Source organism: Miniopterus schreibersii (assembly GCF_964146895.1).
Source record: "Miniopterus schreibersii genome assembly, chromosome: 1".
Lineage (NCBI taxonomy): Eukaryota > Metazoa > Chordata > Mammalia > Chiroptera > Miniopteridae > Miniopterus > Miniopterus schreibersii.
Window position 1 is genome coordinate 133,128,447 of NC_138101.1, and position 101,340 is coordinate 133,229,786.

Genomic DNA, 101,340 nt, shown 5'->3' on the forward strand with positions numbered 1-101,340 from the left:
CACACACACACACTCCAGCACCGACAGAGCACAGAGAAGGGCAATCCTTAGCTCACTTCTCACTTATTGCTCTGGAAACCAAAATCAGAGAGATTTCAAGAGCACTTGATCTTCACAGCAGTTCCAGATCAAGAGCAGAAGAAGGTGGAGCTGATACTGGAGGTGAGAATAACGTCCTACTGTGAATAGATGTCTAGATAGGGGTCTGACTAGAGAGAGTGACATCTAGAAGTTTTCATGGAGGGGGGAGAAGAGAAGGTATAGCCCAGGACAAGAGCTGGCCTCTCCACAGAGGGAGAGGCTCAGGAACACTGCTTTTATCACCACAACCCCGAGTCAGGGGGTTCAAGACTTATTGTCTCCATATTAAGATTTTGGTTGGTTTGTTGGTTCTACCATATTTTAATTGGAAACCATGTGAAATGATTATTTGAATAGCATTCAGCAAGTAGTATTGCAGAGCCCAAGGAGAGTCAAATTCTGAAATTTTTGCTGGAATTAGAAATCAAGAATCCATCCTTGCCATAAAGTGGGGAAATGAAGACAAACTACAAAAAGGAAGAGCTTACAACTAGAAAGATGTGGATTCCGAATGACATTAGAGCACTTGGACTCAGTCATGCAGGAAGTCAATGTATCTTCCCCTCTCAGTACTTCCTCTTCTCTCTGCAATATAAAAAAACAAGTAAAATAAGCCTTAGCTTTGAATCTCAAAATAAAGTTATTTCATTCCATATCTAAATAATAGCTTGGAAAATAGGAGATTCACTTGCAAGAGCAAGGTTTTATTGAGAGAAGAAAATACTTGAATGTTCCATCAAGCTGGATCTTGAAAGACTAAGCATAGAATTTGTTCTACAATCAAAGAGTAGAAAAGAAACAGGCTATGACATCAGAGCAGTTGCCCAAAGCACAGCTTTTCCTGGGCTTGGGGGAGGAGTTAGAAGAGATTTGGAGAAAACAGAACTAGATTATAAATGCTGCCTGTGTTCTCTGAAAAGGAACCCAGCTAGGGAGGTAGGGACTGATGCTCGACCCAGAGAAGCAGAAGGGTATCTGAAAACAGGAGTATTGTGCCACAATTCCCAGGCATCGCCTAGAGACTGAAAGCCTCTCAATGAAACCCTAACTGTCCCACAGAGCTTGTGGTGCTTTTAAAGCATAGCCACAAATTCTTTGACACTCCTCTCTTCAAAAATTAGAGCCAAATTCCCCTCCCCGTGGACTTATTGACTCACTTCTAACAAACAAATTACAGTAACGGTGACTATGTAACTTCTGAGACTAGGTTGATCATTAAGGGCACTGAGGCCTTCTCCTTGTGATCACTTTCTTAGATCACTTGCTCTGGGGAAGCCAACTGCCCCGTCGTAAAGACGTCAAGCAGCCCTATGAAGAGGCCCAAGTGGCAAGAAATTGAGGTTTTCTACCAACAGCCAACAAGAAACACGGCCCCCTGCCAACAGCCATGTGAGTGAGCCATCTTGGAAAAGGATCCCCCAAGTCTCCAGATCATTGCAGCTCTAACTGCTCTTGACCATAATTTCATGAGGGTCCATGAGTCACAGCCACCTATCTAAGCTGCTCCCCGATTCCTAACTCACAGAAATCGTATGAGATAATATTGTTGTTTCAGTCCACTAGGTTTTGAGATAAGTTGTTAACAGCAGTATATAAATACAAGTGCCGGGCTGCAGCAAGGCGCCTGGGCAGTCATGACTGTGGCAGTGATGAGCCTGAAGGGGTTGCGGACGAGGCAGCACTGCCCGGACCAGAGCGCCCACCACGCCTGGCCGAGAGGAGGAAGGAGGAGAGGGATAGGGTGCTCGGAAAGACTAAGAACTTACTCAGAGAAACTGAGTTAACTGAGAAATGTTAAACTAGCAATGATAAAGTTACTTGGGTTGGGTGAGTTTAATTTTATTCTACTACCAAGGAGAAATCTTCACGAGTCATTTATATTCAGTTCTAAAAAATAAAGTTATCTTACTGCACGTCTGAGATCTGAACTATAAATTTTAAATTGACTATATATTTTTATTTATTATGAAAAGTTTCAGACCTACAAAAATACAAAGTAAAACGAAGTGAATGAATGCTCATGAACCCACCATCCAGCTTAAGAAATAGGAAATCAAAGTCCCCTGTGTGTGCTTCCCTGATCACATTACCTCTCTGCCCCCTCAGGGAAATGCTATCCTGAGTTTTCTCATTTTCACTCCTATGCATTCCTTTTTACTTTAACTACAAAACTGCTTATCTCCTCAATAAAAAAATCATATGATTTTGCCTATTTTTAATCTTTAAATAAATAGTATCATATTGTAAATACTTTTCTGAAACTTCCTTTTTGCTTAATATTATAGTTGTGAGATTTAACTATGTTGAAATTTGTAATTCCAATACATCTAGTTAACTTAATCTCTTCATCTGTTTAAATATATTATGGTTACTGATTATTCCTATTATCTTACTTGGAGCTTTCTAATTTTATCTGTGCTTTCTTTTTTATGGTTATTTTTTAATTGATTAAAATGTTTTCTAATATGCAATAGTTGCCCTTTTTTTTTCTAATCCTCACCAGAGAATATGTTTTTCATTGATTCTAGAGAGAGAGGTAGTGAGAGAGAAACATCAATGTGAGAGAGAAACACCAACTGGCTGCCTCATGCACGAGCCCCGACCAGAGATTGAACCTGCAACCTGGGCATGTGCCCTGACCGGGAATCAAACCCGAGACCCTTCAGTGCACATGGAACAACACTCCAACCACTGAGTCACACTGGCCAGGGCTAAATTTTTTAATTTAGCAATTTAGTATTTTTAAATTTAGTAAATTTAGTATTTAATATTATTCAGCCCGGCCAGGCATGGCTCAGCGGTTGAGGGTCGACCTAGGATCCAGGCGATCGGGGTTCGATTCCCAGTCAGGGCACATGCCCGGGTTGCGGGCTCGATCCCCAGTCAGGGGCGTGCAGGAGGCAGCCGATTAATGGCTCTCTCATCACCAATGTTTCTGTCTCTCGCTCTCCCTCTCCTTCCCTCTCTCTGAAATCAATAAAAAAAAAGCTATATCTTTAAAAAAAAAAAAAAAAGAATTTGTTTAAAAAAAAAAAAAATTATTCAGTATTGTTATCCTTTTCCCAGCAATTCAGGTCTAGTTATATACTTCTCCATTATTGGTGACTGATATTTTAATTCTGTTTTCATTTTTACCCACAAATTAATTATTATTGTTGTTGCTTTATATGGTCAATATTTGTTTATATTTACCCATTTGTTTACCAACTTTTTTTTTTTACCAACATTTTGATCACTATTCTCTTCATCTCCTTTTGAGATAATTTTCTTTTTATCTGACAGTTTAGAAGTCTGATGATGGTAAAGTCTCATTTTTTGCTTATCTAAAAGTATCCTTGTTTTATCTTCATTCTAAATGCCAGTTTGTTGGTAAACAATTCTAGGTTGTTTATTTTCTCTTAGCATTTGAAGGTATTATTGTATTGTACCACTGGCTTATATTGCTGTAGTTGAGGTTGTCAGTTGTCCCTCTAATTGTTATTTCTTTACAGATACTCTGATTTCTTTCCACCTACTTTTAAAGTCTGTTGTCTTTGTTGTATACTTTTATTATGATATGACTAGGCATGATTTTATTTTTATTTATTCTCCTTGAGATTTATTTTGCTTACTGAATCTGAGTATTCATATCTTTCATTAATTTGGGTAAATAATCAGCTGTTATCTCTTCAAGTATTTCCTCTACCCCCTTCCCTGTCTCTTCTCTTCTAAAATACCAAATAAAATTAGAATCTCTCGCTTTGAATTGGTTCTTTATCAATTCTGCTGGAATTTTTATGGTATCTTGTCTTTTTCTTATGTTTTTAGTATCTCCTCCTTTAAACATTTTAGACTTGGTAGTTTTGTATTCTACACCTCAAAAATTCTAATATCTGAAATCCTTTTGGGTTTAACTCTGTTGTGTATTGTTTCTGCTGACTCCTCCTCAGAGTAGTCTTCCTGTGTTTTGTAATTTTGGAATGTGTGCTCATGCTTGGCAGGGTTTTATCTATTGGGATCCTGTGAAACCGAGGGTTTACATTTACTCCTATCTGGTACACTTAAATTCTTAGCTTAGGGCTTCCTAGACCAAGCAGGTAACAATGAGTTCAAACTCCAAAACTGTATGAGGACAGGCCAATAGACACAACTTCTCAGAAAAGACTATTTTTAAAATATGTTTTTATTGATTTTTAGAGAAAGGGAGAGGGATAGATAGAAACATTGATGAAGCTGCCTCCTGCAGGCTCCTACTGGAGACCCCTCCTGAAACCCAGGCATGTGCCCTGACTGGGAATTGAACAAGAATTGAACCATGATCTCTTGGTTCCAGGGTTGACACTCAACCACTGAGCCATGCAGGCCAGGCAGAAAAGAGTATTTTTACAACCAACCCTACACAAGAGCCAAGCCTATAGCAACAAGTTTCCTGACCATGTTCTTTGATACTTAGTGGGCTATTTTAAGTTCACTTTTTCCCTGCAGATATAGCCCACCAAGAACTTTATGCAGGTGTCTCAGTCCCAATCTTTCTTAGGTCCCAGGCATCAACTCCTGTCACCCAAGTCTCTGGGTTACTGAAACTGACAAACAACCACAAGGTAGCCTCAGTTCCAAGGCACACTTTGTTTTTGGTCTCTGGGATTTCCTTTATTTTCTAGCTAGTTCAGCAATCTATTTAAATGGAGATGTGTTCAATCAGGAACTTTGCAATTGAAGTTTTTTAAGGATATATATGCCACCATAGTGTTCCATATGTTCTTAAAGCATAATTCAGTTTGCAATGTGTGGAACACTTTGGAGAGAAAAAAACAAGCTGAAGCAGGAAAACTTAGTAGGAAACTATTGCAGAAACATAGACAAAAATTTAGATAATAACTTGAAGGAGAGAATGGTAGTAGCAGAGATAGAGAAATAGATGGGCAATTTAGTAAGTAAAATCAACAGAGTTTCAGACATTCAAGGACGGGTGTCTAGTGGGAAGTTTTTATAGGAACCAGCAGCTCAGAGTAGCGATTCAAGCTGCATAGACAATTTGGCAAGTCTGAAAAACTGCTAACTGAATTCACCAACGGAGGTGCTTGGGAGAAAGTACATAGTGGGAAGAGAGGAAGGTCCTAGCATTATACTGGGCGGGAAAGGCACCAGGTGTTAGACCCATGGGGTCAGACCGGACCAGGTTCAGCAACCTCGGAACTTGAGTTCCGACCAGGAAAGAATTCAGAGTTAAGGCTCAAATTATAAGAGAACGTTTATTTATAAAATCACAGAGGTGAAAGAAGTAATTCGTAGAAGAAATGGGCTGAGGAAACAAGTTATAGAGGCAAAGGAAGGGACTTGGGAGTAAGGAAGGTAAAGGTAACGTGCCTGATGGGGAGGGGGAAGGGGAAGGGGAAGGGGAAGGGGAAGGGGAAGGGGAAGGGGAAGGGGAAGGGGAAGGGGAAGGGGAAGGGGAAGGGGAAGGGAAAGGCGATGGCATGCCCCCAGAAGGGACAGCACACTGGGTTCTCAGTCCTCAGGGTTTTAAGGGTGGAGATTTTAGGGGAGGTCCCACGGGAAGATCTTAATAGAATATTCATCAGCTTTCCAAGTGTGTCCTTTCAGGTTCAGGGGTCTCCACTGATTGTTTGCTCAGTGCCAGGGCAGGGGGTCATTATTCAATGCAGCTGGTCCTGAGGGCAGTGTCTGGTTTTGCTGCTTTTCTGGGCCCGGAGCTGAAATACAACTGAGACCTAGATGTTATCTCTAGGAAAGAAAGGAGAGGGGGTCCAGATACCATGACCCACTGGACATGCTAGAGGAGGAACGGTCACCCTGGGGGCGAGGTCCCATCCTACAACTGTCCTTTGCTAGGCACCTGGGGCTTTTCACCCTGGTGACCTTCTGTACCCAGCCCAATGTCCTTGCTCTGCTCAGGGCCCTCTAACTGCCTACCACACCAGGACCCAGCTGTGAGGAATACCAACATTTTAAAACCTTAGAGGCTAAGCAAGCAACAGAGACTGAAAAGAGGTAGGAGAAAACCCCAGAAGAGAGTGTGGCTTTTGCTGAGGCCAAGAGAGGGGCATTTCCAAAGGGAGGGAGGAGTCAGCACATGCCTAGTGATAGGGAGTTCAAGAAAAATGACTGAAAACTAGGCATTCGTTTTAATGACACAGGAGAAACTGGTGGTCTTTGCGAGAGAGGCAATCCATGATAAAGTCAGAGCCAGGCGGCAATGAGTTGGGAAGTAGAAAAGGGGCACCACTCATTTACTTGAGAAGTTTGGCAGTGAAGCAAGGACAGAGAGAGGATATTAGCAGAGGACAAAGAGTGCTGGAGAAGGGTTATTTTAAGATGAGGGAAACCTTAGAATGTTTAAATGCCATAGGAAGAGGCCGGAACAAAGAGAGAGAAAAATTAAAGGCCAGGTAAAAAGAAATCCATTGTAAGGGTGGATGGAGTCTTTTGGATGACTGACCCACCAAGCGCGATGGACCTCCAGAAGCTGGTGGTTTGAGCAGCTTCGGGTTTAAGTAAAGGGCGTTTCTCCGCCGCCTCCCCTGCTCTCCCCGCCCCCGGGTCAATTCCGCCCCCACTCTTCCAGCCCCTCCCCCGACTGCCCCCCAAACCGCACACTCTCCATCCGAGCCAAGCCTCGCCTTTGCTGAGAATTCTTCCGGGTCGCGGGACAGAGCCACGCCCAGTCTCAATCCCGCCCACTTCGCAATTGGAAAGCGCTTCCGGGAGGACGCACACGCCTGGCGGGGGGCCGAGTTTTGCCAAAGATCTCGCGCAGGCGCATTCGGTCCTGGTTGCTATGCGGGTGCTCGTGGGTAAGGGAGGGCAAAGAGGGAGAGTGGGGGGCGGGCTTATGGAAAGAAGGTTGAGCCACCGATTGAGAGCGAGGTGGACCCCGAGGGAGGGCACCTGGTGCACCTGGCCTTGGCCTCCTAACCGGCGAAGCCGAATCTCCGTAATCCCTGTGACCTGTGTCACCAATGTATCGCGGGGACGGGGCGGAGAAAGACGAGAGCAGTCTGGGGTCAAATGGGATGGCACCAGAAGAGGGGGAGCTACATGCGGGATCGGAAGGCATCCCTCCCGGAGGGTAAACACCTCGTATTTTCTGATCAGGTGGCGGGACGGGCTTCATTGGGACAGCCCTAACCCAGCTGCTGAAAGCCAGAGGCCACGAGGTGACGCTGGTCTCCCGACAGCCCGGGCCGGGTCGGATCACGTGGGTATGTCCAGTCTCTGGAAGCTGGGGGGCAGGCCCGCTTGGCAGCGCAGGGCGAGGAGGGCACTGTGCGCTTTCTCTGGCAGGATGAGCTCGCTACGTCGGGGCTGCCCCGCTGCGATGCCGCAGTCAACCTGGCTGGAGAGAACATCCTCAACCCTCTCCGAAGGTCAGTCAGTGCTGGGCCCAAAAATGGATATCCTTCAGAGCAAAAGGAGAGGGGACGGCTCTGGTGAGACCCTCTGAGATGTGAAGAATGCAGCTGCCGGATCCCGGATTACTCATCCCGCCCCACTCCTCCAAACCCACCCACACTTCTACCCACTCAACCAGTTGACTTTAGTCCTCACTTTTAACTCAGGTTGCCCGAAAAGGATATGTCTTTTCCCTCTACAGGAGAGATGGACAATTTCTGTAAGCCACAATGCGGGGTCTTACTAGAAATGGGTATGGACAAGTCCCAAGGAGAGGGGACCGGATATGTGCATGTACTTTTTCAGTGGTTTATTTCCCATTTCTCCTGCAGGTGGAATGAAGCCTTCCAAAATGAGGTTCTCAGCAGCCGCTTGGAGACCACCCACCTGCTGGCTAGAGCCATCACCAAGGCCCCACAGCGCCCCCAGGCCTGGATCTTAGTCACAGGTGTAGGTATGCCCCAAATCACCAACCCCTTACATTAGCCAGTAGCTTTGGCCCTTCTAGCTGTCCATGCCCAGAGGCCTTCTTCCTAGGCCCTTGATCCATGCATGTTTCTCCTGACCTTTGTGTACTTTCACTGAGAAATAGGGACCCTTTGAGAAAGAGAGTAGAGTGGTACTGCTCCAGTGCCAGGAAATATTCCACCTACTCCCAAGTCCCTTGCTTCTCACAGTACAGTTCTTTAGTAACAGAATTTCTGATTCTTGTATTTCACCTTTGGGACCAAATAATTGCAAACAGTTTGGGCATATATACTAGCCACTTAGTGTTTTACACATATTACAGCATTCAATCCTCACAAGAACTCTACGAGGTAGATACTATTGTTCCCATTTTAAAGATGCAAAAATTCTGCAGAGAGGTTACATAACTTGACTAAAGGCACACAGTTAATAAATGATGGAGCTGATATTAAAACTTAGTCAGCCTGGTGCCCACATCTTTATTCTTAACCACTACACTCTAGCAGCCTCTCAGCTTAGCCCTGCAGTTTAAAGAGAAATTACTAACAGGTCAACTAACAGAGAAGCTCAAGGGGAAAATGTCCATTGCTCCATCCCATGGGGAGATCCCAAGGGCCAAGGAGGGTTAAAGCAAGGGGGCCTTCACTGCAAAGGACCAGGCAGGACCAAGGACAGCCAGGGTACTGTTCCGGCAGCTTACTACCGGCCCAGCCTGACTGCTGAGTATGATGAGGACAGCCCAGGAGGGGATTTTGACTTTTTCTCCAACCTTGTAACCAAATGGGAAGCTGCAGCCAGGCTTCCTGGAGATGCTACACGCCAGGTGGTGGTACGCTCTGGTGAGAACAAGGTGCCTGCACATCAGGGAGGTTGGAATGTCTTCTTTGGGCTGGAGGAGTTGGGGGATAAGGGAAGCTGAGCTTACTGAGTGAGGATGCCACCACTTCTGGCCAACCTGCAGATGGGAGGATGGGAGGATGGGAAGTCCCGAAGAGAGCCATACCCTTGGACTGCCACAGAGCTAAACCAGCATGAAAAAAGAGTAAGGAAAGGGAAATGGGGAGGAAAAGTGGGGCTACCTGGAGGCTGAGGGGCTTCCCTGTACCATCCTTCTTGCCTACTCTAGGAGTTGTGCTGGGCCGTGGGGGTGGTGCCATCGGTCACATGCTGCTGCCCTTCCGCCTGGGTCTGGGGGGCCCTATCGGCTCTGGCCAACAGTTCTTCCCCTGGATTCACATTGGGGACCTGGCAGGAATCCTGACGCATGCCCTTGAAGCAAGCCACGTGCAAGGCGTCCTGAATGGAGTGGCTCCAGCCTCAACCACTACAAATGCTGAGTTTGCTCAGGCCTTGGGCACAGCCCTGGGCCGCCCAGCCTTCATCCCTCTCCCTAGCACCATTGTGCAAGCTGTCTTCGGGCGAGAACGTGCCATCATGCTGCTGGAGGGCCAGAGGGTGGTCCCACGGCGGACACTGGCCACTGGCTACCAGTATTCCTTCCCAGAGCTAGGGGCCGCCTTGAAGGAAGTCATAGCTTAAGTGGGGAGGTTCATGTCAGGTCCTAAGACCTGTCCCTCAACAGAGGCTTCCCAGTTAGAGACTGTGAATAGGATCAGGTACTCCTCTGCCTGAGACCTGAAACTATCTGGTTTTAGGGATTCCTCTCTGTCCTCTTATTATTCTGTTGTTGCACTTTAACTGACTGTCCACTGTTTCAAGGTTGCAATTTCATCAGGTTGGGACCTTAACCTCTTCAACTCCTTGTAAAAGACTTTCCAAGTTTGGTTTCCCAATATGTCCCATTCCTGCCCCATTTCTCTTTTGCTACATAGTGAATGCTCTACAGTTTAGGCAATAAAGATAAATTATCTCATTAGCTTTGGCTCATCTTTTTGGCCTAGATTCTGCTTGAATGTATTTCAAGGAATGTCACCCTAGATGACTCTTTCCCCTATGTGGGTTTGTCAGGGTTTTTTGGGGGGGGTTCCTACGTGGGGTTTTGAAAGTTGCAATGCAACAACTCCCTTTTTGTTCCCTCCATTGCCAAAAGAGCTGGTAACAAATTTGGAGAATGAGGTTATGATAAAGGTAGAGACTAAAAGAGAAGTGATCCGTTTCCAATGGGTTCTGCATACTTGTTCACATGGTACAATTAGGGTGCCAGCAGAGGAAGAGATGAGGCTCAAGTCTAGGACAGCCTTCAGTCTGTCACTGAATGGCAGTGAATTAATAAAGCAGTCACACAGTGGTCCCAGTTCAAGCTGCAGGAGTAAGCCAACACCCCTGTAAGAAGATTAGGACTGGCCTAACATCAGTGTCTCAGGCACAAAAGAACAAAAGATATAATCCCAAGTGTTCATCTAGGACACCCTCTCCCTTTTTACCTACCCTCATATCTGCCACAGCTTAACCAGTAGTTTCTCTAGTCCCCCAAGTTGAGCCATATTAATCTCCTTTCTTCCAAGGGAACTTTGAGTCACTGTCACCTCCCTGGCTAGCCTCTCTCCCACATGCCTGTCCCCCACCCAAGTCAATAAGGTCTAGGGATATACATCACCAACAGGGAGGAGGGGTAAAGACACTAGAACCCAGGGACCCTCTCCATCATCACTCAGCTCCCACCAATTGCTAGAATGAAGAACTGGGGTGACAGTCTTCAATTCCACATGCTTCTCAGGGAGCAGAAGCCAGAGCCTGAAAAGGATCATGTCCAGGGACTTGCTGCAGAGCCCAGACAACAGAACCCTGTGGCACTTGTCCCTCTTCTTTATCTGGTCTAGGACTCTTTAGGAAGTTGGCCCTATAATGTTCCTGGGGGAATGACCAGCCTCAAAGGCAGTACAGAAGAGTATACTGGGGGCTGCACTAAAGGAAGGACTAAACCATCCACAGAGGGAATGCACTACCTTGGAGATAGTCAGTTCCCTGGCATAGGAGGACTTCAAGCAGATATAGGACAATGACCTATAAGATTTAGGGGAGAGAGTGTTCTGATGTGACAGCAGTTGGTCTGATTTTCCCTATTGTAATTCTTTGGTTTCCATTTTCCAGATAATCTAGATACAACCTCTGTAACTGCCACCCTCCCTCATACACAGACACACACACACACACAAAGCAGAAGCGGGCCTCACTTTATGCAACATACATGTTCTGTAGAGAAATTGCTAGAGTCAGATCACGTTAACATTGTCAAAGCAGAGCATGGCTTCCATCAGTTTGGTGAATGCGCAACACCACAGCAAGTGCATTGAACAGGGGACATTCGTTAATCTGTAAACAAACACTTGAATGCAATAGGAGAGCTGCCATTTAGAGGAACCCTGAGAGAATTTTGGTAATGCAAACAGTCACCCCTAACTGTTTTGTAAATGTGGATTTGGGGGTTGCCCAAAGAGACGCAGCCATTATAGGGCACATCATGAGGGTGCAGTGTTAAAATCTAGGGCACAGGCCCTGGGGACAGAAGATCCTCAGTTCTCTGAAAGTGAGGTTTTGGTTGGGAAGCCTGTGTAGCCACAGACAGACATACCTGAGACTTGGTCCAAGTACTTTCCCTCCAAAGAGCCCTCCTTCCATGTTCTCATTTCTCCCAACAGGCATTTTTACATCTGATTTATAGGCAGAAATAAAGGCCAAGTAGCTCAATCAAGGTCATGGACAGGTGTATCTGAGACCAAAAGCCAAGTCTCCCTCTACCTTCCCCACCAGCTCCCTGCTGCCCCACTGTGACCCAGACCCCATCACACTAGCCTTTCTGGGGCCCAGCATTCCCTTTTCAAAGTTCCCAGGAGCCCTGCCAGGCCTGGGAAGCATCCTGTCCTCCAGCTATCCAGGACAGCAGCCAACGGTAGAAAAGGCTCAGCTTCCCTGCCACCTGTATTCATTCCCCTCCCACCCACCCCAGCCTCCCTCCCCAACTCAACTTCGAGGAGGAGCTGGCAGTCCCAATCTCCAGAACCTACCTTCTCCAGCAGCCCCACTTCCTACAGAAAACCTGTGCTAAGGCAAGGTTGAGGAGTTAAGGCTGACCAGAACCCCTAGAGAGCTGGTTGAGGCCCTGACTCAAGAGATTAGGTCACTTTATGGACCTGTCCCCAAAATGCCCCAGGCAAGAACATTCCCCACACATGAATGCTCTTCCTCAGTGCTTCCCTCACCCAACGCACCAACTCAGAGTGGGTTGGGGTCAGGGTAGGAGCATCACAGGGACCCTCACAGAAGGGACTAAGCTAGGCAAGGCTGGAGCTGATGGGGTTGCAGCCACTCGGGCCGGCGAGACTCAAAAGTTGAGACTGAGCAGGGCCTCAGAGAGCTGGTTGATGTCCCGGCAGTTCGGCTCCCGCTGCAGGATGAAGTCCACCTTGTGATCCTGGCCCCAAAACACCTCCAGCAGCTGGCGCCGGAGCCTCTCTGTCTCCCGGGTCTTCCGAATGCCACCACTGCCTTTTTCCTCCTCTTCTCTCCCCTGCTGCTGATTACCATGTTCTGCAAAGCCCCTGGTAGGAGGCTGAGCCTTAGAAGACCCCTGTGCCCTTGGAAGAAACAGAGAGAAGAGCTGATGTGCATCCTGGAAAGAAGTTAGAGCTCAGTGGGCCTCCTAGCACTCCACTGCTAACTGCCCTGCTTGTTTCTGGCTCTGAAGTTCCTCAAGCTGACCACTGAGCGGCAGTATCAACCCACTTCTGAAGGGGAGATGGACAGTTCCTTTGAAACCAGGAAGGTGAACCCTGCCACTATTATAATCCAGTTCTAGCCGAATAAATTAATCACTTAAGGGTCCAGCAGAGGGCGTGCTGAATACAACTATAAGTAAAAGCAACCATGTTCCAAATAGCTCCAGCAAACACTGACTAGAAAACAGGAAGCAGGAGCTTCCCTCCCAGCCCTCTGGAGGGTCTGGGTCAGTAATTCCAAGGAAGCAGCTAAAGGAAACCTAAACCACTACAGAATCAAGCTGGCCCAGATTGAGGTCACACTTCCCCCAAGTCTCCAGGCCTGCAAGGCCCCTGCAGAAAGCAGGCCAGGGTAGGGAGCTGCCTAGGACAGTTTGGAGCATTACCTGACTGGCTTCTTCAGGAACTCATCCAGCATGGGGCCATTTCGCCCCAGTGGATCATCAGGGACCATGAAGAGGTTTCCCACGAAGGTGAAAGGCAGCAGGCTGAAAGGGAACAGAAAATGTAATAGTTGGTCACAGAGGGGCCCCTGCTCACCTCCGAAACAACTGAGACCAACTCCACCAGAAGCTGTCAGCTATCATCCTTCAAGCCAATGACAAGCCCCTTCCCAGAGTCCTCACCCCATGGCAGAGAACTGGTTTTAGAGAAACGTCTGAGTTCAAGCCCTTTTTGCAGGGGATGCCCCCTCACCGCTCTCTGATGATTGCCATCCACTTCTCAGACTCCTCCGCCAGGTCCCGGAACTGGTCGTTAGACACAATGATGCCATCAGTCTCTTCAGCCAGCTTCACCATGAACCTGTGTCGAAAACCATGGCAGCATTCTGGAACTCTCCAAAGCCTCAGCCCCAAAGAGCACTATCAGCTCACATGACCCACTTCTGGTGATAGAGATCTGCCCCCCCACACCCGCCTCACCTTGACCCACCCACCAAGGGGACTGATTGAATATAGGTGCCGTAGGTTAGAGAGAAAACAAAGACACTCCAACATGGAGTCCCAAAAACATCGTCCCCTCCACTCACCACAGTCCTCCACTCAATACTTTGTGCTTCATTATTAAGACAATAAGATCTAGCCCTGGCTCTTTTTTCCACCCTACAATCAGTCACAAATCCAGCATGTTTTTCTTCTGAAAAGCCTTCCATTCTGTCCCCTTCCTTTCCAGTCCCACCATTACCACCTTAGCTATTCAGACATTGCAACTGAGATACTAAGGGGGCCCCCTACCATTTACTACCCTCGTGTCTCTCCTGCCCTCTCCCAAGAGGAACATGCTCTTCGGCTACACAAAACTGTTCCATACCTGCCCTTTACTGAATAAAGTCCACATGCCCAGGTCTGGCAGCTAAACCCCTCTAGAACCCAGATCCAGCCACCTTTATGGCCTTATCTCTCCCAGTATTACCAAAGGTACTCTCAACTTGTGCCAGAATCAATGATCGGATTACATCCTGCCTGTTCTTCAAACATGCTCTCTGACTTCCATGTTTCTCAAATTATTCCCTCCATCTGGAAGGTAATCCCAAACATCACCGATGAACAGAATCACCAGGGTAACTTTTTAAAGAGATGCCTGGGCCCCACTTGAGTAATCCTGATCTCATAGAACTCAGGGAGGACTCATGAAGAGGTGGGTCAGGATCTTCTTAAACAGGTTTAGAAACCAAGATATCCAGTCTATCCCATATCCTTCCCTGTCGTCGAAAAACAAATCTCTCCCTTCCCACAAAACCCCAGCCAGAAATAGGATCCCTTTCCTCCAGGTTCCTGAAGTGTTTGATTTATAATTTCTTTTAGCTCTTCAAAATCAAATTCCCAGCATTACTGAACCTCCTTCTGCAAGCCACACACCTAAGCACTAAGTGGGCAGTCAGTATTTGAAAGACAGTGTGGTACAGAGGGGACTAGTAATCAGGATTAGAGGTGACAGATGTCTACTTCTGAGTTTCTGTCCAGGAAACAAATTAAGGAGATGACACAGTATTGTACATGGTATCATACAATATACAAAAGGCATTTTCAATCTAAGCATATTTGTCATCATGTTACATCACATGCTGTTCATCAGTATTCACCCAGTATGCCTACGCTGTGCACCAGTTAGTCACACTGTGATGTCCAAATTCATAGTGCACTACCAGCCTACCAGGACCTACACAACTGTAGGCATGTGGCTTTAAAATTCATAGCTGACTCAACCTTCAGTCTCAGTTCTGGTATGGAAAAAAGTTTCCATATCTTAAGATAGTCTGTGAAATCTAGACTTAAACAAAAATGTCAGGAGACAGTGAACTACCTTTTTGTAGAATACCATTTATTTGTTAGGGAGAAAAAGTTAAGTACTTGAAAAGATAAAATATATAATCATTGTGGTTTGCAAACTAGTTTTTTATTTAAAGCTGAAAATCCTGGTGAATATAGAATTGTAGTTGTTAACATTTTTAATTGGTTAGTTAACTTTTAAAATCTGACCATTTCCCACACCATACACATACACTGAGGGCGGAATGTGTCCTGTTTTCCATTTAAACCATCTGGCGGCTTTCAATTCTCACTTTTCCTTTGCCACTTAGTAGGCTTTGCCAAGAGTTAACCACTCTTAGCCTCTGCTCCATTTCTGCACGATAGAGATAAGAACCTCTGCCACACTTGATTGGGTTCATGAACAGTTCAGGAATATCGCCTATCACCTTGAGTAAGAAAAGCACGTAACTTATGTTCTTTTGACAGTCACAAGGAGCATGAATGAATGGAAGAGGACCCTGAGACGAGGTTAATTCACTAAGAGACTGGTCCACAGTCAGAGTCAATGAGTAGTGCAACTTGGGGCTCTAAGTCAGATCATCCAATTCTAGGTCTAGTGATCTCTCCATTACGCCATGTTTTCTTTCTGTTTTGTTGTATATTAATTATGCATGGATTATGTTTCTTCATTTGAGTTGTTATTTTGAACATTTACGCTGGTTTTCCCAGAATGTTGGGGGAATTTCTCGTGTTTGGAAATTTAGGTTGTAAGAAGGTATTTGTCAACTATTTGTGTCATAAGCTTTCCCATCTTTCCATTAAACCAGTACTTTCTAGACAGTAGGCACTGTATAAATATAAAGCATTGTTCAGTTTGATGAGTAAAAAATGAATGATGAATGAGCAAACACAGTTGTCTACAGTCTGCTTCATTTCACCTGTAGGACAGGTTTACCTGCCCAGTCATAGAGGCACATGGTGGAATAACTGGCCCTTTGCCCAATACCCAGGCTTAGAAACAGTGCAAAGGGTCAGGAGTTTCTGGCTCTCCCTCCATCTCCCACTGGGCTCCTTGAATATTAAGTCTGGGGCCAGGAGAGAAGCAAGTACCTGTCGTCATAGGAGGAGATCCTCTTGCCATCCATGACTCGGGAGGGAGTGAGGGAGAGCAGACTGAGGGAGTAGAGCTTTTGCAGGTAGTGACCCTCTAAAAACAGAGGAGCACAATGCGGTTATCCTCAAGGTAGAAGCAGGGTCTATCCCAGGACACAAAAGACCAGGCCCGACTCACCTCTGACCCTGGAATCCCTATCGAAGCGCCACCGAGGCACAAAGACAGTTATGTCCCGGTGGCCACGGTCCCAGAAGTACTGCACAGCAATGGCAATGCCACGACTGGAGAAGTAGTGCTGGAGGCCGTGCCTGCAGTGAGAAGGGGTCGGCACTCTGGGGCCCTGGAGGAAGGCCTGGCAGCCTGGCTGGAGTGCTCACCCCTCAGCACATGTCCCCAAGGTGAAAACTGCCCATCTCATCCCCCTCCCCAGGACCCTCAGCCCCACCTGGTACTCACACCATGGCCACGTTGCTGCCATCAATGACAATGTGGCGGAGGTCTGGCTGGCCAGGTACATTGGCAAGGCACAGGGTAAAAGGGTCCTGTAGGGCCTCCTGGAAACGCTGTGTGCCAGTCACCAAGTTGCCCCCCCGGGTGCCTCGTTTCCACGGAGACCCCCGACCTCGAGCCACAGCCTGCTGCTTGTCTCCCCTGTCTCCTCGGTCTCCACAATGCCATGGGGGTTCAGGCGCAGGTGGCGGGCTAGGCACTCTGGGGGGTGAAGCTTCCCCATTGTGGAGCCGCTGGAGGAGAGAGGCTCCCCGGAGCTGAGCTGCCCTCTGAGAGCCCTGGGTACCAGGAGGCTCACCCTGGATACAAAACCTTACTCTTTCCTGAGGCCCCCCCTCCTTCCCCAGGGCCTTCTTCTTCAGGAACCCTTCCTGCCCTGCCTCTCCTCCCCCTGACTGTGACCTGAAGGCCAATTCTTTCTCCCAGGCCTCTTCCCCAGGCAGTTCCTTCGATCCCAAATCCATCTCCCTAGGACCACTCTGCTTCCCTCCCTCCTTCTCCATAGCATGTCTCTCTCCCTTTGACTCTGGCCACCCTGTAGGTCCAGTGTCCAGGGATCCCCTGCCTTCATCCAGGGGAGCTCTGACTCCCTGGTGCTGAGCACCCAGCAGTCCTGGGCTCTCCCCCTCCCAGGAGGGATGCACTTGGGGCCCCTGCCCCCTGGATGCCTCCTGCACCAGGCTCAGCAGTTCCTCCTGGACGGCCAGGGGCAACTGGAGCAAGGCCTCTCTGTGGGCATCCCCCCAGGGCTGCAGCAAGGCACAGAAGTCTCTCAGCACTCCGGCACACTGAGAAGCTCCAGGAGACAGCCCTGGCCGAAAGTCCCAGCTCAGCCGCTCCACCAGCTCCTCCACTCGGCTCTGAGCCATGACGAAGGCCTCGGTCAGGCCACTGACCATTAGTGAGCCAGGCACCCCAGGCACCAGGTGGGCTGATGTGCTCCAGGCCAGGCAATCAAGGAAGAAGCCCTGGGCCCCCAGGAAGATGCAGTGCAGTTTGGGTGGGTAGTGGATTTCATCCTGCAGCTCTGGGCTGCAAAGACCCTTCAGGTACTCCTGGGGGGAAAAGGGAAAAAGGTAGGAGAAAAGGAAACTGCTGGAAACCTAAGTGGCCCAGTAGCCCCTTCAGGCTCACTGCTCTCCCCTGTACTCCAGGATGCCTGGGCAGAGCAATGAAGCACCATAGATCCTGACAAAGGTGGGGGTTTAAAAGGAATCAAGAATCTCACTTCCTTCCCTTTTCAGCTGACATCTGTATTTCCATTTAGAATTCCATTGACTTTAAGATACAATTATAATTAATTGGTTACAAGAATGTCTCTCTAAATACAGGGTGCCCCCCAAATATATATAACAGCTGATAGCTCAACTGATGTTTCTTTCTTTTCAGATTTAACCTATTGGAATAAATAATGGCAGCCAAAGTGTGTATACATTTTGGGGGACACCCTGTATTTGTGTGTGTTGTAGATTTCTATCATAATAATGGCCATTGCTAACTTTTACTGAACTCATGTTTTATCTCACTCATGATAAACCCAATGAGGTGGATGCTGCTATTACTCACATTCTCTAGATAAAGAAACTGAAACTCAGGTCACAGGACTGGTAGGTGGTAGAACTGTACTGGAACCCAGGTCTGGCCTCCCTACAGTGAATTCCTAGGTAGGGCCTGCTAGCCCAACCAGATTTTCTCTACTCTCCCAAAAAGCACACACTGCTTTCAATTGAATCACTTGTCCCCAAGCCCTGGCAGAAGCTAGGTCATCACAGCAGAAATGAAACCAAAACTCCAAACAAATACATAGCTGGGGAGTCTCTCACAGCTCAGGGCCACTGCAGTTGCCAGTGAGACAAACAGTAGTGTAGATCCTTTCCAGCCTCTCCTCTCCCCTGCCTCTGAGTGGGGGAGGGAGTCATTGTTCCCCAAGGGTCAGGGAGGGGCGTTCACCTTGGCTCTGCTGGCGTTCTCCTTGGGGCCCTCCAGCTGCAGCCAGATGTGAGGGTTCTCAGGGCAGTCCCTCGGGAGGACGCTCATCCTCACACGGAAGATGCGCTCCACGTGGGGTTGCTGCCCCCACACCTTGTCCTCGGCCTCCGCAGACACGGCAAAGCGGTCCGGGGACGGGGGGCCAGCCCCCCAGGTAGGCATGGCTGCTTGGCCGCCCAGACCTGGAAGCAGGAAAGGCAGTTCAGAGCCTCGCCGTCCCCTCAACCCAAATCTTGGTCTCGCAGGCTACAGCAGCCAGCAACAGGTCGCACCTACTTACAAACACAGTAAACAACCCAGGATCTCTCGGGCCGCCGTGGGGTGAGGAAGGGAATGCAGGTTAAAGGGGCGCGGGCCTTCCCTCCAAAGAGGAAGTCAGGGATGAACACGGCTGGCTCCCTGCGATGGGCGTCTGGCCTTTGTAAAAGGGTGGCCACAGCCCTGGGCAGGAAGGGGGCGGGGGTGAGGGGCTCCAGCTCCGTCTGGGGCCAGAAGGAGTGGACGGGTGACGAAACCGTCCCTCTCCTCGGGGGGCTCTGCATCCGTGGGTCGAAGACGTCTTTAAAATGGATCCTCACCCTTGAACTGGGCTGTCCTCTGGAGTCCCTCGTCTGCCGTTTCCAACTAGGGTTCTAGCCACTCTCACCCCTCCCCCCCCGCGGCCGGCCGCGGCCACCCCCCTAGACTGCGCCACGCACCCCACTCGGGGCCCAGGGGCCGGGCCGAGCCCCGCCCACAACCTCCTGCGGCCGCCGCCCCCGGCCGCTCGGCGCTGAGGCCTCGGACTCCCGCGGCCCGGGCGCCCCTACCCGCCTCGGCCGCCCGCTGAGTCTTCTCCCGCCGGCGCCTCTAGGTGCCCGAGGGCCCCAACTTCGCCCGCGCCCCGGGCCCCAGCCCCGGCCCAGGGGAGAAAGGCGGGGGGCTCCACTCTGGGCGGGCCTTCCCGGATTTCTCACCCAACTGGGACCTCTCTTCACATCTCGAACTGTTTTTTGAGTCACTTCCTGGCCGGGGGCGGAGTCAGCCGGGCCCCTCGGGGGCCTGGGCCAGCACAGCGCCCCCACGCCCCCGCCCGCCCCGCCCCCGCCCGCCAGGCCCCGCCCCCGCCCCGCCCGCCAGGCCCCGCCCCCGCCAGGCCCCGCCCCGCCCACTCGCCCGCGGCTCTGGGGTTCTTCCTACGGTCTCTCCGGATTCCTTTCGGTTCTTGCTCCTTCCCTGTAGTTCTCAGGGAACAGGAACCACTCATTAAGAGTCTAAATGGGACTAATCCAGTCCCTTTGGATGAAGTTATTGGAAGGCCAAGGAGGAAAAGCGACTGGCCCAGTGACACAAGATAGTGACAGTTGGCCCAAGCATTTTCCCACCAAAACAATCGTGGGGGAAAGACAGGGGCTTTCCCTTCTAACAGTAGAAAAGATGCCACTGAGAGTGCTGTGGCCCTGGGAGAGGTTTTGAAGAGCGGAGGAATGAGGAGCGGGAAGGAGCGTGGGAGCTGTCTGTTGCACAGGTGCACACCCACGTTCTCGGTGGTCCCAGGTCCAGCCTTCAGTGCTCTCTCGGGGGCGTCCTGGGGTTCTGGCTGTAGCGCTCCTGTCTGGCTGCTTTCTCTCTCCTCTCCCTCCCAGAGCCCAACTGCTGTCATTTTGTGCCCTGCCAAGGAGGAGGGAATTGCGGTGACAGCAGGAGTGAGAGGCAGGACAGAGCTGTGGGGCACAGAGAGGTACGGGAAGGGACATGCTCAGACCAGGTGACAGCGGGACTCAGAGAGAGGGCTGAGGAGCAGGGTGAGGGCTGTTGAGAGTCTGGGACAGAGTGGCAACTAAAAGGAGCAGCAAGAAGACAAAAGGACTTGTGGGTCAGGGCCACTCAGCCATGCTGGGAGCACCCAGCCCATGGTTGCCCCTGGCCCTGACACTTCTGGCCCTGGGGACGGGATGGGCCCAGGAGGGGGCAGAGCCTGTCCTCCTAGAGGGGGAGTGCCTGGTGGTCTGTGAGCCCGGCAGAGCTGCTGCAGGGGGGCCCGGGGGAGCAGCTCTGGGAGAAGCGCCCCCTGGAAGAGTGGCGTTTGCTGCAGTTCGAAGCCACCACCATGAGCCAGCAGGGGAGACCGGCAATGGCACCAATGGGGCCATCTACTTTGACCAGGTAACCCCCTACCCTGCAAGGGCCTGCGATCAGTACAAGTCCACTCTACTGTTAAGGAAACAGCCACTGCTGTGGCCAGCTGCCCCTCTACCCCACTGCCCATCTCCCTTTCCTTCACTCCTACCCATACCCCTCCTTGCCCTCTCTCACTATTTATTTTGAATCCATGCATTCCTCCTGTGGGCAGCCTACTTACAACCTCGCACTGCCCCATCCCCCAACCCAGTGGTTTCCCTGAGCCCCAGGTGTCCCCAGCCCACTCAGCAGGGTCTGCTTCCCCCAGGTCTTGGTGAATGAGGGCGGTGGCTTTGATCGGGCCTCAGGCTCCTTCGTGGCCCCTGTCCGGGGTGTCTACAGCTTCCGGTTCCACGTGGTGAAGGTGTACAACCGCCAAACTGTCCAGGTGACCTGAGCACTGGGCCCTGTCCCTGTCCAGGCTCCAGGGGGTGGGGGGACAAATAAGTGGAGCCCAGCTGACTCCTGGGCAGACCCTCCATGGGCCTGTGTCCTGGGGGGCCAGGAGCAAGGGAGGAAAGGGCCTGCCTAGCAGAGAGTGGAGGACCTGCAGAGTCTAACACTGGCCACCCCTCAGACCTCCCAGGAGAGTGCACTCACTGATCCTCAGGTTTCCAGGTTCCAGAGTGTCCCTCTGGGGCTGGAGAGAAGAGGGGTAGCCCTCAGAAAATGGGGTTCTAGGACAAGGGCTGAGGAGAGACATTAACTGATCTCCCTTCCCAGGTGAGCCTGATGCTGAACACATGGCCTGTCATCTCAGCCTTTGCCAATGACCCTGACGTGACCCGGGAGGCAGCCACCAGCTCTGTGCTACTGCCCCTGGACCCCGGGGATCGGGTGTCTCTGCGCCTACGTCGGGGGAACCTGCTGGGTGGCTGGAAATATTCAAGCTTCTCTGGCTTCCTCATCTTCCCACTCTGAGGACTCAAGCCCTTCGAGTAAGGGAATCTAGCCTCTGACCTCTGCCCTCTCCTGCCCCAGAAGCAACATCTTTGGGGCAGGAAAGAGGCTCCTTCTGGCTGCCTGTATTCCACCTTCTTGCATGGAACCCTGTGCCAAACACCCAAGGTGATAAGTAGAGCTATAGTATCTCGGGACCTGGCCCCTCTTAGCACCCCCTTCCAAAATGCCCTCACAGCCTCTCACTGCAGCTCTCTGTCTGTAACCATAGGATCAGGGCAGGATTTGGCAGGTAAAGAGTCCTGCAATACTTTGCAGACTTTGCTACTCCTTCCCCCACTCCACCCCACCCCCAGCTTCTAGCTCAGTGCTACTTGGAAGCAGGTGGCACAGGTGAGCCTGACAGGCCCCCACAAGGGCCCAGATGGACCCGTCTCAGCATACCCTGCAGGCTCCTTCCTGTGAGAAGTGCCAGCATCACAGATCTCTGCCAACACAGTAGGAGCTGAGCCAGCACAGATGGGATAGGGCAGGAGGCTTAGCCACCAATAGAAATGTGGGGAGGGCCACTGAGCAGCCCAGAGCCTATAGCTGGTAGGACAAGAAGGGGACATGTGACCAGTCTTAACAAGGTACACATTTTTCATGTACACTGGGGCAGCCAACAGACAGTGAACCTGGGTGTTCATCTGTACAAGCCCAAATGGACTCTGGCCCTCAACTCGCCACCCGAGACATGGGGGTGGAGGGATGTGTTTGTTTGCTCTGGCTGAGGGCAGGTGTACATTGCTTCCTTCGGCAGCTGAAGGTCACATGTGGGCAAGTGTAGTTCTCCAGGCATGGAGCACATCAGTGACCATAGCAGCCTTCTAAAAGTGCTCCACCTTCAATCACTCCATGCTCTGACCACCACCTCCTTCCTCCCAGCTCTATCAGTTACCTTCACTGAGCCTGTTCTAGACTATCCCACAGCCTCTCTTCTTTCTCCTGATCTGTGCTATCTTGTCCTCCTTCTTAAACTTCCTATTACCTTGGTTTCAATGATGCATCCCTTCAACCACTCTCCTGCCAGTATTATAAACTCTCTTACCTGGCTGTCCCACTGGCTCAGCATGAATGACTCATCAATAAAGTAACTAGAGAATGATAGTTGACAAGACACTATGGGATCACAAAAGATAAAAGATGCCATATAATTTGGGTCAGGGATTATAGGATACAAGCAGGTATGTTGGAGAGAAAATAAATATAAAACTATGTTAGCATCAAGTAAAAAAGGATTTAGTAATGCTTGAGTTAAATAGGAAATACAAATGTGAATTTGTGGTTTTCAAAAGAAATAATTATTTCAAATTTTATCACTAAAATAGCATAGAAACATTAGGGGAAAATCTGATATGCATTCTTAGCACCTGGATCTTGGCCTCAAATATTATTCACCTTTAAAAGGACTCAGGGTTCCTTGGAGAAGAGCTCCATATCTTAAATAACTGTAGGCCTGGAACATGTTGTTGAAGACAATAAACAAGGGTATATAGGGTAGAGCTGAGAAGGCAAAGGAACCAATTTTTAAAAGGCTCCCACCTGACATTCTATGACAATTTAATAATCAAAAGGAAAATAATATAGTTAATGAGAACAAAGTGAATTTTTAAAATTTATGACCCTAGTGATATTCCAAAAGGAAAAAGTCACCAGGATGCATGCAAAAAGGTAGTTAATATACTGAGTAAAGAAGAGTGAATATAATAGGATATTTTTAATTTATTTTGATAAGTAGAAGAGTATAAATATAGTAGGTATTTTAACTATTCATAAGGTACATTAACTTTTCTTTATCTGTATAAGTAGGGAGGGGCAGATATAGAGAGCTGTGAGTAATTCCAGAAAAAGGTTGGAACTATACCAAGAATGGAAGGGACTGATCGGCACCATCTGGTCATATATTACAACTAGAAAGAAAGAAAGCCCAACAGTGTGTTGCAAGATGTGACTTAGTCAAGTGTCCAAAAGATAACTAATTGCTCACTGCTCAAACTTGATCCTTCATCTCTAGGGAAAGGGAGCCTCTATATTACCCTCCTAATTATAATGATATTATAGTAACAGTAAAGCCCAAAATAAAAATGTCTTAAACAAGGCTGAAAATTATTTCTGGCCTACATAGAAGAATCTGCAAATAGAGTCCAGGGGTGGATGGCAGTTCTTCTGGGTTCCTGGATCCAATTCCAATGTGTGTGTGGGGGGGAAGGGGGGGGTGCTTCCCACAAAATACCAAGCAATTCTCAGACACCAGCAGGATAGCCAAGAATTTTACTCAATTCAACATAATGTTGATACTGCCTACTTGGATTTTGAGTCAGATTCCACAGGTTAAGGATTCAGTCCTACACCACCAATCCCCTTTACTTCAGATCCCAGCTGAAAGCCCAGGCCGTTAACTGTACCAATTGCCTATAGATTAGAGGTCCCAATGACCCCCTCCTTGGCAACTGGTGTCATTTCAGACACCAGTCTCAAGTCCAGATTGTTACCTGTGCCTCTGATTGGCTGGCTGGGTTCCAGTGGTAAACAAAAAAACTTTTAACTTCCGCCCTGGCCAGCGTGGCTCAGTTGATAGGAATCGCCCTGAGCACAGAAATGTTGTTGGTTGGTTTCCAGGTCATGGCACATGCCCAGGTTGCAGGCTAGGTCCCCAATCCCCAGTAGGGGGCATGCAGGAGACAGCCCACAATGTTGCTCTCCCCCCCCCCCCTAAAAATCAATAAAAAATCTTTTTTTAAAAAACTTTTAACTTCCACGGCTGAGTTTTTTAAAAGAAAGGGCTTATTAGGCATTGCTAGCAAAAAAGAAGACTGGTTCTTAGGGCATGAATTCTAAACCACTGCATGGCTAGGCAGAAGAGATAACATGTCTGACTTCCAGTTTTGCAAGTGTTTTTATACATCATGTATGGGGGAGAAAGCTGTAAGCCATTCTGAAAGAATTTGCATTAGCTGTAGACAAAGGGGATGGGGGAAGGTGAGGCAGGGCTAGTTCTGGGATGGGTGCAACATAGTCCGTAAAGCTCATGTGCAAATAAGAAGCAGAGGCTCCTGGGGTTCAATGGTGCCCCACTATTCTCTCTCGGGTGATCACAGAAGTAGCTACCTGGAAAGTAATCCTAAATTCCAACAGATACACAAGAATGGGAGCAGTCTTTTGTCATACAGCAATTCACAGGCTAACTGTTCTGTCTCTTTCTCTCACTCTCTGGTGCTATAGTTTTAATTTAGAACATCTCACAATTTTTTCTCTTGTCACCAGCGACCCCCTCCTTGAATTCAATTAATTTGCTAGAGGTTCACAGAACTCGGAGAAACATGTTACTTACTAGATCACCAGTTTATTATAAAAAGACTCAAGAGCCCTGGCCAGGTAGCTCGGTTGGTTAAAGCATCATTCTGATATACCAAGGTTATGGGCTCTGTGCCCAATTGGCACATGCAAGAATCAACCAATGAATGCATAAATAAGTGGAGCAACAAACTGATGTTTCTTTCGCACTCTCTCTCCCTCTCTCTCATCAATACAAAAAATTTAAATAAATTTTAAAAATAAAAATAAAAAGACTCAGGAACATCCAGATGGAAAAGATGCACAAGGCAAGGCATGGGGAAAGGGCCCAGAGCTCCCATTCCCTCTCCAGGTGCTGCCACTCTCCCCAAATCTCCACATGCTTACCAATCGGGAAACTCTCTGAACCCTGTCCTTTGGGGTTTTTACAAAGGCTTCATTACACAGGCATGATTTGCTAAATCGTTGGCAACTGATTCAACTTTCAGCCTCTCTCCCCAACCTTCATTTAGTTGACTCCATTGGCAACCAGCCCCCATCCATAAGTGCTTTCCAAAAGTCACTTCATGAAATAACAGAAGACAATTTTTTCACTCTCAACACTTAGGAATTTCTAAGGTTTTCGGGAGCTGTGAGCCAAGAATTGTGGAAGAAGACCAAATATATACAAGAAATAGATTTAGGTGATCTGAATGACCAAGTATATATTTCTTATAAATCACAATATTGCAGCAGTTTTATGAGCATCACAGCCCAGTTCCCCTTCTTGCTCTTTATCATCTTTAGCACATCACCTCCTGACAAGATGGCTCCTTGAGCTCCAACCATTTCCCCAGCCTTACAGCCCCAGGAAGGAGGAAAGAAGAGAAGCCACACCCCTTTCCTATAAGGACACTTTCTCAAAGTGCACCTAACATTTCTGATTGCATCCCATTGGCTGGAATTTAGTCACCCCTGGCCACACCTGGCCAGGGAGAGAGAGAGGCTAGGAAATCGTCTTTATTCCAGACAGCCGGGCCCAGCTAAAAGTCAGGAGTTTTATAAATAAAGACGAAGAGGAGATTTGATACTAGGAAAAACAACTAGAAGTTTTTAAAAATGCAAATGAGCTAGATAACTTTGTCAATAATGTTAGTAAAGTTATTGTATTAGTTTTCTATTGCTCTGTAACAAATTGCCACAAAACACAACCCCCATTTATCTCAGTTTCTGTAGGTCAGAAGTCCAGCAGGGCATGACGGAATTCTCTGCTCGGAGTTTCATAAAGTCAAAAGCAAGGTGTAGGCAGGACCGCCTCTCTTACTGAAGTGGGAGAATCTATTTCCAAGCTCATTCAGAATTCAGTTCCTTATGATTGAAGGAGAGCAGAGTTTGCAACCCCAAAATATGCCTGTTTGGGATATTGATTATTTTAGGCTGGTTAATTTTAAGAACTAGCAGACTTTGGAGAAGCTCTGAAAATCAAGTAGAAGTTACCCACTGTAAAGGACATTTGTAAGGGACATCTCCATCTTTATCTCACTGTACCAAGCCTACCTTCATTATCAATGGAGAAGGTCCTGGACTGAAATCTGTAGGACAACCTTACCCTTATTCACTGTGCTTTTTCTGGTCACCTTTCATAACTGACTCTCCGTGGCCAACATCTTTGTCTTTGGCTGACGGTGGTACTACAAGGTGATGGTCTCTACCATTTTGGCGAGTTAGCTCAGTATTCCTGGGTCTCTTCCATGTATACAGAGGTATATGTGCTGTTAAACTTCAATTTGCTTTTCTCCTGCTAATTTGATTATTAGTGCAGCCAGAAGAACATTAAGGTAAAGGATAATTTTTCTTCCCCAACAATGTAAGGTCAAGTCCTTCTCACACTTTGAATCTCTCTGACCTATCCTTCTGCCACATTTCTGACTTCAGTGGAGAAAGTTCTCTGATTTTAAGAACTAGTGTGATTAGATTGGCCCCACACAGATGATCCAGGATAATCTATTTTAAGGCCCATAACCTGAATTACATATTTAAAAGTTCCTTTTACCATGAAATATAACATATTCAGAGTTTCCAGGGATGTGGGCATGGATATCTGTGTATCATAATCACTAAACTTAAAGATGACATTATTAAAGAAAAGGCATCCAGTTACAATAAACTAAATGCATGAAAAAGTTGTAAGTTTGAAAGTGTCCTGTGATACACAAGATAAGCTCAGGTTTTAAACATCTTAAAATGTAAACCAGTTCCTAGGCCCCAACCAAGAATTCATCAATTTTTTTTATTATTTTCATAAGAGTTTGTTTGAGCCAAATTGATGACATGCTGGAAAACAAGATGTCAAATGCTCTGGAGAAAGACAGTTTTGCAGTTTCCTTTATACATAATATTCTTTGGGATATCCAAATTCAAAACTTGGTCTCAACTGAGATCGTGTATATCTCTTGGGTCTACCAACCAATTTTTATAATGGGTTTAGATGTCGGTGAGATAAACTTTATAATTCTTGTAGGAGATGTGTGCTTTACCAACATGTTTGATGCTTTTAGAGAAGCTGGCATACTATACTGGTGATTATATCAAAATATGGAGAAATATTGAAGTTTGCAGTCAATGTTTAAATAATTTGATTTGTAAAATGTGTTAACTTTGATTTGTTGGTTATATAAATCACATTTAAATGTTTAGACAATTTTTGCTTAAATGGATTTATGAAGTAAATAGATTACATGATAAATAAACACGGATGGTGGTTAGTGTTCCCCTCCAGGTACAAAAAGCTCTTCAGACTTTAAGGATCCTAAAAATAGGATCCAACTGCCCTGCTTTCCCTACACCCACACCCTGGCAGCTGCTTACTACAGAGAAAAGTCCCACCACTAAAGGATTCACTGTGGATCTAAATCCATAGTCTCCAGCCACTCCACCCTCAACCCTCCAAGCAATTCTTCTGCACTTTCCTTTGCAGGCCTCTTTCCTCATTCTCCCCAGAATCCAACTGAAGCCTTCTGCTTTCTCCTTAGACCCTTTACCCCACTGTCAGCAGCAGATGGGCTCACCTTTTATCGCACAGTGAAAAAATGCAGAAACTCCAGGCAGGAACCCTTCCCACCACATCTAGAAACTCACCGTCTTCCTCATTGTGGCCTCTTCCAGTCTGGCTCAGTAGAAGACGTGTCCCTTCTCTCTGCAGCGCAGCTATCTTCATTCTCCAGCCGTGGGTCTCATTTCTTTCAAACATACCCTCTTCTTTTCCTCTCACCTCTCCTATATGTTCAACTTCTCCCTCTCTAATTTCTTCCCTTCAATTAAGCAGACTCAACCCTCTTAAATCTAAAAAAGAAAAAATGGGTCTAGAAAAAATGGGTTTGTGGATGTAGTTTATTCTCGGCTCTATATGCCTCCACAGCTGATTGGCACCCTCCTCTTCCTCTTTAGAGCCAAATCGCTACGCTGACCTCTTAAGCTGCTCACCTCTTAAGTCAACTACGGCCTCCACAGCTCCACCTAAATTGCGCTCAGCTAGTCACTCAAGACTTCCCTGTCCCTAAGGTCAATGGGCACTTCCTAGTCTTATTGTTACTCAGTCTCTCCCTAACATTCGACCCGGTTGGCCACACCCTCCTTCTAGAAGCACTCTCTGACCTGATTCCCTGACTGTTTACTCTCTGGACTGTCCCTCCACCTCTCTGCCCAAGCCCCAGGGTTTGTTTGTTTGTTTTTTCAGGCTCCTCTACCTCTGCTCATTTCTTAAATGTTGGTTTTCCTCAAGGTTCTGCCCTAGTATTCCTTCTATCTCAAAAGCAGGAATTTTCCCCCATGTACTGAAAACTTCTGCATCTTTTCTCTACCCAGAATCTCCCTCCTAAACCTCAGACTTATACATTGTGTGTCCCACCTTAAAGTCAACCTGCTAAAATTATAGTCTTTCCTTCCTAAATCTGTTCTCCCTCCCTTGTCCCTGTGTCTACAAATGGAACCTCCCTGTTGCCCCAACCAAACACCAGCTCTTATCCTCAATTCTTCCCTCTCTCATAGCCCCCATATTCAATTACATCCATGGGTTCCATCCTTCGTTTTCCTTCTACCCTGGCTCAAACCACCAGTCTCTCAGAGTTCCACAAAAGCTTCCTAACTGGCCCTTGGCCTCCCGTTTTGCCTCCCTTAGTCCATTCTCTGCACTGGAGTTGCCATAATGATCTATCTAAATGAACTTCACTGCCTAAAGCTCTTTAGGGGAACCCCAGGAGCGGAGTGGGTTTCAGAATGAAATCCATATATATATATTTTTTAATATATCTTTATTGATTTCAGAGAGAGGAAAGGAGAGAGAGAGAGAGAGAGAGAGAGAGAAACATCAATGATGAGAGAGTCATTGATCAAGCCCGAAACCCAGGCATGTGTCTTGACCAAGAGTCAAACCCCCATCGCCTGGATCCCAGGTCGACTCTCAACCGCTGAGCCACACGCACCTGGGTGAAATCCATATTTCTTAACGTTGATTTTTATAGGTCCTTTGCAATCCAGCTGTTGCAATCTCCCTGCTTTATTTTTCACTATCTACAAGAATGTGGAAACCTATGAAATAACTCCAGATATTAGCTGAGGGAAATGGCACCTCTTGGGAAAAAATGGGTATGGCATTCGAGTCAAAACTTACCAAGGCCAGCCCAGCTAGTGTGGCTCCATTGGTTAGAACATCGTCCCTATACTCGAAGGTTGTGGGTTCGATCCCTGGTCAGGGCACATACGAGAGTCAACTAATGAATGCATGGACGAGTGCAGCAACAAACTGATCTCTCTCTCTCTCCCTTCCCCTTCTTCTCCCTCTCTCAAATCAGTAAATAAATAAAATTTAAAAAAACTTACCAGGACCAAAGGAATCATTCTTAGACCCAACTGAGGCAAATCAAGAACTGTTTCAGTGTATAAATCACATTAATCTGGGCCAAACTGAAATGGAGAAGCTTTAACTGAGGCTATATAACATAGTAAAAGATGGAGAGGCCATAGATTATGGGAGTGGGGAGGGAGTAACTCAAGGAACAAAGTTAATACACTTGCATGAGAGGCAGTGAGCATAGTGGTTAAGATGGTGAGAACGGGAGCCTCTTCCTTAGTAGCTTGCACAGGACCTTGAGTAAGTCAATTCTCTTCTCTGTGCCTCACTTTCTTCATCTATAAAATGGAGAGAATAATTGTATGTACCTCACAGGGTTGGAAAGAGCTTAGAACAGTGCCTGGTTCAGAGAAAGTACTCAATATATGTAAGTTAGTGTTACCGTATGCATTTAGTAAACAAGTTGACACTTGTACATGTCCCAAGGATTCTTGGACAATCTTTAAAAAGCAGGTCGAGTTTTTATTTTGTTTTATTGTGGCCATTTACTGTTACAATACTTCCTTCTTTCAGATATGTTCACCTTTACCCATGAACACAGACTTAGTAAGCAATTGCTAGGAAAACATGGTATAGCAAGGCTTAGAGGAGGTCCTGATCTCAATAGATAGCTATGTATGTTTTAAATGGGGAACAAGATACAGTGTGGGACATTCTTTATAGTTGTATATGTGAGACTGTCTGCATACTGGTGACTTGGGGAAATCCACCTACCAGTGCCACCAAGGAAAAAGTGATGGGTATAAATGAGAGAAGAACTGACTAGTAGTCTCCAATGCCCAGGGTGGTCAGCTGTGGACAAGTCTTTTTTATTCACTCCTCTAAAAATAGAAGAAATCTTTAATCTCTGCTGAGATCTTATAAATTGTTCAACAGTGAAGAACAGAAATCTCACCATCAGAGGGCTCAAGAAGTCAAACTGGGCAAAATCTGATTATTGCTTAAAGTTATCTTGAATAAAAATAAAGAGATTTTACCCTCGCTGATGGGGCTCAGTTGGTTGGAGCACCGTCCCATGCACAGAAAAGTCACTGGTTCGATTCCCGGTCAGGACACATGCCCGGGTTGTGGGCTTGATCCCCAGTCGGGGGCATGCAGGAGGCAGCCCATCAATGACTTTCTCATCATTGATGTTTCTATTTCTCTCTCCCCCCTCCCTTCCTCTCTCTGAAATCAATAAAGACATTAAAAACAAATAAACATATTTTTAAAAAATAAAATAAAGAGATTTTGCAGAGCCACCTTTCTGATCAGTCTTTCACTTAGGAGTTCTGAACCTTTTACTCACTGACTTGTACCAAGAACATGCACATTGTTCTTGGTGAAGGGAGTCAGGGAACACCAAGGCCTCTCTGAATGGTGTGAGCTGAGACCTCAGGCCCTGTGCCATGGGCTCTTATGCCATGCTCTTTCCCTTACCACTCTGAACTGTAATTGCTTTTTGAACTCTCTCTCTCACCTGACCATGGGCTCCAAAGGGACAGAGACCCATGTCACTCACTAGGTGCATACCAAGTCCAGGTCTGGTACACAGTAGGTATTCTATAAGTACTGAATGGCAATGTACACATGAGCTGAGAAGTCCCCAGCGCATGTATTCACTGCCATTCAGTTTGGGCAGGTGAGAAAGGCAGCAAGAAGCAGAGGCCCGAAGTCAGGAAGCTTCGCCAGGGTTAGGAAGGTCTCTGAGAGTGAGGGGTGGTAACAGCACAAGTTCCAGGGGCAGGAAGGAGGGAAATGTTAGCTAACATGTGATCCTCTTAGTCCAGGCTGCTATAACCAAAACATCACAGATTGGGTGGCTTAAACAACAGAAATTTATTTCTCACAGTGCTGAGGGCTGGACATTCAAGATCAAGGTGCCAGCAAATGTAGAGAGAGCCCACTTCCTTGCTTACAGATGGCCATCTCATTACATCCTGGGAAGGTTGATAGTGAGAACAAACTCTTTTAATGACACTAATCTCATCATGGGGGCTCCACCCTCACGACCTCATCTAAACTTAATTACCTTCCAAAGGTCCCACCTCTTGATACCATTCCACTCAGTGTTAGGGTTTCAACATATGGATTTGGGGGAACACAAACATGCAGTCCATAACAGTGACGCATGCTTACTCCACACCTGGCACCTCGGTAACCTCTTCTTACAGATTATTTCATATAGTCTTTGCACATCCATAATTTAGGAATTGTCCCCCTGCATTTGATAGATGGGGAAACTGAGACCTCAGGAAACAGGTCATACTGGTAGCAGATATAGTCAGTATTCAAACCTAGTTCTAGGGTGTTTCCAATAGCACAACTACTCTGGTTCAGCATTGATGCTGTGCTCTCACGCCAGCCTTCATCTTCCCACCCCGCCCATTTCCAAGACATAAACTGGAAAGAGCACCAGCTTGGAAGCCACAGCCTGGGCTTTCCTCCTGGCCCTGCCATGAACCAGTCGTGGAGCCTTTAGATTGCTTATCTGAATGCTGGTCTTGTCTGTAAAATAAGAGCTTGGGTCAGATGAACTTGAACAGGTGCCATCCAGGTCTTCAGATCTGCAAGTCGGCCTGGGAAACATGCAGCAGCCATGTCTCATGGCTGCCCCTCATCCTCCTCACTCCCATAATTGAAATAAAGCTAAAAGAGAACTGGACACTGGCTCCATATTGGTCTGTTTATTGATAAATCAAATGAAAAATAAAAGGGTATAGAGTCATAAATGTGGTTAACAGGGGGAATGGGTATAGCACTGGGCAGGGAGAATGAGGTTGGCCATACCATTAGAGGGAGAGGGAAGAGAAGTGGAGGGGGGAGGAAAAGGAAGGAAGTATCTGCTAAAACTCCCACAGCTCACCTTTCAATCTCATGCCACCCAATCATTCTTTCCTGAATAGAATTAACAGCTGGAAATGGTTTAAGGGCAACATCTAGTAGTTTGTCAATAAGATACGAGAGATGGGGAATGGGAGGGAATGAGTATAGGATTTTGAGGAATTCTCTGGCTTGACCCTGTCACCAGAACCGCTGATGGTGAACTAAGTCAGGAAGTTTAATCCTGGTTGCAGTTCAGCCACAAACTAGCTGTGTGACTTTAGGCAAGTCACTTCCCTTCTCTGGGCATTTCTTTGGCTATAAAATAAGCAAATTTGACTCTACGGCAGGTTCTACTCTGGCTCTTGCAATGCCAAGTGTGTTGGCAACCTAAGCAAGGCCAGGAGACTGGCTCAGCTTTGGAGAAATAAAACTACTCAGAGGCCCAAGCAGAGGGATATGGTGCTGGCCTTCACTGGAGTTCATTTTGTCAGCAGCCACAGCAATTCAGAGGGTGAGTGTAAGTACACACACCTACAAGAACTCACTCTTGCTGCAAGAGTGATCGTTGCAGAGTGCTCTGACAGAGCCCAGATTTTGCTCTACACAGAAAGTAGGTCCAGGGGATTGGGGGGGGGGGGGGAATCCAACCACAGCAGTCACACACTATGTGGGGGTTGGGGATGCAGGGCATAGTAGAGGTAGGAGGAGAGGGCTGTGGGCTTTGGGGTGGGGTTGGGAGGTAGAGCCACATCAGCACCTCACTGTCTGCCACAATGCTCATTTCAGAGACCTTCCCCCCTTGAAATAGAGGCCTGGGCCCCTTGGTCTAGTTGAAGCAGCTCTTCAGGTAGAGATGCCACACTTGGCATCGAGATCCTTGATTCCTGTGGGGTTGATACCATCACAGCAAGGATCAGGGTTGTCTCCATTAGCTGGAGTCAAATGAGGTAGGCTAACTCAGTCTCCCCCTTGCCTTTCCATGCTGAGAAGCTCGTCATGGCTGGCCACCCTCCCATCCCAGCTCTGAGCCGAAGGCCCAGGACTGCCAGCCCTGGACAGTTGGACAGGTCTAGCCTGGCCAAGAAAGCTGACCATGAGACTGGGAACAGGCTGCCTCTCCACAGCCTGAATGGATTTGTGTCAACTGTGACAACTTCAAGGGCAAAGGGTCCCCAAATGAAGGTAGGGGGAGAGGAGTCTACATTTGAGGTTTCTGTTTGAGTGGAATGTGGTTCTGGTTCTGAGGTCCTGAGCCACACTGTTTTATGATTAGGTAGCCAAGAGTAAAATTCTGTGTGTGTGTGCGTGTTTGTGTGTGTACACCTGCACATGTGTGACAGGGTGAAGGGGATACTTGAGGAAAGACATGGAGCCTGGCCTGCCTCAGTAAGGGGACTTTGCACTCCCCAGGGTGAAATTGCGAGAGGCCCATATCTGACAGCAGATTCTCTCAATACCCCTAACTGGGGACATTTCCATAGGGACCCTGGTCCCTAGTTCAAGGCAATTCAGCAAAGCTTTATAAAGCAACTTCTCCATAAAAGGCACAATAGAGGCCCCCAGAGGGCTTTGAGAGCACTGATGGGGATAAGGGGAGGCCTAGCAGCAGCAGCCCAGGACCCTGGGGGTGGGGCCTCCCCCGGTGCTTCAGCTCACTGCTCCAAGACCTTGAAGGACAGAGGGGTGACACTCTTGGCAAAGGACTTCATCAGACTGCTAGGATAGATGCACCCGAGCTTCTCTGGGGTTGGGAAGCCCCAGACCCTGTAGAGAGACAAACTCAGCCGGTCCCCAATATAAAAGGGACCCACCCATTTGGCACTGCTGCCATTCCTGGGGAGGGACAGCAAGAGGACCTGGTCACCCACGTTCCACTCTTTCTCCTGGATCTCCCGCTTGAAACGCCTGTTCTCCGCCTTTTCGCTGGCCTTGTCAGCCACCCTCCAGTGGAGCTCCAGCACCTCCTCCATCAGCTGTACCAGGAAGATATCCATCTTGAGCCCTTCCATATTTGCACTGCTCATCTCCCACCACAGGGGTTCCATCAACCTCTCCTGGCCCCCCGTCAGGATCTGGAATGGTGTGGCCTGGGGGGAGGAGGCCCTGAAGGCCAGGTGCAGCAAGGGCAGAGAAGCTGCCCACTTCTTGCCATGCAGGAAGATAAACTCCTTGAGGGCCCTCTTGAATTCCCAGTAGGCCGCTGAGCTCGTCAGGCAGGGAAACTGGAGGTCCCTACTCAGGGAGGTAACCTGGGCTCCCAGGGCCAGCCCACAGCTCACCAGAACATGCCGGGCAAACTGGGGGCCCTGGGTAGCCTCCAGTCTCATGGGAACGCCCCACCTTGCAAACACATGCTGAAGCAGCACTTGGGCCACAGCCATGTGCGTGTAGGGCTTCAGAGGGAACGCTTCCACCCACCTGGTGTTGGGGTCAGCCACAATCAGAACATGCTTGTGGCCTTCCTCACTTGTGGTGACTGGGCCCACCACCTCAATCTGCAGGTTCGACCAGGGAGCAGTGGACCTGAGGGGCCACAAGGACTCAATAACCTTCAACTCACTGCCTAAGAGATTTCGGGGGATACAGAACAAGCAGCTCCTGCAATAATCTCTGACATGCTCCTGCATCCCGGGCCACCACCCCAGCAACCGCAACTTCTTGTAGGTCTCCTCGGGCCTCTGGTGGGCCCCCACAGGGAGGTCATGCACAGAGAAAATCAGATCCCTCCGTAGTTGCCTCGGGACTACCCAGACCTTGGGCTTCTTATCTCCCTTGAACAGAAGTAGACCACTCTCCTTGTCCAGGCTGAGTGAGTTAAAGGCAGAACTGAAGGGTGAGGAGCTGGATAATTTCTGCCCAGCCTGCAGCTTGGCAATGACATTTGCCAGGGTGCTGTCACTCAGCTGTAATGCCAACAAGTTGGGCCTCTTGCCCACGGTATGGGGAGACACTACGGGGACTGGCACATCAGTTGGCAAATTCCAAAACTCCCCACCCCCCTGCGCACCCTGCTTGGCCAGAGTGTCCACTGTCACAGCAAACAAGGAGCCACGGTAGGAGGTTCGGTAGATAAATGGAAGGGATGGGAGGTCAGAGGTGAGGGATATGATATAGGACAGCAGGCTTGGGTGAGGTAGTGGGGTCCCATCAGAGGACAGGAAGCCCCGGGCCCTCCACAGGGGCAGGAGCTCCCACAGGAGGCTGAAGACCCAGTTGCAGTGTGTGAGGAAAACCACGGGGAGGTGAGACTGGCCAAAGCGCTCCAGGCCACAGGCCACGGCAGCCAGGTGGGCATAGGTGGGTGTGTAAGGCGAGCAAGAGAAGGAAAGGGAGACAGGTGGGCTGGTGGGAGACAGGACATAGAGACCAAAGCCAGCACACCACTCATCCTCACGGTAAAAGCAATAGCCGGACATGTGGATGCAGACAAAAGTGGACAGGTCGGAAAAAGGAGACAGAGCCTGGAAAAAACGAGGCATGGAGGACGCAGGTGTCAGCAGCCGGTTTTCCCCCAGCAGGCCCTTGAGAAGGGTCAATTCCAGGGCCTTCTTGCCTTTGTCCTGTACCAAAAGTACCCATCGGATCAGCCATGCTTTGGAAAGCCTGCGGCCTTCCCACACCTCAGGGTCCACAGTGCTCCGGGCGGCGTAGGAAAGGCCCAGGACCACTGGGGTGTCTCCAATGCAGCGGGAAAAATGTTTGAGGGCCCAGGCCACAGCGTAGGGGCTGTCTCCCCCCGACTGAGGTCCCTCGCTGTCCTCGTCGGGAAGGAGGGGTTTCGAGGTATAGGCAATGGGGTGTTTCCTCCCTGAGTATTCCTGATAGACAGAGGCCGTCAGGGCCACTTGGCTCACCATCACCTCCAGGTAGAAGGGCAGCTGGGAGTTGGGGGGTGTCAGGCAGAGGGCAGACACCAGGGCTCGCTTCAGGGCCAGAAAGGCCTTCTCATGCTCCTGGTCCCACTGCCAGTCTGGCTTCTGCTTGAGGAGGCTGTGTAGCGGGCCCATAAGGGCTTCGTAGTCAGGGATGACATCCTGGTGGGAGTCCATGAATGCCACGAAGAAGGAGAGCGCGGTGAAGCTGCTGGGGACAGTCATCTGGGCCAGGTGAGCAAGAACCTGCTGGCAGGGAGCCTTCCCATCCCAGGGGATGCCTAGGGAAGGAGAAGCCACTGCCGGAAGGAGATCGATGTCAAGGGCTCCATCAGAGGGGTCGTGGAGGCTGAGGCAGCGGAGGATTTCCTCTGACAGGGAAGGGCACTCCTCCTTGAACCCCGACACCAGCGAGGAGTCCTGGCCCCCTTCCTCGGCTGGCCTCTGTGAGTCCTGCCCCTCCCTCTGGTCCTCATTCTGCCTCTCCCTTGGTTCTGGCTGTTCGTCCTGCCTCTCCTCCTTCTCCTCCCTGACTTCTTCCACTTTCTGAGGACTCTCCAGTGGCTGTGGATGGGCAGTGTCACTCAACTCAGAGACGCTGGCCAAGCTGGGAGGAACGGCCTTCCACACCTTCAGGAAGTTGCCTATGTCGGTGTCCAACCTGCACCGAAACAGCAGAGCGGGAGACGGATGGAGCAGGGAAGGGGACAGCTCACCCAGGTCATCCAAAGGCAAAACCACACCTGTGGGAACCCTGAAGAACTCCACCCCCTTGCTCAGGGTCCCTGAGACTGGGCGAGTGCCAACCTCTGACACAGCAGAGCCGCATTCAGGACCCTGCCCACAGGTAGCCCCCTACCTCCACCATGTGCCGGGGCCTCAATATGAGACTCCGCTGTGCTACGAAGGCTTATAAAGTCAAAACCTCATTGACCCAAATGACATTTTCAACCAGTTTTAAGTCAATGGTTGATAAGAATTAGATGACTGGTGTTTCCAACATGAACCCAGCATGAGCAAGCCAGGTAGAGGGAAGGAGGCTTGACAAGGGACTTGGGAGAACCCAGAAGACAAATCTCAACCACACCACTTTTTTTCCAAACCTAGAAAATGGGACTGTGGGGGAACCTAGCCCAGGAAGCAGTACCCTGCCCAGAAGGTCCACCACAGTCCCCTGCTGGGCTCAGAAAACTGAGAGATGGACAGCAAGGTGGAGTGGAGGGATAAAGGCCAGAAGATATGAGTCACTGCAAACCAGTTCTGCTGGCACCAGCAAAGGGACCTTGGGAAAAGTACTTTTGTCTCAGATTCCTCATCTGGAAAATGAGGATAGTGGTCATATATGGCTAAGTCAAGTTGTTAGGCCCTAAGGGGATAATAAATGTGGAATCAATTCTACTTGGCATAGACTCTAGACACAGCTGCTCTTATACACGGTGGAACAAGAATGAGGCTACTCGCTGCAGCACTGGTTCCAATAGCATAACAAGGAAACCATCAATGGTCCTCCACAAGAGATCCGTTAACTGTTGGGTACTCCTGTAATGGAATACCACACAGCCTTTAAAGTAAGCCACATGAATTAACATCTGGAAGAAACAATAAAAATCGAGTACAAATGCCAGTTGTGGAAGGATACATATAGTGTTAAAGCATGTGTGCAAAAAACTGCAAAACCATACTGGAAGTGGTTTATGGATGCGCAAATAAGTGGGAGAAGTGTAAAGACGTGAAACAGTCAAATCACTATTAAGCACTAGACAAATGCTGGCTAGCACTATGAGGAAGTTTCTGGTGAGTCCCAGGAGGGGTTGGGATGCAGAGAAGGCCCATTACCTGTTTGGTTTCCTCAGAAACTCGTCCAGGGTGGGGCCATCACGGCCCAGGGGGTCATCGGGTACCATGAAGAGATTCCCCGCAAAGGTGAAGGGCAGCAGGCTGGACCCAGAAGAAAGGAAGCACTGTCAAAGAGGAGCCCTTGACCCACCCACACCCAATTGCTGCCTGGGCATCTCCACGGGGCCCAAGACCCACATCTCCTCCCAACAGATGCTGGTGGACACTGGCCCAAGGACTCTCATTCTGCCCAACACCCCACTGCCACAGGCTGCCTGATATCCAAGGGGAATGAACAGCCCAATCCCCTCTGAGCCACCTCACCGATCTTTGACCATCAGTTTCTTGGAACTGTTCATCAGGATGTGGAGCTGCTCATTGGTGACGATGATGCCATCTGTCTCCTCCGCCAGCTTTACCATGAACCTGCAAGGAGGAGAGTCACTAACAACCCAGTGACCAGCCCCTCCCTTCCCCGGACCTCTGGGAAAATGAACTTGCAGCTTCACTTTATGTTGGACAAAGACTGTCCTTGGGAGTGGGGAAGCCAGCACTCAGGAGCCCATCCCCTCATCTATGCAGCTATTTGGGATCACCACTAGCCCCTGGGAGGGTGAACTGGGATGTACATCTCCCAGCTGTATATTCAAACACAGGCCCCTATTTTACACACAGTCATTCACATACACATGCACAGACACCTACACAAAGCCACACACTCGTTCACATCCATACATGCATTTTACTGCTTCAGTTTCTGCACCTATAAAACATAAAACACCTCCTCCATATTATTGTGAGGACTGAACTGAATGACAACACAGTGCAGTGTCTAGCTCAGTGTCTACCACACACCATATACACAAATTCTCCATTATTATTCCCCCCTGCACACATCTGTATACATGCCAAGACACATATATGTGTATGTATGTATACCCATATAAAAACACACACCTGAATAAACCCATTCCCCAAGGATCCCTTCTCCTCGTTAGCTGCAGCCAGGAAGCATGCTACTCCACTAGTGCCCAGCAGGGGGGCTTTCTGCAGAAAAGCCATCTTTCCTCTAACCCAGGCCTGAATCTAGAGGCACTTAAACACCGCACCCAGGAAGCTTGCTTTTGAAAGAGAGATGTCTGAGCTGCGCTGCACAGAGCCTTTCCCAGGCCTGAAGGCTGAATGGGTGCCAGGTCTGGGGAAAAGTGGGGAGGAACAGAATTTCTCCCTGCTCGGCATGGGAGATACCTAAGTGAAGCCAAGACCTGCGTCTACCCAGCATGGACTCCAGCCCAGGACCAGTGACTGCAGCAGGGCCTTCCCTGCCCCCGCGAGGCAGCATCACAGACCCCCCTGTGCACACTGTGTGTGTAGACATGCTGAGGACTGGGTGCTTAGGACTGACAAGTAGGGAGGCATTTGAGCTTTAGCTAGGACATGGGGCCAGTCTAACCATTTTCAGAGCTCAGCCAGACCTCCAACCACAGACAGCCACACACATACCTCCTCCCAGTGCCCAGGCTGGGGAAGGGAAAGGCTGAAGCAGTTCCTTGAGATACGAACTTCAACCAGCTGCTTGGGGGAACAAGTCACTCAACGTGCCAGGAGTCACCTGGGCTAACCCATCCAAAGCAGTGGGTCTCAGACCATAGGTCATGGGGGAAGAGAGTCTGTTAACTAAGGGAAATGGAGCTTCAGAGTCCCAAAGTCAGGAATGCCCCTTGGCCTCGGGTGGAGATGACTTTGTAGCCTTCTCCTCACTGTGTCCCTCCCTCTACAAAATGACCCCCTCGGACACATTTGCCACCATCTCCCCAGAGCAGATCAGACAGGGCTCCACCTGACACACTAGCCCAGGCCCCAGAGCCCTACAGAGAGAAGGCCTGGGGACTGACACACCTGTAATCGTAGGTGGTGATCTTCTTGCCATTCTCAAGCTGGGAAGGGGTGATTGAAAGCATCTTAAGGGAATGTAGCTTCGTCAGAAAGTGGCTTTCTAGAGGTGAAACGCAAAAGATAGAGCTCGTCAGAGGAGGGCTAAGTGGAAAAGACCATGGTGCAGACAGAGAGTCAGAGAAAAGAAAAAGCTAAGTGCTGCTGGAGGGGCTCGGTGAGGGGGGGTGGACAGCTCACCTCTCACCCTCCGGTTCTTTTTCAGTTGCCAGGTGGGTACAAATACAGTGACTTCTCGGTGTCCCCGGTTCCAAAAATACTGCACTGCCATGGCAATACCACGGCAGGAGAAGAAGTGCTGGAGGCCGTGCCTGTGGGGTGGTGAGAAGTGAGGGAGCAATTCCAAGGCCTGCCCAAGGAATGGCCTTGCACCTTCACCTCTCCCTCAGAGCCTGGGCAGCACTGCGAGCAATGCCAAGGCACCAGCATCAGTGCCACAGGCACCGACAATGCCCTTCTTCCTTCCCATCATTAAATAGTCTATGAGCACCTACTGGGTGTGCTCACCTACTGTGGGTGTTACATGGGGAGGCGGGGACATGCAAGCATGTCTGTAGGGGCCTCTGGGACGAGAGGAGGAAGAAGGCAACCTCTACACCCAAAGAGCTCGGGTTAGAGCTGGAAGCAAACAAATATTCGCTGACCACCTACTGTGTTCTGGGAGTGTGCTACTGTGTTGGGCACATTAAGTTGTCTTACATATATTCATACTAACACATACACACAGTAAGTGCTGTGCAGAGAGGGCAACCTCTAAGGGTTGATCTGGAAAAACTTCATGAAGGAGGTCTGTGCTGGGCCTTATGGTTCGAGCTAAACATTTGAAAGCTGGCCGGGGGTTGACTGATGATGCCATGTTATGTGAGGCAGGCTACATTGGAAAGGACTGGGCCCCAGCAATGGTAGAATCTGAACCCAAAGGCCAGTTGTAACCCTTACTGGCTCTGGAACCTTGGACAAGATTCATTACCTCTCTTTTCTGCTTTTGTCAAAGAGGGAAAACAGAAACCTACATTTGCAGGGCTGCTGTGACAATTCCACACACACTACCTAGCACGGTGTAGCCACTCAACATGGGCCCCTTCCCTTCCAGCTTTTCCCAGTTTGAACCACGTGTTACCCATATACAGAGGTCAAAAAGGGATGCCCATACTGTCCCCCCAGGGATGCCCTGCCCCAGCTCCCCAGCATGCGCAGCCTACCACATGATACTCACACCATGGCCACACTGCTGCCATCAATGACCACTCGCCGCAACCCCTGGTTCCCAGGTTCTTCCGACAGGTTCAGCTCGAAGGGTGTATTCAGGGCCTCATGGTATCTCTGAAAGCTGGTCACTGTGCTGTTCGCCTGTGGTTGTCGAGGCGGCTGCCTTGGGGACCCCTCCCAAGCCCCCAGGAGCCCACCCACCTGAGGCTGGTGCTTACTACTGGGAGCCAAGGTGCTACTGGCCTGGAGACCCTGCCTCTTGGCATCCCCTTGACCCTTCAAGAAGGAAGCACTGCCCCTTGACGAAGGCTGAACCTCTCTCAGGAGTTTGGCTGCATCCAAGGTTGGCCCTGGATCCTTGAGTGCCTTTTGAGCTGCAGGCATTTTTGGAGCTCTGGAGGCTTTGGAGGTCACAGACTCTTTGGGGGCCACAGATGCTTTGGGAGCCGCAGGTGCTTTGGGAGCTGAAGACCCTGTTTTAGCTGCAGGCCCAATTTGAGCTTTGGGTGTTTTGGGACCAGCAGGTGATGTTTTGGCTGCAGGCATTTTCTGAGCTGTGGGAGTTTTCAGAGTTGCAGGCACCACTTGAGCTGCCGGACTCACGGCTGCCTTTTGAGCTGTGGACCCCGTGTGAGTTGCTGGCTTTGTTGGAGCTGAAGGTATTTTGGGGGCTGCGGGTTCTGGCTGGACTACAGGCATCACCTGGGCTGTAGGCACTTTGGGGGCTGCAGGCAGCACTTGATTTGAGGGTGGCATTTGAGCTATAGGCACTGCTCCAGCCATGGGCACTTCGAGGGTATCAGGCATTGTTTGAGCGTCAGGTACTGACTCAGCCGTCAGCCTCCCTTGAGCTGTAGGCACCCCTTGCTCTGTGGGTGGCACTGGAAAGGGCCCTTCTTCTGACCCCTTACAATCCCTCTGCACACTTCCTTGGTCCCCTGGCTCACTTCCAGCTTGAAGTTGGCATGTGGAGGTCAAAGGTGGCCCTACCTGTGGAAGTTCAGGGCTAGCTTTGTCCTTTATACCCGAGCCCCCTGAGACCACCAGCAAACTCATGACTTTTGGGGGGGTGTCTGGCCTTGGGCAATTCTGTAGCGCTGGCTGTCCTCCTGGCCCCCCATCTAGTCTACAATCTGGGCTTTCCACACTGGGCAAAGGAACCAGCTCCTTCTGCTTCCACTCCAGATTTAAGGGCAAAGGACTCGTCCCTGGCAGCTTGAACTGAATGGGGCCCAGAGGCCTCTGCCAGAAGGGGAAACTGAAGCACGCCTGGGACAGGAGCCAGGCCAGGTGGAGAGAATGCAGTTCATTGATCCTCCAGAAGGTTGCAGCAATAGCCCCTGGCCACAAAGGCCCAAAGGCTGGCCCCGGAGCCCAGGCCTTCCAAGATGGGCACACACCCAGGGCTGACACAGGAGGCTGGAAGGGAAGTTTGCCTTCCACCCTCTGGATCTGCCTCTGTTGCGACAAGGCTTGTGAGTGGTTCGCAGAATCCTGGCTGCTGGCGGCTGGCACTGGCCCTTCCTTGTGAGCACTGTCCGTACCACCTTGGTTGTTGGAACCGACCCTGGAGGAAGCCCGAGTTTGTTGGAAAGGTGGCCAGTTAGGTCCCAAGTTATTTCCTTGGGGTGGGGAACAGGGGTAGGGGCAGAAAAGCCAGACTGATTCTCCAAAACTTACCGTACCAGCTGGTTTGCTGTCTCCTGCTGTGAGTTCTGGCTTGGGGTGGCTCCCAGGCTGGTTAATCTCTTTGAATTTTCTGTGTTCCCATTCTGGAGGGTCCTCATCTCCAGCAAGGGCCCAGGACCATCTCCCATAGACATCGTGGCCGAGCCTTCCTTCTGCTGGTGGGGAGGGCAGATCAGGACCTCCGGGTCGGAGCGGGCGTTGGAAGTGCCAATGCGGCTCAGCCACTCGATGATGTCCTCCTTGCCCGCAGCATCCCGCACCAGGCTCAGCAGCAGTTCCTGGACCGCTGGGGGCAGCTGCAGCAGTTCCCCTGCATACTGGTCACCTCGGATCCAGACCAAAGCCCCAAAGGCCCGGGTCACCTCAGCCTCCCAGATCCCCCTGGGGGTGAACAGAGGAGCAGGGCCCCAGCGCAGCCGCCCCACCAGCTCCTCCAGCCAGTTCTGGGTCATGACGAAAGACTCGGTCAGCCCACCCACCATTAGGGAGCCAGTGGGGCCGGGCACCAGGTAGGCCTGAGTACTCCAACAGAGGCAGTCGAGGAAAAGGCCCTGGGCCCCAAGGAAGGCACAGTGCAGGGCTGGTGGGTAGCGAACCTCCTTCCATAGCTCTGGGTTGCACAGGCCCTTCAGATACTCCTGAAGCCACAGTGGGGAGAACACAAAGGAAGTCATTCCTTTAAGGGGCGGCCACTGGCTCACACTCCCCAACCCAGAAGGGTAACCCCTCACCAAGCAGGTGCCCTCCCCCTGCCTACCAGAAACCAATGACTTCCCAGTGGCCAGCCCCTCTCTCCCTGGTCCTGCCTCCTCATATGTTTCTTTCCAGGAATTTCTGACAGAATGGGGAAGACCTGGAGGGAAGAAAGCACTTGAGTTTGGAGTCAAGGACCTGGTTCTACTTCCAGTTTGACCTCAGTAGATCAGATTAATTGTGGGAAATTTCTCATCTTTCCAGGGCATGATCAGAGCATGATCTCAGCCTCTTCACCTGTATGACAAGTTAAACAAGGTACTCCTATAAGGTCCAGTCCGGCTCTGGCATTCAAGAATTGTGAAATAGCCAGGGGGAAGGAGACTGCACCCTCCAGGTGCTAGGACTGTATGTGACCTAGGGCAAGTTCTTTATCTTCCCTGTGCCTACATTCCCTCATCAGTAAAATGGGGGTAATAGTTCTGCCTCATTGGCCTATTGTAGAGCTTCAGTGAGTTAATACAAAGGAAGTGCTTAGCCTAGTGCCTGGCACAGCCCATTCCCATTTTTCAGGCTCAAGGACACATAACTAGAGGGTGACTGGGCCAGGACCACAACCCACATCTGTCTGACCCTGAAACCAGGGCTTTTTCCACTTCCTTGGGCTGACTACATAGTGACAACAGGGTTATCCTGTGGGATTTTGTCTTAATCTCCCTTCAGAAGGTCTCTGGCACAATCTGTACCCATAACCATGGTAACTGTTGCCCAGAAGGGACAGAGGAGGAGAGGAGAGGAGGAGATAAGTCGCTGGGCCAGCATCCAGGAGAACCCCAGACACACACAATGGCTGAACCAGAAGAAAGGCCTCTGGCTTCCTGGGCAGACCAAGCCCTTCTGTTTACAGGGCTCACACACTCAGTCTTTAGCAGTCCCTCAGATGGGAGAGGTTGGGTTCTTCCACTAGATGGCTGAATTCCACCAGCATGATCCCATGAGCTCCAAGGGAGCCTGAGCACTCCCTCTTAATGAGCCAACTCCTGTCGATTGCATTCGCTGCATGCCACTACATATCCCCGTGTTGATAATGGTCACCTTCTTCCTGCTGTCCCCTGACAGTTCCATTAGAAAACACATGCTCCATTCTGGATCCCAGCAGCCATCCTGAAGTCCACTCCAGGCCCTCTGCTCAGTGCCCAGCCCATTCTTCCTTTCTCTGGCATAAGCTGGCCTCTTACATCTGGCCTGAAATGCACACAGCACTTAAACCAGGTCTAACCCCTTTCTAATAAGTCTAAAACCAGCTCAAAACATACATCCCAAGCCAACTCCTCCCACCCAGAACCTCATCTGGACTCACTGCCGGGAAAGGGTGAATCTGACCAGGTGCGGGATCACTCTCACAGTCCTTAACAAGTTCCCCCATCCCATGCTCCCCACCTTCTAACCACATGAAAACAATATGTAAACATGAAGAAATGTGCTGGGGAACAAGATGGTAGGTGGTTTCTTTCTCTTTGTGCAAAGAGCTTAAAATATGTATTGTACCATTAGCTGTTCAATATTTTTTAACTAAAAGATATATAGGAACTGAAATAATTTTCAGAATAATAAACCTGAATATTTATTGACCATTTACTATGTGCCACACATTATCTCATTTATTCCTCTCTCAGCCCTATATAGACATTACTACCATCCCCATTTTATTGATTGATTTATTTATTTAATATATATTTTTATTGATTTCAGAGAGAGGAAGGGAGAGGGAGAGATAGATAAAAACATCAATGACAAGAGTCATTGATTGGCTGCCTCCTGCAGGCCCCCGACTGGGGATCACACTGCAACCCGGGCATGTGCCTTGACCGGGAATCGAACCTCAATCTCCTGGATCCCAGGTCGATGCTCAACCGCTGAGCCACGCCTGGCCAGGTCATGCCCATTTTAGATGAGCAAAGGCGGGCACATGTCCAAGGTCACACAAATAGTAAGCTGGGACACTCAGCCACTCTGACTCCAAAGTATAATCATGATGCTATTTGTAGTTTCAAGCAAAAAAAAAAAAAAGTAAAGTAAACAACAGGCATTTACATCCAGGAAATATCTGGGGCAATTTTCCTGCATAAAGCCCACCCAGACCTTTTTCCTCCAAGAGGAGAAAAAGTAGAGAAGAGGCAGGAACAAAACAAGCACAGAAGAGTGGTATATGTGTAAAAATATACTGCCCAATGTCCCACAGGTCCTTTGTCAACTTGCAAATTAGATAAAAACACTGCTAAATAGTTTAACACTGCTCTATACTTGGTCAGTGTGCTTTTATTATTTAACACCTGACTTAGGATTCTACTTTCTCATAAGTCAGTTATCATTCATTGTCTACTTTCCAGAACCACCCAAAATTACACTGCAGAATACACAAAAGGCTCAGAAAATGTCAGCACCAAGAAACTCTGGAATTGGGAATGAAAGGGAACATGAAAAAAAGGCGGACTGAGGTGAAGTTGTTTGAGGAACACAGGCTGGGCAAGTACCTCCCTACCCACTGGAGGTTTGTTCTTTAGAGAGCTGAAAACAGGTCCTAGGATTAAAGGTTTGGTCCTAGGTTTAGAGGTTTATCAGCATACTTGAGAGTGTAGACACCACACAAAAAAACATGGGAGTCCCTAGCTGGTTTGGCTCAGTGGTTAGAGCATTGGCCCTAGGACTGAAGGGTCCTGGGTTCAATTCCAGCCAAGGGCATGTACCTCAGTTGCAGACTCGATCCCTGGCCCCGGTTGGGGTGCATGTGGGAGGCAATCAATGTGTCTCTCACATCAGTATCTCTCACTCTCTCCCTTCCACTCTCTCTGAAAAGCAATGGAAAAAAATATCCTCTGGTGAAGATTCAACACACACACATACACACACACACACACACACACACAGAGGAAAGGAGGAGGGCCAGATCATGATGTCTACAATGAAGGCTGAGTGCAAAGAAACTCATCTTCCCATCAGAGATTCAGCTGCCAGACCCTGACCCTCCAGGGCAGAAAATAGAGAAATACATTCTAGAAATCCAGTCAGCCCAAGAGCGAAGACCACCAAACAGGTTCCCTAACAGACAGTGCCCCCATACTCTGTAGAGCCAAGTCAAAGTCAGTAAGTCTCAGCTCCCAACCGGCCTTTTGGTTTCTACTCTTAATCATTCAAAGATTACCAGACATATGACAAAAACTTCTAATGTGAGATAAATATGCAAAAAATATATAGAAAGTGGTGGGGAGCAACCTGAAGAAAAAGAAAGTAGGCGGGGAGAAGAAAACTTCCAAAAATTTATTATCATTACTCTTCTCAGTGAGATAATAGAGAATATTGTACACAGTGAACAAAAATAGGATACTATTTTTATTTATTTATTTTTAAGTATGTCTTTATTGATTCAGAGAGAGGAAGGGAGAGAGAAACATCAATGATGAGAGTCATTGATCGGCTGCCTCCTGTATGCCCCCTGCTGGGGATAGAGCCCGCAACTTGGGCATGTGCCCTGACCTGGAATCAAACCTCAATCTCCTGGATCCTAGGTCGATGCTCAACCACTGAGCCACAGTGGCCGGGCTAGGATACTATTTTTAAAAAGAGAATTCAGAGAGAATACAAATGACTTTTAGACATTAAAAATATGATGGCAGATGAAAGACCCAAGAAAAGAGTTGGAATAAAGTTAAGGAAATCTCCAGAAAGCAAAGCAAAAAGTCAGAGTTAGAAAAAATAAGAAAAGTGGACCAGTCAGTCCAGAAAGTCCAGTGTTGGAATAGGAGTTTCGGGAAGAATGAACACAGACAACACAAAGGGGGAAATTACCCACAGAATATTTCCAGAAAGTGCCCTATCTGAAGAACATGAGTGTCCAGATGGAAGGGTCCACCGAACACAACAGTAACCAACAATGGATGAAGACAGACAGACCCACACAAAGGGGTCTCATGGGAAACAGAACAGTGGGGGGAACTACATAACTTTAAGAGAGAAAAAACTTCACATACAAAGGACCGGGGACCCAGAGTAGCTTCAGACATCCAAAAAGCAAGAAGTCTTTGGAGTGATGCTCTTACACTTCAAAAGGAAAATAATTTTCCATTTATAATTCTATGTCAGCCAAACTATCAATCAAGTGACCTTCAGATACGCAATCCCAACATTTTACCTCCTATAAAATCTTTCTCAGGAAGCTACTGGAGAGTACTTTCCAGCAAATCAAGAAAGGAGAACAACGTAAGAAAATAACAAAGGCAATCTCCAGGATAATAATGAAGGGAACACTCAGAATTTATTTATCTACTCAACAAATCATTATTAAGCACGTCCTGTGTGCCAGGCACTGTTCTGGGGTGACAACTGCCAGCAGGCACAGAGGACAACTAGTTCATATTGGAGGGAAGGACTCAAGAAACAATCGCATTGAGAGCAGTCATCAGTATGCTCTTTACCACTGCACCATCTTCCTAACTTGTTGAAGCCACTGACGGATGTGCTCTAGCCACCCAAGAAAGAGAAGGACATTCGGTGCAGGGAAATGAGACATTTAGCAACAGCAGCAACAAAAGGCAAAGGGATGCCCAGAATGACGGCAAACAGAAGTCTCAGGATGACAGCTATGCAGGTCAAATCCAGACAAAAAGAAGGATGTCTCATGCCCGGCCGGGCGTGGCTCAGCTGTTGAGCATCGACCTAGGATCCAGGCGATCAGGGTTCGATTCCCGGTCAGGGCACATGCCCAGGCTGCAGGCTCAATCCCCAATGACTCTCTCATCACTGATGTTTCTGTCTGTCTCTCTCTCTCTCCTTTCCTCTCTCTGAAATCAATAAAGATATATTTTAAAAAAAAAAAAAGGAAGGATGTCTCCAAGAAAAAATTTGGAACTAAAAGAACACCTTGCCCTAGTGGTTAGAGTGTCAGCCCATGGACTGAAGGGTCCCAGGTTCATTTCCGGCCAAGGGCATATACCTTGGTTGCAGGTTCGATCCCCACCCAGGTAGGGGCATGTACAGGAGGCAACCAATCGATGTGTGTCTCTCACATCGATGTTTTTCTCTCTCCCCCCTCCACTCTCCAAGCAATGAGGATTTAAAAATAAATAAAATAATAATAAAATAAAATAAAAGCACACCTAAACTGATGGATTGATCTCATAGAAAACTGTAGTGAGAAGCCACTGAAAGTGGTAGGAATTAGCAATAGGTACAAAGAAAAACAAGCTTGAAAAATAAAGAGTTCTAGCAGGGGGTGGGGGTGGGGGAAGGTAGAAGAGGGCATAGAAGGGGTAAATGGTGATGGAAAAAATAAATAAAAGCCCGGCCAGGCATAGCTCAGCAGTTGAGCATCAACCTAGGATCCAGGAGATCGGGGTTCGATTCCCGGTCAAGGCACATGCCCGGGTTGCGGGCTAGGCAGCCAATCAATGACTCTCTCATCATTGATGTTTCTATCTCTCTCTCTCCCCCTCCTTTCCTCTCTCTGAAATCAATAAAGATATATTTAAAAAGGAAGGAAGGAAGGAAGGAAGGAAGGAAGGAAGGAAGGAAGGAAGGAAGGAAGGAAAGAAAGAAAGAAAGAAAGAAAGAAAGAAAGAAAGAAAGAAAGAAAGAAAGAAAGAAAGAAAGAAAGAAAGAAAGAAAGAAAGAAAGAAAGGCAAGGAGTTCTAAACCTCAGTGAAAGGAAAAGGTAAGAAAGAAAACATAATCATAGTACACTTCAACGCTTAGATGTTAATGATATTTGCATAGGCATAATGATGCAGATACTAAATAAAGATTTAACAGAAAATTGAAAAATAACTATATTGGTAAAAAAGAGAGGATGGCAATGTAGAGAACTTAAATACTCATCTACAATAATAGGAAGTAAAAAATGTATCTAAAATGGATTAATCAAAAGATAACAGTAGCTACAATTTTTTTTTTTTTTTTTAGGAATGTGAAGATGTGTAAATGTCAGAGCAAACATTATCTACAAGAAAGGGCACTGAAGAGAGAGTTGGGAAGGACAGGCAGGGATTCACTGTGTTCTACTGTGAGCTTTTTCAAAATTATTGGACTTTTAAATTGTTAATTACTTGGATAAAAGAAAAATTAAGTTTAAAATAAAGAAGAAGGGTAAGGTGCCCACAACACAGTTGGGAGATAGCTCTGATTTGTAGTTTTTGCCAACTTCTGTGGTGTAAAGACTTCCACCATGGCTGATTTCAAACTACCAATGGGACACTACTGGTTTGCAAACTTCCTGAAATTTTAACAGGGCCAACTCCAGCATACCCTCAGCCACTAACTGCTTCACAGTTAGTGTGGAGCAAGAATAGATGAACTTCCAACTGACAGCCAAGCCAAAAGTCAGCAAACCACACCCTGTCCCCCAGCTCCCAGAACCCAATATCTGGCTCCCCATCACCTTCCACCCCCATCTCCAAAAAGAGTCTCCAAAAAGGAGAGAAGCAAACATGTCATCTCTCCTCCGTGTCCAACCCTTCCTCACATGTTGCCCAGGAGGACAGAGGGCTTTTCCCGGGGCATCTCAGATCATCATTAAAACCCTCCTTTCCACTTGCTGATTTCACCTGAGAGGCCAGGCCTCCCCAGTGTTTGTTTTGCTACCTGGGAATGTGATTCCAGCAATGTCCTCATTTTTTTTAATCCCACCATGACAAAACAATATAAAGGTGCTCTAGAGTTCTACAGAGATTTTCCTGGAAAATCAGCCACATGTAATGTAGAAACACAACCTGGCCTTTCTCCAGACGGGCCTGTATCTTTCTTGACCCTTTTTCCCCTCACCAGCACACCATTCTCACCCTCAACCCTTCCACACCCTGCAACCTCTAGTCTCACTGAGGCCATACTACCAGTTGGCCTGTGAACTAGGCCATTAACAAAGTGCATGATCCTGTGTCCCTACAGCTGGAACTGGAGTCGGCCACAGCACCTCCACACAGAAACCACGAGACATCCTTATACGAGGGAAATTTTCCTGTATCAGATCACTCTAACTTAGAGAGCATTTAATCCAAGCTTCTCACTTTATAAACAAGGAGACTGAGAGTAAGAGAGAGAGGACTTGCTCAAAGTTACACAGCCAGTTAACAACAATAAGTGACATCTGTACTCTATAGCTTTCCACATTTTGCAAAAGTACGTAAGCATGCATTATTTCAGCTGATTCTTACAACCCCTCTGATGTGGGTGCTATTATGTATTTTATAGGTGAGAAAATAGGCTCAAGAGAGGGTAAATTATTTGACCCAGGTCACCCAGTTAGAAGGTAGCAAACCAGTGCCCAGCCAGAGTGGCTCAGTGGTTGAGCATAAACCCATGAACCAAAAGATGACAGTTTGATTTTGGGTCAGGACACATGCCTGGGTTTTGGGCTCAATCCCCAGTAAGGGACACTGGGGCAATGACTCTCTCATCACTGATGTTTCTATCTCTCCCTCTCCCTTTTTGTCTCTGAAATCAATAAAGACATATTTAAAAAAAAGAAGAAGTTGGCAAACCCCAATCTCAAACTCTCTCCACCATACATACCCCTCTGTCCCAGTGTGACTTGGTCACAGCAAAATGAGCCCAGATCTCCTAATTCCTGGGACAAAGCTTTATACTCTCTACCTTCCCTGACCTTCTGCCCATTCTGTGAAATTAGGGAGGGAGTTACTTAGAACCCCCTCATGCTCTGTTTCCACCTTAAACAGTGTCTCTCCCCAGGGGAAGACAAAGGGGAAGGAGGTGACAGGGTAGGGGAACTGAGGGAGCCACATTAGCAAGGCCTGGGCTGTGAGGGAGGGATCCCTGAGGCGGCAGTGGGAGCAGGAGCAGACAGGCCTGGAGAAGCTGATCCAGGATTTAAGCAGGGAGCAGGGGAGCTGGGAACCTCAGAAAGCGCCAATCCCATACAAGGATGAGCTGTTGTAATTCAAATTAACAAAAAAGTTAAGAACCCAAAACAACCCAAAAGGCTCCTCTTTTTAATCCACCTTATCCCAGCTACCGAAAAATCTTCATCTCCGGGGCTCCTGCACATCTGTTCTCCGTGCAGGCACCCCTCCCCTCCCCCAGCACCTCTGTCAGAATTGGAAAAACTGCTGATGCAGCAGCTCAACAGAGGGGCTGAGGGAGGAACTTTCCAGCCTGTCTGCCTGCCTGCCGGCCCTGGCCAGTGTGTTCTGGGCCTCCCCCACCCATGGCCTTGACCAATTAGGATGTTGGTATAGACCCAGCTGGGGAAGAAGTGTGTGTTGGGGTGGTCTGGGGGAGAGGGAGGCTGTAGCATTCCTACCAGGAAAAGATAAGATAAAGGAATCCTGGGGAAGAAGGAGACCTTGGCCATGATTGCGGGGTCAAAGGGAACTTAAGAGGCCCAAGTGGAGAAGCTTGTGAGAGAAACCAGGGCGAATACAAGAGAGGAGCACTATAACCTGGCCTATCCAGTGTCCAGCCCGATACAGCAAGTCCTTTCATCTGAAAGCCCACAGCCCTCCTCCCAGATTTCAACCCATCCCTAAGGGCTGGTACCTTCCAGAGCAGCTGCACCCCCACCCCTGAGCCCCTGCAAGAGGCTGCCTAGGGCATCAAGAGTATGGAGCAGGGAGCCCAAAGCTCTGGGTTCCTGTCCCAGTCCCCTCCGCCCCACCTACCTGACCCCAGCACTCAGGCAGGCCCCTCACCCTCTCCAGTCCCCAATAACTCGTCTGTAAAATGCCACCACTGCTTTAGTAGCATCTCTAAGGGCCCCTCCGGTCTCTGCACTCAGAGAGGCTCCAAGGGGCCACCCAGGATTTAAAGACTTAAAGAGACAGAAGGATCGTCTTGGTGTAGAACAAAGAGGTGTGTTGCACAGGCCAGAGAAATGCGGGACCTTAAGTTGTTCCCCAGATGGAGGAGGGGAGCTGTGGATGCTGGGGCCCTGGCCAAGGAAGGCTCATGGGGGTACACACGCTGCGGAGCCTCTCTCGGGGCACTTGAGGGATAGAAACGACACGCAAAAGAGGGGTGGGGCAGAAAGAAAAAAGGACCCCGAGGCATGGAACCGAGGCTGCCAGTCTGGAAAGGGGAGAGGATGGTCCAGTGCCTGCCCGCCCTACCGCCCAAGCCCGGTCTGGGGGCCCCTGGGGACCCTCGTCTCCGCGGGTGGCAGCGGGGCGGGAGAGGTCTGGCAGGAAGGGACGGGGGGGCGGGAAGAAGCTGTTTACCTTGGCTTTGCCCATGTTCTCCCTGGGCCCCTCGAGCTGCAGCCAGAAATAGGGGCTGTCCGGGCGGCTCTGGAAGGCGTTCAGCTTGATCCTGAAGATGCGCTGCACTTGCAGCCGCTGCCGCTGCACCCGGGGCTTGGACTTGGTCTGCACCATGACCCACTCCTGCGCCGGAGGGTCGCCCCGGGCCAGGAGCATGGCTGCCTCGCCTGCCCCGGGAGGAGGGAGCGCGAAGTGTCCCGGGGATCCGGGCGCGGGAGGCTCCGCGGCCGCGGCCCCGGGAGCCCAGGCCACGCCCCCTGGTCCCCGCGGCGCCCGGCGGGGCCCTGGGCTCGCGGACCCGCCCGCCGTGGCTCCCGCCCTCCCGGGCTCGGTCTCTTCCTGCCGGGCTGCGGTGGGGGTGGGACCGGCCGGGCCCCGCCGCCCCTCCCTCCGCGCCCGCCTGCCCCGCGCCACTCCTCCGCCCGCCGGGCAGCCGCGGGAGGGTCCTGGAAACCTCTGCCTTCCACCCAAGTTTTGGGCCCAGAGCCAGAATCCAGGGGTCAAAGTTAATTTCCTTCCACGTTCCCCTTTCCCCAGTGGAAGGAAGAGGAAGGGGAAGGAGGGGCACTCGGGAGAGGGAGAGGGGCTGGTTTCAGGCACCCAGCCTTCCAGTCCCTCCCTCCCACCCCTCCACCTCCCGGGGTCCCCGGAGACCCCTGGCCCGTGTCACGGCCTCCCTCGAGGAAAGGGTTAAGGGAGGGCAGGGTGGGGACCCCAGGAGGCCAGGGCCCCGGGAAACTCTGGGCTGGAAACGGAGCGGGCAGGAGAGGGTAACCGCCTCCCCACCCTTCCCCCAAGTCTGGGGACAGCCGGGAGCTGGCAGGCAGCCCAGGCCCTCCTGAAGCCCCCAGGGCTGGAGGGGCCTCCCCCGCCGAGTTTTCAGGCTTGCGTTGTTTATGAAAGCCCTTTTTAGCAAGTTTGAGTTATACCCTGAGGCTTTAGGATGGGAGTGACGGTCTGGCGGGTAGCACAGCCTCTGAGGGTTCCTGCTGAGAAACGGTTGACCTTGACCCACAACCAGCTGGTGGGCATCCGTGGTCAGGGACTAGCCCTGGGGGTGGGGAGGGGGGCACCTCCAGCACCGGGCCCTGGAGGCTTCCCGAGGACAAAGGACACCTTATGCAGCCCTGTGTCCTGAACAGAACCGGGCTCTGTGGAGGGCACAATCTGCCTGAGTCTGGGCCTCAGTGACCTTTATTTTCCAAACCAACACGGAGAGTGTACCTATGGGGACAAAGGGCAATGGACTTCAAATTAGAGCTGACTGGGAACATCTGGGCTGAGGGGCCATCGTGTGTTTGTGCGCTTACAGACAAGGGCCAGGAGTGCCCCACTGGAAGGAAGGGGCCCAGCTGGGGGAGAGGACATGGACTCACACCGCTCCTAGTCTGGGCTGGATTCTGAGCAACCAGTCCCACCCCCACGCCTGCTGCTTCTCCCTAGATTGGAATCCAGATAAGGGAAAAGGTGATCTGTATCACCTCTGACTCCCTCCCAGGCCTTCAGCTCTGCCACGTCCCTCACCTGCCCCTCTACAGCACCTTGAAACGGACTCTCAGGGTGAATTTCTGTCTCTCCACTCTTCTCACCTCTAACTGCTCTCTCTTTATTAAAAGAAGCTCCTGCTTTATTATGCTTCAGTTTCTTCTCTGAAGCAAGGTGACAACCAAGTACCCCTCCTCCCCACTAATAAATACTTAATTCTTGCTGCTCTCTTCCAGTTAACTGTGGACCTCAAGCGTCTTAAAGGAAAACTCACAGCTTTAATCCTATGGTCAAAGAGGCCATGCGGAGGGTGGGACGAGGTCAAGCTTAGGAGTCCGGTACTTGATAACTGGGAAAAAGAAGGCGTTTTATTTAAACTCGTGTGCCTCCATTTCCTTAGCTCTTAAAAATGGGGATAATAATACCTACAGCGCAGGTTATAAATCAGACCACACAGGCACAGGTACCATACTCGGCACATTGCCTGGCAAGGAGTAAACATCTAATGCGTTTTGGTTTTTCTTCCTAGGTCTTGTGTCTTCTCCACCACCTCAGCTCTGGCCATTGTGTCACCATGCCTTCCCAGAGATTCCCCTCCTTCCCATCCTTTCGATTCTCACTGCCACAGAGATGCCACCTGTCGGGATCCTAGACACCTCTCCTTACCCTTCCTGCTAACCCACCCCCTCCGCCTCCCACCTGGATGTGATGGGTGTAGTTAGATACTCTGTTCTAGTCCCAGCTTTGCCAGTGAGTTGTGCTCTCTTAAGCAGGTAGCTAAGTCCCTTGACCTCTCCAGGCTTTTTCCTCTAAATTTATTCACTGAGCCAAATACATTTACTCATTCAACAGATTCGATACATATTTCTTGAGTGCCTACTACGAGCCAGGCCCTGGGAATACAGCATTGACTACTAAGACAGGTATTTCCCTGCCTTCACAGAATAGGCAAAGAAAGAAGAAAACAGCTGTGATTTCAGGGAATAAAACATATTCTGCTGGAAATAAAGCAAGATGTGGTGATGGACGGTGCCCTGAAGGGGACTCTCTGGTTGAGGTGATGCTTCTCTAGAGGGAGAGCAAGAACATGGGCTCAGATGTGGCAACACCCTAAGCTCTTAACAAGTTCTGATCCAGGTCTCTCCCCAGCTTGAATACATTTAGCCATTCCTTGACTACAATATTAGGTTAAAACTTGTTTGTACTGGAGACCTTCCTCACCCTGACCCAAATCTACCTTCCCAACCTTGTACAGAAAGATCCCTGATGAAGTCTGAATAGAATTGGATTTGTCTGGGCATGTCTGTCAACAGGGTAGCACAGCCTGCCGAGAGTCTGTTTACATAAAGAATAAGAAGCCTCTGGGAGAAAGCTCATTGTGATTAAAGGAGGGGCCTGCCTTGTGATCCTGATAGTAATAGATCTTATCCCTGCCAGGTTCAAGAGAGACAGGCGGTTCTGTCACTAGAAGACCTCCCCACCTAGCCCAGACCATGCCTAGCCCAGTTCCTGGGGATGGGGGTGGGGAGCCCCGGGAGCCAAACAGCCTACTTGGAATCTTTGTGTAGAGTAATTCAGAAGGAAGACCAGCTCCTCCCCGACTTTGTCAGAGTCCCTGAGCAGTTTGCCTTCCTGGAGAACTTCCATCAGAGCAGAAGTGACTTCCCAGAGGCACACAGAATGGTCCAAACGTAAGGTGGTTCCAAATGAGCAGGTGGAGGCAACAACCAAAGAGACTGGAGTTACTCTGGGGGTTTGAGGGGAGCGGTGGCACCCCATATTGGTCAGGATCTGGGTAGGAAACACATGGTCCTCTCAAAAGGATGGCTGATGACATTTTAAAGAATAGGTCTTTTATGGGGATGTGGGCAGGGTTAAGGAAAACCAATAAGAGACTGGTGCAGTACTCTAGGGCTAACATGGGAGAAGCTATGGGCCTGAAAAGGAAAAGGGAAGAAGTGGTCACTGGAGCAAACCAATGGGCCAGAGCTGGAACTATAGAAGGCCACAGGAGAGAAACTGTGGCCTTAGGTAAAAATGCATCACCACAGACAAGCTGTGGCCCAGCATGGAGGGGACCAACTTCCAACTTCCTGCTGGTGCCTAACATTTGCCAAACCCAATCAGAAGTCAAAGGGCAAGGAAGTGAGGTCAAGGCAGGCCACTAAAGACAGCCTGAAGGACACAGGGCAGGGTGGGAAAGAGCCAAGAGGAGAATTAAAGGGACACAGAATAGTCCACATACCCCTTTGTCCCTTAACACCCACAGGCTGATGAGACCCAAGGAAATTGGCATTATACAAATTTTCCCTACACTTCCCCCCACAAACACCCTCTCTCAGGATCAGGGCTGACTATCCCTGAGCTCCCATTCAGAAGACAGGGCTTGTAGTCAAAGGCTTGCGTTCAAACCCCAGCTCTGTCACTATACCAGTTTCCTACAGCTGTCTTTACAAGTTAGCACAAACTGGGAGATTTAAACAACAGAAATGCATTCTCTCACAGTTCTGGAAGTGGGAAGTCCAAAGTCAAAACATATAAAAGTACTATAAGCAACTGGTGCATGAATGGACACACTATTCAGTGAACAGACGAAAAATCTAGAAAAGCAGAACAACCACACACTGGAATTTAGTATATGGACAAAGGTAGCCCTTCAGTCAATGGAGATAAGATGTATTTTTCCATAAATGATCTTGGGACAATGGGTAGCTCTTTGAGATAAAATAAAATATCCACTCCTCACCCCCCACACCAAAACAAATTCCTGAAGGATCAAAAAGTTAAATATTAAAAAACGAAATCATAAAAATACTATGACAAACCATGGAAGAATATTTTTTATTCTCACATTGGGAGAGAAAGGCCTTTTGAAGGATGGCACCACATCAGAAGCCATTTAAAAATTACTTAATAGAGGTGTTCACAGCCACCGCTGCCCCACCGTCGCTCTCTAACACCAGTGCTACCTCTAGCTCGCTGAGCTCCAGCCAAAGAAGTGGGGTAAGGAAGGAGGTCTCTATATATCATTGCTCCTGCAAAGCAGACTGCACCCAAATCCAGAGGTGATAAAGCACAGAGGAAGCAACTGGCTAAAAAAAACATTTGCAAGGTGCGCCCTCTTCTGGAGGGGTGAGGAAACCTCATGCTACAGGCCTGGGAAGGTGGCGCTCCGTGAAATTTGAAGTTATCAGAAGGCCGCTGAACTTCTGATTCACAAACTTCCCTTGGAGCGTCTTGTGCGAGAAATTGCTCAGGACTTCAAAACAGATCCACGCTTCCAGAGGGCAGCTATTGGCGCTTTTCAGGAGGCAAGTGAGGCCTATCTGGTTGGCCTTTTTGAAAACACCAATCTGTGTGCTATCCACGCCAAACATGTAACAACTATGCCAAAAGGCATCCAGCTAGCAGGCCGCATACAGGGAGAATGTGCTTAAGAATCTACCATGATGGGAAACATTTCACTCTTTAAAAAAGTTTTCTCTTCTTCCTGCTATTGGAAGTTCTGAACATTAGATATTTTTTCCTATGGAGTCAAAAGGTACCTAAGTATGCGATTGCAAGTGGAAAACAGTGGACAGAAATCAGACATTGGAAGTTTTTCCAGTTTCATTTGTGTGTGAATTTTTAAAATATAAATGTGGGGCCAGGTGGCAGTGGCTCAGTGGTTGAGCATCGACCTATGATCCAGGAGATGAGGTTTGATTCCCAGTCAGGGCACATGCGGGAGTTGCCGGCTCCACCCCCAGCAGGGGGCGTGCAGGAGGCAGCTGATCAATGACTCTCTCATCACTGATGTCTCTCTCTCTCTCTCTCTCTCCCCCTCCCTCCCTCCCTTCCTCTCTCTGAAATCAATAAAGATATACTTTAAAAATAAATAAGCAAATAAATAAATAATAAGTAAATAAAATAAAATTTAAAAACTGCAGCAAGATAGCATGTTTCACCTACAGAGTGAAATCAGCGGTGTTTGCTAACACAGTGTTGACCACCCTCATACCCTGCTGGCATGCCCTCAAGGAAAGCACTTGGCAACATTCATCAAAATTTTAACTGGCTATACTCTGAGACCCATCAATAGCATGATAAGAATGTATTTTACAAATATATTCATGAGCAAGGATATAAACATGAGCAAGGATATGCTTTGTAGCATTGTTTGTTACGGCAAGCAGCTTGGAATAACCTATTGTTCAAAAAAAAAAATAGTGGTAGAATTAGGCTCCTCTATTTGTCTAAAGATGGAACTAGATTCAAGACATACAAAGGTGAACTTTATAAAGCCTGTGCAAGGGAAGGAGGGCTGGGGGGAACCATCAAACTGCTGGCTGTCCCAGTGTGCTAGCTGCACCCCACACCCAGAGGCACACTTATCACGTCCCCAAGGAAGCTGAGGCTTCAGGGCCTACCCTCACACAGGCGCCTGTCAAGGCCCTGGAGGGGTCCCAGCCATGTGTTCACATGGTCCTTTGTTTTTTTCAAATTTGCAAGAGATATTTTAACCCCAATTGGTTAAGATCACTGTGCCTTCCCCTTCAGATTTCCCTGTCACACTTTCCCTTGTATCAGGAAACATTGGAGTAGCCAAGGGCATTTTGGGGATCTGGCTAAGGGGAAAGTAGGTTGGAGACACATTACCTGTAGCTTTCATGGGATAGATTTATGTGGCTTGCATAGATTTATGTCCCATGCAGACTTAAGTTATTGCTTGCCATCCCTGTGCCAAAATGTCTTCCAGAAATATTCCTACTGCCCACCGCACCACCTCACCTGGGATGGTCACACAAGCTGTACATCAAGCAGTTAGTTATAATTTTCAAATACCATGCTAGTTTTCTGAATTTTAGAGTGTTTGTGGTACTTATGTTTTTTAAAATGTGTAATTTAGTTTTATTTTTCTGTTCTGTACCTAAAATTAAAAGCAAAATGCAGCTCTGGCTGCATCGGTCAGTTGGTTAGAGAACCGTCCCAATACCCCAAGGTTGTTGGGGGTCCCAATACCCCAAGGTTATGGGTTCAATCCCCGGTCAGGGCACATACAAGAAGCAACAAATGAATGCATAAATAAGTGGAACAACAAATCAATGTTTCTCTCTCTCTTCTTGTCTCTCTCTAAAATCAATAAAATTTTTTAAATTAAAAAAGAGCAAAATGCAGAATATCTTGCTAGCCTCTAGTCTTTAGGGAAAAAAGAAAAAAAGGAATGCACCTCCAACTGGCTTAGACCTCAGGAGTCCAGGTAGCCTGACACTAACTACCCTGTTTGTATCCCCAAAGGGGAAATTTTATTAGTAGTAAACACATGCCCTTTGTTTCATAATGGCCCTTTGTTTCCCCTATAGAGTCCCCAAAGCCAGAGTTTCTCATACCTAAGTGGTTTGCTCTCTGTCTCTTTTCAATTATATTACAAATTAACAGACTAACTCCATTGTTTCACTGTTGGCAAGCACTCGGGTGATACAGTCTTTCACACTGGTGCTGGCGTTTCAGTAGGACAAATTCCTAGAAACAGAATTGCTGCATTAAAGGCTGTGCATGCTTAGATTGTTCTCCAGAATTACGGTGCACTCATGCTGTTAAAAATTATGTGGCCAATAAAAATAATGAGGTAGAGATGATTTGTCAATTCCTTAAAGTGGGGGAGGAGCAGGGCACAGGCTCCAAAACAGGACATGATTTTTAAATGAGGGTGGGTAGAGGTGGGTAGGGAATGCAGGACAAGACTTCCACTTCCATTTTCTGCTTCTTAGCTCTTTACTCTTTTTTCTTTTTGTTTTTGTTTTTTAAAAAGAGAAGAGCACTTGGGTTTTGTTTTTTTAAATATATCTTTATTGCTTTCAGAGAGAGGAAAGGAGAGGGAGAGAGAGATAGAAACATCAATGAGGAGAGAGTCATTGATCGAGACCGCAACCTGGGCATGTGCCCTGACCGGGAATCGAACCCCGATCTCCTGGATCCCAGGTCAACGCTCAACCGCTGAGCCATGCCCGGCCGGGCTCTTTACAGTTTTTTAATATTTTAAAATATTTTTAATAAGCAGGTACTGCCTTTATAATTTTTAATATTAATGGGAAGAAGAAAGACCTGTTCTTATACAAATATATCAATACCTAAGGAGGAAATTCTTCCTTCTGTTATTAAGAATATTCCAAATGACATAAAGAGGGGCTATTTCCACCTCTCTCCTGAGCTCATTTCTGAAAGATCATTCCTAAGATTTAGGATTACTGTTTATCTTGGCCTGAGCTGGCAAAGAGAGCCTCTGTCCCTGACATCATACCAGATACGGTGATTTCTGCTTTGCCTCTGTCCTGGCATATTTCCAGCCCTTCCTAGAAAAAGCCATGGGGATGATGGGGATCTACTCCCTGGCTTCCCAGGGACACCCAGAGGACAACGGTGGCACCCACAATTACCCCATATTTACTGCCATGAAAAACTGATGCACAAATATTTTCAACAATAAAGATAATTTTTTTAAAAAAAACCCTACGCACTTTGGAAAATTGTTGCAAAAAAACAAGAGCAACGTTTCAGAGCTCTAGGGGCTTTGAGACTGGCTGAAGGGCTTGGAGAGTAAGTGGCTGTGGGGAGGTTGGAGGTCTGGAGGAGGGACAGTGAGCACAGCGTGTGCTGGGGCCTATCAGAGACCTGCCTGGCAGCCACTGAGTAGACGGTGGAGGGCAAAGCTGGTCAAATGGGGGCCCCAGAGGTCAGAGGCCATCACTAGTCAAGCAAAGCGGCGGCGTTGTCAGTGGGGAACTTTGGGAAGGAGGGTCTCTAGCGAGTGTATGACTAATTAAAGCCCCTCCAAAGCTATAGTTCTCCCCTCCCCATCCAATCAATCAAGTCTTACAAGACTTACAAGATTGATTTCTCTTTCCCTCAGTGGGTAAGTACTGAGCGCCCACCATGTGCCAGACTCTGTTCTAGGTGCTGGAGATACATCAGGAACTGTGGTCCCTGCTCTCATGGAGCTTATGCCTAGAGCTGAACAAATAATGGCATAATTATATCATTGTAATTTTATTAAGTGTTATGAAGGAAAAGAATGCTGTAAGTCTTGCAGTTAAAAATAATTAATTTCATTTTCATGTGTTTCCTATACTTGCCTCAGAAACCATTACCCCCCTCTCTCTCCCTTTCTTTCTTTCTTTCTTTCTTTCTTTCTTTCTTTCTTTCTTTCTTTCTTTCTTTCTTTCTTTCTTTCTTTCTTTCTTTCTTTTCTTTCTTTCTTTCTTTCTTTCTTTCTTTCTTTCTTTCTTTCTTTCTTTCTTTCTTTCTTTCTTTCTTTTCTGTACATAAAGACTTTATTTTTAGAGAAGTTTTATGTTCTTAGAGAAGCTGAGTGGAAAGTACAGAGTTCCCACATGCCCCTTCCCCCAACACCAGTGTGGTACTTTTGTTTCAACAGGTGACCTGACATGGACCCAACATTACCAACCAAAATCCACAGTTTACAGTAGGACTCTTCTTTCTTCGTCGTTGTCATCTTTTTTTTTTTTTTAACATAACAATATATTAACACTGAAACTCACAGCTCTGGGTAGTAGAGAGCCTACAGTTTCTAAGAGGAATCTGACCACTTAGATTAATGTTTTGCACAAGCAGTTCGCTCCCTGCTTCTCCTCATCTGACCCAAGAATGTGTCCTTATCTTTGGAGATTAATTTGCTTCTGAAGCCACAGACACCACCCTTGCCCCAGGCTACTGAAATGAACTTTAAACTGGTCTGCCAGCTGCCACACCATCCCCCTGCCACCATCCCTGACTTGACCCTGAACCCAGACCCCAGTTAATTGAAGAATACCACTGTCTCCATGGCCTAAGCTTGCTCAGACATTTTCTGTAACTCGGCGGCAGTTTTCCAATATTATTTTTTGATTGAATTTACTGGGATGACATTGGTTAACAAAATTATACAGTTTCAGGTGTACAATTCTTTCTTTTTTCAGGTGTACAATTCTATAACACATCATCTGGGTACTGTGTTGTGTGTTCACCACCCAAGTTAAGTCTCCTTCCATCACCTTTCACCCCCCCTTCACCTTCCTCTCCCTCCCCCCAGCCCCCTTTCCCTCCAGTAATCCCCATACTGTTATCTGTGTCTATGAAGTTTTCCAGTATTATTATCCATGGAACCCACTGGCGATGGCAGTCGATGACAGTGATTTAAAGAGTAGGCTCTGATATCTAGAGCCCAGAGGCTGCATCCCAGCTCTAAGAATCCTACCTTCCTCATACTTAAAGAGGGTAATAATACTATTTAGTCAGGGAGGTGGGAGATTGGGGGTCATTAAATGAGATAAACATACAAAGTGCTTACCAAAGTGTATAATAAACATGTGTAATCACTAGCTCTTAGTGTTGTCGTTGTTGTTGCTGTTGTTACCGCTCAAAGGAAACCTTAAAGGAAGTCCAGAATCTGAGATATAAAATCAGTTGATGTGACTCGAACACCGTGCATGGTTCTGCCAGCTTACGGGACTGTCTCACCTCAGCCCTGTCCGACACTCCCCACCCCAAAATTCACCGTTCACCTTTACAACATTCGGACCATGCTGATCACTTACTTTGTATCAATACGTCCCGGGCTCTCTGAGTTTTTGTCCATGCTATTCTTTCACTTCCTCTTGCCCATCTAAACTCTACTGCACTCTGAGGTCTCAATCAAACACTACTTCCCACTTCCTTTCGAAGTCTCTCTTGGCCACTCCAACCTCTTCTCGACCCAGTAGCACGCACTATCTTTACCAGCTGCCCTCAACCTTCCTCTTACTGTTCCCCCTCCGCTCATTCTGGAAAATTCATTTACCAGATACACTCTCTGAGTATGACCACAGTTGTGCAAAATTCCTAGTTATAACGCTGCTAGTCTCTCACTCAATAAAGTATATTAGATTGCAAGTGAGTGTAAATGACATTTCTATAGGCATAAATTTCAAGATGCTCTATTTCATCTAGAAGAATCATTCACTAGTATAGTGGGTTGAGTAGTGTCCCCCAAAATTCATGTCCACGTGGAACCTCAGAATGTGACATTATTTGGAAATAGAGTCTTTGCAAATGTAATTAATTAAGATGACCTCATACTGGATTAGAGTGGGCTCTAAATCCAATAACGACCAGTGTCTTTATAAGAAGAGAAGACACAGAGACACAGAGGAGAAGAAGACCATCTGAAGATGGAGACAGAGACTGGAGCGATGCAGGAAAGCGACAAGCCAAGGATGGCTGGGAGCCATCAGAGGCTGGAAGAGGCAAGGAAGACTCTCCCCCTGCAGACAGGTCATGGCCCTGCTGACACCTTGATATTGGACTTCTGATCTCCAGACTGTGAAAGAATAAATTTCTGTTGTTTTAAGCCGCCCAGTTTGTGGTAATTTTTATGGCAGCCTAAGACAACTAATACAATTAGCTTCAATATTTAAACTATTTTTAGTAAAAAAATTACTTATGTGCCATTTTATAGTGCCTCACATCACCACACAGGGGCAAGTGGCTGAGTGATCTGTAGGACACATTCGGCTTCATCACATACTGACCTCCACGGGTATTGCCAGAAATGCTAAAAGGCAGCAGTCACAGACAGTGGTCATGCAGGACACCTGCTGGGTCAGCAGAGCCTGAGGGAAGCAATAGAGAGTGATGGGGACTCTGATGAGCTGGAGATGGGATGTCCAGTCTCAATGGGCCAGTAGGTACTCAGCTCTAGCAGCTTGTTGCCAAATCTCCCCGTTTTTCAAGAAAAAATAGTAAACCTGATCTTTCTGTGAAATAGAATTTTGTTTTTATGCTGGCAACTGTGGTAGACTGCAAAACATAACCTCAAATTCCCGCACACTCTTTGCAATGAATCTTGCCATTCCTCCCATCAGAGGGGGGAGTCTCGCCCCGGCTTGTGTCTTGTGTTGACCAATAGGATGCAGTGTGGCTGACATTTGCAACTTTGAGCCAAGACCTCAAGAACATCGGGACTTTGGTTTTCACCCTCTTAGAATTCTCTGCCATCACGTAAAAGTGCCCAGGATCACTTAATGGAGGGTGAGATTCCACGTGGAGAGAAGCCATGTGGTCAAGGAGAAGCCAAGTCATCCCAGCCTTTCCAGCAGTCCCAGCTGAGGTCTCAGACATGGGCCACGTAGGATCAACTAGCTGAACTGCCACTGAATGCAGCCACATTAAGTGTGCCCAGGTGAGACCAGCAGAACCACCAGGGTAAACCACAGAATTGTGAGGAAAAGTAAGTCATTATTGTTTTAAGGCGCTAAATTGGGGTGGTTTGTTATACAGCAATAGATAGCAGGCAGAAATTATTAAAGCACCAAACATCTCAAGTTACTAGCTCGTGATCTCTTAACTGTGAACCCCTGGAGCACAGGAATTGTATCATATTGATCTAGGTATCTGCAGTGTCTACCATTGCCTGGTACTTACTACTTCATAAATCCTTTGTGAACAAGTAAATGTGGCCATATGACAAACTCCTGCACAGCTGCAGCTTCTGTGAGGATAGGTCTTTGTCGTACATGCATTTTTTATCCCAGCAGAGACCAACAGTTTTATATATTAAAGAATGTTTGATAAATAATGAATTATTAGTGCAAATTGCATAATAGAATGGGATTTTGGATGGCTAATGAACCATTAAGCTGACATGAATTTTGGTGACGGTGTGTTACATCTTGGGAGAGCAAGAGAAGGTCACCCTGACCAACTACAACCTCAAGGAAACAACACTGGGGCATCCTGATGGAGGCAGGAAACTGCATGTAGCCAGGTCCACCCAAAACTGGGAAACTCCAAAACCAGGAGAGACTGTGGTCAGTAGCCCATGGGGAGCTCAGTCAAGAAGTGTTAGAATTTTCAGGATAGAGAAAATAATACAAAAACAACCCAAAATGGAATTAAAACTTAATCTCCCCTGCCTTGGAAAAACCTTTTGTGCTCTACATAATCATTCACGTCAGGGGAAATCAAGTGGTTCAGCCCCCGGTTGAATCTATGTACTATAGGTTTGTCTGCATGGCCTGAGTGTGGGGCTGGCCAGGTACCAGGCAGGTCAAGGCCTTGGCCTACTTTCTTCCTCTGCCCTCTGCCTTCTGCCACCAGGGTGGACAAGAAAGGAAGAAGACCTCTCTCTGAGGCTGAGCAACATCCTTAAAGAACCTAAAGAATGCAGAGGAAAGGGGCTCAGTTCTGCCCCCCATCTGAACATACACCCAGCCCACACACCCCTCCCCCACCCCACCCTTTCAGCCAGAGACTGGGGAGGCGGGGCGTGGCCACCCTGTATTTTATCTAGCAACCCTGGGTGGGAGGGTTACCTTCCACAGGCTCCTCTGCACACTGCTATTTGTGACATGAACTCCTGGAGTGTTAGAACCGGGAGGGATCTCAGGCATTGTTTGGACCAGTCCAACCTCTGCATTTTACTACTTAAGAAGTGAACAATTTCCAAACAGGAGCATGAGTCCCAGAGCCTTTGATTAAAAGTCTGAAGTTCAATCTCTGGGTTGTCTGGTTGCCTCATTTGAAGGTAGCTCTGGATGTTTACTATTTTCCTTTTTAAAAAACTTCTTTTTCAATCACAGTTGACATACAATATTATATTAGTTCCAGGTGTACAACATAGCAGTTAGACATTTTATATACCTTACAAAGTAATTACCTTGATAAGTCTAGTACCATTCTCACAACATACACAGTTATTATAATATTATTGACTGTATTCCCTATGCTGTACTTTACTAGCTGTTTACTTTTAACCGGATTTCACCCATGTGATAAGGAATTGGCTGCAGTATTGTGGAAAAGATTGCTGGACCTGGTGTTAGGAGATAGCCTTCGAATGCCAGCTTTGTCCTCAGAGAGCCGTGTGATTCTAGACATTGTTTAAGCCCTCTGTGCCTCAGTTTCCTCATCTAGAAAATGGACACAGTAACTGGAGCAACTTCTCAGGATTGTTGGTAGAGGCTTAAATGAGGTGAGCTGTGTAAAGGGCTGGGGGAAGCACCAGGAAGGAAGTGAGCACTCCCTCCCGCTGCTGTGGTTAACAAACACCTCTGAGCTTTGGTTTGGGATTGCAGCAAGCCTGGAGCAAAACCCGAAAAGCACTCCCCTCACATGCATCATGAAAATGGCAACCTTTATTATTCATCATAACTCTGCATCTGTGCAAGGAGATACAAAGAGTTACACATATAAACACTCTCTCTGCTCTTTATGGCCTTACAATCTAGTAGGGGTCAGGGAAGGCTCCCTAAAAAGAGTTAACAAGGCAAATCTATGATTACTAAGGGCCAAGTGACGGATGAGTCTCAGAGGAGAAGCAGTCTTTGAGGGGTGGTCTGACGTGAAGTTCGCATGGGAACAGGGGCATTGCCTTTCTAACCTTTCTTCTCCTCCTGCCTTCCCACCCACCCTCCACCTTGTTACTGCTGCCCCCTGGTGTTGGCCACCTTCCTAGTACTCCTGGGTGAGAGCCTTAGCACTGTTCACCCAGGTCATTCTCAGGGAGGGGCTGCCAACTACCCCAGGGCACAGGCAAGCAAGACTTGAAGCTCAGCCAGGTCCCACTGGGAAGGAAGGGGGTCTCTCTTCTTTGGGGTTTTCAATGGGCCCCAAATCCAATGACTGGTGTCTTAATAAGGGAAATTTGGACACGGAGACACAGAGGAAACACGGGGAAGAATTCCATATGATGACAGAGGCAGAGATTGGAGTGATGCTTCTACGAGCCAAGGACCACCAAAGATCCAGCAGCCATCAGAGGCTAGGAGAGAGGACTGGAATAGATTCTCCCCCAGAGCCTCCAAGAGGAACCACCTCTGCCAACTCTATTTCAGACTTCGGAACTCCTGAACTATGAGAGAATGGGCTACTATTGTTTTAAGCCACCCAGTTTGTGGTGCTTTGTTATCACAGCTTAGGAAACTAAGGCATTCAAAAAGGGCTAAAAGGAATTAACGGAACATAAAAGTGGAGTGCCACCTAGTCACAGAGCTGCTCCCTTCCCCCACCTTGGCCCCTGGCTTCCTGCCCTCCCAGGATCCTGCCTCACTGCAGTAAAGGCGGCTGGGACTCAGGCCTAATTAGACTGCTGGGGGGGGAGGGGGGTCAGGCCCAAGAGAGAGAAGCATAGAGAGATGTTCCTTCTAACTCTTCCCAAAGCCTCAGTGACAAAGCCACATTTCCTGACCTTGGGTGCTCTTCATCCAGGATAACACTGACATTGGAAATCTTCCTTCCTTTCAGAGAATGTCTCCCCCCACCCCAAAAAAGGGATGGATCCAAACTATATCAAAATACAGTCATCCACCATTGCTACAAGAGATACACAAGCAGCTGGAAAACAGGTTCAGTGATCTTTCTGTGAGGTCCCAAAGCTTCCAGTATTTCCCCACCATTACACAGTGTTCTGCAGTTGCCTGTTAATTCTTGAGTTCCATGAGGGAATGAACTACGTTTGTCTCATTCAGTGTCCTAAGCCCTGTAGCTAGCACAGAGGTTGGCACATAGTAGGAGCTGAATAAACACTTACAGCTGGCAGCTAGGGCCAAGTTACGTGTGGGATGTGCTAGAGCTCACACAGAGAGCTCGCTGAGCTAGGACTCCAGCCCAGCACCTTTCCTGATCCCTGTTAGGAATAGCTCATCCTGCTTAGCTGAGCTAAGTAGTAGGTAGAGCCCAGACTTCTCTTGCCTGAACTACTACAAAACCCTTCTTTATGGTCACCCTGCCACTTTCTCTCCACATAGCTTCTAAATCTTAAGTCACACATGTACACATACACCCACCCCTGTAGACCCTTTGACTGACTGAGTGAATGACTACCTGTTATTCACACTCTTTAGCATGTCCTATTAAAGCATCCCTAGTCTGATTCCTTCCCACCTGTTTGGTCTTGACCTCATATACTTTAACCCCCAGGCATGATACCCTCTCTTATCCCTATCTTGTTTACCCAGAAAATGCCCACTCCTCTTTAAAAACCCAATTCAAAATCACTTGCCTTTGTGAAATGTTCTTGTACCCTCCTCCTTGGGCTCAGTCCCAGTGTTTCCATAGCAACATATCATTTCTGCCTCTCATAGAGCTCGGAGCAACCCCCCCTTCCCCCGCCCCAATCTCTTGGCAGGAAGGTCTCTCCCACTAGTGACTGGGCTGTCTGTTCCTCCAGGGCAAGGCCCCAGTGCATTGCCCATGTCCCTCATGCCTAGCACAGGGTTTGTTACAGACCAGGGGCCCTGGAGGACTTTGTGTGGAGTTGGCTAAGTGACCAATCAGACACTGAGGCTACTAAAACCAGCTCCTGAAAGAGCAGCCAAAGCCCTATGCACTTCCCACATCTGGAATTTCCAGGAAGTGCGAAAGGTGCTGCTTCTCTGCAAGGGTCGGGCGACAGGCTCCGAGGCGCCACAGAGCTCGCTCCAAGCACAGCCTGAACCCAACTAGGAGGCTCCCCACTGAGCCCTCCCCAGGTATCTTGGAGATCCAGAGTTCCAGCCAGAGAAGGAGACTCAGTAAGCTCCAGGGGAAACTGCTCCTGCACCAGGCTTCCAGGCTGTCCCTGGCACCATCTTCTATTATCTAAGCAGCAAGACAGGGCCAGGTGAGGGAAGAGATGGGTTGCAATGTCAGGCATGTGTGTGTTCTTCTCCTCCCTTAAGTATACTTTTCCAGGTGGCCCTCCACCCACAGCAGCCCAGACAAGATCTGTGAGGGGACAAGGAGCTATTATAGAGTCTGGAGTGGGAAGAACAGGCACTTATTTGACAAATGACACTAGTTCCCAAACTTTCCTGTGCTGAAGAAACACCGAGAGTGCTCTTTAAAATGCAATTACCTAGGCCTGCCCCCCAGAGAATATAACTGAGAAGATCAGGGGTTGCCTAGGAATCTACATTAAAAACCAAAACAAAACAAAGCAAACCACACCACACCCCCACCACCTAGTGATTCAAATGCAAATAATCCTCAGACCACACTTCCAGAAACCCTGGCCAGAAAGTCTTTTCTGACACCAGCTGAAGATCCAGCATCTTTGTCTTCTCCCAACTCCAACCTCGGGAGCTAGATGTCTGTAGGGACCCTGGGAAGAGACAATGACCCCGACTCACATCAGGATCCTAATGGGGAAGGGTTAGGCCTATGAAGTGAGGGCCTAGCTCAGCACCTTGCAGAGCAGTCACAGGGAAGCAGATGCCAGCTCACCGAGGAGGAATTTTATGGCCAGTCTATTGTATCACTCCCAGCTTAAGGCCTCCTGTCTAGTGGGAAAGCACCCATCACCCTTGGATATCTCTAATTCCCTGCATGGCTGCGAAATCCCACAGAATCCAGCCTGTGCTTCCCCTCCAGTCCCACCTCAGGGCCCCCCACTTCCAGAACTTAACCTTTCCCCACCCCCATCACACAGAACCTTCCCTGGTCCTTTATGTGTGGCCAGCCCTCCATCTGTCAGCCTCCCTTGTTCTCCTCTCTCCTCCAGGACCTGGTCCCTTTGGTGGCTCTGCCCAGCCTGCCTTTTCCTACTCTTGGGCTGGCCAGTTCCGTCATGCTTCAGGGCTCCATCTAGAAGTCACCCCTGAAGTTCCCGCTAGTTCCCACAGCTGGATGGAGTGAGTGCCCCTGCTTCCTGCTCCTTCTGCACTCTGTAACAGAATTGTTCACTGCCCCCAACCCCAGACCTGACATTCTGGAAGTATTTACTGAGTTGAACTGTTGAGTTATAATGTGATGTTGACCTACTGTTGCCTCATGAGGCTAAGAGGCCCTCCAGGACCCATTGGTTGGTTCTTAATAGCTGCTTGATAAATGTCTGGCAATGAATGAATGGCAGCACCCTGGGAGAAAGTGAAATCATCTACCTTAGGAGGCACTGAGTCCCCTTCACTACAGCCTTTCATTCACAGAAGCTGATCTACCCCTTGTTAGAGATCTTGGGGTGTGGGTGGAGGGAGTTGAATGCCGGATATAACAGGTGTATCCCAGGGCCCCTCTTGACGTGGAAATTACAGGGTAATGACTCTGGCCCCTACTGGAGGGTATCTTTGAAAAGCAGCCAAGGCTCAATGAGCTGATCACTTGATGGCAGTTTGGTTGACAGCAGTTTGTCTTCAGGAAGATGAAGAAAATTCCTTGTTACTGAGGGTCACCCTGGTTCTCTTGTTCTCACTCCAGAGTCAGCTTCTCTCACACCCACCCCTAAACACATGGATTCTTGCCAGACCTGTCTGGACCCACTGGACACAGAGAAGCCCCACCAGCCTGGACATAGTGAGGCCAGTTTCCTGAGTACCAATTCCCTGAATATATTTGGGGGATAGCCCCCAGCAGCCAGGCCTAGCCAATGCAGGTTAACAGTACTCAGTGCCTCCTATATGACAAGCTCCATGTGAGCAGGGCTGACAAGGCCTGACTTTCCCCAGCCCACTGGGGACTTGGCCACATAGACTGTCAAGACAGGGGACAAAGCAGGTTTTGAGCACCAGCCTGTCGGTGGTGATGTGTGGGCATACCTGCAGGCCAGGCCAAGAGCTCATACAATGCCCTGGGCCCCAGGGCAGGTGGCATTCAGAGCTGCTAGAGAGATTACTTGGCTTTCTGCAGTCTACCTCCAAAGCACAGATCTTTCCAGAATGTTTTCATAGTCCCAAAGAATCCAGACTATGGGTAGACCCATGCCAGCCTTCCCTCACCCCAACCCTACTCGAGGGAGATATGCTTCAGGGGCCTGATCCTGATGAGTCGGGGTGTCTGAGGATGGGCTGGAGGCAAGAGCCCAGGAGCATAGCATTCAACCTATTACTGATTAGCCATGTGACCTTGTGCAAGCCCCTTTCTTCTCTGAGTCTCAGATTCCTCCTTTGTAAATAAGGGAGGACTAGATTGGCTATATGAATCAGAATCACCTGGGTGGTAGAAAGAAAAAGAAACTTGACAATACAGATTCCTGGACCCCACCCCAAAGAGCCTATAGGATTTTGAATCCCAGTGAGGAGAGACCTACAGAAACTCTGGCCCCCAACTTCCACCCAGTTAGGGAGCCTCTGGGGCCCTTTCAAATCCTCCCCAGCCCCCTACTCTGAGAAGTTCTTTGGGATGCAGTGATCCCAGCCACATCCCATTCTCTTTCCAACCTTTAAGCCATCTTAGGCCAGGTCAAGCTGTCCTTCCTCTCTGTACAAAGAGTTCTAGAGCCTGAAGCACTCGCTAGTGAGCAGTTTATTACCCATCCACCTGTCCCCAGCCTCCCAGCACCAGGGCCCATACACAGTCTAGACATAGCCTTCACTCCAGTCAGTCCTTGAACCCAGCCTCAGTCTCCACCCACCCCAGTTGTCCATGCTGTCCCTCCCGGAGCCCTCCCTGGCAGCACCAGGCCCAGGGGGGCACATCTCAGCTAGGGGAGGAGAGGGAGGGCAGAAGCTGGGGAAAGAAGAACCAGATTGGCCCCAAGCTTCTGAAACCACCACCCAGGATGAAGGAAAAGTGGGCAGGGCTGGAGGGGGCCACAGAGGCTGGGGTTGCCAGGCGATTGTTCAAGCAGGAGGCTCTTCTCCAGGAGGTGCAGGGAAGCCACTCAGGTCTCGGCCAATGATCTCACTCACTGTAAAGGAGGGACAGTTGAGAGATTGGGCCAGGGGCAGGTCCCCTTCTTTTCCAGAGACCTCCAATTCAATCAAGGCAGACCTCAGTCTAGGATGCCTCTAGGCTCCTTCTCCACTGGGCCTCAGTTTCCCCAATGTGTGTTAGCACCTGCTCCCAATCAAATCTGCTCAACTCCATTCCCGTGGTCTCACAGTCCCCCATCCCAGCCCACTCCTGCTGGCTCAGCAGCCTGCAATGTCAGGACAATTGCTGTCAGCAGGGCCAGTGGTGGGTGTAGTCAGTGGGAGGAAGAGGCAAAATATGAAGGTTCCTCATCACCAATCCTGACCACAGTCACCATGTTTAGGGGAAGCTGAGGCAAGGAATAACGTGCTGGAAGGGGACCTCAGCAAGCCACTGCTCCTCTCTGAAATTCAGTGCCTAAATCTGCAAACCAGGGAGCTGGATTGAATGATCTTGAAAGTACTTCCAGATGGAGATTTTGTGATCCGGGGAGGAGGCAAGAACCCCATGCAGCCTTCAGAATTAAGTTAACTGGGTTCAGATGGCTACAAGCACCATGAACTTGCCTTCTGAGATCCCCTGACTGGCCCTGAGGGATCAAGGATGCCCAGTCTCTGGAAAGCCAAGCTCCAGCCCTCAGCAAGCATACAGAGCAATCTCACACACACTCACTCTTGCAGCCACCTGTTCCACACCCACCTTCCTCCAGCGTGATACCCTGGATAGGGACACTGTCTCTGAAGCTGCTGTCGTTGCCATAGCCACCCCTGGATTTCTCTTGCTCCGGAGTCCCCTCCCCTGCGCCATAGCTTGGACCTACATCATTGTACCCTTCAGCGGCTGAGGGATGAACACCACTCTGAGGAGGGAAGGGGCCTTCCAGCGGTGGGGAGGAAGGCAGTGGAGGCCGGAAAGGGGCTGGAGGAGGGAATGGCAGCCCCAGGGGAAAAGGGGAGCCCCGTCCCCCATAGGGGTCACTAGGAAAGGGCCGGGGAAGGAAGGAGACTGGAGGTGGTCGGGCACAGCCTGTGGTAGCCCCAGTCTCAGGGAACATCCGAAGACCAGGTCTGTATGATGGTGGGGGCCCCGTTTGGGAGTACAGGGGAGGGGTGCCATAGCTGAAGCCTTCTGACAGGTAAGGAGGTTCATAAGCAGGGTCTTCATGGGGATAGGAGGGGTAGGGGGGCCTGGGCGGTGAGAAGTCCATATCAGTGCCAAAGGAGGGGCCTGAGGCTGAAGGGAAGCCCCGGAGAGATGAGTCTGGTAGGGGCTCTTCCTTGAAAATCACTGGGTAGATGGGAAACAGGAGGACTGGTGAGAAGGCTGGCAGGCTCCCCACTGCACACCCTTCACCCACCTTCCCATCCCAGGTGTCCCCCATCCCCTGAGCCCTCACAATGGGGGCCTGGCATCCCTCTGCCCTGCCACAGCTCCCCATATCCCCACCCCCCACCCCCATGGGCTGTCCTAGAGCGCACCAGGCAGGAACTTGAAACTCTGGGTAGGGCTGCGCTTCCTGCGCCCATTGGAGACATAAAAGTAGACCTGGACGGGCCGGGACACCCGCTTGTTGCTGTACTCAGGGACAGTCAGGGTCAGTGTCACCTGGAGGAGCAGAGGATGAGGCAGGGAGCCCCCAGGGACCTAGGCTCAGCCCAGCCCCTTCCAAGGACCCAAACTCCACCTCCTGGACTTTTCCATTTGCTAAGGAGCAAAGTTCATTCCCTAGAGAAGAACCTGCTTCCAGAGTGGACAGAATGGGTTCTCTAGAAAAGAACGGGCCACTCCCAGAGACCATTCCCATGGGCCAGGGGCAGGGATATCACTGGGAATTCCCTGATATCTTCCCCACGCCGCCCCCAGGGTGGGCATCCCACTGACACCAGTACCTCATTGCTCTGCAACCGGTTCACGGTGGCCTCTTCCTCCCATTGCAGCTTTCCATCTGTGCAGGGGAACAGATTGCTCCAGCCCAGCTCCAGGGGCCTTGCCCCATGCCCAGTCCCCTGCCACTTCCCCTCCTGCTAGAGCTCAGCCCAGGCTCAGAAAGCCCCTACAAGGCCTTGGTCACAAAGAAGCCCACTGTGTGTTTACTCAATTGAATGGAATAGGCAGGGTTTTAAACTGTCCACAAGATATAGAGCAGCCAACTGACACCAAGAAAGATGGCAGGCCAGCCTAGGAACCACAGGGAGTGGGTGACAGAAGCAACTCTTGAACCTTCCCATCCAGCTCAGACATCCCCTCCCATAATAGTGCTGAGAGGAAGTTCAAGGGTAGGAAAGGGTCCTAGCTTGAAGGAAAGCAACGAGACCTCAAGTCTCATGATCCAGCACCTCAAAGTCGGCTATATTTAAGTGTGGGGCTAGGGCTCTTGGTGGTTGCCATTGAGGGAAGGCAAAGACCTCAGACTGGTGGGTTCACCTGGGCCCCTCAGTCTTCCCTTCTCCTCTCTGAAGCTCCATTGTGGGGTATGTCACAGGCTCTCATAGTCAGAGCTGCCAGGCTCATAGCTCAGGAGGGGCTGGGCATGGGGCTATGAGGGTTTAAGTTACCTCTTCCCTTCTCCTCATGGACCCTATCCACATGGGGTCAATTATCTCAAAGCCGACTTCTCCTTAAAAAATAGAATGTGTATTTCTTACACTGTTCACCATCCTGAGCATTTTAGATTGCTGTCATGCCCATGAAGCAGAAAGTCCAAGACGAAGGACAGTCTATCTGCCCCGTTTTACAGAGAAGCTAGTTTAGTGGCAGTGCCAGAGTTCTTTCACCTGCCTGTCCCAACTCTTCCTGCCTGCCCTCCCCTCTCCTCCCCAGGGGGTACTCACCAGGGCCCCTCTCAATGAACACCACCTTGGAGTCTGGCAGGAAGTTGGAGCCAGTTAGCACCAGCTCTTCTCCTCCTCTCACAGAGCAGGCACTGGGGCTGTAGGCCTCCACCTGGGGCAGTTCCTGGGCCGAGCGCTGGGCTGCAGAGCAGTGCAGGAAAGGCCTGGTTGGGCTGAGTGTGGAGAGGACAGCCTCCTCTGCCCCCACCTCCTTGGAATAACTGCCACAGGGCCCTCCTCAGTGGGAGACACACTAGTAAACCCACAGAGTCCCTGGGGCGACACCCACCATGTAAAGAACCCAGGCAGAGAGTGAGGCCAACAGGCAGGCCAGAGAGTTACCCAAACAAGTGCACAGGGCCACCCAGAGCAGAGGGAGGACAGGGCCACTCTAGTTCAGCCCAGAGACAGAGTCTCCAGCAGGATCAAATTAGAACACTCCTCCCACCCCTCCGGGACAGAAATAAAGGCTTACTCCTTTACAGGGCTACCCAGGACAAACAGGACACAGGACACTATGCAGAGGAGATGAGGTGAACAGAAAGACACACAGACATAAGAGACAGAGAGATGGCATAGGGCCCCTTCGCTCACAGCACTCGATGGGCACAGATGCTGTCTGCACAGAGACGACCTTCCCGCTGCCCTGGGGCACGTGTACCCGGAATACCAGCCGCACACGTGTGTTCTTGCGCCCGATATCCGTCTCACCCTTCCGCAGCTCAATGTCTGAATTCCGAAGCTTCAGGATTCCAGCACAGTCAATGCTGAAGGTAAAGAATGGAAGGCAAGCCTTCCCAGCTGAAGCCAGAATGGCAATGCCTGCCCTCCGAGAAGGAAGCCCCCACCTTCTAACCAAAGCCCTAAACACCTTCTCTGGGAGTCTAGGAGGGCTATTTGAACTCAGAAATGGCCTCTGCAGACTGCTTCCCAGCCCCAAAAGTCCTCTTCTAGATGGTGTGAAGGCCTGAAACTGCTCCTCTGGATGATGTCTAGCTCTTCTGGGAGGAGGAAGAGTGGGCCTAGCTTAGGACCCATGGAAAAGACTGGTCCTAAAGCCTGAAGACTGAGGGGCAGTAGAGTGGGAACCTACTTGGCTGCCATGTTGTTCTCAGGAAGCAGGGTCATCTCCAACACCTTGGTACCACTGACTACAGCTTCATAGCTGGCTGTGGCCACCATCTTGCCAGTGATGCGGTGCACCTGATAGAAGGCATGAGGCCGCAGGTTCCTTTCATCTGCAGTGCCGATGAACATCTGTAGGGTCAGTGGCTTCTCACTGTAACCTAGGAGCTGGTAGAGGGAGACACAGGCAACTCAATGAAATCTCCACTGTCTCATCCTTCATCCATCCCAGGGTTTTCAGTCCACCAAGGGGTGAGGATGGTGAAAGACAAAGGATATCCTGGAAGGGATTCCCAGGGGGAATTGGGCACCAGTTGTGGAGAAAACGTGGCCTGGAGTTCACAGTGTTATTCTTGGAATAAAGCTCAAACTGGGCTGGGCAAAGGGGAAAATCTCCCAAGAGAGACTGGCCCAACTCAATGGAGACAACCTAACTCCCAGTGAACTTTGGCCTCAGCCTAAGCCCTCCCCCACATCTGGCAGGCCATCATTTTCCACAGTAGACATGAGGCTGGTGTCCCACGGGATGAGGGAAGCGGGGGTGGAGGGATAGAGGAGTATAAAGTATATCCGGGTCCTTGAAGGGCACCCTTCCTCCCCCAACTCCAGTCTGCCTGCAGGGTCACTGCTGAGAGGGAGTGTGGGAAAGGGCAGTGCCACGGGTCTGCACAGCTGGAGCCCATCTGCAAGGATCTGGGACTGGAGAGGAGAAAGGCTATCAGGCCTGGCCTCTGACCCTTACCTTGACTACAGGGTGACCACCAGGGGCAGCTTTGACAGCACCTCTGCTGCCCTCTGTCTCATAGTGGGCCCGGTGGTGGGCTCTAGGCTGCACCTCAATCCTCAGCTCCAGCTGCTCATATTGGCTGGGCAGAGGCCAGTCCAGTGGGGGTAGGGCAGAGGTCCTGGACAGAAGAGAAGAGCACTGGTCATCAGCAGCCTCAGACCCTGGTCAGGGCAGCACTGATTCTCAGCTCCCTGGGATGTGAGAGAGGAGGGGATTTGGCTGTGGGAGAAATCACAGCAGGAAAAATAGTCCAAAAGCCCAGAAGCAAGGTGAGAGAAGAAAGGCCCCTCAGAGCCTCTCAAGATGAGGGTGTGGAAGATGGCACCAGGCCTAAGACTCCCTCCTTTCCAGCTCTGATGAGCACAGGGTCTGAGGTGGCAAGGTTTCACATGGATGCAGAGGAACCCAAAGTCCATCCTAATCCTTAGATCTGGATGGGAAAAGTCAAGCAATGACTGGATTTCAGATTCGAAATGGCCTCAGAGATAAACCCCTTTGTTTTTCAAATAAAGAAACTGAGACCCAGGTGATAGAACATAGAGAGCCAAGCAAGCCAGTGACTGACAGAAGCCAGGACTGAACACAGGCCCTGTTCCCAAGTCAGCGCACATTCCACTAGTTGGGGCTGGACAGGCCAGTCCAGAAGCTAGGGGTTACAAATGTGCAACTTTCCTGTATTGAGCTCCCAAATACCATAGGCCAGGGGACCTCAACTGGTGATTGCCCCCAGGTGATATTTGGCAGTGTCTAGAGACATTATTTTTGGTTGTCACACTAAGGGAAGGGAGTGCTACTAACATCTAGTGGATAGAGGTCAAGGATGCTGCTAAACTATCCTACAATGCCCAGCACAGCCTCCACAACAAAGAATTACCCTGTTCAAAATATCAAGTGTTGAGGGTGAGAAATTCTGCCCTACAGGAACCAAGGAGAACAGATGTGTTAAGGTTTGTTTCCCTAGGAAACTTTCCTGGGTGGAGCCAGCTCAATCTGACATCCCAAGGTTTAGGATTATTGAAATGACAGGATTCTTTGAGGGTAAAAAAAGGCATAGAGGAATGCAAGAACTGCTTATTTTAATGTGAATTTTTGTCTTGCAAATATATGCTATTTTAATTCAAATGAGCAGCTATACTTTTAAGGCACAAGTAGGGGCCTAGAAATTAAAAGTTAGAGAAGGGGGACTTCCTGCTACCCTGTGTAGGTCTCAAATCCAGTCCACTGTCCATGTCCAGACAGTGCCAGCCCAGATCTAGGAGTGGGAGAACCCTAGAGGAACTCCCCCTTTGCCTAAGGGGGGGGGGGCTTTTTCTAATTGCTTAAGGGTAATCAGGGAATGATTATCCTTTTGTAAATCATTGATTTGTAGAATGCGTAATGTCATTGTTTTAATTCTCCCTAAAAGTGGGTAAATGGCAGCAGCCAAGCTACTGGTTGCAGGTTCTCTTTTGAAATACCAAGAGGACAGAACTAGCACCTTTCTTCAAACCCATCCCTTGAGCTCCTGCTCCAAAGTGGAACTGCTAGAGATAGCAGTGGTGCCAGGCACAACCCTCACCTGAAGATGGGGCTGTGTCCCCCAATCCGGGCCTTCGACCAAGCCAGAGGGGAGGGCACTGCCAGGTAGTCCATGCTGGCTACCTCCTTCCGAGGACCACCTGGAGGAGCTGCAGCCTCCTCCGCTCCGGAAGGCAGCTTCCCATTGCATGGGGCAGGGTCCTCAGGCCGAGGCAGGGTCACGGCCTGCTCGCTGGAAGTCCTCCGGGTTTTCTGGGGGATGCTCTCAGCTGGTGGGGCCACATAGTCAAAGGGGCCAGGGGAGCCAGGATCCCGGGCCAGAGGCAATGGGGGTGGTGGAGGTGGCTCAGGCCCCTCCTCTCCCAGGCTGCCCCTACGGGACAGAGCTGGAGAGGCTGAAGATGGGGTTCCGGAGCTGGAATAGCGCCGTTTGCCACAAGGAGAGGCTGGCCGTGGGGAGGCTGGGGTGGGCCCAGGAGCACTGAGAAGTAGCCAGCTATCTTCTGGTCCCCGGCCTCCAGGGCTTGGGCCGTACAGGCTCCAGGGATCATCCGGGGTCCATGGCCTAGGGGATGCCCGGGGCGAGGGCAGTGGGGAGCCCAGGCCAAAGCGGGAGGCGGCTTCATTTAGCTCAGACTCCACCTCGTCGCAGGCGGCATACAGGGCTGCCTCGTCAGAGGCATCCGAGAAGAAGCTCCACGAAGACAGGCTGCTGCTGCCAGGGCTCGGGCTGAAGAAGGGGCCCCCGCCCTGGCCCCCTGCCTCTCGGTAGCCTCCGAAGCCTTCTGGTGGGGGATAATCCCTGGGGGAACCGTCCCCCCAGGCATCAGGGTTGTCCTCCAGCGTGGCTGGCGGGTCAGGAGTGGGAGAGATGGAAGTGATGCGGATGCTTGGGCACTCAAGAACGCGGCCTCCCCCGGCCCCCCCAGAGCCGCCTCCCGGCCCCCCCAGCCTCACCGACCGGGCGGGCTGACTCTCCCACGTGCCAGGGGAGGGGGCCGGGCGGGGTGGTGGCGAGTGCATGCCCGGCCGAGGGGGTGGTGGCCGGGGAATGCCAATAGGGGCAGCGCCATAGGGAGGGGGCTCCCCCAGGGCCAGACGGCAGCATGGCGGAGTGTCCTCTGCGTCCAGTTCTGTCAAAACGGGAAGGGAGCGGGTCAGGGAGGGATGCCACCGGAGACGGGACGAGAGAGAAGCAGGTGAGACGGCTCGGTTTCTTGAGAGACCAGCCCCCTAAGCCCTGCGTGCCACCCCCTCCTCAGTAAAGAGGGGTCCTCTAGGTGTCCTGCAGAGCCACAACCACAGAAGCAAAGTTGGACCTCGGACGGTGGCGAGGGAGCTTCAGAAGTGCCGAGCCTTTCCCCGCACGGAGAGCTCGCACTCCGAGCCTCCCGCCCTGGGACCCCGGGTACCGGGCGGGCGGGTCCTAAGGTGAGGGCTGTGGGTCACGCGGGGCTGCGCGGGGCCTGGAGGCGCGTTTAGAGAAGCGCTGGGCTGGGCTGGGGGCGACTCACACATGAACCCAATTAGCAGCGGTTCCCAAACCCCCAAACGGCGCTGGCAAGAGCCCCAGTTGCTATCGCAACAGTGGCCAGGGAAGGCGGGGGGCGCAGGGCAGCGGTGACGAGCAGAGGTGGCTCCTCCCTCGCTCCCCCCAATTTGGGGGCGGGGGTGCGGCTTGCCCAGCCCGGCCCGTGGGGGGGAGGGGGACGCGCGCCGCACGGATTCCGTGCGATCGGCGGCCGCCGCCCCCGGCTCGGTCCCAGCCATCTGCCTCTCGTTGCGGCCAGACGGGGGAGGGGGAGGGGCGCCCCGGAGGGGCGGGAGAGGGCCCCCGGCCCGCGGCGTCGGGCGGCAGCTCGGGGCGCAGTCCGCAGGGGGCAAGCTCCAGGGCCCCACCTTCCCTTCACCCGCCCGCGCCGGGGGGCTCTCAGGACCGCCGTTCCCGCTCGCCCCCCGTCCCAGTGACAGTCGGCCCGAGAGGCGGCGCGCAGCCAGCCGCACCCCCACCCCCACCCCAGTCAGGACCTAAAAAGGAGAAAGTGGTGCCCGGCCCCCCGCAGGCCTCCACAGACCCCCGAGCCCCACGACTCCCCTCAACCTCTGTCCCCCTCATCTCCCACCCCGGGCTCGCTGCCCTAAGGTCCCCAGGCTCAGGATCCCGGGGCCCTTCCCTCACTGACCCCAAGACCCCTTCCCAGCCCCGCACTAACCTTCCCCCGGCCCCCCCGCGCTCAGCGGGGGGGCCTCCTTTTCCTCCCCGAACACCAGCTTAAATTCCAGCTCCTCATCCTCGCAGCTCGCTGCCCCCATGGATCCGGCCAGAGCCCCGGGTCCCGGTCAGGGTGGGAGGGGGGAGCTCAGGAGGCTGCCGCCGCTTCACCCGTGGCTCCCTCCCTCCCCTTCTCTGAGACGCCCCCTCCTCCGCCGCTGCCTCCTCCCTCCGGACGCCCCCTAGTTATTATAGAAACTTTTCCAAACTTTTTTCCCCAAACTTCTTCAAAGCGGCCCCCCCAGCCTGTCCCTGATTGGCTGCCCGGGATGCTCCAGCCCCTCCTCCGGGATGAGATGGGAAAACCACGCGCCCCTCGTCCTTCCCCACCCTCCCTCTCTCCCTCAGTCCTCTCTCCAGGCCCTCCCCCTCAAAAAAAGAGAACAAAACTGAATTGGAAAACGGTCCCTCAAGCTTGGTATGACCATAATGATGCCGATTGGCCCGCGGTTGTGACAATCACTTCCCGCAGGGAGCACTACGACTACCAACCCCCAACTTAGTTTAAGTTCAGGGGCTCCGGGTCCGAGTGCCTTAAAGGGGCCACATTTTGGGTCCACAGTGGAGAAGGTCCATGGAAGAACCTTTCTTAAGTTCTGCAGCCCTCCACTAGCTAGGAAGGACCACCTCTCCTCCCCGTTCCCTCCAAGCCTCAGGCCAAGCGGACTGTGGGGTGCAGAGTGGCTCCAGGCTGCTCTGAAGAGCGAAAGTCCCTTCCTCGCTTGAGCCCACCCAGCCTGGGCCTTCGGGAAGGCATCAGCCCCTCCACTGGCCCCCCGCCCCCCCAAAGGTGAGGAACATTTAGCTGTCCTGTAGAACTGTTCACAAGTCCACAGCCCCAGATGGGCGATGATCCAGGCCGGGCTTTCCCGCTGCCCTTGTCCCAGGCATCCAGAGGGGCCATTATTTAGCCTCGGAGGGAAGTCGGCTCCCTCCTCCCTAGAGCTGTGGTCAGAAATGAATCTCTGACTCTTTGGCATCCCGCTCCGACTTTCCTGTAAATCTTGGCCAGGTTTGCCAGGGGCCCGGAGCCCTGTCACTCGGTGGGCACCGTAGTAGGACACCTGTCACCTGGGCGGGAGGAGGAAGGAAAACTTGGACTGGATTTTCCGGGAAGGACAGGCAAGGAAGGGCCGTGTTGTGGTGAGAGGGCTTTAGATCCGAAATTCGTGACTCCAGCGGAGGACGGGGTGGGGTGTTATCGTCCCACCCCCACCCCCACACCCCCGCGCAGATTGTGTACTTCAAACTTTTAACACGCGATCTTTCATCTGAACCCTTCCGGCTCAGGTCTGCGTTCCCAGCGGCGCCCCCAGCTCCGCATCCAAAGGGTTAAGCGACGGCCGCGGGTCAGACGTTTACAAACACTCGGGAGCCGGGCGGGGACCGCGCCCGCTACTCTAATGAGAAACAGGCTCGGCCGGGCGGGGAGAGCCGGGAGGAGGGCTGGCCCCGCAGGCCCGAGCTCCGCCGCGGTCGAGGCGGGTCCCCTCCCCTCCCCTCCCTCCCTCCCTCCCTCTGGCCCGCCCTGGGGACCCCCCAGCCCCCGGGGACCCCAGTGACGTGCGGAGCTGCCCCCGCTCCCAGCCCGGGGCCGCGACGCCGGAGGGGCGGGGAGAAGAGGCCTGGCGGGCGGGGAGGGAAGAATGTTCCGAGCTGAGCCGGGAGGCGGCCTGGTTTGATCCCCACCCCCCCTCGGCTGGTCTCCTCAGGTTACACTTCCCTTCCAGCTCCATCTCGGAAATAAAGGAAGGAGAGACGTACAGGGAGGGAGAGCAAGGAGCTCGCTGAGACCGGCGACTGGCGTCCACCTAAGGGGGTCGAGGGGCAGAGGGAGGTGGGAAGCGGAGGCGAGAAGGGCAGGGTGAGGACCTGACCCGGACCCAGCCGCTGCTGCCCTCCACCACGCCCCCCGTCCCCCCCAGCCCCCCTGCCACGCCCCCCCGGCTCCCCCCTCCCGCCACGCCCTCCCCCGAGCCCCCCTCCGCACCACAGGCAGACGCGCACATTCTTTTCAAATGTCATATTTCCTTTGATCCTGGGCAGCGTTTCTCCATGTGTCTGGCTCAGCTCCTGCTCAGCCAGCAGCCTCCCGCTCTCATCCCCTTTGTATATTTTCCTGGAGAACCTGCCCCTCCTCCCAGCATCTGGAAGGCCCCGAGGGCTGGCGTCGGCGCACATTCCCCGGGCGACTCTGGCCTCGCCTCCCAGTGACTCAATTTCCCCTTGCGAGTAGTGGGGGAGAGTGGGGAGCAGTGGGGAGTCGAGAAGCGCAGAGGTGGTACAAACGAGCCCGAAGACTGCCCAGGGTGCCAGGCTTCTCTCAGAGGAGCGGAGGGTCCGCCCTCAGCCCGTCTGGGCTGCAGCGGAGGGATGGAATTTATGACTTCTGCCATGTCCCGCCTGGGGAAGAGCGGGCAGTTGTAAATTTAGCCTGCTCCACACTTCTACCCCCCGGCGACTACAAAGACCCAGCGGCCAGGGCTCTGGCAGTTCCAGGGTTCTCGCTCACCTCGCCCCGTCCCGGCTCCACTGCCCCCTAGCGCGCGCACCTGAGCGCGGTCGGGCTCGCTCACCTGGTGATTGTGGAGCGTTTTCACCCGAGCTCTGCACTTTCACAAGCATAATTCAAAGGCCTTGGAAGTGGTCGCTTTTTTTTTTTTTTTTTTTTTAATGACACGAGATACATTCTCTTTGTAAACTATTCAAGCCATACAAAAATATACAGAAAGCCGCTGTAGTCCATTTTGTATACATTTACTAACATATATGTACACACACAAGCTCTCTTTATCCATATGAGACCATACTACAAGCATTTTTCTTGCCTTGCTTTTTTTTTTCTCTCTCAGTTAACAAGTGGCTTGGAGAGCTTTACCTGTCAACACATGTGCATTTGAAAATGATGAAAAAGTGTCCATCTCTATTTGAGGTTAGTGATAGACCTCCTGGGTCCTTGTCCAATGTGAATTCCACTTTATGTAAGAATCTGTTTTAGGCTGGGCTCCCCCAAAAAGCAGAACCTGAGACAAGAACTAGATGTGCATAATTTATTGTGGAAAGCAATCCCAAGGAACAAAAGCGGGGGACCAGGAAGACTGAAAGGGAAAGAGGGAAAGCTTAGCCAAGGGTGTGGTATTGAGCCACTCACAGAGACTGGAGCATTGTCCCACTGGGGACCTTCTGTGGAGTTTTGTACAATGTGATTCCAAGAGACAGAGAGGGGAATATTTATCCACTCTCTCCCACTCCCAGTGGTCAAAAGTTGCCCCTTAAGTGTTAATGCCCTTACTCCTCCAGGTTTACATAAGTGTCAGAAAATGGTAGGTGTCCCACAAGGCTGCAGCAAAGAAGTCCCTAGCAAAAAGGCGAAAGATAGAGGCTGTAGCTGGGAGCAGGTACTGTCAGGTGACACTTGCAAGCTGTTGGTTCCACAGTAATAGCTGAGGTAAAAAGATGGAAGGATAGTATGTGAGGCAGATGTGTCCTAGATAAGATCATTCACTCATTCAAACAAAAAATATGTATTGAGGAACCTCTATGTTCAGAGGCAGTTCTAGGCATTGGGTACCTATAGCTATAAACCAAGCCCCCAAGAATGTCCAGTTATTATCAGGCTGAAAATATATTTCATGCTTGACATCTCCCTCTTCCTTGCCCCCATAACTGCAGAGAACTATCGGTGCTATTCATGTTACTCATTCTGTATCTATATCTATCCACCTATCCTCCTCCTTTCAATTCCTTTCATTGCCACTCTAGTGTAGGCCTTGATTCTTTCTGATTTAGCCTCTCAATAACAGTTTCTGAAGTCAGTGACATACCTTACATATTTGATGACTGAAACATATCATTTTTAAAACCCTTCTACTCTATAATAAAAAATTATTTTCAGTATTAATAATGATATGAAATACAATAACCAGAAAAGAAATGCAAAGAGTAAAAATAGTTTTATTGAACTCATATGCTCATATGTATAATCACACTGGTTATAAAATATGTATGTATACATACATAATATATACACATATGTCACAGTACAAGAAAGGAAAAAAACAATGGATTAATAATTGTAATTATATTCATATACTTTTTATTTTATTTTAAAATATGTCTTTATTGATTTCAGAGAGAGGAAGGGAGAGGGGGAGAGAGAGATAGAAAGATCAATGATGAGAGTCATTGATCAGATGCATGCCCTCCTACTGGGGATCTAGCCCTCAACTCAGGCAAGTGCCCTGACCTTGAATTGATCCAAGATCTCCTGGATCATAGGTTGATGCTCAACCGCTAAGCCATGCCAGCCAGACATATATGTTTTATTTTAAATAAAAAGGAAAGTCCTGGCTGATTTGGTTCAGTGGTTAGAACATCAGCCTGGGGACTGAAGAGTCCTGGGTTCAATTCCAGCCAAGGCCACATACCTCAGTTGCAGGCTTGTTCCTCAGCCCAGGTTGAGGCATGTGCGAGAGGCAACTGATTGATGTCTCTCTCTCTCTCTCTCTCCCTTCCACTCTCTCTGAAAAGCAATGGAGAAAATATCCTCCGGTAAGGATTAAAGTAATTTTTTTAAAAGGAAAAACATACATACATATTGGTCTGTCATAGGAATAAATTATAACATTACAACTTCTGTTCCAGTTCTTAATTTTTGCAAATTTGCCAGTGATTTTGTCAAAATTGATCTTCATGTATAGACAGCATTACCAGATATGTTGATCTATCTCATGTATGGTTAATTAAAGAAAACTTTTTAGTAATTTTAATTTTTTATTGTGACTGTTGGCTAAAATTTTAGCTAGGGCGATTGGCTGTACCACCTACATGCGACTGCTCCACATGGCTTGGGCTTCCTTACAACATGGCAAGCACAGAGACAGAGAGAGAGAGAGAGAGAGAGAGAGAGAGAGAGAGAGAGAGAGAGAGAGAGAGAGAGCGCTCCTGGGGGGAGTTATATCCTTTTAATGAAGTGCCATTGAAAACCGTCGTATTCCACTGGTGAACGCAGTCACAAACCCCTGGCCAGAATCAAGGATGAGAACAGAGACCTCACCTCCAGATGGAAGGAGTGTCAGTTACACTGTAAGAAGAGCATGTAGAACATGATAAACACACATCTTCAGATGGTCACGGTCTGCCCGTTGGTCACAACAATTCACATCCCTTCCACACTTATCCTTTCCCCACAGACCCTCAAGTCTCAGGATTATCATGGCACCAAGCTCGAGCACAAGGCACCAGCTCTTATTACCTAGATCCTGGACCTCAAGCCTGAGCAAATGTTGTAAAACAAATCACCCCCAAAGTTAGTGGCTACTTTCAGGTACATACTATCTGATGGGGAGATACGATATGAAAGATTATATACTAATAAAAGAGTTTTTAAAAAAACAATAATTCTGGAGATAGAACAAAGCAATTCTATCAAGAGATGTTTGGTTGGAAGCAACAGAAACTGTCTCCATATAACGTAAGCAAAAGAAGAATATTTTGAAAGGTGAGATCACAGAAAAGGAGAATCAGGCTTCAGGAAGGATGAAAACCAGTGGTTCTGGGGAACTAGTCCTCAGGACCTGAGACACAGTCTCTTCATGGTGCTGGATGCTTTCACTTCCCCATATGTACCAAGTCCTTCTTGTTTCCAGGACTCCACAGATGCTGTTCCTTCTGCCTGGATCTCTTTCCATACAACCCTCTTTGCCTGACTAACTTTTACTCATCTCTAGATCTCAGCTACAATCTCATAGCATTCATAACACATATCCCAACTGTAATGTGATAATTGTTTACATACGTGTTTAATGTCTATGTATCTCACTAGAGCACACAGTTCTCTGAGAGGAACTTTGTCTTTTTTATCTACCAAAGCCTCTTACTTTTTAAGCTTTATCTATTTAACAAACATTTGTGAAAATAAAGACCAATTAAATGAGAACAAGCAGAAACTATTTATTCAGAGCTTGTTACAGCAAGGGAGTTAGCCCCCACCACTTGCATTTTGGCAGAGACTCAAAGTCAGGTAAAAGAATGGGAAAGCATTATAGTGGAAAAAAGGAAAGCCTTGGGTATGTTGATTGCATAGGGAAGCTGTAGGTGGGCTAACTGGAAGAAGGGTGTCCTATGTGATTGGGTAAGTGGTCATTATTTGGCTTTCTCTGGTTGGTCCTAAGTTGAAAGCAGGGGCAAAAATTAGGAAAGCTGTTACTTATTAATCAAGATATGGCTGTTTGGGGAAGATTGTTACAGGGCTTACTGTATGGTTTCCTAGGCTGGTTGCTGAAGACAGTGGTCTGACTTCGTACAAGTCTGACTTACAGATAGTAGACTGGCTTCCTGGGCTGATTAATATAGACAATGGGTTTGTTTCCCAGGTTAGTTGCTGCAGATTGTGGGTCAGAGTTCTATTGTTATGTTATATATGGTCTGGCCATTGTCCACTGACTATTCAATCTCTCACATTTATCAAAAATCTATTATGTGCCGTACACCATGCTAAGCTCTGGGATACAGAGATTAATAGAAAACAGTGGCTGACCAATTGAACAGTTGGTAGGAGATGGTGTTTAAATAACTAGGTGTACCCATTAGAATTGGGCTTGGCTCTGTATGACATAAAAACCTTAAGCCTATGATTTAAGTGAAAGTTTACTTCTCTCTCAAGTAAAGGCTCTGCAGGTAGGCACTCAAGGTCTAGAATGGCAGTTCCACAACCATCAGGCTCCCAAGCTCCTTCTGTCTTGCTGTTCCACCACCTTTCACATTCTACTTCATGGAAAATGGCTGCTCAAGGTCCAGCCATCACATCCATATTTAAACCAACAACAATAAAATAATAGCAGAGCACAAAACCTCTCCCTCCCTACACCATTTGTATTTACTTCCAAGTGGCCAGAATTTAGTCATATGGCCATGTATAGCTGCAAGGGAGGCTGGGAAATGTGTTTATTCCAAGTGCACTTATGTAAAGCTAAAAATGCCAGGTGTTATTACTAAGGAAGATGGGGAGAGAGGCCATTGGGGTCAATTAGCAGCCTCTGCCAACTAGGGAAATGGGATTTGGAGATTAGCCATAAATCCAATTACTCATGTTGTCACTTTCCTCTAATATAGAATACTCTTGACTTACCATGTAATTATTCTCACTATGTTTTACAGAGTACAAATCAAGTTCTTTTCATTGTTAAGAAGAAGTAGCTTTATGAGATTCATGGTTATCCTACTTTAAGGATGCTGTCCAGGATGTTGTCTGCAGCAACTATTCAGAGTCTTTACTGTAACCAGGGATACTTTCTCTCCGCTCTCATCAACAATGCTCCTGCATCATCAGGCAAAGGGCAAAATCATAGAGACATTTAAAATGGCAGATCCTGCCCTGGCCAGTTTGGCTCAGTGGTTAGAGTGTCAGCCTGGAGACTGAAGGGTCCTGGGTTTGACTTTGACCAAGGGCACGTACCTTGCTCGCAGGCTCATCCCCGGCCCAGGTCAGGGCACCTGCAGGAGGCAACCAATTGATGTCTCTCTCACATCGATGTCTCTCTCTCTCTCTCTTTTTCTCCCACTCTCTCTGAAAAGCAACGGAAAAAATATCCTCGGGTGAGGATTACAATAAATAAATAAATAAATAAATAAATAAATAAATAAAACATTTTAAAAAATAAAATAAAATGGCAGATACTGAGGGGTTTTTTAGGCTAAGCATTTGCAATATATGTTGTAGACCCTTACTGCAATTAATTTGGTCCAAGGTAAAATTAGATTCTATCTTTTTGGATGAATTCATGATCCAGTTAAATTCATGACCATATAGGTTCAATTTCTTTTTACTTATTGATTTGAGAGAGGAGGGAGAGGGAGAGAGAGAGAATGATTTGCTGTTCCACTTATTTATGCATTCATTGGCTGATAATGTATGTGCCCTGAACCCGCAACCTTGGCATATAGGACAAAGCTCTAACCATGTACCAGGCCAAATACATTGAATTTCATAATCACATAGAATTCCCTAGATTTCACCTTGGAAAATTTCTGCAGCTCCTTCCGGGTATCACTGCTATTTAGTTTGACATGTTACTGCTTCTCACTCTCTGGTGCATCCTGGTCAGAGGACGAGTGTAAGACAGTGAGGCAGAAGGGGTGGGGCACAACTAAGTAGTGTCGCACTCCCCCCTCTGCAAGCGGGGCACAGTGAAACGCTTCAAAGGGGGCTATGGGATTGGATTTTCCCAAGACTTCCAGTTCTTTTCTCATGTCCATATTTGGATTGTCAAGCCCCTGGGTTTTTTCCAGATCATTATTCTTACTTTCACTGCAGAATCCTGGTGAGGTGGTAAACTCACCTGCAGTTCAACAATGTGCAAGATCATTTCAGCATTTAGTTTATATCTGACATGTACAGACAGAAAGGTGCATGGAACTGCTGCATTTTCTTCTGGGCCTTGAGGTGGATATTCTGTGATCTAAGTTCTTTGTTCTCCCATCTTTAGCTATCCAATGGCATTGGAAGCAAAATTCCAACCCTAAAATTCCACATCGCTCGTCACCTTTAACTTGTTCTATAGGAACTACCTGGTTCCTCAGAACCTTAACTATTTCCCTTGTTAGAATGTGGAAGGAGTCTCATTTTCTTTTGCATGATCTTTACTCCATACCAATTCCATGTGCCTCACATATTCTCTAAGGTTTTGCTGCATACAATCTTAGCTATAGATTAGTGGAATGGCTTGTTGAACTATCATTTAATTTACCATCAGGGAGATGAATATTGAGAGAGATGGACCAGAGAGTGAGAAGCAATAACATGTCAAATTAAATAGCAATGATACCCAGAAGGAGCTGCAGAAATTTCCTAAGATAAAATCTAAGGAATTCTATGTGATTATGAAATTGAATGTATTTGGCTGGGTACATGGTTAGAGCGTCATCCTATATGCCAAGGTTGCGGGTTCAGGGCACATATAAGAATCAACCAATGAATGCATAAATAAGTGGAACAGCAAATCAATCTCTCTCTCTTTATATTTTGACCTAGAAGTTAATAAATGGCATTGTCTAATACCAGAATCCATGGTTCTGAGAAACAAGATGTGGTAGGTAGAATAATGGTCCCCAATTATTAGGTAAAAGCCTGAGAAGAACTTTCTTCAGACTTGTGGTTCTGAAGAACAAAAATTAGAGTTAAAGGCCTGTCAAAACTAGGACCCTGATAAATACCCCCAGGCTTTCAGTCAGAGCCCCTGAAGAACAATATCCTAGGACTACAGCTGTCTCAGTCAGGGTTTAATCAAGAGGCAGATATCACACAGGAATTTGAACTGGGATGGTTTAATATAAAGAAGTATTAACTATAATAATGCATTGAATTACTGAGAGATTGGCTAGTAAGAAGAAAAGGGAATTCAAAAGAATACAGGAATAGTAGATTTGAGAAAGAGCTACTCTTCCTAGGACTGAAATAGAAGATCCAAGAAAGAGAATATCTAAGAAAGACCACCCACCCTGCCCCAAACTTCTTCCCAGGCCTGAGATCCAGACCTAGTTTAAAGAGAAGCTAGCTGTGGCCCACTAGTGGTAAGAGGAGCTGCTGAGATCCACAAGGAAATGGCAGGGGAAGTCATTCATGGGGAGGTGCCTCATCATTTGCAAATTCACTGAGAAGCTACCCACAGAGGTAACAGGCGAAGCTATTGACTGCTGAGCACTGCTGACTGCCAGGCACTGAAGGCGCCTGCCCTGAAGAAGTTGTCCAGGCTCCTGGAGCCTGGCCAAAGGAACATCAGAACTAGGGAGAGACCTCTTCCTCCTCCAGCGTTTCTCCAGCACCCTCTACTGACAATGCTTAAAATTGTGCCAGCTGGCGAAAGAAAAACATTTACAGAATCCACCTCCTGTATTGTAAAGCAGGAAGTGAAGGGTGGGTCTGGAACTGAGGGTTAATTGATAATTGGCACAAAGGACAATCTAGAAATAGATCAGCCTACACTAAGACTGAAACTCAGCATCAAGTTAACTTAACCCCACACGGGATTAAAGTGATTTTCCTCTCTTCTGATTGCCTGCCAGAAATAAAAGTGTATTGTCTCTGAAGAAACCTAATATTATGCAGAGACAAAACTATCTCTACAATTTTTTATACAAAATAACTGTCACTCAATCAAAAACTACCAGGTGCCCCAGGAGATATCATCAAATGACTGACAAAAAAAAAAAAACAGAAAAAAGTATTCAATAGTAACAGACTCACAGCTGATCCAGATATTGGACTTCTAAAACATGGATCTTGAAATAATTGCAATTAATAAGTTTGAGAAAATAGATAATAAGATGGAGAATCTCAGCAGAGAAATGAAATCTATAAAAATAAAACGTAAAATCTAGAACTGAAAAAATCCTACAAATAATATAATTGTTTCTATTTCCCATTTTTCATAAGAGTTGATCCATGCCCAAGTTCCACTTAATTTTCCCCACTCAGAAAATTGCTTTACTTAACAATTGTTATTATCTTTTAAGCGTCTATTATGTGGCAGGCACTGTAATACATACATCATATACTTCTATCCACCACTGACCTTGTTAGGTAGATATTAATTAGTTTCCCCATTTTATGTATATGGAAATTGACACAAAGATTAAGGAATTTTCCCCAAAACAAACAACTGAAATGGTGAAGCTGAAATCCCAGCCAAGGTCTAACAATCTGACTCCAAACCTGCATTCTTGCCACTAAACTACATATTACGTCTCTCCTCCCTGTCTGAGCAGACAGAAACTATTTCCTTCCTATCTCTTCAGTGTAACTCAGTATCTTCACCTATTTCCTATTTCTTGTTTTCTTTTCATAAAAATACATTCTTAACTCTGAGCAAGGCTAATCCTTCTACCTTCTGAATCTATCCTTACCCACTACTCAGGGTCCTCACTTCCTCTCTTAGGCCTGTGACTTTCCCCTCTTTACTGCCACTCCCTCTTCTCCACAGCCTCAAGTCATCCATCCTAAAAAAGACAAAAAGGAAAGAAACCCCTTGATCCTTCCCCTTGCTTCACCTAACATTCATTTCTCTTTCCCTCCCTCCACCACCAAACTTCTCAGTGGTAATCTCTGCTCTTGGCTTCTGTTTCCGCAGATCGCACACACTCATTAACTCACTCAAAATGAAACATGAAGCTCCTCTCTCAACTGTCACCAAAGTCTCTTTACCTTCAAACCCCACAGGCTGTGTGAGTCCTCACCCTGTTTACCATCTCTACCAGATGACTGTGGTCTGTAGGTCACCTCTCTGAATTCAGCCACAGTTTAAGTGGACAGTTCTGTGTGAGCTCAAACTGGCCTTGCACGGCCAAGATCCTACTTCAGGTCTGAACCTTGCCCTTCACATTCTGCTTCAGGTCTGTACTGGTCAAGGTTCTCCAGAGAAACGGAACAAATAGGATGTGTAAATATATGGAAAGAGATTTATTACAAGGAGTCGATCACACAATTATGGAGGCTGCCAAGTTCATAATCTGCACTGTGGGCCCACAGGCTCAAGACTGAAGACAGCTGACGGTGCGGTTCCAGTCCAAAGGCCAGCAGACTGGAGACCCAAGAGAACCGATGGTACAGATGAAGTCTGAAGGCAGTCTGCTGGGTAATTCCTTCCAACTGACTAAATAAGGCCCACCCACATTACGGAGCCTGCTATACTCAAAGTTCACCAAATTAAATGTTAATCTCATCCAAAACTGCCCTCCCAGTTGACAAATAAAGGTAAGCATAATAAGGTCCTTCTGTCACGGCACAATGAGACTTCTGCATCACCCCTCCCCTAGTGCATTCTGATGCAATCACAGCCAGAAGTGCAGGAAGTTAGCATCCAGGTACAGCCCTCAATTAATGAGTACAGACATTGGTGGATGAATATTTCAGACTCCTGTCTTTCATGCAGACAATTCTGGGAGGCATTCTCTAAATTTGGAAGTTCTGGAATGAAGCCTGCATTGCCTATAACTGCAATCTCAATAAAACACCCTTTTATTGGCTTTTCCTCCTTCCCTGTCTCACTCTTGGTGATTCCTCACTCCTGCTCCCTGGGATCCCTCCCCAAGAAACTACCTACACCTAAATCCATGCTTAGGATCTTCTTTGGGAGAAACTCAAACTTAATGCCTTTTCAGTAGCAGCTGACTCTGACGATTCTCTCCAGATTCTGCCCCTGCCTCCCTGACCTCTGTTTCTCTCACTAGTTTCTCTTCTGTTGCCCTGACCTTGACGATGGGGGGGTTCTCTGTCCTCTACCTTCTTCCTTTCTCCCTCCATACACTCTCCTGGTTGATGCCATTAATTTCTGACCAGTGCTTGCCACTCTCCCTGCTCTAGTCTCATGTTTCCTCCTGCCTTCCGGGGATCCCTTGAGGCTGCAGCACCGGGCTCTCCCACAAATATGCCTATATCCAAATGCAATCCATTCCCACACAATATGTGTCCTTTCTATGTTCCACATCTCCACCCATGGTATTATCATTCTCTTAATGTCCCAGAATAGAAACTTCAAATATTCCTCTCTCTCATCCCCCAAATCCTTCTGTTAATGCCTCAGAAGTATCTCCAGCCTGTGTTCCCTCCTTTCCATCCCCACTGGCATTAACTCTGTTCAGGTCTCATCATCTTTCTTAAATTGCTCTGTGGTCTCCTGTTTTCTCTGCCTCTAGGTCTCCCCAACAGCCAATGGCTTGGTCTTCCTAAATCACAAATCTGATCATGCTGCAACACAGGGCAGAGCCTTTCCACAGCTTCCAATATTAAAACAGAGCAAAACCCTTTAAACCTTTGGCAGAGAAGAACTCGAGAAGACACATCTTCAGATGAGAATGCTGGTCATTTAAACATCCTCGATGCTCATTTGAGCTACTTGTCTACCTCCACAGCAAAGCTTCAGGCGTGGGAGGCACTCTCTTCCATCCAAAAGTTGGCCTAAGCTACATAAATTCCCCACCTGTAGTTTCTTTATAAAGGTGAGTGAATCTAACACTTTCAAAATGAATTTCCTTAAAAACTAAATGAAAAAGTCAAAGAAAATCCAAACGGTACACACACACACACACACACACACACACACACACACACACACACACCCCATAATCAGAGATGTCTGAACCTTTAAAGTGAATAGATCTCTTTTAAAATAAACTAACAGATATAAATGTAAAATCATTTATAAATATAAAACCGTTTATCTAAAACTTTTAGAAGAAAACAAGAAAAAATCATCAAGACCTTAGATTTGCAAAGATTTCTTATAGATGACACCAAGAGCACAGTCCACCAAAGAGAAACACAAAATATATAAGAAATTTTAAAACTCAATAATAAGAGAACAAACGACTCAATAAAATATGGACAAAAATTTGAACAGACACTTATCTAAGAAGATATGTGGATGGCAAGTAAGCACATGAGAAGAGGCTCAATATCATTAGTCATCATGGAAATGGAAATTAAAACCACAATCTGAGGCCTGTCAGAACGGCTAGTATTGAGCATACCAAGCGTTGGAAAGGATGTAGAGGAACTGGAACTTTCACATTGCTGGTGGGAATCTTAGTCTGCACAACCACTCTGGAAAAACATTTAATAGTTTCTTCAAAAGTTAGATATATGCCTACCATATGATTAAGCCACTCCACTCTTAGATATTTGCCCATGAGAATTGAAAGCATATGTTCATACAAAGACTTGTTCATGGGGACTTTATTTATAACAGTCAAAAATTATTGTCCACGAACAGATGAATGAATGAAGAAATTGTGGTACAATGGAATACTACTCTGCAATAAAGGGGAATGAACTATTGATACACACAACAATATAAATAAATCTAAAAAAAAAATATGTCGAGGGAAAGAGGTCAGGCAATAAAGAATATATACTATATGATTTCATTTATATAAAATAGAAAAGACAAACCAATCTAAAGTGATATAAAGCAGATTAGCAGTTGCCAGAGAAGAGGAATGGCATAGAAGGGCAGAAAGGAAGAACAGGAAAGGGGCACAAGGAAACTTTTGGGTGTGATAAATATGTTCACGATCTTAATTGTGGTGATGGTTTCATGGGCATATATATATGTCAAAACTCATCACATTATAACACCTTAAATATATGCAGTTTATTGAACGCCAACTCTAATTCAATAAAGCTGTTAAAATATTTAATTTAAGAATGCTCATAGTATTGCTTGATTCAAAATCCTGCTTCCCAGATTGCTCACTGAGCTGACATTGATGTGTCCTCGAGACCGGGTCCGACATCGTGGTAGTGTACTGGCAACAGGCTGCACTCAGCTACATCCCATACTCCCAGATCTGTGCAAAAGCAGCGAGGGATACATGGAAAATAGAATTCAAAGCAAATGCTGAGAAGACTTCTGGCAGCAGCATAAAAATAGTGAAAGTGAAAAAACTTGAACTGCTACATTTTCAAGGTGAAGATGTGTGGACACGTTATGGCAGATTGAAAATGGTCTCAGTGCCCATCAGTGGAAGAGTGGATAATAAAGCTGTGGTACATTTACACGATGGAATACTACTTGGCTGTAAAAAAGAAGGAAATCTTACCCTTTGCAACAACATGGATGGACCTGGAGAGCATTATACTAAGTGAAATAAGCCAGCCAGAGAAAGACAAGTACCATATGATTTCATTCACATGTGGAATCTAACAAACAAAATGAACTAACTAGCAAAACAGCAAAATAGTGACAGACTCATAGAGAACAGGCTGAGTGCTGGGCCGGGGCGGGGGTGGGGGGAGTTCATCCTTGATGGGGCATGGGAGAGAGATTGAGCAAAAAAGAAAAAAAAAGAGAAAAAACTCACGGAAACGGACAACAGTGTGGTTGGTGATTGTGTGGGGGGAAAGTGGAGGGAGGTGGAGGAGGGTATGGGGGATAAATGGTGATGGACAGAGACTTGACTTGAGACTTCAGGTGTTGAACACACAGATGATGTGCTGTGGAATTTCGCACTTGAAACCTGTATAATTTTGTTAACCAATGTCACCCCAATAAATTTTTTAAAAGTGGGGGGAGATTGCAAACTCCTCCAAAGCCCCAACAAATTTCTGCTTATAAAAAAGAAAGGAAGGAAGGAAGGGAGGGAGGGAGGGAGAGAGAAAGAGAGAGAGAAAGAAAGAAAGAGAGAGAGAGAAAGAAAAGAAAGAAAGAAAGAGAGAGAGAGAGAGAGAGAGAGAGAGAGAGAGAAAAGAAAGAAAGAAAGAAAGAAAGAAAGAAAGAAAGAAAGAAAGAAAGAAAGAAAGAAAGAAAGAAAGAAAGAAAGAAAGAAAGAAAGAAAGATCTCACTTCATGGGGGAAAAAAAATACCTGTCTTGTTCATAGATTGACAATGCCAATAAATTGAAGTGTGGTCAAAAAAAAAAAAAAAAGTGTACAAAAGTCCTGCTTCCAGATTCTTTCAAAGAACCTCACCCACAAAAGGAAGTGACTGAAAGAGCATAAATCTGTTCTGCCCCAAATTATGATCTTGTGTTGGGCTGGTTACTTAACCTCTCACAGCCTCCTCAGTTTCTTCATCCATAAAATGGGGCTAATAATAATCTGCCTCACCAGTTTGTTGTTAAAATTTAACTGAGATAACAAATGACAGAGTCCCTAGCCCACCCTAGATGACAGAAATCATTATGCCCTGGCTCTGGGGTAGTTAGATTCCTCTCTGTTCCCTTCCTTTCCCCTCCTTTCCTCTTTCCTTCCAGATAGGGAGGGGTCCTAGTCACAAAGATATTCAGAGGAGAAACAATGAGGAGGAAACAGGGCAGAGGACTTGGATTGTGTTCTCCTGAAAACAGTGCCTGAGACCAGCACTTGAGACTTCCTGTAGGGTGCTCCCAGGGATCAGGAGGGAGGGAGCCGAAAATGTAAGTCGGGATGAAGAAAATGCCTATAAGAAGGTACAAGAGCTAACTACTGATGTAGCCCTCAGCCCAGTCAGAGCCTCTCTGAAGACCTGTAAGATACACCTTATAATTGACCCTCTGAAGATCAGGAGGCTGAGGCACTGACCTGTGTCCTCCACCCAGTGAGAGTTGCACTCAGAGCATTAACTCCCCTCTCCTCTTGCCACACATCTTTCAACTGAGGGAGAAAAACAGACAAGGCCTCTGCATGGGGCAGGCAGGGTCATGGGACCATCCACCACAGCTGCAGTTCAAGTCAAAGGTGGCCTGAGGACATGTGGTTTGGGGCACCAAAGCAGCTGCCTCAGGCTCAAAGCCCATGCTTGGGTTAACAATGTAATCTTCTCAATCATGGTGAGCAACTTTGTGCCAAGCAGACAACCTCAAGTGCCTTTCAGTGGAGAAGCAGAGATCCAGGATTAAAGCCCTCTGTCCTCAAGGCCACAGGCAGGGACACAATTGACTTCTGCAGCTGCTCCCTCAGAACACTTGTCTAGGAGAAAGGAAAGGGGATACCTGAGGGGGTGAGTCATTAAAGGGGAGGAAGGGTGGGGCTGGCACTGGAAGGAAAAGCTAGCTATTTCACTGAGCAGCAGTTAAATCATTTTTCTCTGCTCCACAAATAAATTGAGAGTTAGAAATGTTCCTCAGATTGTAAACACAATTATGGTTATCATATTAATGCCCATCACTTATTAAGCATGTGATATGTGCCTGGAAATTCTGTGTTCTTTCATGCCTTATTTCATTTCACCCTCACAGCAAAGCAATCCAGTAGGTATTATAATTAACTGAAGCTCAGAGAGATTGAGTAACTTGCTAAATGTCAAACAGCTAGTAATCTGCAGAGCCAGAATTCAATCCCAGGTTGCCTGACCTAAGAGCCTGTGCTTTGACCATTAGGCTAGGGAAGCAGTTTGAAGCAGTGACCTTCCTCACTGGGAGGAGAGGGCCTGGGAGAGCACATTAACTAGACACAGAGAGCGAAGAAGAGAGAAGGACTCCACACTGATAGAAGGTGCATAATGGTTGTCGTATGTGTGTGGACGCTTCTCATTTACAGCTACTCAAAATCTTTTGTCCAATCGTGCAAAGATAGAATAAAAAGAAGTTACCCTTCCCAGACTCGCTTGCCCCAAGTGTGTAGACAGGCAACTTAGGTTCTGCCAATGGGACACCGTTTCAAATGCGCTCTGTGAAGGAACAGATGACAAGCAGGGATTCCATTTTGCTGGGGCAGGTGGCCCTAGAGGCACCGTGTTTCCATGTGAAAGCATCAGCCTCACAGCTTTGCTAAGGAAAAACAAGTCGAAAGGGAATGCTGAAGGAGAATGGCATGCCCTGGGCACTGGAAGGGGCTCCCAGACAAGGAACCCCAAGGGCAGAGAGAAGCAGGAGCCACAGGGTGTGGGGTCCTAACGGTTCTGAACCCAATTTTAATGGATGTGTGTGTGGTGTGGGAGGGGTTTCCACAACACCAAGAAATTCTGTGACACCAGCAGGGTGTCCTTACAATGCAACTTATTCTGATCCTGTCTACCTGGAGACAGCATCAGATCCCACAGGTTCAGGGCTCAGTCCTACAAGACTGACACCCCCCCATTCAGACGCCAATCCCAAATCCAGATTGTCACCTGTGCTTCTGACCAACTGATTATAGATTGGAGGTTCCCACAACCTCCACTTTAGTTCCCATTAACTTGCTAAAGCAGTTCACAGAACTCAGAGAAACATTTTACTTACTAAATTACCAGTTTATTACAAAAGAAAACATCTCAGGAACAGCTAGATGGAAGAGATGCACAGGGCAAGGTATGTGGGAAAGGGCTAAGAGCTTCCATGCTCTCTTCAGGCACCAGCCTCCCGGGACCTCCACTTGTTCATCAACCTGGAAGGTCTCTGAACCCCATCCTTTTGGGTTTTTATGGAGGCTTCATACATGGGTGTGGTTGATTGAATCATTGGCCATTGGCCGTGGATTCAAACCCCAGCTCCTCTGCCTTCCTTGAGCAGGTGAGACTGAAAGTTACAACTCTCCAAACACAGGGTTGTTTCCCCTGGCAACCAGCCGGGTTCTGAGATTACCTAAGAGTTTTCCCAAAAGTCACTTCATTAACATAAAAAAAGACACCTTCTCATAGGAAATTCCAAGGGCTTTAGTAGTTCGGTTGCCAGGAACAGGGTCAAAGACCAAACATATATTTCTTATTAGAAATCACAATATCACAGACCCCTTTCGAATTAGAACGTTCACTCCGTAACTCCTCTCTGCTCAAACCCTCGGGTTTGTTTTTTCACTTTTCCAAGCTGAGTACAGGCTACTCTCAGGTCATTTGCCCATAGCTGCACCAGTTCCTTCTCTGGTCAGGGTTTATTTTTCCACAGCTGGAAGCAGAGATAAGGGTTTCCCTGATGAGAAGAGCAGAGGCGCCAGTGGGAGGGTTCTGCAGGGCCACAGTAAGAAAGATTCTTATCACTGTCTTTCACATCCGGACAAAAAGTGAGGTCTTATTATGTCTTCATCTGCAAAACTTGACAACTGGTCTGACCTCACAGGCTTGTGATGACTTACTGTGAAAGTGCTTTGTGAACTATCAAGTGTAAAAAGGCTAGCTTTTATCATTGTTGATGATATGATAATAATGACGCAAGCAAGAGGGGGGAAAAAGGGGCCCTTTAGCCAGTCTGGATTTATTGCCCTTCCCAAAGTTCACACTGTGAACTTTGCACCTTTGCTGGAATCACCTACCTCTCCTACGTCTGTCAAAGTCCTACTTATCATTGGACCATGGCTAGCCAATCAAATATCAAAGGTGAAGCCAGCCAGCCTACTTAGAGCTGCCAGAAATTGAAAGGGAGCAGCCCAGAGTGGATTTCTGGGTTAGGATAGTGGTAGCTGGGACAGGAAGCTGCTGCATCTCTAGGAATGTTCTGGGAGTGGAGACGAAGCTGAAATGTAGTATTACTACATAACTTTCATGAATTCATTTTAGGAATGTTAGAAAATACAGATAAAAAATATGATATGAAATATAAGAAAATAAAATCACTTGTAAACCCACCAGCCACTACTTGAAACATTTTTCTATTTGTCCACTTAAATATGTTTCTAAATATATATATATAACTTCCTTTTTTCCACTAAAATTTAATGTTCAAATCAAATAACTAAATATTTATTAATATAAATGTTCACTCTTTGTATCTCATACATGGAATTTTTAGGAGTTCTTTTTTTGTGATAATATATATAAAAATCTACCTTTAACCATTTTTAAGTGTACAGTTTAGTGGCGTTAGGCATATTCACATCGTTGTCTAACCATCACCACCATCCATCTCCAGAACTTCTTCATCTTCCCAAACTAAAAATCTATACCTGTTAACACTAACTTTTCATTCCCTCCTCTCCCTAGCCCCTGGCAACTACCATTCTCCTTTCTGTTTCTATGAATTTGATTATTCTAGGTACCTCATATAAATGAAATCAGACAATATTTGTCTTTTTGTGACTGGCTTATTTCACTTAGCATAATAGCTTCAAAGTTCATCCATCCACATTGTAGCATGTGTCAGAAGTTTATTCCTTTCCAAGGCTGAATAATGTTCCATTGTGTATATATACACATACATAATATGCATTATATACCCATTCTTCCGATGGTAGACATTGGGGTTGTTTCCACCTTTTGGCCATTGCAAACAATGCTGCTATAAACATTGGTGTACAAATATTTGTTTGAGCACCTGCTTTCAATTTCTTGGGGTATACACCCAGAAGTGGAATTGCTGGTAGCAGATCCTTTTTAAAATCAGTGAGTCATCTCTCTCATTTCTATGGGTCTAATATATTGCTAATTGGTTTTGTGGTTGAACTTATTGGAAAACTGCTATTCCTTCTTGCATTTTACATGCTCTGTTTCAGGTAAGTTTTCTTTATCTTCCTGGTGCACATCCATTAGAAATTTCTTTACAGAAGACTGTGTTGGTGGTAAACTCAGTTGTCATTTATTTGAAAATGTCCTTTTTTAGATTTTTGCTTTTGAAAAAAATTTATCTTGGTATACAATTCTTTGTTTACAGATTTTTTCCATTTATTTATTTATTTATTTATTTATTTATTTATTTATTTATTTGCTGGCACTTTGATTCATTCCAGTGTCTTCTGGTTTCCACTATGGCTGTTGAGAAGTGTGCTACTGGTTTAGCTATGTTCCTCTGTAGATAATATATGTGCATCTCTATTCTCTCTAGCCTTTGAGATCGTTTCTTTGTCTTCATTGTTCTGCAGTTTCACTAAAATGTACCTCGATGTGGGTTTCTTTATATTTGTCCTTCTTGGCATAAATTGTGCCTCCTATATTTCAACAATTTTTGAAAATTCTCAGCCATTTTCTTTTCAAATACTGTCTTGCCCTCATTTTTTCCCCTCATCTCTCCTCATGAGAATTCAATTTCATAGTTGCTGGACCTCCTAAGTCTTTGTCTCATAATTTTTCTATCTGCGTGTCTCTCTTTGCTGCATTCTGGGGCATTTCTTCAGATCCATTTTAACACACTATTTCTCTCTTCAGCTGTATCTTCTCTTTAATCAAGCATTGCAATTTTAATCTTAATGATTACATGCAATTTTTTAATCTTTTGATAGTCTATTTTTCCCTTTTTAAT

At 48.4% G+C, this 101,340-nt stretch overlaps 5 protein-coding genes and 1 pseudogene across 17 annotated transcripts; 3 read left to right on the forward strand and 3 right to left on the reverse strand.

The window, feature by feature from the left end:
* The first annotated feature begins 6,765 nt into the window (after positions 1-6,765).
* SDR39U1 (short chain dehydrogenase/reductase family 39U member 1) lies at positions 6,766-9,830 on the forward strand. 2 transcript variants are annotated; one of them, XM_081123166.1, is made up of 6 exons: positions 6,766-6,875; positions 7,177-7,283; positions 7,366-7,448; positions 7,806-7,927; positions 8,637-8,780; positions 9,068-9,830. In XM_081123166.1, exons 1-6 carry the CDS (start codon positions 6,860-6,862, stop codon positions 9,478-9,480), a joined length of 885 nt encoding a protein of 294 aa, XP_080979292.1. In that variant the 5' UTR covers positions 6,766-6,859; the 3' UTR covers positions 9,481-9,830. The 2 variants fall into 2 exon arrangements, with proteins under 2 accessions (XP_080979292.1, XP_080979293.1); XM_081123167.1 differs by lacking the exon at positions 8,637-8,780 and having other exon boundaries at positions 9,068-9,818.
* A 1,228-nt stretch (positions 9,831-11,058) lies between these two features.
* On the reverse strand, positions 11,059-19,561 carry KHNYN (KH and NYN domain containing). 6 transcript variants are annotated; one of them, XM_081123107.1, is made up of 8 exons: positions 19,292-19,561; positions 18,444-18,664; positions 16,440-17,548; positions 16,161-16,291; positions 15,980-16,076; positions 13,314-13,421; positions 13,004-13,105; positions 11,059-12,476 (listed from the first exon to the last, which is right to left on the reverse strand). In XM_081123107.1, exons 2-8 carry the CDS (start codon positions 18,642-18,644, stop codon positions 12,224-12,226), a joined length of 2,001 nt encoding a protein of 666 aa, XP_080979233.1. In that variant the 5' UTR covers positions 18,645-18,664; positions 19,292-19,561; the 3' UTR covers positions 11,059-12,223. The 6 variants fall into 6 exon arrangements, with proteins under 6 accessions (XP_080979233.1, XP_080979235.1, XP_080979237.1 ...); XM_081123109.1 differs by having other exon boundaries at positions 19,439-19,483; XM_081123111.1 differs by having other exon boundaries at positions 19,460-19,478.
* Positions 19,562-20,186: 625 nt separating this feature from the next.
* Positions 20,187-22,543, forward strand: CBLN3 (cerebellin 3 precursor). Its single transcript, XM_081137171.1, has 3 exons — positions 20,187-20,627; positions 20,911-21,030; positions 21,366-22,543. The coding sequence occupies exons 1-3, from the start codon at positions 20,355-20,357 to the stop codon at positions 21,561-21,563; spliced, it is 591 nt and encodes a 196-aa protein (XP_080993297.1). The 5' UTR covers positions 20,187-20,354; the 3' UTR covers positions 21,564-22,543.
* A 9,868-nt stretch (positions 22,544-32,411) lies between these two features.
* Positions 32,412-53,282, reverse strand: NYNRIN (NYN domain and retroviral integrase containing). Of its 5 annotated transcripts, none has more exons than XM_081120146.1 (8): positions 53,045-53,282; positions 43,122-43,282; positions 41,449-43,008; positions 40,413-40,543; positions 40,179-40,275; positions 38,604-38,705; positions 38,280-38,381; positions 32,412-37,104 (listed from the first exon to the last, which is right to left on the reverse strand). In XM_081120146.1, exons 1-8 carry the CDS (start codon positions 53,240-53,242, stop codon positions 34,224-34,226), a joined length of 5,232 nt encoding a protein of 1,743 aa, XP_080976272.1. In that variant the 5' UTR covers positions 53,243-53,282; the 3' UTR covers positions 32,412-34,223. The 5 variants fall into 5 exon arrangements, with proteins under 5 accessions (XP_080976272.1, XP_080976271.1, XP_080976270.1 ...); XM_081120145.1 differs by having other exon boundaries at positions 43,122-43,285; XM_081120144.1 differs by having other exon boundaries at positions 43,122-43,768.
* A 3,993-nt stretch (positions 53,283-57,275) lies between these two features.
* LOC308548640 (histone H3.3A pseudogene) lies at positions 57,276-58,008 on the forward strand (annotated as a pseudogene). Its single transcript has 2 exons — positions 57,276-57,279; positions 57,580-58,008. The product of its transcript is annotated as a histone H3.3A pseudogene (transcript).
* Positions 58,009-71,782: 13,774 nt separating this feature from the next.
* Positions 71,783-80,848, reverse strand: NFATC4 (nuclear factor of activated T cells 4). 2 transcript variants are annotated; one of them, XM_081132899.1, is made up of 10 exons: positions 80,665-80,848; positions 78,492-79,584; positions 76,889-77,051; positions 76,115-76,314; positions 75,733-75,788; positions 75,022-75,162; positions 74,080-74,135; positions 73,669-73,795; positions 72,890-73,477; positions 71,783-72,185 (listed from the first exon to the last, which is right to left on the reverse strand). In XM_081132899.1, the coding sequence occupies exons 1-10, from the start codon at positions 80,762-80,764 to the stop codon at positions 72,118-72,120; spliced, it is 2,592 nt and encodes an 863-aa protein (XP_080989025.1). In that variant the 5' UTR covers positions 80,765-80,848; the 3' UTR covers positions 71,783-72,117. The 2 variants fall into 2 exon arrangements, with proteins under 2 accessions (XP_080989025.1, XP_080989024.1); XM_081132898.1 differs by having other exon boundaries at positions 75,616-75,788.
* Between the last annotated feature and the right edge of the window lie 20,492 nt (positions 80,849-101,340).

Excerpts from the sequence above, each read along its gene's own strand:
- KHNYN (XM_081123106.1), bottom strand. The coding sequence starts at position 19,024 with ATGCAGAGCCCCCCGAGGAGAGGGACGGTTTCGTCACCCGTCCACTCC. Across the intron at positions 16,292-16,439 it reads GGCAGCAACGTGGCCATGGT|GCACGGCCTCCAGCACTACT; the intron begins GTGAGTACCAGG and ends TTCTCACTGCAG. Across the intron at positions 13,106-13,313 it reads ATGGCAATCATCAGAGAGCG|CCTGCTGCCTTTCACCTTCG; the intron begins GTGAGGGGGCAT and ends GTTCCCTTTCAG.
- SDR39U1 (XM_081123166.1), top strand. Across the intron at positions 7,284-7,365 it reads GGCCGGGTCGGATCACGTGG|GATGAGCTCGCTACGTCGGG; the intron begins GTATGTCCAGTC and ends TTTCTCTGGCAG. Across the intron at positions 8,781-9,067 it reads CCAGGTGGTGGTACGCTCTG|GAGTTGTGCTGGGCCGTGGG; the intron begins GTGAGAACAAGG and ends TGCCTACTCTAG.
- CBLN3 (XM_081137171.1), top strand. The coding sequence starts at position 20,355 with ATGCTGGGAGCACCCAGCCCATGGTTGCCCCTGGCCCTGACACTTCTG. Across the intron at positions 20,628-20,910 it reads GGGCCATCTACTTTGACCAG|GTCTTGGTGAATGAGGGCGG; the intron begins GTAACCCCCTAC and ends TGCTTCCCCCAG. Across the intron at positions 21,031-21,365 it reads ACAACCGCCAAACTGTCCAG|GTGAGCCTGATGCTGAACAC; the intron begins GTGACCTGAGCA and ends CTCCCTTCCCAG.
- NFATC4 (XM_081132898.1), bottom strand. The coding sequence starts at position 80,764 with ATGGGGGCAGCGAGCTGCGAGGATGAGGAGCTGGAATTTAAGCTGGTG. Across the intron at positions 79,585-80,664 it reads CGCGGGGGGGCCGGGGGAAG|AACTGGACGCAGAGGACACT; the intron begins GTTAGTGCGGGG and ends CCGTTTTGACAG. Across the intron at positions 72,186-72,889 it reads GGGTATCACGCTGGAGGAAG|TGAGTGAGATCATTGGCCGA; the intron begins GTGGGTGTGGAA and ends CCTCCTTTACAG.
- NYNRIN (XM_081120144.1), bottom strand. The coding sequence starts at position 53,242 with ATGCTCCTGGCCCGGGGCGACCCTCCGGCGCAGGAGTGGGTCATGGTG. Across the intron at positions 40,276-40,412 it reads AAAGAACCGGAGGGTGAGAG|AAAGCCACTTTCTGACGAAG; the intron begins GTGAGCTGTCCA and ends TTTCACCTCTAG. Across the intron at positions 38,382-38,603 it reads AAACTGATGGTCAAAGATCG|CCTGCTGCCCTTCACCTTTG; the intron begins GTGAGGTGGCTC and ends TTCTGGGTCCAG.